This window comes from Symphalangus syndactylus, chromosome 6 (assembly GCF_028878055.3).
Source record: "Symphalangus syndactylus isolate Jambi chromosome 6, NHGRI_mSymSyn1-v2.1_pri, whole genome shotgun sequence".
NCBI lineage: Eukaryota > Metazoa > Chordata > Mammalia > Primates > Hylobatidae > Symphalangus > Symphalangus syndactylus.
This window is the reverse complement of record NC_072428.2, coordinates 47,208,042-47,319,571: the sequence shown is the minus strand read 5'-3', so window position 1 is coordinate 47,319,571 and position 111,530 is coordinate 47,208,042. Positions and strand designations below refer to the sequence as shown.

Below are 111,530 nucleotides of genomic sequence, written 5' to 3'. Positions count from 1 at the left end.
GGTAGAAATAGTATCTCCAGACAGCCAGCCCCCAACAGGATCACAGCATCTCTTAAGGTAGTTGAGGGTATAGAGAGGAAGCTCCTCTCTATACCTCCTGGGCGTCAGTGGCTTGTGTGTGTACCAGCAACACAGCTCTGGTGCATGGGGCTGCCCCGTGGAGGATGCTCCATAGTGACCGGGTTTATGCAGCCTCCTTCCAACCCCCAGAGTATTCCCGTCCCCAGCCTTCTTGTGAAATCAGCAAGACAGGATCACACAGTCATGAGCACAAAGTTGCTAACATGCCTGGACAGAATGGTGCAGCTCAGCTCATCTCACCTTCACATCAGTACGGTCACTAACTCGGGTTATGTGACATTCGAATTTTCATCTTATGGTCAGACTCAGAAATATAGGCCAAGCTCCAGTAAAACAAAGTCCAAGTGCTTGTTTTAATGCTATTTTTTTTTAATGATGATGTTCAAACTTTTGAAGAGAAATCTGAAAATGAATATTTAGGGCCCATCCAAATAAAGAAGTTTGATTAGGACTTTTTAAGAACAATGTTATTAACAGGTTAAAAAAAGCAACACTGAGATGAAAAGCAAGTTTAACCATAATGAAGTTCTCTTTGTTTTCTTCAAAAATGCTTGTTAAACATTTTTTTAGTACTTTGGTATGGAGAATTGGCTGTGCATAGAATTGTTATTGAAATAACAAAACACCATAGTTGTAGGTAGTCCATCCATTAGGGAAATGGTGGCTTGTTTGATTGGATTCCCTTTTATTCACTGTAATGAGATTTTTGCTTGGGGATTTAAATGTTTAAAGATTCAATAACACTGAAAATTCAAGTTCAAGAAATGATCGTGAGGCCCTGCTGGGCTGACCTAAAGTGAGATGACCGTGTGGCATTTAGAGGGTGTTTCTGGCAGTGCTGTTACTGTTAGAGAATGAGACCACCTTCAAGGGGCTGCTCATGTCCACGGAGCAGAGTCCGTCTCTCACATTTGAGAGTGGCGAAGGAAGGCATACATGACAGGCTGGGCCTCACCACACCCACCTGGACCTCAGATCCCTTGTGATGGGAAGTCCACTTGGGGAGTAGAACCCTTGGCAATACTGACTCAGGGTTGGTGAAATCTTCTTTTCATGACAATTGATGATTCTCATCCACTGAGGTAATTACATTTCACCTGAACTCCCCAGTCCCTCAGGCAATGGCCAGCAGAGTGTCGGAGGGCACAGCTGAAGGTGCGAGAGTCAGCACTGTGCATTTGCTGCAGGGTGGAAGCTGGCAACGAGGAAGGCTGGCAATAAATGTACATTTTTATGTCTCCAGAAGTGCTTAGTTTTTATTTATTTCTAATTCTTTCTGCTTTAAGTATTTTTTTCATGAGCACTGCTTAGAACTCAAACTCCTGGGATCAAACTTGTATCACACAGGCTGGAGAAGGCTGTGGAGAAACCGAGTCCTCCCAGGTCTCAAGGTGGATGGAGGGAGCCTGCAGGGGTCTCCTTCCCTCCTCTCTTGCCTGTTCTGCCTGGTCAGAGCCTGCACACGAGTGCAGAGGGCTCCCTTAGAGAGGGCCGGGCTAGAGGAAGCTGAAGTTTCAGAATAAGCAGCCTATTCTGTGGCCTCCTTTCCACTACAGACTCCTTGAGGAGGAGTAAGACCCCAGAAGGACAGGTGAGTCTCACCTAGGCTGACCAAAGTCCAGCTCAGCCAGCCCTTGATGTATCCAAGACATCCGCCCACAGCAGTGAGAAGCTGATGCCACTCAAAGCCATTCTCAGTCTACATCCACGATGCTGGGAAAGAAAAACCAAGTTCAATTTACCAAAATATCTGGATTATCTATAAAAATTGAACTCTAATGAGTCACTGATACTGGAGGCAGCAATATCCGACTGTGCTGACATGCAGAAGGAAGGCAGCTCTGTCCCACCAACCCTATAGCAGAACATTTGTAGAGTGGCACGTGGGCTGAGTCATTTGTAAGGCCTCAAAAACCTGGACACTTTGGAACGTAGCAATCGGATGAAAGATCTTGGAAACATCTCTCGGGACTCCTGGGCTGTGTACTTGAAATAGTTCTGGGGATGGGCCAGGACATCAAACAGAGCCTTGATAAGTTTCTTATCCTAAAAAGAACAGAATTTTTGTTACTGGGCCAAAATATTGAAATATGCTGACATTTTGCCCATGGAACTATGATGACCCAGTATTAGGCCGTAGCTTGCTTAGCAGAAAAACACTTGCAAAAATTGTTTCCTCTGATTTTTATCTTCTTTCCAGTTTTTATTTTTCCTAATTAGTTATAAGAAGTATGAATTACTTTTATAAATAAAACTTTAATATGTAAAAAACCTGTTTTCTTTTTCCCAACCAGATGAATGCAACACTGGGATTTGGGAGTATTTGTAGGATTAGTGATACCACAAGTGTTTATTGCTAATTATTTATAAGTATTTAAACTTTGGTGAATTTTAGGCTTGAAGTATACATAAAGAGCCAAGGATCCTCAACTATTTGGAATTAATAGAAAAACATTATTTGCTGCTGGTTTGGATTTATAAGCAAATTTCTCCCTGCCCCTCCACAAGTTTCCAAATTAAAAAATACAACTCCACTTGACAACACTAAAGACAGCAACCTGATTTTTTTAAAAATTAAGTCTGGTGAAGGTATAAAACTGACCTTGGCCCAGGACAGGCACCATGTCTGAAAGGTGGCAACAAGGAGCAGGAGGAGAAGCCTTCTCCAACAGTACTTGGGAAGCTCTGTGGATAACTGCCATGTCCACCTGAGCCATGCACTCACCTTAAGTATTTCCTGATGGTTCTCAGATGCATAGAGCCTGCCATCTCGAACTATGTCTTCAATTAGTTCCTGGTAGTCCTCTGTTGGAATAAAGAACATGTTTTGCATTCTGTGATTTAGTTGCTTCCAAACTCGCTCTTTCACTTTTTGATAAGGTTCTGAGAAATGCCCCTTCTGTGGCTGCTATCACTTACCATTCTGCTACTGAGAAGACAGTCAGAAGAAAACTTCCACAGACTCCCACCACCATCTCTCTTCACCTACCAGCATCTGCACCCATCTTCCCCGTCCCCTCTTCCCTCAGATGAGCCTCTGTGCATCCAGTCCAGGCTCATCCCTCCACTTAGCATGCCAGGTCCATCTTCTCTCCCCAAATCAACAGCATTGTTCTAGTAATTCTGCTCTTTCTTTCCTACGTGATACATTTTTCTCTCTATTGGTCTCTCCCACCAGCATGCAAAAATGCTGTATGTCTCTGAGTTTAAAAATCCCTCCCTTGACCTCATTTCTCCCTCCAGCTTCCATCTCACTTATCTGCTCCCTTTTGCAGCAAAAATCCTTAAAAATATTGTCAGCACCCACTGTCTCTGATTCTTTTCCTTTCTTTCTCTCTTAAACCCAATCCAATCAGCTTTGGCCCCCATCACTCCTCCGAAACTGCTTGATGAGACCAGCAATGACCTTCATGTTGCTAAATCCCAACAGCCAGCTCTTGGTCTTCATCCTCCTTGATGCATCAGTAGCTTTTGACCTGGCTGGTCACTCCCCCTCCTTGATCCAGTTCTTCACTGAGCTTCCAGGACACCATGCTCTTTGGTTTTCCTCCTACCTTACCGGTTACTTCTCTGAGGCTTCTTTGCTTTTCTTCTTCTCTCTGACCTATTACTGAAGGAAGGTCCCAGGGCTTAGTCCTTGGTATTCTCTTCTCTGTCTATACTCACTTCCTGTTGAGCTCATCAGGCTCTCCTTTCCCTCTCCACCTCCCTGCCTCCCACTTTTTTCTCTATCCTTGTATTATGTAAGACAATCAAGCTTCTTATCCACCAAGAAAGAGTCTTCTCTCCTTTATTTGAATGGGGCTGGAGGGTGGAGAATTTGGCTGGTCGGGGAGGAAAAAAACTATGTGTGCTCTCTCACTAATATTTTTTGTCCTGATGTACACATTAAATGCAGTGCACGCTGTACTTCTCCAAATGCCAATCTTCCCCCTTTGAAGTCTAGCTTATTTCCTATAGTCATCATTCAAATCAAGCATATGCAAAGCACAATCTTTTCCAAATTCCAGACACAGAAAAAATGCCTCTTTGTATGCATATCGTGTGCGACAAAGCCAAACACATTATAAGAACATCATTGAAATTGTGTGAGAGGAACTCTTGAAAAGTTTATCTCAGTTAAGGGATGGTAAATGGAAAGTAATGGTATAATAGTCACAATTACTAATTTGATATGTTTACAGTAGCATTGGTACTCCATTAGTGTGGTGTCTTTCTTTTAGTGAATATAAAATATGAGAATACATTTTCTTTTCATTTTGAATTCCTCTGCGGTAGTGTCTCTCCTCTTTTTGATGATGGGACTTACCATTAAGAATGTCGGTTGCTGTGCTGCGTTCTGGTGTAATAGAAAACTAGACAGCTGTTTGCCACTCCACCAAATGCTTCCCAACTGCTATTGTTTAAAAAAAATATTTCGTCTGCTTTTAAGAACTACTGTGTTTCCTTACTTGCTCCAACTCATTAGAAATGCAGCAAAGTTACAGGTAAGAATCCAGGCTCTGGAGTCCCAAAGTCCTGGTTCAAACCCTGCTTTGCAACCTTGCCATGCTGGGACCTTAGGTCAGTTCCTTAAATCTCTAAGCCTGAGTGGCCTCATCTATAAAATCAGGAAATAATCATGTCTACTTTATGGAGTGATTGTGAGGAAAGCACATCGTAAAAGGCACTTCAGCAGGTACCTGGCAGTCAGCAATGCTCAATGCGTGTTAGCCCCAGCTACAGTTCTCAGCATTCTCCTGCGCTCAGAGGGCCCGTCTGTAGCAGCCTCATGTGCACCTTCTAAATGTGATTTCTATTCTTCTGGGCTTGAAAAGAAGATATCAAACTTTTTGGAAATATATGTTCGAAAAAAACACTGTGAGTGAAGGCCTCGGGAGCTTCTCTGTGGGAAAAATAGCAGTTTCCAACTATTCTCTACTGTGACACATGCAAGACACTCTCGTGGGCATACACTGCATTATGCATAATTTTCCCCAGTTGGAGCTACAACTCTTTTTCAATTTAAAAAAAAAACAAGACATTTTCATGTGTCACAAAGGCAGAGTTGAGAACAGCCATATTTATTTTGAAGTCTCAGTGTCTTTTTGCTTTCTTCCTGATTCCAGATAGGAGAGGTTGCCAGTTGGTTGCTTTTGGGTAGATGAGGCTCTCTGTCTCTCTCAGCAGAGCCATGTGGGAGGCATTTGTGTCCACCCCAAGAGATACTAAAACTCCTTGTCTTGGGTGTTTGACATTATTTCTGGCAACTGTAGGACAAAGATGATGATCCGTGCTTTTGTTACTTTTTAGGAAAGCCATAGAATATTGTCTTCCCAAACAATTTTGGCACTTGTCATCTTAAAATCCTTCAGTGGCTTCCTCTAAGATTAAGTCTATCCTCCAGAGCTTGGCCCTGAAGGCTCTTCCCAGCTGAACCCCATTCCCTTCTAGTCTCCTCTCTCACTGCCAAGCCCCACACACCCAACCCACTGACCAAATAAGACCATTCATCGATCCACACATACATCGGGGTACTTCATCCTTTGACTTATGTCCTTCCCTCTTTCTGAATGTTCTTCTCCCCCATTTATGCTCAAAATGTATATGTTCTTTCAAGACCCATATCTCTCAAGACTTTGCTCTATTCCTTCTAAAACCTCATGTAAAATTAACTGCTGCTGCTTCTTCCATGCTCACATAGGGCTTTGGGCTGTTACAGCATCTATAACAATATATATATTTAGTGTTTCTGTCACTAACCATGTCGTTTCCAGCACTTAGCCCAATGCCTGACATAGTAGATGCTCATTAAATATTTGTTGGCTAGGTGAACAAATAAGCTCATGAAGAAACAGATGACTCCTCTCCTATAGGACTGTGTAGTCCTCCAGGACAAAGGTCCAGTTCATTTTATGCTCCTAGTCAATGTTTTCCAATCAAGTCTCAGAGCTAGGTAGAGCCCCAGAGCTCAGATGGGCCACCTCTTCACCTAACATGAAGAAAATTAAACCAGAAGTCATCTGACTTGCCTAAGATCCCACAGCAAGTCAGTGAAAAAGCCAGGACCAGAACTCAGGTCTTCCCTGCCTCAGGATTCTACTAATAAAAGCCACAATCATCAGAAGTTAATATTTACTGAACAATTGCTATGTGCCAGGCACTGCCTCAAGTCCTTTAGGAACTCTCACTGAACTCTCAGATAAGTCTAATGATTATCCTCATTCACACATTAAGAACATGAGGTTTAGAGATGGTGACATACACAGTCACAGAAGAGATCATAGCCAGGCTAATCAGTCTGACTCGTGCCCATGTTCTTACTCACCAAGCTATGCTCACTTTTCATATATTTTCTAAAACATCTTTTCCTCCTATTGTCAGTGTCCCCAAATGCCTGTTAAAATTTGGCACTTGTGAGTCAGCAATGTCTTTTCCCTTCATCCTGCCTGCCTTTCTGAGCATGTGTGCTTGTCAGCAGTTTGCCAGCTGGCTCTGAAGTTGGCTCTGTTCAAAGCAGAGAGGCTCTTTCCATGTGCTGCAGTCTGTGCTTACCATCATATGTCACGTATGGGACGTGGAACCCTCTAGCGCTGTTCCCTTCATTGGACTTAAACTGAATCCACAGCTTCTTTGACCTGGAGGTGAAGGCGATGGGGCGTTCGTAGGTCTGGCAGGTTTCATACGTTGTCACAGAATTGGATGAAGCTGCCAAAGGAAGTTGGAGAGGGGTGGGGTTCAAGACTCATCACTGATCAGGCATACAGTAGATGCTCATCTTTCTTTTTTTTTTTTTTGAGATGGAGTCTCGCTGTGTCGCCCAGGCTGGAGTGCAGTGGCACAATCTCGGCTCACTGCAAGCTCCGCCTCCCGGGTTCACGCCATTCTCCTGCCTCAGCCTCCCGAGTAGCTGGGACTACAGGCGCCCGCCACCACGCCCGGCTAATTTTTTGTATTTTTAGTAGAGACGGGGTTTCACCGTGTTAACCAGGATGGTCTCGATCTCCTGACCTTGTGATCCGCCCACCTCAGCCTCCCAAAGTGCTGGGATTACAGGCTTGAGCCACTATGCCCGGCCCTAAACACTCAAACCATACAATAAATTATGCTCAAGAGCTCTTCAGGCCCAGCTGAGCCATCATAAGTCAAAGGTCCTGGAAACAGTAGATTCAGCTGGTAATTGTGGACCCCCAGGGGAGGCTACGCCTGAAAGACCTGGGGCTTGGCAAGCAGCAGCAGCCCAGGCGGTACCGTTCACTGTAGGAGCTGGGTGAGGGCCTCCCATTCCAGAACTGACTTGCTGTCATCTAATCGTCATCACCACCATTTGCTGCCTAAGACCAGGCAGCGTGCTAGGCAATTTATGGACTTTGTCTCATTTAATCTTCTGAAAATCACAGAAAGTTGGTGCAACTGTTACCTTTTTAATAGATTAAATACTTGCCCAGGGTCATATAGCCAGTATGTGGTAAAACAAGGATTTAAACCTATACTTGACTTCAGACATTTTAACCACTAATAAGAAGAGCAAACATTTATATAGTGGCTCCATGTGTCATCATCATTCTTTTTTTGTTTGTTTGTTTTTTGAGACAAGGTCTGGCTCTGTCAACCAGGCTGGAGTGCAGTGGCATGATCACAGCTCACTGCATCCTCCACCTCCCAGGCTTAAGCGATTCACCCACCTCAGCCTCCCGAGTAGCCGGAACCACAGGCATGCGCCATCATGCCCAGCTAATTAAAAAAAAACAAACTCTAGAGACAGGGTCTCACCCAGCTTGGTCACAAAATCCTGGGCTCAAGCAATTCTCCTGCTTCAGCCTCCTCCCTCAGCCTGGGATTACAGGTGTGAGCCACTGTGCCTGGCCTATTATTCTGAGTGTTTCACAACTATGAACTCCTTTAGTCCTTATAACCTTATAAGGTAGCAACTGTTGTTAGCCCCATTTTAACAGATGAGAAGACTGAAGTGCAGAAAGATTCAGAATGTGTGCCCGAGATCATAGAACTAGTAAGAGGTGGAACTGGGACAGAGATCCAGGCAGTCTGGCTGCAGAGCCCCTCATTACACTGCCCATGAGCTGCGTTAACAGCAGTCTTCCTTTATGGACACTGGACCATGAATCAGGATAGGAGGACAGGTCCCCACCTGGCCAGGCCCGGTCAGTCTCCAAGCCATCAATTGCAACTCAGTATGAGGCCTTGTCTGGGGCCAACACTGCATGATCCTCACTGGCTCTCTGGGTCCTTGTGGAAGAGGGTCCAAAACACCCCAGTGAGCACAGAGGGGAAGACTGACCTGCAGGGTTACTATCTCTGGGGCCCAGCAAGACGCTTCAGTGTGTGGCTTTCATTTAAATTTTGTTTCTCACCAACTCTATAAACTCATGTTCACTTCTGATCTAATATGGAGGTGACGTTCTAGGCCTGCTCCTCATATTGAAAGCCTGAGGAGCAGGTCATCAGGCTTCCCAGCTGGCCTGAAAAAGGGAGGGAGGGAGTGAGACGCACAGGTTTTCCGCATCACCAGATAGTCTCCACAGTCGTCCTCTATGGGCAGGAAGATCTCAGGGACCACGATCAGGATGCGGCGCTTGGGGGGTGGGTTGATGGTCCACGTACACTCAGTGTTGGCTGGGTAATTGCCTGGGTAGTTTGGGGATTCAATGTATCCAGTGAAATCTCCCAGCTCCCCTCCACATCTTCTGTCTGAAAAAGGAGATGCCCTGAGTTATGGCACGACACTGTCGTCTCTGTCCTGACCACCGCTAGCTTGCTGAGCCCCGCAGCATCCCTGTTGCCACCCAGGAATGGGGCATGAAAATGACACCATCTGGGAATGAGTCTGTCATTCCCAGAGGGCCCCCTGTGGGAGCCAAACCATTAACTCCCCACAAGGAGTCTACCTGTCTGAGTTCCTGAGGCACCGTTTTCTCATTAGCCTGAAAGTGTTCATGGTCAGGGCAGGTATTTGTGAACAAAAGGATAAATTTAGCTTTCAGTGTTTTGTTTACCAAGTCCAAGTGCCAGAGGAACCCATGAGACAGAACTTCTAGTTCTCTCAAAATAGGGGGAACAGAGCTCATTGCTCTGCAGAGACTATCTGACCCTTTTTCAGAGAACTTTGATGAAGACAGACATATTTTTCACTTTTCTCTCTGGTTAAGACCATATTTTATTTGTTATTCATCTTTAAAAAAAATTATTTTTTTTTTTTGAGATGAGGTCTCTCTCTCGGTTGCCCAGGCTGGAGTGCAGTGGTGCGATCATGGCTCACTGCGCCCTTGACCTCCTGGGCTCAAGCCTCCCAAGAAGCTGGGACCATATGCAAGTGCCATCAGGCCCGGCTAATTTTTTTCTTCATTTTTTTGTAGAGACAAGGTCTATGTTGCCCAGGCTGGTCTGGAACTCATAGGCTCAAGCTATCCCGGCCTTGTCCTCCCAAAGTGCTAGGACTACAGGCATGAGCCACTGCACCCAACCCACATTTTATTTTTAAGGAAAGAAGAAAATTCTAATTAGCTATCAGTAGGTACGGGGCATGCTGGATACCTACGTCTGGCACCAAAGGCAGAGGCTTCACACACGTGCACATGCTTGCACAGACCCCTCCCTCACCCACAGCACCCAGCTGCATCTTCATTCATCTAATCTCACTCATCCCAGAAATGTCACCCAAAGCTCTGAGAGCTCAGAAATGAGAGAGACACAGTCTTTGCTCTCAAGGAGCTCATTATTTAATACTGTCAGGTAAATCTGTGCAAGAGAAGATGTTGAAGGGATTACTTTTTCCCTCTCTAGTTACAACTGGGATTTATTATTACTAGAAAAAAATAAATAGGCTTTTCTTCTTGGAAGAAAAGAGGAGGAAGGGGGAGCCATGGGGCGGAGAATTGCCTTCAGTCCTGAAGGGCTGCCCTAGGAACTGTGCCATAAGGCTCCCATGGGGCCAACAAAGGGCCAGGTGGTGGAAGACAAGGGAACATTCATCTTGTTCTAACACTGTGAGCTTTCTAAAGTCCAATCCACCAACAAGCTAGGATATCATGAGGTAGCCAGCTTCCTGTCATAGCAGGTATTCAAGAAGAGACTATATGGAAGGCTACTTATAAAGATGTTGTTAAAAGGACTTCCTTGCAATAGAGAGAAAACCAGATGACCTCTCAATCATAATGTTCTAATGATGTACTCCCCCGCTCAGTCCCAAGCTCCTCCAGTTTAGGGGGGCCTCTTTGCTCCTCTGATCGCTGTCTTAAGGATTAGCTGGGCTTTACTTTTGGCCTTTACTACAGAGCTTTTGTTGTAATTTTGGTTATAAATAATGGCTTTAAAAAAAAAGCCTAGACAGCAAGTCCTTAAATGATTTGCTTCCCCCTCCTAAAAACACAAACCGGCCTCCTCAGCATCCATCTGAGGCTTTGCCTCCTGGTCTGCCTGAGACTCCCTTTGGCACATTCTAGCCTGAGGTCCAGGGGTCTCCTCCCAAAAGGCCTTTGCTTTCCTCGATCTGTGCTTCCCCCAGCTGCTCTCTCAAACATAAGGCTCTTTCTCCTACTCTTTCCCCATCCTCTCCATCAAAACCTTCTCACACCCTCCACAAGCCTTTCCTCATCTCTTGAGACGGAATTAATCGCTTCTTCCTCTGCAGCCTCACTGCCTGAGCTCCTTGCAGGGTCAGCGATGCTGACTTATTCTGCCTAATATCAACCAAGTCCCGGCAGAATGCTGGGCATGTAACAGGTCCTCAAGCAATGCATGCTGATCAAGTCTGGACTGAAATTATGCCCCAGGGAGGAAATTAAGGCAAGTACAGGTTGTAAGTGTGCCTGAGGAAGTAGCCAAGATCAATAAAGATGAGTCGCTCTGCACTGTCAGGCCCTGCTCTCTCTCCACGCTGGTCTGCATGGCTGTGAGCTGGGCTCATAACATCTACGTGGTTCTGAGTGAACCTGGGACCTCTGCCCCGTGCCCCCTGCTCTGAGTTGGACCCAGACACATATCTTCCTAGCCAGAACTGTGAAAAGCCTTAGAGAGAGACCTACTTTTACACTGGGTTATGTTTGTAGAGCCATCAAAGTCAGTCGTAGTATTTCCTGGGCAAGAAACACAATTATTTTTTCCAAATTCAGGCTGGTATGTTCCCACTGGGCAACGAATACATCGGTGAGTGGTGGTGTTGTAGAAATGTCCAGGTGAACATTGAACTGTGGGGCAAGGGAGGGTGAGAAGAATGAAAAAAAGAAAGACTATTTTTAATCAAATGCAGCACAAAGATTTTAAAGTTTGTGAAAGAAATGTTTATGTGCAAATGAATAGGGCTTTCCTACCAATCTGGGGCTAATCAACACTTAATTCCCTAAATAGGCAGTGTGGATGGGGCTCATGAAACAGAGAAATATAGAGGAACAAGATATGTGTGTATCTCTGAAGAGTTTATGGTTCATGCAGAGTCAGGCATCAATGATCACAACTCCGGTCTTCATGCAGAGCACGTCTGTGAGTATAGGGGGCAGGCAGTTGCAGAACTGAGGTTGGGTTTAGAGTTGGGCTCCCTGGGAAGACAGGTGGAGTGGGGTTCTGGAGAAGGGGTATTGGGGGAAGCTCTAGGTCAGGGCACTGAGATGGAGGAGGGCTAGAGGAAGGAACCAGGGGAACCTGTGTACCAACTGGCTCATCAGTGCCTGATCATCCCTTGTCAGCCTGTCCAAAGGGGCTAAGGTGGCTGGAGGACAGCTTGTTCAGTGAGTTCCAGTGCCCCCTGCACATCCTGCTGGGGCGAGTGGAGCTGGGACCTGAACACCCAGCCACTGGGGCACCGCATCAGGCTGGGCTTGATTGGAGCCTCACCAGACTCCCATGATACTTAGAAGGGAAATCCAGTCCTAGAAAAAGGCAAGCTGCCAAGCACTCACCTCTGGTTTCACAGTCCTGAAAGGAAGTAGCTCCCTGATGTTTGGTGGGAAGGCCTCCTCCACAGGGGAAGCAGGAAGTTCGACCAGCTTCAGGCTGGAACGTGCCCAGGGCACAGAGCTGGCAAGGTGCGAAGCCATCTGCAGAATATTCACCAGGTTGACACAGACCTGGAAGGACCAATAGCCTTACGTGAGCAAGGCCCCCAGGCAGACGATTGCTCCCGACTCTCCAGATGAGATCAACTTCAGTCCAACCTGTTACCCCGTGCTGACTGCAGTTTCCACCTCAGTCAGAGAGCACGCAGTCAGCGCTGCGGGGCTTCTGACCCTGAGTCAATGGCACATGAGTGCCTGCTGTTTACACACAGGGCTACACAGCACAGTGCAAAGATGGAAACCAAGAAGTCAAGTGTCAACTGCTTCCAAATATGGGAAGGCCTGGGTAGTTCTCAGGCTTAGGCCTACACACTGCCTAGGCATCCCCTGCAATGCAGGAGAGAGAGTTCTCTGCCCTGGAACCAATTTGGTAATTAGACTCAGAAGTACTCCTTTACCCAGCTGATTATAGCCTATTGATACAAAGAGTGATCCGGGCTGGGCTTGATGGCTCACGCCTGTAATCTCAACAGTTTGGGAGGCTGATGCAGGAGAATCACTTGAGCCTAGGAGCTCAAGACCAGCCTAGGCAACATGGCAAAATCTCTACAGAAAATTTAAAAATTAGCCAGACATAGTGGCACATGTCTGTAGTCCCAGCTACTCTGGGACTGAGGCAGGAGGATCACTTGAACCCAGGAATTCCAGGCTGCAGTGAGCCATATTTGCACCACGGCACTCCAGCCTGGGTGATCCAGCAAGACCTTGTCTCTAAAAAAAAAAAAAAAAAAAAAAAGAGTGACCCAAAGAGTCTCCTCTGTTTTAACAATAATATTTACTAAGTTAGATCTTACACATGTTACACCTGGGACAAGAAACACAAGTCGGGGGGGTGGCCCCAGATGGCCGAATAGGAACAGCTCCAGTCTCCAGCTCCCAGCCCGAGTGACACAGAAGACTGGTGATTTCTGCATTTCTGCTTGAGGTACCGGTTTCATCTCACTAGGGAGTGCCAAACAGTGGGTGCAGGACAGTCGGTGAAGCGCACTGTGCGCGAGCCGAAGCACAGGGAGGCATTGCCTCACTCGGGAAGCGCAAGGGGTCAGGGAGTTCCCTTTCCTAGTCAAAGAAAGGGGTAACAGACGGCACCTGGAATATCGGGTCAGTCCCATCCTAATACTGCGCTTTTCCAACGGGCCTGGAAAATGGCACACTAGGAGATTGTGTCCCGCACCTGGCTTGGAGGGTCCTATGCCCACGGAGTCTCGCTGATTGCTAGCACAGCAGTCTGAGATCAAGCTGCAAGGAGGCAGCGACGCCGGGGGAGGGGCGCGTGCCATTGCCCAGGCTTGCTTAGGTAAACAAAGCAGCCAGGAAGCTTGAGCTGGGTGGAGCCCACCACAGCTCAAGGAGGCCTGCCTGCCTCTGTAGGCTCCACCTCTGGGGGCAGGGCACAGACAAACAAAAAGTCAGCAGGAACCTCCACAGACTTAAATGTCCCTGTCTGACTGACAGCTTTGAAGAGAGTAGTGGTTCTCCCAGCACACAGCTGGAGATCTGAGAACGGACAGACTGCCTCCTAAAGTGGGTCCCTCACCCCTGAGCAGCCTAACTGGGAGGCACCCCCCCAGTAGGGACATACTGACACCTCATTCGGCCAGGTACTCCTCTGAGACAAAACTTCCAGAGGAACTACCAGACAGCTGAATTTGTGGTCTCACTAAAATCCGCTGTTCTGCAGCCACCACTGCTGACACCCAGCCAAACAGGGTCTGGAGTGGACCTCTAGTAAACTCCAACAGACCTGCAGCTGAGGGTCCTGTCTGGTAGAAGGTAAACTAAGAAACAGAAAGGACATCCACACCAAAAACCCATCTGTACATCACCATCATCAAAGACAAAAAGTAGATAAAACCACAAAGATGGGGAAAAAACAGAGCAGAAAAACTGGAAACTCTAAAAAGCAGAGCACCTCTCCTCCTCCAAAGGAATGCAGTTCCTCACCAGCAACGGAACAAAGCTGGATGGAGGATGACTTTGACGAGTTAAGAAGGCTTCAGACGATCAAACTACTCTGAGCTATGAGAGGAAATTCAAAACAATAGCAAAGAAGTTAAAAACTTTGAAAAAAAATTAGAAGACTGGATCACTAGACTAACCAATGGAGAGAAGGGCTTAAAGGAGCTGATGGAGCTGAAAGCCAAGTTTCGAGAACTACGCGAAGATTGCAGAAGCCTCAGTAGCAGATGTGATCAACTGGAAGAAAGGGTATCGCTGATGGAAGATGAAATGAATGAAATGAAGAGAGAAGGGAAGTTTAGAGAAAAAAGAATAAAAAGAAATGAACAAAGCCTCCAAGAAATTTGGGACTATGTGAAAAGACCAAACCTACGTCTGATTGGTGTACCTGAAAATGACGGGGAGAATGGAACCAAGTTGGAAAACACTCTGCAAGATATTATCCAGGAGAACTTCCCCAATCTAGCAAGGCAGGCCAACATTCAGATTCAGGAAATACAGAGAACGCCACAAAGATACTCCTCAAGAAGAGCAACTCCAAGACACATAATTGTCAGATTCAACAAAGTTGAAATGAAGGAAAAAATGTTAAGGGCAGCCAGAGAGAAAGGTCGGGTTACCCACAAAGGGAAGCCCATCAGACTAACAGCTGATCTCTCAGCAGAAACTCTACAAGCCAGAAGAGAGTGGGGGCCGATATTCAACATTCTTAAAGAAAAGAATTTTCAGCCCAGAATTTCATATCCAGCCAAACTAAGCTTCATAAGTGAAGGAGAAATAAAATACTTTACAGACAAGCAAACGCTGAGTGATTTTGTCACCACCAGGCCTGTCCTAAAAGAGCTCCTAAAGGAAGTACTAAACATGGAAAGGAACAACCGGTACCAGCCACTGCAAAAACATGCCAAATTGTAAAGACCATCAAGGCTAGGAAGAAACTGCATCAACTAACGAGCAAAATAACCAACTAACATCATAATGACAGGATCAGATTCACACATAACAATATTAACGTTAAATGTAAATGGGCTAAATGCTCCAATTAAAAGACACAGACTGGCAAACTGGATAAGGAGTCAGGACCCATCAGTGTGCTGTATTCAGGAAACCCATCTCACGTGCAGAGACACACATAGACTCAAAATAAAGGGATGGAGGAAGATCTATCAAGCAACTGGAAAACAAAAAAAGCAGGGGTTGCAATCCTAGTCTCTGATAAAATAGACTTTAAACCAACAAAGATCAAAAGAGACAAAGAAGGCCATTACATAATGGTAAAGGGATCAATTCAACAAGAAGAGCTAACTATGCTAAATATATATGCACCCAACACAGGAGCACCCAGATTCATAAAGCAAGTCCTGAGTGACCTACAAAGGGACTTAAACTCCCACACAATAATAATGGGAGATTTTAACACCCCACTGTCAACATTAGACAGATCAATGAGACAGAACGTTAACAAGGATATCCAGGAATTGAACTCAGCTCTACATAAAGTGGACCTAATAGACATCTACAGAACTCTCCACCCCAAATCAACAGAATATACATTTTTTTCAGCACCACACCACACCTATTCCAAAATTGACCACATAGTTGGAAGTAAAGCTCTCCTCAGCAAATGTAAAAGAACAGAAATTATAACAAACTGTCTCTCAGACCACAGTGCAATCAAACTAGAACTCAGGATTAAGAAACTCACTCAAAACCACTCAACTACATGGAAACTGAACAACCTGCTCCTGAATGACTATTGGGTACATAATGAAATGAAGGCAGAAATAAAGATGTTCTTTGAAACCAACGAGAACAAAGACACAACATACCAGAATCTCTGGGACACGTTCAAAGCAGTGTGTAGAGGGAAATTTATAGCACTAAATGCCCACAAGAGAAAGCAGGAAAGATCCAAAATTGACACCCTAACATCACAATTAAAAGAACTAGAAAAGCAAGAGCAAACACATTCAAAAGCTAGCAGAAGGCTAGAAATAACTAAAATCAGAGCAGAACTGAAGGAAATAGAGACACAAAAAACCCTTCAAAAAATTAATGAATCCAGGAGCTGGTTTTTTGAAAAGATCAACAAAATTGATGGACCGCTAGCAAGACTAATAAAGAAGAAAAGAGAGAAGAATCAAATAGATGCAATAAAAAACGAAAAAGGGGATATCACCACTGATCCCACAGAAATACAATCTACCATCAGAGAATACTACAAACACCTCTATGCAAATAAACTAGAAAATCTAGAAGAAATGGATAAATTCCTCAACAAATACACCCTCCCAAGACTAAATCAGGAAGAAGTTGTTGAGTCTCTGAATAGACCAATAACAGGTTCTGAAATTGTGGCAATAATCAATAGCTTACCAACCAAAAAGAGTCCAGGACCTGATCGATTCACAGCTGAATTCTACCAGAAGTACAAGGAGGAACTGGTACCATTCCTTCTGAAACTATTCCAATCTATAGAAAAAGAGGGAATCCTCCCTAACACATTTTATGAAGTGAGCATCATCCTGACGCCAAAGCCTGGCAGAGACATAACCAAAAAAGAGAATTTCAGACCAATATCCTTGATGAACATTGATGCAAAAATCCTCAATAAAATACTGGCAAACCGAATCCAGCAGCACATCAAAAAGCTTATCCATCATAATCAAGTGGGCTTCATCCCTGGGATGCAAGGCTGGTTCAACATACGCAAATCAATAAATGTAATCCAGCATATAAACAGAACCAAAGACAAAAACCACATGATTATCTCAATAGATGCAGAAAAGGCCTTTGACAAAATTCAACAACGCTTCATGCTAAAAATTCTCAATAAATTAGGCATTGATGGGACGTATCTCAAAATAATAAGAGCTATCTACGACAAACCCACAGCCAATATCATACTGAATGGGCAAAAACTGGAAGCATTCCCTCTGAAAACTGGCACAAGACAGGGATGCCCTCTCTCACCACTCCTATTCAACATAGTGTTGGAAGTTCTGGCCAGAGCAATCAGGCAGGAGAAGGAAATAAATAAAGGGTATTCAGTTAGGAAAAGAGGAAGTCAAATTGTCCCTGTTTGCAGATGACATGATTGTATATCTAGAAAACCCCATTGTCTCAGCCCAAAATCTCCTTAAGCTGATTAGCAACTTCAGCAAAGTCTCAGGATACAAAATCAATGTACAAAAATCACAAGCATTCTTATACACCAATAACAGACAAACAGAGAGCCAAATCATGAGTGAACTCCCATTCACAATTGCTTCAAAGAGAATAAAATACCTAGGAATCCAACTTACAAGGGATGTGAAGGACCTCTTCAAGGAGAACTACAAACCACTGCTCAATGAAATAAAAGAGGATACAAACAAATGGAAGAACATTCCATGCTCATGGGTTGGAAGAATCAATATCGTGAAAATGGCCATACTGCCCAAGGTAATTTATAGATTCAATGCCATCCCCATCAAGCTACCAATGACTTTCTTCACACAATTGGAAAAAACTACTTTCAAGTTCATATGGAACCAAAAAAGAGCCCGCATCGCCAAGTCAATCCTAAGCCAAAAGAACAAAGCTGGAGGCATCACGCTACCTGACTTCAAACTATACTACAAGGCTACAGTAACCAAAACAGCATGGTACTGGTACCACAACAGAGACATAGATCAATGGAACAGAACAGAGCCCTCAGAAATGATGCCGCCTATCTACAACTATCTGATCTTTGACAAACCTGACAAAAACAAGAAATGGGGAAAGGATTCCCTATTTAATAAATGGTGCTGGGAAAACTGGCTAGCCATATGTAGAAAGCTGAAACTGGATCCCTTCCTTACACCTTATACAAAAATTAATTCAAGATGGATTAAAGACTTAAATGTTAGACCTAAAACCATTAAAATCCTACAAGAAAACCTAGGCAATACCATTCAGGACATAGGCGTGGGCAAGGACTTCATGTCTAAAACACCAAAAGCAATGGCAACAAAAGCCAATATTGACAAATGGGATCTAATTAAACTAAAGAGCTTCTGCACAGCAAAAGAAACTACCATCAGAGTGAACAGGCGACCTACAGAATGGGAGAAAATTTTTGCAACCTACTCATCTGACAAAGGGCTAATATCCAGAATCTACAATGAACTCAAACAAATTTACAAGAAAAAAAAAACAACCCCATCAAAAAGTGGGCAAAGGACATGAACAGACACTTCTCAAAAGAAGACATTTATGCAGCCAAAAAACACATGAAGAAATGCTCATCATCACTGGCCATCAGAGAAATGCAAATCAAAACCACAGTGAGATACCATCTCACACCAGTTAGAATGGCCATCATTAAAAAATCAGGAAACAACAGGTGCTGGAGAGGATGTGGAGAAATAGGAACACTTTTACACTGTTGGTGGGACTGTAAACTAGTTCAACCATTGTGGAAGTCAGTGTGGCGATTCCTCAGGGATCTAGAACTAGAAATACCATTTGACCCAGCCATCCCATTACTGGGTATATACCCATATATAAATCATGCTGCTATAAAGACACATGCACACGTATGTTTATTGCGGCACTATTCACAATAGCAAAGACTTGGAACCAACCCAAATGTCCAACAACGATAGACTGGATTAAGAAAATGTGGCACATATACACCATGGAATACTATGCAGCCATAAAAAATGATGAGTTCGTGTCCTTTGTAGGGACATGGATGAAATTGGAAAACATCATTCTCAGTAAACTATCGCAAGGACAAAAAACCAAACACCGCATGTTCTCACTCATAGGTGGGAATTGAACAATGAGAACTCATGGACACAGGAAGGGGAACATCACACTCCGGGGACTGTTGTGGGGTGGGGGGAGGGGAGAGGGACAGCATTGGGAGATATACCTAATGCTAAATGACGAGTTAATGGGTGCAGGAAATCAACATGGCACATGGATACATATGTAACAAACCTGCACATTGTGCACATGTACCCTAAAACCTAAAGTATAATAAAAAAAAAAAAAAAAAGAAATGACATGGAGGCTGGGGAGAAGTGACTGGTAGTTTGAATAAATGACTCTTGCTACTTTGCGAAAAAAAAAAAAAAAAAGAAACACAAGTCATAAAAGGATTTCTAAAAGCACATATTCCTCAGGAATTAGTCATTGGCAAGATGCTATCAAAATCTGCTATCTCTTATATTCTTAATCATCTCTCCTCTGTTAATCATAGTGGCCTCATTTTCCCCCATAAATTATAGATATGATGGCGTTTCAAGAACACACGCCCTTGGGAGGAGCCTGGAGCCTGTCAGACCTGGGTTCTGATTCCACATCCTCCACTTGGCTGTGTGACCTTAAAAGAGTCACTTTAGCCTCGTGGAGTTGTAATGATTATATGAATTGTGAATAATTCATATAATATATTTAGCATAATGCCTGGCACAGGTAAATATTCAATACATGGTAGCTATAATAACCATTATACTAATATTCTTATTGCTGTCATTTTTTTTTTTTTTGAGACAGGGTCTCTGTTGCCTAGGCTGGTGTGTAGTGGCACAATCACAGCTTACTATAGCTTGACCTCCTGGGCTTAAGCTATCCCTGCACCTCAGCCACCTAAGTAGCTGGGATTACCATGTGCCACCATGCTCAGCTAATTTTTTTTTTTTTAATTTTTTCTACAAACGAGGTCTCACTATGTTGCCCAGGCTGGTCTTAGGGTTAGGGTTAGCCACCTGAGCTCAAGTGATCCTGAACCCAAAGTGCTAGGGTTACAGGTATGAGCCACCATGCCTGGCCTAAATTTTTCCTTATAAGGTCACATAGGCCGGGGGCAGTGGCTCACGCCTGTAATACCAACACTTTAGGAGGCCGAGGCAGGCGGATCACCTGAGGTCAAGAGTTTGAGACCAGCCTGGCCAACATGGCGAAACCCTGTCTCTGCTAAAATACAAAATTTAGCAGGGCATGGTGGCATGCACTTGTAATCCCAGCTTCTCTGGAGGCTGAGGCACGAGAATCACTTGAACCCAGGAGGTGGAGGTTGCAGCGAGCCGAGATTGTGCCACAGCACTCCAGCCTTGGTGACAGAGTGAGACTCTGTCTCAAGAAAATATAATAATAATAATGTCACATACAAGAGTAAATTCATGCCAAAACGTCACCCCTTATCAACCTTGCAGTTAGTTTTGCAGTTGTATAACAGACCAAAGATATGATAGGAGTCACACAGTCAATATGAGGATTTGATTTTTAAGCCAGAAACAGCCTTGCAGTTCAGTTTGGAGTTATTTAGGTGGGAAATAAAGCTGAGGCTGGGAGTCACTCCAAGGACAGCCGTGGGAGCAGCACAAGGGGTCTTCACTCTGCTGTGGCCATCAGATATAAATCACCACTCAGGTCACACCTGCCATTGGAGCCCACAGAGTGTCAATACAGCCAGCCCTTCTCCCATTTAATAAAAGAAAGACATTTAATAATAAAATAAATAGGAAAGCCCACAGACCTTGAAATTGACTTCAAAGTTAACATTTTGTAAGAGATCATTAAAAGCTCTTCACAGAGAGGTCCCAGTTTTAACAAAATAAATGGATATATTTGTTTTAAATAAAAAAGCTATGAATTTGAGACCAAAGCTGGAGAAAAACCCAGACCTCCTCTCTTCATTTTAACACTTTCAAAACAGTACCTATAGATAGGGAAATCACTCAGGTTTCAGGTGTATATATTTCCAGTGAAGAAAGCACGCAGTTGCAACACCTACGCTCTTCTGCTAGTGTATTCTACCCCATCTTCATTTATTTGCTCAAATGAGTATCTATCTATCTGCCCAGCATGTGTCAGGCACTGACCTAGGCACTGGTGAGCCAAAGATGAATCGAGCCAACATGGTCCCTGCTTGTAGGAAGCCCCAGGTGAGTGTGCGTTGTCTGGAGTCCTTGAGATGCCTTCTGTCTAAACAATGACATCAGAGATGGGAGGAGTAGGAAGGAACGGACAGCATCCTTACCTCCACATTCAGACACATTCCAAGCTTCTGGGGTCTTCAGGGCCCCAGAATTTCCTGGTCTTGAGCATGGTTCACAAGTAATTTGTCCTTCCTCATTTTGGAAGATTCCATTTGGACATAAAATGCAGCGTTCTTGTGCTCCATCATAATAGGTCCCAGCCCTGCAACTGACTAGCCAAAGGGAAACAATCTGGTCAGTGTGGACACAAAGGCCAAGGAAGGAGGATGTGAGTTTTAGAGATGAAGGCGAATAGATGGCACTGACCACACCACCCCCCCATGCAAACTCCCTGAATACGCAGTGTGCCCTGCCTTGGTTCTCTCTGCACACCTCTGCACAGCATGATCCTTATTGCCCCGTTAGAGGTGTTTACAGCTCTTTCTCTCCCTAGACCGTGAGCTCCTTGAGAACAGGGATCACAGGGGTTCTAATTATTTTTGTAGCACAAGCACTTGATGGTTGAAGAGAGATTTAAAAAAAAATCCTGGATCTCCCTACTTCGCAGGGCTGTTGGAACAATTATAGAGGTGAAAATCATTCATTGAACATAGGTCTAGTGCTGGAAGAACAGACTGTTATTAATTCTGTCTGGTGGCATCTTGAAAGGTGTCCTAGAGGAGGTCACATTTGTGTCAGGCCTTGAAGGATGAATAGGATCTTCGCAGTTGGGAAAGGGTGCAGGTTCTAAAAGTTCATGCATTAAATCGGGAGGAGAGGAAAGAAAAGGTTGGGAATAGACTGCAAAAGTTCTTGAGTGCCAGGCATTTGGATTTTATTGTCACAGGTAAAGGAATCATTGAAAGGACAGGAGCCAGGCATGGTGGTGTGCGTCTGTAGTCCTAGCTACTGGGGAGGCTAAGATGGAATCACCTGAGCCTAGGAATTGGAGTCTAGCCTTGGCAACATAGTGAAAATGAGACCCCTTCTCTAAAAAAGAAAAAAGAAAAGAAGGAAGAGGAAGATGTCCAGAAGCTGTGTTTTGAAAAGCTCATTCTCTGGTGGCCGGCTGGGATGGGCGGTGATCTCAAGACTCTTACAAAACAGCACACTTCAGATTAATAATAAATAATACAACAGGCTTTGCACAGTGGCTCACACCTATGATCCCAGCACTTTAGAAGGCCAAGGTGGGTGGATCACCTGAGGTCAGGAGTTCCAGACCAGCCTGGCCAACATGGAGAAACCCCGTCTCTACTAAACAAATAAACAAACAAACAAAACAGAAAAATTAGCTGGGTGTGGTGGTGCACACCTGTAATCCCAGCTACTTGGGAGGCAAGGCAAGAGAACTGCTTGAGCTCTGCAATCGCAGAGGTTGCAATGGGCCAAGATGGTGCCACTGCACTCCAGCCTGGGCGACAGAGTAAGGCTCTGTCTCAAAGAAAAAAAAAATCAATACAACAAAGTGTAAATGCTGGTAAATAAGGAAATTCATAAATGTTGCTTCTGATTCTATTTCTAGTACTGTTAAATGTAGATTTGTACCTTATTTTAGGCTATGAATATGAAGCAAACGTACCAAATTTGGCTCCCTACTATTCAAACATCATCATCAGAGTCATTGCATTTCTAATGACTAACATTTGTTGAGTACTTATACTAGACACCATGCCAAAAGCTCTACGTATAGTATCTCATTTATTCCTCAACACAGCCCTAAGGATCTAGGTGCTATTATTAGCACCATTTTACAGAAACAGAGACTTAGAGAGGTTAATAATTTGGCCACAGTCCCACAGCTAATTTGTGAAATACTCCTATGGTACTGTGAGATCAAGAGCTTTGAGTTTAAAAGGGAAAAAAGTTATTTAACAAATGGGCAGATTTAAATGCAATTGAAGACTTTATCAAGGATTCTCTATGGGGCTAGGAGAGTTTGACTGGAACAAACATTCTCTATATGTAAGCTGCCAAGAAATAAAAAAGAATTACATGATAAAGTTAACTATTATAGCTCTCCAGTGTCTGTAACAAGGGAGATCGATTTTCATCCTATTCTACAAATGCAATTTGCATATATACTCTTAGGGTTAAATGTGGGAAAGTTCCCTGTTATAAGAAATAAAAATGTCTTTTCATTATTCATTCCATAATCTTAAAAAAAAATCAGGCTTTTGGATCATGGTAAGCGAAAATATGCCACATTTTAAATATTATTTCTACAATTCAATGTAACCAATTAATAAAGTCTATCCAAGTATCTAAATCTTAATACTCATATTTCTTGGATTTTCTTTTACAACATTCATGTATCATTTAAATACAATTTTATATATATAGATTTTCTGAGATGGAGTTTTGCTCTTGTTGCCCAAGCTGGAGTGCAATGGCACGATCTCGGCTCATTGCAACCTCCGCCTCCCGGGTTCAGGTGATTCTCCTACCCCAGCTTCCCGAGTAGCTGGGATTACAGGCATGCACCACCATGCCGGGCTAAATTTTTGTATTTTTAATAGAAACAGGGTTTCACCATGCCAGCCTGGCTGGTCTCGAACTCCTGACTTCAGGTGATCCACCTGCCTCAGCCTCTCAAAGTGCTGAGATTACAGGCATGAGCCACCACGGCTGACCACAATTTTATATTTTTAAAAAATTAAAAGCGAACCAAACTCTTGTTTTATTGGCAAACAATATTATAATGAGATTGATGGCAAATAGAGTATAATTCCAGACTTACTCTCTAAATGCAGCCCTACTGGATAATGGTTTCCATATCACTCTGGTTCCAGCCCATCTCTCATGTAAAGCTGGGTTGAATTCTGTATTACGAATTCACGTTTTACCCTGTGTCCCACTTGACTCTTTCAGTGTCTGTAGCAGGCCAGTAAATCAGAGAATAACTCCTTCATGGCTCTAAGGAGCCCACCTGTCATGAAGCAGGTAAAACCAAGGCTGTCCAGAGCCCCTCTGCTCAGCCATTTCTATTTGAAGAAGAGCTGTTTTTACAATACTCATCCATGGAAGAGAAAGTGCCGATATGGTGACAATGATTCCAACAGCCCCATTAATCATAACTTAGAGTCACATCACCGTGGTCTGTTCCATCATGGTTCCTCTGGCAGAAAACAGATGTCCTCAGCAGGTGGACAACACCAGGCCTGGTTCTCACTGAGCCAGGGACCAGGACAGGCTCCTGCTGCTCTGCTGTCCCCTGCTCCTGAGAACTCTTTCAACCTCCACAGCCTTTGCAAGGTGACCTTTAGAGAGACCTCACAATATCCCACCTCTGTGCCATTTCTTAACTGCTCGAAGGGCTGAGAAACCCTTCAGGCTGCCCTGTGGAAAAGACGGCACCAGTTCTTTTTCCTCACAATGAAAGGCCTGCTTCACATAAACAAACTCATTTTGTCAGTCACAATTTCCATTTTCCTTCCAGAGAGAAAGACCTGCAGAAATAATTCATGTCAAGCACCTCCCAAATATATGTGATTCTTTCACAAGGTAAAAATGAGCTAAACACTAAAAGGCAACTCTGAAATATCATGAAGGGATGCCTGAAAACCGCTCTTTGCAAATGTGCTGAGAATCTGGCCTGCAGAGACCTCAATCACACGTTCCAGTGGCTTCTCTCTTCTCCTTCAGCAGCCAGCTTGTTTTGCTGCCCAGGACAAAGGAGTCAATTGCCCCCAGAACACTTCACTATCACAGCAAAGCTTTTGTGTGCCTTCAGTGACCATTAAAATCTCATTCTCAAATCCCACACAGCTGTTTTTTCTCCTTCTTTAAAAAAGATATGAGAAAGCTTTTCTGATGCAAAAGGGACAGACCAGCAGGATGAGGATTAATGGTGACAAAGAGGCCTCAAGCCTCGGCCTCTTCTCAGCACTGTGGCCTTTGAGTATTTCAGGCTATGGACAAACACTATGGTCTCTCTGTGGCTAAGATGATGAACCTAATAAAAGGGGTCACCCTCTAGCATTTGACTGCTTTCTTAAGAAGAATCACGCCTTGACTTCTGAAGAAGAGCCACAACCAGCCCACTCGGATTCCCAGGGTGCCCCGGGACTGCTGCTGCTTTGTCCCAGTTCAGAGGCACTGGTGTCCCAGGCAGAGCTGGCCTTAGGATCCTGGTTTGAGCTCTCTTTAAATGACTGCCCCCAGGATAATAGGGGACAGTGCCATCTTGGGCTGAGAGATTGATTTTTCATTGTCCAGGTTTTTGATCTGTGCTCAGGTTTGCTCTTTAAAAACATTCCTATAGTTGAGGCAGAGAAATGAGCCCAGCTTGACGCCTTCTTCCTTATTGGGTTCCCAAATGCACACTATGTTCTTTTCATGCCTAATTAACTGGAGCTGAAATTTCACTTCCTTTAGAGTGCCTCTTTTGCCCTCAATTTAAATATTTCTCCAAAGATTTGCCCTTTGCCCTCTTTTCTCTTAATGTTATCTACTATCCTTGGGATTTCATCTGTTGTCCCTGTGAAGATTCATTTACTCATTCATTCAATAAGTACTTATTGAGCACTCATTATGTGCTGAGTACCATTCTAGGAGCTGGAGACACAGCAGAGAAGACAGACATGACCCTGTTCTAATGGGGTTCTCAGGGCAGTAAATAAATGAACAATAAGTCTCAATGAGCAAGCAAATAAATATGTAATAGAATGCAAGTAGTGGTCTGATGAAGAAAAGGAAAACAGGGTAAGAGGACAAAGAGGGGGTAGGGATGGAGTTTGTATGTATGCTATTTTAGAAGTGTGGCTAAGAAAGGCCTTTCTGAACAGAGACCAGAATAAAATGTGGGAAATAGGCTGGGTGCTGTGGCTCACGCCTGTAATCCCAGCACACTGGGAGGCTGAGGCAGGAGGACTACTTGAGCCCAGAGTTCAAGACCAGCTTGGGAAATATAGTGAGACCTCATCTTTCCAAAATCACCTTAAAAAGTTAGCTGAGCGTGGTAGTGCATGCCAGTGGGAGGATAGCTTGAGCCCAGGAGGCGGAGGTTGCAGTGAGCCAAAATCACACCACTGCACTCCAGCAGTGTGTTTTTAGACCTTGTCTAAAAAACAAACAAACAAAAAACAAAAAAACACACAACAACAACAACAAAAACAGGAAATAGCCTTGCAATGAGACTGCCTAACAGCAAGAAGTGCAGTGTAGTAGGAACACAGCATAAGGGGGTAGGGCAATAAGAGATGAACTTTAAAAAGCAAGCAAGGGCCAGATCGTGTGAGTGCTTGAAGGCTGTGGTAAGGAAATTAGACCTTACTCAAAGTATGTTGGAGGTTTGAAATGGGGGAGTGACACAATCTGATTTATGTTTTTCTTTTCATTTCTTTTTTGTTTAAGAGACAGGGTTGCGCTCTGTCACCCAGGCTGGAGTGATCATGGCTCACTGCAGCCTCGACCTCCTGGGCTCAAGTGATCCTCCCACCTCAGCCTCCTAAGTAGCTGGAATTACAGGCTTGCACTACCATGCCCAGCTAATTTTCTAACTTTTTGTAGAGATAGGGTCTCCTGGGCTCAAGCGGTCCTCTGTCTCGGCATCCCAAAGTGAGCCACTGTACCCAACCTGATCTGTGTTTTTAAGAGATGTCCTGGCTGCTGTGTGGAGAACAGACGGAGGCCAGGCAAGGCTGAGGAGAACAATTCAGAGCCTTATACAACAGACTGAGCTAGAGATGATGGTGGCTTGAAACAGAGCAGTAATAATAACGGAGGAGGAGAAAACTGGTCAGATAAAGGAAATTACCTGAAGGCAGAGCTGACAGGATTTGCACACGGACTGGATGAGGAACACCACAGAAAGGGGGAGGTCAAGATGACTCAGGCTTTCGACTTGAGCAACTGGGTGAGGCGAGGTGCCCCTTACAGAGATGCTGGTTTGATTTGGGAGGGAGGATGCTGGTTTGATTTGGGAGGGAGGATGCTGGTTTGATTTGATTTGATGCTTGGGAGGATAAGAAGCTTTGTTTGGAAACACTGAGTTTGAGATGCCAGTTGGCCATCCAAGTGCGGATACTAAGAAGGCACGGGTTCTACTGGTGGTCTCTGAGGCGGAATACTACACCTCGGGTTGACAAGATGATCCACCGGGTGGGAGCACATTTCTACACCCATGCCTACGAATTTTCACCTAAAATAAGAAACAAACGAAGCTCCTCTGGTTTAGAATATGGTGTAAGAGCAGCCTCCCAGCCAGTCTCCACCTCTGTGAGGCACAAGACACATGTGAGGAGCCAGGGTCACCAAGAAAAGGGAAGCACTGGCACCCACAACTCGGGCGCAAGGCACTGACTGACTCTCGCCTCTCAATACATAGAGAACAGTTACAGCTTAGCTATGCCTGGGTAATGAGATGTCCTGACCTATATTATCATGCTTTTAACTAAACTAACCATCACAAAATAGAAAGCAGCTTTGATGGATTCCTGGAAAGAACACCCGACCGAAGGGCGTAAACGTGACGCGAGCCCATGCGCACCACAGGAGTGTCCGTGGGCGCATTTTCTGCTCCTAGCACAGCAGCCACCCGCGTCCGCACCACAGGAGAAGGCCTGCGTCATCTTCTCCTAGCACAGCAGCCACCCGCGTCCGCACCACAGGAGAGGGCCCGTGGGGCGTCTTCTGCTCCTAGCACAGCAGCCACCCGTGTCCACAGTGGAGCGGAGGTTTCCCATCCAAGACCTCCAGTGGGTGCCTGGATCCTTGGAGAGTACCACACCCTATATACACTAGGGGTTTTCCTATGCGTGCTTATTCATGATAAAGTTTCATTTATAAATTAGGCACAGCAAGAGATTAACAATAATAAAATAAAACAATTATCACAACATACTATAATAAAAAGTTATGTGAATGTGGTCTCTCTCTCTCAAAGTATCGTATAGTACCATACTCACCCTTCTTGTGATCTGTCAATCTGATAACTGAGATGACTACTATGTGACTAACACAGGGGAGGGTACACAGCATGGGTACATGGGATAAAGGGAGGATTCATATCCCAGGCAGGATGGGGAGGGTATACACCATGGGTACACAGGATAAAGGGAAGATTCATATCCCAGGCAGGATGGGGAGGGTATACACCATGGGTACACAGGATAAAGGGAGGATTCATATCCCAGGCAGGATGGGGAGGGTATACACCATGGGTACACGGGATAAAGGGAGGATTCATATCCCAGGCAGGATGGGGAGGGTATACACCATGGGTACACGGGATAAAGGGAGGATTCATATCCCAGGCAGGATGGGGAGGGTATACACCATGGGTACGCGGGATAAAGGGAGGATTCATATCCCAGGCAGGATGGGGAGGGTATACACCATGGGTACGCGGGATAAAGGGAGGATTCATATCCCAGGCAGGATGGAGCAGGACAACACGAGATTTCATCACGCCACTCTGAAGAGTGGGCAATTTAAAACTTACAAATTGTTTATTTCCGGAATTTTCCATTTGATATTCTTGGCCCATGGTTGACCCAGGTAACTGACACCACAGAAAGCAAAACTGCCTATAAGGGGGCACTAGTGTATTAGCTCTTTGTCAAACTATATCATGAGACAGAAACAGTTACGATTTAATCCGGTCTGTCAAGAGTTCACCTAAAGCACTAGCAATAATCAAAAAGACTATATGACAAATGGATTTGCGACCACCACTATCAATAATGAACCTCGCCCAATTGTAAAGATTCTACCTTAAGATGCTAGCCAGTTATTTTTAAATTTGTTTATTTAATCTTTATCTTGTTCTGTCTTTTGTGATGAACATAGTGTACTAGCCAATACTGTAAGTATATAGTTTATAAATAAGTAAACATTCATATATATTTTACTTAGAGGGAGAGAGAATGTGTGTGTGTGCATTCTTAAATGTTCAACTTCTCTGGGACAAAGGAGCTGGAGAGGGCAGTTTCAGAATAGCCAGCATGTGGTGGTATTTAAAGCTATGGCACTGGGTAAGGTCACCGAGGAGAGTGTGAAGACAGAGGAGGGGACGAAGGATTCAGCCCTAGGATAATCAGAAAGTAGGGGAGGGACTGGAACCAGCATTGAAAATGAAAAGGGAGCAGCCAGTGAGGTATGGAGAAGCAGAAGTGTATTGTGTCTGAAACCCATAGGAAGAAAGTGTTTCCAGGAGAGGGAGTGATCAGCAGAGAGGATGCCTCATGAGGAGTGAGGAAAGGTAACTGGATTCGGCATCACAGAGGTGGTTAGGAATCTTGGAAAACGTTTCTGTGGAGAGGTTAGGCATGAAAATCAAACTGAAGAGAAATGGGAGGTAAGGAGGCAAAGACAGTATGACTACGGCTCCTTCAAAGAGTTCCGTTCTACACAGAACGGGGGACACAGAAATGAGGCAGTAGCTATAGAGATGTGTGAAGTCAATGGAGGGTTTGTTTGGTTTTTAAGACAGGGGATGGGTTTGTGTGATGTTGGAAATGATCTAGCAGAGGAGAAGAATTCTGAGATGGGAGGGGTCGATGGGGACAACAGCAGGGGCAACATTCTTAAGAAGCTGAGAGAGGACAGGCTCCAGCTTGAGTGGAAGATAGAGGGGCGGCCTTAGAGGCATGGGCTGTCCATCCATTTTAACAGGAGGCAGGTCTGAGCCTGTGTGGACAGACTTGGGATTAGGCAAGTTAGGCTGGACATGAAGAGAAGAAGTTGTTTTGCTAGACTCCCAGACACCCATGGACACCTCTGCCTAGAAATCTTGTTGCCCAAGGAGCACTTCTCTCCCTGGCCTCTGGCTTTACTCCTCTTACAGAAGCATCTCTATTTTCCCAGTCACCAAGGCTCCAAATCACAGCTCTCCCTGGCTTCTCTCCTCACTGCCCTGTCACTCAGCAGCAGCATCCTACAGCTGTGTCCCTTCTCTCTATCCCCTATTCTTCGTCCCCATGGCACGAATGTCCCTTAGATCCTCACCGTCTCTTATTTGGATTGCTGCAGTAACCTTCCAAGAGTCCCCTGGCTTTCTGTCCCTCCCTGCCTCCACTCTTTCCATTCTACCATCAGATGCACCTTTCTAAACTTTTTTTCTGATTGCTTCACTCCCTGGCTCAAAAACCTCCTTGCCTTGCCTTCCTGCACTCCTCTCCATTTCTCTGACTCAATATTCAGGCTTTAGCCTCCTTTTATGTATCTTTTTCATCCTTTCTCATGCTCTTTCAAGAGCCTATTTTTTTCCTGCTTCTCCTATAAATCTCTTCTGATTATTTCTTCCCCAGTGATCACATTCATTTCATCATTCAACCAACCCCCTGGCTTTTTCTCAGTGCCTCCCGCATATAAAACAGGGCATGGTGAGATTAGGGATGTATGGGAGGCAAGTGCCAGGATCACAGGCCACATCAGAATCCTCTGAGCTCAGCCCACCTCTTTCCTCTTCTCAGTCCCCAATCCATGTCATCCCCAAATGCTGCTCATTTTTCCTCTTAAATATTTCTCTAACCCATTGCTGTTTCTCTATCTAGGACTTGCATATTCTCAGTATCTCATAAGCAACACATTCAAAAGCCCCCAGATTGGTCTTTCTGCCTCTAATTCTGCTCCCTCCAGTACAGTCAGAGAGATCTTTCTAGAATACACATATGACCTGAACACTTCCTGAGTAAATCCTCCAATGGCAGCATGTCACCTTGAGATAAAGTTGAGGCTCCTTAGCAACATATCCAAGGTCTCCATGAGTTGGCCGTGCCCTCCCATTAGCCCAGTTGTCCACCATATCCTACCTGGCACTCCAGGTTTAGTGACACTGACATGTCAATAATCGCCTGTGCACACCTTGCTCTTCCTCATTTCCCAAGGCTGTTCCTTGGGCTGAATACTCCTCCCCACTTAGCCATTATCTGTGCATCCTTCAAAACTCAGCATGGGCTTTCTCTCTTTGGGGAAGGCATCTCTGCCCCTTCCCTGGAGGGTTAAGTGTGACCCAGTGGATGATGTCTTATTTACCTAGGCCTCCTCAGTACTCCCCACAGAGTTGGTACATGGAGGGCTATGCATATGAGTACAGCATAAGTAAGATGGTCCCAGGGCACAGGCTGTACCCAGGAGAGGTGAGGGCATCCAAATTGAGAAGAATATAGACTCATGGCTGGGTACAGTAGCTCACAACTGTAATCCCAGTACTTTTGTAGGCTGAGGCAGGTGGATCACTTGAGGTCAGGCGTTTGAGACCAGCCTGGCCAACATGGTGAAATCCGTTTCTACTAAAAATACAAAAATTAGCCAGGCGTGGTGCCAGGCACCTGTAATCCCAGCTACTCAGGAGGCTGAGGCAGGAGAATCGCTTGAACCTGGGAGGCAGAGGTTGCAGTGAGCTGAGATCACGCCACCAAACTCCAGCCTAGGAGACAAGAGCAAGACTGTCTTCAGAAAAAAAAAAAAGAATAGACTCAAGTCAGATCTGGATTTCAATCCTGCCTCTGCAACACTTACTTGCTGGGTGACATTGTGGAAAATGCTTGTCATCCTGTGTCTCAGTTTCTTTATGTGTAAAAAGGGATGAGTTAAAATACACTTGGGATGAGGATTAAATGAGATGATATAGGTAAAGTACTTAGCACAGGGCTGAACACAGTGGTAAGTGTTCAATACATGTCAACACTTTACTAAATTATGTCTTTAAAACTTTTTTAATTAAAAGAATTTCCTATTCAGTCTGTGTGTTACATATTGGTCTAATACTGGTCTATAGTGCTAATACAGATTTTATATTTTCCTCAGTTTAAACAAGAAAGGAAATCTCTGCCTGATCATTTCCAAATCATTTCTCAATTTTGAAAGAATTCAGAATAGAATATGTGAGCCAGACACAGAGGCTCACGCCTGTAATCCCAGCTACTCGAAGGCTGAGGTGGGAGGATCATTTGAACCCAGGAGTTCAAGACCAGTCCGAGCAACATAGCAAGACCCCGTCTCTAAAAAATGGAATAATAATCATTTTAAAGAAGAAGAAAATGCCCAGCTCCTTCCTGCCTTAGGCCCTTTGGATTTGCTGATCCTCCCCCGTTAGGGGGCTCCCCCGCACCCCACCAGGCCCCACCATGAGTGCATTGCACGCCAGCTGCTTCCCCTCACTCAGGCCTTAGTGCTTGACCATTTGCTCCTAGTCACTTACTCCGAGAGTCTTCCCTGGCCACCCTATGGAGAGTAACCCTCCCTCCAATCCTCTCTGTTTTATTCTCTTCATAGCACTTAAGCTTTTGAAATTATCACTTAGCACAGGGCTGAACACAGTGGTAAGTGTTCAATACATGTCAACACTTTACTAAATTATGTCTTTAAAACTTTTTTAATTAAAAGAATTTCCTATTCAGTCTGTGTGTTACATATTGGTCTAATACTGGTCTATAGTGCTAATACAGATTTTATATTTTCCTCAGTTTAAACAAGAAAGGAATATCTCAGCAAGTTTTAAAAACAACCAAATACAGTATATATAATACATACATACATACATATATACACACACATGCATACACACACATATATATTATCTAGTGTATTTCTTAATTTATCTTTTAGCTGGTATTATGAAAGAACTTTTTAATTTCTGTTTTCCTCTGTTACAATGTGAACTTCATGAGAATAGGCCCTTTGATTATTATGTTCTTATTGCTTCATCCCAAGCACACAGAGTGGGCAGAATGGTACTCAATTAATACTAGTTGAATTAATTTTTCTCAGTTGCTGCAGAGGAACAGCAGTAAGCTGTTACAAAAGGAATTAAATGTTCCTTGTCTCTCGAGAACCCAGGCACTAAAATACTTCCCAGTTTGCCAGCTGTCTGGATTGTTTCTTCTAAAAATCTCAGCAAGTTTTAAAAACAACCAAATACAGTATATATAATACATACATACATATATACACACACATGCATACACACACGTATATATTATCCAGTGTATTTCTTAATTTATCTTTTAGCTGGCATTATGAAAGTACAATAGCTAGACATCCATGTCATATAGTTAATTTTCTCTAGACATGAAGAACTCTATGAAGTACTATAGAGCTTAAGAAATTTGTTCCTTGGAGACTATAATCATTTTTTTTTTGCCATCTTGCTAAAATTGATCACAGATGGTACAAAGGTCACTTGGAGAGCAGGCTGTCCCCAAAGTCCCCAAATGCCAAATTAATGAAACTTTACCATATAAAATAACAATAAGAAAGAAAATATACAATTGGTCAGAAGTGATTATTTTCTCTGGTATAAATTGGGACTTTAAAATTTATTTTTTAATGCTATACAAAGGACAAACAGTTCAATGCAAAAATAGGCAAAGAATATAGATGTTCTCAGAAGAAGGAATCCAAATGACCACAGGCATAAGACAGCATGCTTAGTCTTACTAATAAAGAAAACCAAGTTAAAATGACTATTTTTTTTTTTGCTTACCGGATTTGCAAAAATGAAAAGGATCAATGATAAATAATCCATGTTAGCAAAGATGTAGGATGCTTCCAATGTTGGAAGCGACATGCATAGGTATGATCTTTTGGGAAAGTAATCTGGCAGTATCTATTAAAGTTTTAAATATGCAAGTTCTTTGAGTCGGCCATTGTACTTTTACAAGTCTATCCTTCAGAAATATCGGCCATGTGTACAAAGAATGATATTCACTGAGCACTATTTGCAATAGAAAAATTAGCAATAACTTCTATGTTCACCAATAGGGGTAGGGCTAATCAATACTGGTGTCTTCAAACAAATACAGCCTGGGAAGCTGTAAAAGAAATAAGGTCGCTCCACTATCATGTTAAAGAGATGTTCTTGATCTAACTACAGATAAAAACAACGCATAGAACTATTCAAATTGTATTGATATTTGTTTTTCATTTTGTTAAGATAGGCTCTTGGTCTGCCACCCAGGCTGCAGTGCAGTGACACAATCATAGCCCACTGCAGCCTCGAACTCCTGGACTCAGATGATCCTCCCGCCTTAGACTTCCGAGTAGCTGGGACTACAGGTGCTACCAACCAACACAGTGAAACAGCGTCTCACTATGTTGCCCAAACTAGTATTGAACTCCTGGCCTGAAGTGATCCTCCCACCTCAGCCTCCCAAAGTGCTGGGATTACAGATGTGAGCTACTGCACCCAGCCTATTTTTAAAAATATATATATTTATTCATACGTAAACCTACAGTCTATTTTCAACACAGTAGCCAAAGTTATCTTTTGAAAACATGTCAGTTATTCCTCTGCTCAAAGCCCTCCACTGGCTTCCTTTCTCATCAGATTGGGGATCAGGGTCCTCCCTGGTTTCGAGTTCCCTCTGCTACTGCTCTGCCCTTACTCTCCCTCTCTGCCTCTCTCAGCTCTCATCCTTCTGGCCTTCCTTCCAGTACCTTGGGGTTTTTCTGTTTGTTGTTCTCTTTGCCTGAAACTCTCTTCCCCCAGATACCTCCATGTCTTGCTTCTTGCTGTCCTTTGCGTCTCTGCCCAAATGACACTTTGCAGTGAGGCCTTCCCTGACCACAGTCTACACTTTGGGGGAGTATGCTCCTCAGCCCTCACCTTGGCCTGGTACTTTCCACTCCACTTTCCTGCAGCCCTGCTCTCCATATCCCTGTTGCCCTCTGCTACATGATAGCAGTATCTTTCCTCATTTATTGGTTGGTTGTCTACCTTCTTCCTCTAAAATTGTAAACTCTGTGAGGGCTGAGATGTTTGCTTGTTTCTTTATTGCTGGATTCCTGATATCTAGAATGGTACCTGGCACACAGTTGGTGCTCAATAAATATTTATTGAATGAATATATAAAATTTCCTTTTTATATGTGCATAAAAACAGTTGTGGAAAAATAACACAGTAAACTATAACAGTGATTACTGCTGGGGAGTTGGATTAGGGAGCTGTGGAGAGAACTTTCATCTCTACTGTATACATTTCTGTGCCATTTGAAACAGGCACTACTTTCATAATTGAAAACTAAATTTAAAATATTTAAAAAGATAAACATAATGGTTCCATCTCTTCCCCCCAGGAGAGATGGAAGTGACTCCATTTTTTTTTTTTTTTTGGAGCTTTTTTCTGCAGATACTGAAAATCATTTCTAAAAGGAACTATCCTAAGCTTGTCTCCACTGTCTGTACCATCCAGAGCTCAGAAAACATCAGCAAGCCTGGTCTTTATGAAGTCCTAACACCACCAAATAGACCAGGACTAGAAGACAGACACACATACGCGCACACACACACACACACACACACACACACACAGCCTTGCCTATGCCACATACTGCCTGCTGGATAAAAAGCCTTTCTAATGAACACACCTGACACTTCTTTATACCCACTTCCTCCCTCAGCAGCAAGAAGGAATGTCACTGGTAACTCCTTGAGCCATTTTCTCTGCATAGTAAAATCTTCAACTTTGCTGTCAGACCTGGACCTGATTTGATGCCGTGAGGGCTACAAAATTCATCCAGTGTTTGAGGGAGCTCCTGAGACAAGACACACTGGCTCCCCTAGAAACAAATCAAACCTAATTTAGCATGACAAGCATCTCAGGGACACATTCACCCACCACCACAGCTACACAAACCCTCTACCGAGTGTCTTTCTTTCTTTTTTTTTTTTTTTTTTGAGACGGAGTCTCGCTCTGTCGCCCAGGCTGGAGTGCAGTGGCACGATCTCGGCTCACTGCAGCCTCCAACTCCCTGGTTCAAGGGATTCTCCTGCCTCAGCCTCCCGAGTAGCTGGGAGTATAGGCACACGCCACCACGGCCAGCTAATTTTTTGTGTTTTTTAGTAGAGGCAGGGTTTCACCATGTTGGCCAGGATGGTCTCGATCTCCTGACCTCGTGATCTGCCCACCTTGGCCTCCCAAAGTGCTGGGATTACAGGTGTTAGCCATCGTGCCTGGCCCCGAGCGTCTTTCGTAGGCTGTTGTGGTCATGAAGCCCCTGTTAAGTAACTCCTGCTCCTTATCCTTGGGCCTTTACTCCCCAGGAACATACACCTGTGGTAGTATTAGTGATACCCTCACTGGGAGCCAGTCCACGGGGCCCTTGACACTAGGTTTTCTTGACTTTTTAATTGGCCACAAAGACTCCCTGGCCAGTCCGTGAGGCCTCACCCCAACAGGATAGCAGACGGGGCAGGGGTGCAGTGTAACCCTGAGAGGCCAGGAGGGCCCTGACAGTTTCTGCAACTCATCCTGGAAAGTAGGGCAGCCACAGCCAACTCTCACCACTATTTTAGTACGGAAACTGGAACTCTTAGAATTTTAAATGAGAACAGATCAACCAGCTGGGCTGTTTTTACTTTTTTCCCCTTTGTTTCTTTTTAAGAGAATCAGCTGGAATGAAAGTCAAGACTATTTGGAAACCAGCCTCTTGTAGACAGTTATACTTGATTTTCACTAAGTTTTGGCAAAGCAACAAATTTGAGCTGTGGGCCTAAGGCTGACAATTCTCTGGAACAAGTGCCCCTGGATTCAGCTTTGCTTATTTAGAAATACAAATTCTTACTCCTTAGCTAAGCTTTATTGCTTGGGCCTCATGATTCTACTGATACTTAAGAAAAGGACATCAGTTTATCCTGGAGAAATCTAATTACTGAAATTCACCCTGCTTGGGACCAGAGAACAGGCTTTGGAATCAGAACATCAGTGTGATCTTCAGCAAGAGAACTTAACACTCTAAGCTTCAGCTGTTAAATATAGGTAATAAAACCTACCTGGGAAGGTTACTGTTAGGATTAATTGAGATAATGCAGACATGAGACTTACTGTCATGCTTGTGACAGATAAGAACTCAATAAATCATTATCATTATTACTATAAAGTGAGACCCCAATTTTTCCCATCTAAGACTTTTCAGATAAAATCTCCTATAATTGCCCAGAAGAGTCCCTTGTGACAAATCTCTAAACTGACCATCCTAGAACCTCGTGTCCTGGACGCTCTTGCTAGCTTTACCAGAGAGACAGAACTGATATTGCTCAAGTGCCAGGTCCCAAATTTAATTCTGAAACACCACCACCAACACAACCCATACAATGGAACTGACACTATTAGGAGCCCTGGGCTGAAGCTCTGGATCTCATAAGGCAGCCAAGCAGCCCCCTAGCTTTGCATCTGCACAGAACTATGGACAGGAGCGTATTCATTGCCATAGTTGGTCAAGCCAGAGGGAGATCATAAGAGTAGCTTTGATGACAGAGTGTGGAGAAGGCTCGAGGGTGCCTTACCCCTGCAGTCCTGCCCCAGCCAGGGGAGACCGCCGTCCCTCAGACCTGTAAAGGGCAACATCCCCTCTTCTCATCAACCTTGCCACTTCTTTCCTGTTCCTCAAGTCAACCAACATTTTAGTGCCCACCACAAGCCAGATACTATGCTAGGTGCTGAGGACAGGGAGGTGAATGAGATCAGTCTCACTCCAGGGAGCTCTGGGCATAGCAGGGATGACAGACACAAACGCAACAGTTACTGAAACAGAAGCGCTGCCCGGAGTGTTCTCTAAAGTGAGCCCTGAGAAGGGAGGATGGGCCAGACTTGCTTTTGGTTACCCTGAGTGTTTATGGAGCCCAAGGCTGTTCTGTTAGCAAGAATGTCCCAGGCCACTCACCACACTGGTTTTCTACATGGCCCTGGCCCACTCCACAGGACTCTGCCTGGCGTTCAGATGTTCTGGGAGGCTTTTTAGCCACGTCGAGGTTCGTGCCTGAGAGCTGGAGGTGAAACTGCTCCCTGTGGACGGCCTTTCTGAGCGTGCGGATGGCTTTACGCAGCCGCTTCTCGGTTCGCTTTACGATGCAGCTCAGGTCACAAGAAGCTACAGAAACAAGAGGGACAGCAGTGCGGGAGGAGATCAGGCTGCAGCGTGTGACAATGGCCAGATCAACTGCAGGCCCTACCAACACCCCAAGCTCCCTGTGGACCGAATGGGGAGAAACCTGGAGGGGGCACCTAGCAGGCTGGGCAGCAGTTGATTCAAACAGAAATTTGTGGATCAAAATGGTAGCTTTGGGTTTTTATGAAGCAAAAAAAATCATCAGGTTCCAAACCAATTCAGTTTAGTTTCGGGGTGAAAAAAACAGGAGATACTTCAGCGTTTGCATTATTTTTCCCCCAAGAATGATAAAAAGTGAAAGGCAAAGAAATAAGGAGCAAGCTGTGAGAAGCCTGGCAATGCAGACTGTTTTCAAACCAACCTGTCACCTCCTTTTGGTTAGTCTCAAGCTCAAACTCAACAGTGATAAACATTTCCTTAGGGGCGCTTGGTCGGCCAGGGGCTCCTGGGACTTGCTTGCCAGAGCTGCATGTAAGGTTTACGTAGCGGAAGCTCTCTTTTACTGAGCTGTGTTTCTCTGTATGAAGAAACAAAATTATCGGAAGCCAAATCCTGGCAAAGCACTCAGCTGAACATTTGCTAGAGCTCAGTAAACATTTCATTAAAACAACTCTCAAGGGACTAAGTGATTATCTCCAGATGCCAAGACACTGCAAGCCCTTAACTGGGAGCACAACGATATTTTAATTTTGAAGAGCTAGCATTGCCTCCTATATAACTTTACAATTTAGCTCTTGAAAATTCTTTTCACGAATAAATGGTAGACGTTTCCGACTGACTAGCCATATATGTGGAAGACAAGAACCAGGGGTTGTCTTGCATTCCTTACTGGCGGTTTGCTAATGTGTGCTTACATTCTCACAGTTGGTTTGTGTAAAGCTGGATGTGCCGAGCAGGGGCTGAGGCTTCAAATAAGGAATGAGCACAAGAGTGGAAAGGAAACCAACTACTGCTTTCAGGCAAACTGACCTTGGAGTCATTCTAACCTGAAGGGAAAGCTGGAACACCCGTCAGCAGTGATGTCTCATTTTTAAATAACCAGGAGCAATAAATGGCACAAAGCATCAACAGAACCAAACAATATCATGAAGGCATCTAGGTTGAGAGTGGAAGTGTTGCATGACAGGGCTTTGCACATCCTTCTTCCTGACTTGGCTGTCTCGCCTCTCACCATGGTTTCCAGTGAATCTGTTAACCCTCACCAAGGAGCAGGTCCACATATCATCCACTCCGTGAATTTGTCTCTATTTCAAAATCTTTATTGAAATGAATTATTACCTGTATCAGATTCTTCTTTAACATTATAAGGACATTCAAGCCATAGGTCAACAGGGGCCACAGGAAGGAGGCAAATTTATTTCTTCTCTACATTTTTCCCCTGAAGATTTATCTTACTTTTTCAAAAGGGTAACTTCAAATCTTAAACTGAACAGATTCTCATTTTAAATCTTTTTCCCTTTCGATGTTTCCATATGTATTTTTTTAACTTTTCATTTTGAAATAAGTAGATTTATAGAAAAGTTGCTAAGATAGTATAGAGTTCCTACATAACCTTCACTCAGTCTCCCCTAACGTTAATCAAAACTAAGACATTAACACTAGTACAATCCCATTAAGTAAACTATAGGCCAAGTCTATTTTTATCATTGTATTTATTTTATTTCATTTTATTGAGATAGGGTCTCACTCTGTCGCCCAGGCGGGAGTGCCGTGGTGTCAACACAGCTCACTGCAGTCTCAACCTCCTGGGCTCAAGTGATCCACCTGCCTTGGCCTCCTGAGTAGCTGGGACTACAGGCATGAATCACTAGGCCCCGCTAATTTTGTTATAGTTTTTGTAGAGATGGGGTTTTGTCATGTTGCCCAGGCTGCTCCCGAACTCCTGAACTCAAGCGATCTGCCTGCCTTGGCCTCCCAAAGTGCTGAGATTACAGGTATGAGGCACCACAACTGGTTCAGATCTATTTTTAAGCAATGGCCCCTCCCTTCAGCCCTGAGATTTAAAAGTATAAATGCTCACTATGGTTAATTTGGAAAATGCAGAAAAAATATTAAAATTACCCATCATCCTCCCACCCAGATGTAACCACTACTAATGATATGGTGAGTTTTCTTTTTGTTTCTTCTACCACAGTTTTTCTTACACAATTTGGATTGTATTAGATATACAAAATGTTTCTCTCCTGCTTTACATCTCAGCATTATAACAAGACCATTTTCCTGTATCATTAAACATTCTTTGAAAACATAGAATTAATAGCTGCATAATATTCCATCAAATGGAGGTACCAAGTTACTTAAAATTACTTACTTAAAATAGGCAGTCGAAAGTGACTAGAGTGAGCTTTAGGTTTATTTGTCTGTGTGATTTGAGGGTAGATTGGGAAAAGAAGCCTCCCTAATACATGAATCCTGATGCTTTTTATTTTTAATTTCCAAAAGAATTCTATAAAATAATACTGGAAATGTGTGCTGGGAAAGAAAAAGGAATGTTAGATTCTGCTCTTCTCAATAAGGCCAGTTCTACTTGGATGGTATTTGCTTTGCTGAAGCCAATGGGGTCACCGCTTCCAAAAACTAGACCCAGCAGGAAAGCTGGATATTAGATCTTTGTTCATCAAAGTTATCTTTTCTGAGCCAAACCTTTTTTTCATTTCTTTGGCTTGTATTTCAAGCAAAATCTGAGATCTAGAAAATTTAACCCAATATGATCACAAATTGCTAATTCATCTGAAGCCCTTATTGACTTCTATGAACTCGTCGTGGGTTTCCCCAGAGCCTCACCAACTATACCATGCAAAGGAAGCCCCGAAGTGTGACCCCAGAACTACACAAGCGTGCTAGGTTATGCTCTTCTTCCTCTTGGGATGAGTCCCTGGAGGTTCTGGATGGTTCAATCCCATCTGCAGTGTGCTTGGATTGGCTGGACAGCCCCTGGCCCCCACGGACCTCCAGCTTGGCTGGCTGCAGGCCCCTTCCCACATGCAGGCAAGCTCCCTACACCAACCATCTGATTCCATACCTGGTAGTGCTGGTCGCAGACCCTCGGGAAACAGCTCAGCCTTTTTCAAACTACACTTGCCTTCATTTAGCTTAAAGGTTACACTTGTCCTGATGCTGGCGACATCTTCAGAAAGAAACAAGTGAGAGATGTTACCTTTAGAGGCAAAGGAATGGAGACACCAGATGGGAAGCAGCAAGCTGTCCATTGGCGGCTCCCACCACACACAGCACACCCTGAGCCCCTCTCCTACCCTGAGGCCAAGAGTGGCTTGGATCATGGAGTGCCCATTGCCCTGGACTGGGGCCACCAGGAGCCTCCTGAAATTGCAGTTACCCCCTCATGTGAGAGGCAAATCCAGTGTTCAAATATAACAGAGGCCAGCCTGGCCAACATGATGAAATCCCATCTCTACTAAAAATACAAAAATTAGCCGAGCATGGTGGCACAAGCCTGTAATCCCAGCTACTCAAGAGACTGAGGCAGGAGAATTGCTTGAACCCGGGAGGCGGAGGTTGCAGTGAGCTGAGATTGCACTACTGCACTCTAGCCTAGGCAACAGAGTGAATGAGACTCCATTTCAAAAAAAAAAATTTATATCTATCTATCTATCTATCTATCTATCTATCTATCTATCTATCTAACTAAAACTGAGGGTCAAAAATAGCCTCCACGGTGAAATAAAACATGAAGTCATTTTTGTGCCTTCCTGAGAAAGAAGGCCAGAATCCCCCAGTTTAAATCTGGATAAGCCCGTTTGGCGAAATGGTGAAGGGCAGATTTTCCTAAACAAGCCTGTCGTGGGAGGACAGGGCTGAGGGAACTGTCGTTCCAGACACAGATGGCACTCACTAAACATGGCTAGGCTCTGAGGTCTGAGAGGGAGTGAGGGTCCCACTTTGAGGGCCTGATGTGCAAAATTCTGTTCTCCTCCCAGGGTCAGTCAGTCTTAACCATACGGTAGGTTCTAGAGTCAATGCCCTATAGCTCTTTTAAGCTGTGGTGAGAACTTCAGCAAGTTACTTAATCTCCCTAAGCTTCAGTGTCCTCATCTGTAAACTAGGCATAATTATAGTACCTATATTACCAGGCTATTGTAAGGATAAAATGAGATAATGCATTTAAAAAAAGGAAAATGTTTAGCTCCTTGCCTGGTACATAGTAATAACTGAATAGCTATTAGCTATTTGCTTGCCCACCCTTGGGGTGGCCGAAATCACCAAGGAACTGTCACTGAGGGATTTGGTGAAACAGACCATGATGTATGCCCTGGCTGAGTCCAAACGTGTATTGAAAGGGGCAGTGAAGGATAGTGCTTGAGACTCTGGACCCAGACTGCCTGGGTTCAAATCCCAGCTCCCCTATTTCTTATCTAAACCACTTTGAGAAAGTTATTTCACCTCTCTGAGCCTCAGTTTCTTCATCTGGTTAATGAGAATAATAGTAACATTTCCCCAGAAGGTTGTAGTATGGCTTAAGTCAGTTAATACGTGTACTATGGTAGTTGGCATATTTGAATTGCTCAGTCAACACATGCAAGCTGTACTGTCTTGCTGTGAGTCTCTAGCTTTGCTCATATGTGTAATATGAACATCAGGATGTAGTATGAACCTCATTCAGGTGTTCTGATGACATAATGACAAAGGCGTCTATATCTGGGAGGACACAGCCTCCTAAAAACCTTGGATTTCATTCTTCATCTTTTGACAAACAGGAAAGGGTTTGGGCCCCTTTCTCGGCACAGAATCCCTGCTGCCCCTGCTTTGCCTATTTCTATCCACACCGTGTGCCCCAGGCACATTCCCTGGGCCTTTGAGGTGCTCTGGAGTACAGCCCACTGGTCCTGGAGTTCTGTGGGCCTCTGCCCAGGATCATGACCCACCAGGGCTGACCACAGCCTCCTAACACACAGTGGCCATGCAGTAAGCATCTGTTACACGCGAGACTCACATTCTGGGCACCAGGACTGCAGGCAACAACACCCTGGAACATGCTCACAGCATCAAGGAAATTAAGAAAAAAAAAACAAAGCCAACGTCCAAGAACAGCACCCCATGAATGAAGCCCCTTGAATACAGTGGTCCCCCAGAGAGAACACGCAGATTTGGTAATTACCCCCAAAAGCAGAGTCATTTGATTTTTGTTGTTTGCTCCTGAGAGGAGAGGAAGAGCCGCAGGTGACAGAGTAGGCCCCTTGCAGTCCTGATAGACAGAATGTGAATTGTCAAATGCATAAACAAGGTCACAGGCTATCCTGATAGCAGCTAAACTCTCCCCCCACCCCACTCCACATGGGCCACTAGAAAAATGCCCAGCATAGGGGGTCTCAAAGCATGGACCTCTCAAAGCATGGTGGTCGGGGCATCTGGTGGAGGACCTGGAAGCCCTTTGAGGGAACCTAACACCTGGAGGCCAGAGAGGCCTGGCCCCAGCGTGAGGACCTGCCCCGGGAACTGGGCCCCACTCACCTGAAGAGAGGTGAATGCCAGAGTGACATCTGAGGAAGCACCCGTCTCCTCCACCACTCTTACCGCAGTGCAGGGACACACGGGGTGACACACTTGTTGGCAGGAGCCCCTTCACTTCTACACAGGACAAAACAGACACTTATAGAAAGAGAAGGACATTTCCAAGTGTGACAAGGATGGTTGAGTCCCATGCACCAAAGGCCCCAAGAAAAGAAGGTAGAGCTGATACCCAGCACAGAGCATAGATGCTAGGCCTTATTCCCACCAAGGGAAAGGAGCCCCTGATATGCCATTTTTTCACGCAGAAAAGCAACCAGGAAAACAGAAGTGAGTTCCAACCTACACAGAAGCACAGAAGGAAACACCAAAGATCCTGCAAAGTATCTCCTGTTTTTTAACTATTTAAAGAATGGTTGCTGCAGCTGGTGGGGAAGTCAGTGGAGGGACGGTCAGGTGGGACGTGGGAGCGCGCAGAACTGCACTGCCTCTGGGCCAGTGGTCAGCACTGTCTGAGTCTGTGCCTCGGTTCCCCTTACCCACACAGTCTTTTTTATTCCAGTGGAGCTTGTACCCAGGGTGGCACTGGCATTCGTAGCTGCCCACTGTGTTCACACAGACCTGCTGACAGCCTCCGTTGTTGACACTGCACTCATTGGTGTCTGTGGAACAAAACACTCTCCTGTCATAGCAGCCTGTCACTGAATGGGCTGACATGGTCCCTCCCTTGAGGAAGGAGCAGCAGGGGAGTCACAAGGTTGAAACCCACTAACCAAAGGAAGATGCTGAATGCCTTTAGCATGAGTGCTTGGCACCGGCTGACTGCACACCCCACTCCCCACCCAGCAAATTTCCTGGCAGGAGGCTCAATAGGGCCTTCTCAAACTCCATTCTTTTTTTTTTTTTTTTTTTGAGACGAAGTTTTGCTCTTGTCACTCAGACTGGAGTGCAGTGGCACGATCTCAGCTCACTGCAACCTCCACCTCCCAGGTTCAAGCAATTATCCTGCCTCAGCCTCCCAAGTAGCTGGGATTACGGGCATGTGCCAACACGCCTGGCTAATTTTTGCATTTTTAGTAGAGATGGGGTTTCACCATCTTGGCCAGGCTGGTCTTGAACTCCTGGCCTCAGGTGATCCACCTGCCTTGGCCTCCCAAAGTGTTGGGATTACAGGTGTGAGCCACCACACCCGGCCTCAAGCTCCATTCTTGACCAATCCATTCCTCCATTAGCAACACTGAGAAGGATCCGCACTCTACTTTCAGATGTCCAAACTCAGACACTGCCCAGACTTCTACTTTAAAACTCTACCATCCTCCTGAGCTGCCTAGCAAGGGAGGCAGACAGAACTGGGACTCCCTGTTTAACCATTTACACAGTTGAGGCACAGAGAAAGGGAAGTGACTGCACTAATTCCCGTCAACCTGAGACTGAGTCCAGGTCAAAAGGTGGCTCCACCTAAACCCAGACATACATCCATATTCAGGGTACATTTTGTCGAGGTTTCCTGATGGACTGGGAAGAGTATGTCTTTGGCCATGCCAAGGATGTGTTGAAAGGGAGAAGGGAGATAACCGTCAGTAGCAAATCACTAGTATATATATACGTATATATATATACACACACACACACATACACGTATATATATACGTATATACATATATACACACGTATATATAATACATATATATACGCACGTATATATAATACATATATATACGCACGTATATATATAACACTTATTATATATATTATATAATACGTATTTTTTATATATATATATATATATATATATATATATATATATATATATTTTTTTTTTTTTCCAGATGGAGTTTCGCGCTTATTGCCCAGGCTGGAGTGCAATGGCACAATCTCGGCTCACTGCAACCTCCACCTCCCGGGTTCAAGTGATTTTCCTGCCTCAGCTCCAAAGTAGCTGGGACTACAGGCACGCGCCACCACGCCTGGCTAATTTTGTATTTTTAGTAGAGACCGGGTTTCTCCATGTTGGTTAGGCTGGTCTTGAACTCCCGACCTCAGATGATCCGCCCGCCTTGGCCTCCCAAAGTGATGGGATTATAGCCGTGAGCCACCACGCCCAGCGTATCCATTCTTCTAAAGCACAAGAGGCAAGGACTGGGCAGGAAGTATTTAAGCCAGTGGTTCCCAAATCCTGTACTTCCTCAGGAAGATGACCTTGGAAGCCCTAGACATTCTGAATTGGAATCTGAACCTGTATTCTCAAAGATTGCTGGGTGAATCTGATGGCTGGGGGAGTGGAGTGGGAGTCAGTTGGTAACAAATCCAGTTTATGGCATAGCCTGCTTGACCATGAGGTTATGAGACATGAGAACATGTTGCAAAATGGGCACAGAGTGGAGAGAGAAACTTCATAGTTCTGCTTCCAGCTCAAAGACCTAGTTGTGGGACTCAAACCAAGGCTTTGCAGCCAGTTCCTATGCACAGCAGGGCAGTGGAATTGGTGGGTGCCCCCCAAGCCTCTCTGAGGACTGTGACTTTACTATCTGCTGGGATGTTCCAACAGGTAGGGTATCAGCTCCTGAGATAGCCTTCCACTCTCTGAATACAACCGCAAGTCAATCAAGCCGATAGAGAATTCACAGCTGGAAGAGCTCAGTTCTTCTCTCTGCACCATTTCACACTCGGCGTGTTAAAGGGATACATGTGGGGAGATTTCCTTTAGCAGATCCTTCTCTCAAGTTGATGGACTCACCGCTATTGCTCGGGGACTGCAATGTACCTTTCATCCCCCGACGTAGGAAAGCAAACCTCAGGGGTAGGCCCTGCTCCCGTCCAGGCCCAGCCTCATTCCTCTCCCAACTTGACAGGGGCAGTCTGCTCACCTCCACAGTGGGTGAAGCCATACAGGGTGTACCCTCGGTTGCAAACACAAGCAAATGTGCCAGGGTGGTTGATGCAGCTGTGGTCACAGGTCCTATCCAAAGAGCACTCATCCACATCTGTAATGGTCAAAGGGAGAGGGGAGCTGAAACTCACTCTGAGGGATGAGTGAAGAATAGGTTTATGATAAATACCAGTTGCTGACCAACACCAAAAACAATACACACAGGGTAAAAAACATTATCCATTCTCCTCACTCGCTTGTGTTAAAGAAAGTGTGGAGCAGCCCACAAGAAGTATACTGACGGCCGCGGCCCTCATTTCCACATTCTGTTGCAAACTGCACTTACCTCAAAGCTCAGTTGGTCACTTTCACCCATGCATACTTGCAGAGCTAATTTAAAATGTTTAAATGAAGCCAAATGAGATAACATACCTTAAAAGGGTTTTGTAAGCTACAGGTGCTAGCTATGCATTTTTATTGTCATATAACTATTAGTAAAACAGCAATAGTAATTTATTAACTACGGCAAATTGAAAGGAGAAAACACTTGGTTTGGAGGTAAATCTAGTTCCCATCCCTTTCTTATCTTCTCAGAGTTAGTCTTCTGGCCCCAAGAGGCCAGTTAATCCTGGGTTTTAATGCCCTCTGCACTGAAAGAATGCATTAATACTAATATACTCAGTAATTTTCTCTTTGCAGACCCTGAAATGTGGTAGTTCAGCTCTACATTGGATACTCTTGGCCGATGCCTTGGTTTTGCTCCTCTCCTATGTGCCAGTCCCATGCATCTGCTAGCCTCCTGGTTCAGTGTGGAAGCCACCCTGGCTGCAGCGGGGGTCATGCACAGCAGCCTCAGGAGGCTGCATTTGTCCATCTCATCATCTCTTTTCCCTGGGTCTGGCCCTCAGCCTCTTTCTTGTAGGCTGGAATTTGAGTGCTTCACTCCCTGAACTCTTTGGAGGATTTTAACAGAGTTACGACTTGTGTCTCCAAATGGATAAACCAGGACCAGTGCCGCACTCAGTTGAAGCCAACTAGACCACTGCTAGACCACTTTTTTCAACACTGAGTGTGCCATGAGAAACTATGTCAATAAAAAGCAAAAATGTGGAAGGAACAGGAAGAATGAAAAAGCAAAATAAAAAACGGCAAATTCTTGCAAAACCTCTTCATCCCTAGCTTTTCCCAGAAATCCTGGCATTTCTTCAGTAAATTTGTTCTGTTCAAATATTTGTTCTACCAAGACTGATCAGTGAAAAATGAGAAAAACCTAATTTTTTCCCTAGGAATTGATGCCATTTTATGAAATCTGTTATTAATATCAGCCAGTTGTCGAGAAAGTGGACTCGTTCAGTAGCTGACTTTGGCTGCTCAGTATGGGCTTTTACTTTGCCAAAAATAATGAGATCACTTTTCTAATTCCTTTTTAATGTGTTTACACAGCTTCAACAGTATTGCCTGCTCTATACACTAGGAAACATTATGTGGAACAGCAAATTTGCTTTCCAACACAAACTGAAGAAAACCACACAATAATTATCTAGAATTAACTTACTGAATTTAAAGGGGAATATACTTGAACTGCCTGACAAATTATGTATTAAGAACAACCAAGAGAAAAACAAAACAAACATCACACCATAATATTTTTTTAAAAAGGGAATGCCACATCTTTGTTATCTAAGATGAAATCTGATATTCTGATTATTATTTAATTCTGAGATTTTTTTTTTTTTTTTTTTTTTTTGAGGTGGAGTCTTGCTCTGTCCCCCAGGCTGGAGTGCATGGGCGTGATCTCAACTCACCGCAACCTCTGCTTCCTGGGTTCAAGCGATTCTTGTGTCTCAGCCACCTGAGTAGCTGGGATTACAGGTGCCCGCCACCGCACCCTCCACCATGCCCCCACCTAATTTTTGTATTTTTAGTAGAGACGGGGTTTGCTGTGTTGGCCAGACTGGTCTCAAACTCCTGGCCACAAGCGATCGACCTGCCTCAGCCTCCCGAAGTGCTGAGATTACAGTGTGGGCCACCACACCCAGCCTAATTCTGAGATTTCTAACAAAATAAATTAGTCCTTATTCCCAAAAATGGAGCAAGAATACATTACAGCACATCTTTCCTGAGAACTTCTTCTGCATATCAAAGGGAAGGTGCTCATCTAAAAATAGAAAACAGCTTTCCCCCACCCAAAACAGCTACTAATACTAACAACAACTGCTACCTAGATAAGTCTCCTTGCTGCAGCCCTTATATGGGAAGGATGTGTTTGAGAAGGGGTCTGAAATCCTAAGGATCAACAAGCATCTCCTCCCCACAAGCCCTCCCCCTCCCTCTCTGCCTTCCCTCTCTTCAAAGATCAAAGGCTGATCATTTAAAACAAGTGCTGGGCCAGGTGCGGTGGCCCACGCCTGTAATCCCAGCACTTTTGGAGGCCTAGGAGGGCGGATCACCTGAGGTTAGGAATTTGAGACCAGCCTGGCCAACACAGTGAAACCCTGACTCTACTAAAAATTCAGAAATTGGCCAGGCGCCGTGGCTCACACCTGTAATCCCAGCATTTTGGGAAGCCGAGGCAGGCAGATCACGAGGTCAGGAGTTCAAGATAAGCCTGACCAACACAGGGAAACCCCGTTTCTACTAAAAATGCAAAAATTACCCAGGTGTGATGGTGCACACCTGTAGTCCCAGATACTCAGGAGGTTGAGGCAGGAGAATCGCTTGAACCTGGGAGGCAGAGGTTGCAGTGAGCCAAGATAGTTCCACTGCACTCCAGCGTGGGTGACAGAGCAAGACTCTGTCTCAAAAAAAAAAAAAAAAATTCAGAAATTAGCTGGGCGTGGTGGCAGATGCCTGTAATCCCAGCTACTAGGGAGGCTGAGGCAGGAGAATTGCTTGAACCTAGGAAGGGAGGTGGAGGTTGCAGTGAACCAAGATGGTGCCACTGCACTCCAGCCTGGGCAACAGAGTAAGACTCTGTCTCAAAATAAATAAATAATTTTTAAAAAAAATGCTGTAAGAAAGAGACCAATTGGTACATAATCTTGATCGTGGGTTAACTCCAAGTTTTTGCTAGGGAGGTATGTTAACTAAATCTACAGACTTTTGCCACCAACTTTTGTGATAAATTCAGTAACATTAAAGGAAATTTTAGAAAAGGAAAATTATTCATAATCTCAACACCCCACTGGAACCCTGTTTGCATTCTGTTTTCCATTCCATTTCTAGCAGTGAGCTCTGCTGTCATCACATCAATGGGTTCTTTAAGGTGTTCTCTAACCATTAACAGCTTAATTTCCAAATACACCTGTGAGCTACATCAGTGTTTTTATTCTACCTAATAGATGAAATGAGTGAAGCCTAAGATGGAGATTGGATTAGTGGCCCTGTCAAGAAGCCTGATAAGCCACTCTCTGCCAGGAGGGCGCTACGTTCTCTCTGCTCCAACCTGTGGACCATTGCGCAGCACAGCTATGTTTTCAGCACATACCTTGGCAAGACTTCTCATCTGTTAATAATTTAAATCCTTTCTTGCAGCTGCAGTCAAAACTGCCCACAGTGTTTTTGCAGAAATGATCACAACCTCCATTGCGGGTCTGGCACTCATCAATATCTGCAACAGGAAAGCATTGGGCATATCAGAGAGCAATACTTGCCTCATTTCCCACAACTCCCTGAAGGGCCATTGTGTGTGTTGATTAGTCTCTGAAATTAAGAAAAGGACTCATAAAGCATTTAAGGATCTTTGCTGATGTTTTTAACCTTATACATGTTTTCTTATCTGGCTTAACCAGTTTTGAAAGACAAGCGTTTCATCGTCTTGAGAACGCTGACTTATGATGCCCTTAATTGGCATTAAGGAAACAAACTCTGGGAAAGAATGATGATGTCCTGTTACATTCTCATCTTTGTATTGCTCTCTCAAGGTAAGATGGCTCCCTTTAGTACACTATGTATTCAAGTTTAATGATTAAAGCTATAAAGGACTAGAGCATTTGTTTTGGCAAATTACACAATGATCAAATAGCCTCAGTGTTTTTAAATGATTCCTGTTACTCAATCTTATCTTTTCCCAGTTTCGCCTGGCAATTGGTTATCTACTTTTTATCATGCTAAAGGGCTAATCCTTTGTACTCTTGCCCATGAAATACGGGCAAGTCATTGGGGTCGCTCTTCATCAGTAAAAGTTAATGGTACAGTTATTCATTAAGTCCTCTGGATAATCATCTTGACTGTTATTTACATAATAATCTCTAGGCTATTATGTATGATATGTTGATATTATCTCCTGCAAATGAATGCTTCCTTTAACTGCCTTTTTCTAATAAGGCCACTGTCTGAAATGAATTATTTGATGCTTGTAGAGGCTGACCTCCTCAACAATTAGTGTAATTAAGTGTTGGTTCTAATTAAGCTTACTCAATTATAACCTTCCATTAGCCCAGGGGGAAAAAGCTCCCATTGATATGAATCATAAGCAAATCTGGAGTCACGTGGGCTATAGAGGGTATTGTTGCCTTTATCCCCATATGTTAGCAGCATGGGTCTTCCCTCCATAACAGGGCACCCAGCCTCCCTGGGGAGGTGAAGGCTACCTTTACACGTCTTCCCATCCAACTGGAGAGTGAATCCAACAGGACAACTGCAGTGGACACCTGTCGAAGTATCCTTACAGGTGCGGTCACAGCCTCCATTGTTGACAGCACACGTTTCTGGCAAGGAGGTAAGAAAAGACAATTAGCTTCCCAAAGAAGTGCTGATACAGCTGACGAAGGTCACAGAAGCCAAGAAGCATGGTGGGGTACTCATGGTTATACCCCAAGTCTCTGCTACCTGCAGATGGGCTAGAGGGAGAGCAGGTGCAGCTCCTCCCACCCACCTAAATGAGTTCTAGTTCCTAAGGAAGATTGTCAGGGTGACCAGAGGGATAAAGATGTCTCCCAATCTGCAGAGCCACTCCCCCTACTGGCAGATTTAAAGCCACTCAAAGTTCCTGCTGATCTGCAGCCAGCAACCTAAGTAGGACCACATCTGGCAGGCTAGAGGTGAGTGCAGAACAGGGCAAAGGGGATGGTCCTTTCTTCATCTTGAGCCTTCTCCCTTCAATATGAGTAATGGGCAAAGCAAGAGTGGGTAAGCATCGCCGCCCCAACCACTGCCTTGTTGTAGACTACTGGCTTCATCCTTGCAACCACCAATTTACTCAAATTTGAAGTTTCACTTTCCCTGAAAGGAGAAAGCCCTGTCATAACCACATGAAAAATAAGCCACAATTGTTAAATTGCAACTATGGAGATAAGGAACAATAAGCAAACAGCCTTCTAGTTCTGTATCTCATACAGTTAGTCCAAGTAATAGACAAGTGCTGTTCAACATTCATTGAATTGTTAGCATCTAGGCATCCAGAAACATGATTTTTCTACCATAGCTGCCTCACTTTAAAGGTTGGGGGTGGGGGGTGGTGGCGAGGGTGGTGGCTTACCCCTGTAATCCCAACACTTTGGGAGGCTGAGGCAGGAGGGATCGCCTGAGCCCAGGGGTTCAAGACCAGCCTGGGCCATACGGTGAGACTCCCATCTCTACACAAATTTTAAAAAATTAGTGAGGCCTGGTGACGCACACCTGTGGTCCCAGCTACTCAGGAGGCTGAAGCAGTAAGATCACTTGAGCCCAGGAGGTCAAGGTTGCAGTGAGCCATGTTTGTGCCACTGCACTCCAGCCTGAGAAACACAGCGACACCCTGTCTCAAGAAAAGAAAAGAAAAAAAAAAGGAACCCTGAAGGGGACAAGCTTAATCCTAAATAAATATGCAGACAGTACACGTATGTTTATCTCTGTTCCTTTCAAAACCTCACGAATATGAGAATAAATTGATTTTTTTAAAGTATAAATCCTTAAGGACAAAGAAAATAGAAGAAAAGACAATAGATGAAAGATGTCAAACATTCTGGAAGTGACATGTTAGCAGGAGAGCAGTATCTGGCGTAGAAGAAAGCTAGATCCTAGCGGTCTGCAGAGGAGGTGCCAACAGCTGGTAAACTCATGTGAGCCCCAGAATCCCAGAAAGACTCAGGAATTGGAGGTATCAAGTTATTCTACAGGCAGAAATGAGGACAGAGTTAAAAACAGGAAGATTATGGAAAGTCTACATATGAAAGAGATAAACCTCAGAGCTCCTCCTTAATTCCACATAGTCATGTGACTACCCTTCTCCTATTCTGGCTATAGCAGAGAAGTCTGGACCAGAGAGGTACCAGGCTCAAGGGCACCAGGAATAGCAGAGGAGGAGAGGGTGGCACCGTCAGGTGAAAGTCTATACCCTGAAAAAGAGATCCCTAACCCTCATCCCTCTTCCCCCAACTCCTTCAGCTCCCTACTGGCAGATTTAAAGCCAATGAAAATTCCAAAAGCTATGTTAAAATAACAGCCATTGAAAGTTCCAAAAAGCTATGTTGAAACAACACTGCAACCCAGGATGCTAGCAGCCAAGCCTACAGGCAGGTGGTTGAAGGACTCCTCTCCAGCTAAATTGACCTGCGCAAGCAAAAAGACCTAACGATATTAGCATTCGAGGATTTCCAGATGAAATGCCTAAGTCACTGCCTCGTCACCCAAACATGAAGCCCACAAATCAATAGAATATACAATTGGCTTTTTAGTATTTTACTATTAAATATGAAAAATTGGTCAAGAATCACTAGACATTTCTGGAAAGCCTCTAATACGGAATAAATACATCAGATGAAACCAACAGGGAAAAAGAAACCTGGAGGAAACAAAGATAATTTAGAGAACAAAAGAGCAGTTAAAATCTCATAATAAATTTCCTCAGGGAGACAAGAAAAGCATCCATGAAATAAGAACAGGTTCCTAAAGCAAAAGGCCAAAGTAAAATTCTTGAAAAATTAAAATATGAAAATGAAAACTTTATCCTGTGGAAAGATTAGAAGAAAAAAATGAAAACTCTCCTAGAAAGTAGAACAAAAATACAAAGGAGAGAAAAGAAAAAGAATAAAAATACAAGGGAGAGAAAAAAAAAAAAAATTAGAGGGTCAATCCAGGAGTTACAACAGCCAGCTAACAGGAGTTCTGGAGGGAAAGAACAGAGAAAATGGAGTGAAGAAATTTATCAAAGAAGACAGGTGCAGTGGATCACGCCTGTAATCCCAGCACTTTGGGAGGACGAGACAGGTGGATCACCTGAGGCCAGGAGTTCGAGACTAGACTGGCCAACATGACAAAATCCCTTTTCTACTAAAAATACAAAAAAAAATTAGCCAGGCATGGTGGCATGTGCCTGTAGTCTCAGCTACTGGGGAGGCTGAGGCAGGAAAGTCACTTGAACCTGGGAGGTGGAGGTTGCAGTGAGCCAAGATTGCACCACTGGACTCCAGCCTGGGCGACAGAACAAGACTCTGTCTCAAAAAAAGAAAGAAAAAGCAATTTATCAAAGAAAAAAATGTAAGAAAATTTCTCAGAACCAAGGGACTTGAATGTTCATATTGAAAAGTACTAAAAATAGGTGGGCAAAATCCCACAATAAAGAACATTATTATAAAACTTCAGATCACTGGGGAGGAGGAGAAGATCCTGGAAGCTTTCAGAGAGAAGCTTTCACAGGTCTCACACAAAGGATCAAGAGTAAAAATGATTTTAGACTTCTCAAAACAACTCTGCGTTCTTGAAAACAATGGAGCACTAACTTCAAAACAGTGATGGAAAATTCTTTCCAACTCTGAATTCTACACTGAGCCAAATTCTCAATAAAGGGTGCAGGTAGAATATAAAGGCATTTTCAGGCATGCAAATTTTTAAATACCTCTATCTCATTCACCGGATAAACTAATGAGAGACAAGACATAGGATCCACCGAACAGGAGAGCGGCAAAGGGAATTGTAGGCTGATGGTGAATGCCCAGATGAGAGACATGCACTCAGCCAAGACAGCCAGGCCCTGCTAGGGCAGGCTGGAAGCCTCCGAGGAAACTTTTTCACCAAGAAAATTGATTTGATTAGTTACCTACACTGTATTTGAACACATTGAAAAGTGTTTTACAGCTTTGTCAGAAATTTGCAGAAGAATTGGTAAGAGGTACTTAGAAAACTAAGCAAACAAAGAAAATATAATCATAGCACATTACGTGACTCAGGTGAATCGTATTTAGATATTCAAAGTCAGAATAATGTAAGCACATAATATTGATTTAAATTGCGAGAAAACTATATTAAGGGTATAGGGAGAGGTCAGATGTGTGTGTGTGTATTGGCGGGGGGAAGCAGTGAGAGCTAAATCCTAGTCTTTTATAACAGGAAGTTAAAAGCTACCATCTAAAACAGACACATCAAGAAATAACTGTAGGGCCAGGCATGAAGGCTCACACCTGTAATACAAACACTTTGGGAGGCCAAGGTAGGCAGATGGCTAGAGCCCAGGAGTTCGAGACCAGCCTGGGCAACAGGGCAAAACCCTGTCTCTACAAAAAATACAAATATTAGCCAGGCGCAGTGGCACATGCCTATAGTCCAGCTACTCAGGAAGCTGAGGTGAGAGAATCGCTTGAGCCTGGGAGGCGGAGGTTGCAGTGAGATGTGATCACACCACAGCACCCCAGCCTGGGGGCAACAGAGTGAGACTCTGTCTAAAAAAAAAAAAAAAAAAAAAAAAAAAAGAAAAGAAAGAAGAAGAAAAATAACTGCATACCCTTCATTTTTTCAGAAATATGGGGGAGGAGGAGCCAGAAGAAGAAACAGCTCGAAGAATTGACTATTGTTGCCTCTGGCAAAAGGGATGAGGAAATGGGAAGTTATGAGACAAGGAAATGATGAGTTTCATTACAAGCCTAGAAGTAATTAAGTTTCTGTGTTATTCATTTGTACTATTTTCACTTAAGACAATGAAAAATTATAATTTCTAAAGAGCTCAGAAAGGTTACCTGCTTGGTAACCAATGGCTGTATGATATGTTGCCTGACTGTTAAATCCAGAAACTGTCAAAAGATGGGTTTTGTTTAGGCTGAGCCAGACTTTCTCCAGAAGGAGTAACGCGCCAAAGGATCTGTCTGACTCCCACCCCCACGGCCACCACTTCTATTTCTGCTCATCTCCAGCTTGACTGCTGGACCTTCAGGCAGGCCTTCCCTTGTCCCACAGCCAAGTGCTGCCCCTCTCCATTCATCTCTTCTACCATTATCATCAGCTGAGTCAGAAATAGAAGACTCAGTGGACACAAAAAAAGACTAGCCACCATTCTGAGCTAGAGGCTGCTTCAGAGGAAGAGAGCTGACCTCAATGACCACCCACTCAGTCCCAGGCACTAGACTCTGGGCACCTTTCCATATTATTATTTTAATTGAGCATCCCAACTGATATGGTCAGGCTTTATGTCCCCACTCAAATCTCATCCTGAATTATAATCCCCGTAATCCCCTCGTGTCAAGGGAGAGACCAGGTGGAGGTGACTGGATTTTGGGGGCGGTTCCCATGCTGTTCTCATGATAGAGTGAGATCATGAGATCTTGTGGTTTTACAAGTGTTTGGTAGTTCCTCCTGCATTTATCCTACCACCTTGTGAAGAAGGTACCTTGCTTTCCCTTTGCCATCCACCATGATTATAAGTTTCCTGAGGCCTCCCCAGCCATGTGGAACTGTGAGTCAATTAAGCCTCTTTTCTTTATCAATTACCCAGTCTCAGGTAGTTCTTTATAGCAGTATGAAAATGGGCGAAAACCCTGGCCCTAAGAGGTAGCCTTTACTACATCCATTTCAAAGAAAGACCAAGAGACAGAGCCTCAGGGCAGTTTGCCAAGTCTTACAGCTAGGTGGGGGCTGCATTGGGATGTTAACCTGATTATTCTGATGGCCACGAGACCAGGGGTCTTGCTTGGTTGGTGATTAAGCAACAGCACTGGTGAAGAACAGACACACACCCTGGTTCACAGGAGCTGCTCACCCCGGTCCAGCTGGTCTGAGGGCATGTGGCTCCCAAGTTCAGGTCTGATGCAATAAGTTGGGGAGGGAAAAGGACAATTGCAGTGGCCAAGGAAAGGGAGTGAAGGTGCCTACCCATGAGCAGCCGCCGTTTCACCCGTTTATCCCCATCCACCACTGATGTGGCGTTGCTCTCTGTCACCTCCAGGGCAGTGTCCTCTCGCTCTACAAGAGAAGCAAAAGAGCACAGTTCTCAGACTGAATGAGTTAGATTGCTCATCCGCTATACAACTGTGTTTGCTGAAATCCCAGACATAAGAGCAATGAAAGATATGTGACTCTGTTCACGCAATAAAAATGTGTTGTAATGAGGCCCTGTGGGAGACATAGCACGTTAAATGGCCACAGATCCTTAGCAAACATTAAACATGGAAAAGATTTTGGAGGTATATTGCACTGACCAAAGAGACACTAGGGAATGCAAGCTTCAGTCCCCTGAGTCAAGGACAAAAAGAGTCTTGGGCCTGGAAACCTCTAAAATGGAGCTAGTGAAGGACACACCGTGAAGGGCAAGGCAGGCATCCCGCCAGAAATATACGGCCCTGGCTCCTGCTGGTCAGAAGTGCCGCATCATTACAAACAGCTCTAACTTCGTGCTGCCCTGGCCTCCTGGGAGGTGTTGTGCCAGTCTCTGAAATACCAGCATTAGGAGCAGCCTAGTCCAGGAGAGGAGGAAGGGCTTCCCAAGGTCACACAGGGAGAGAAGGGCCTTCCCCACAGGCCTAGACCACTCCCACTGCAGCATGCAAAGTAGCACAGGGCCTGTAGGGGAGCAAATGCACGGGAAACAGCCTGCATCTGTGCTAAACACCATTAAGGGGTAGGGGTAGGGACAGGCAGGCTGGGGCAGACCCTCACTCAGTGTTGGGGTTACCACTCACCAAGGCAGCTCCTCCCATCTGTGTGCATCTTGTACTGTGGATGGCAGCTGCACTCTGGGCCGTTAGCTGTATCTTCACAAGAGTGCTGGCACCCACCGTTCCCATGGTTACAGGTCACTGACAGCAAAATGAATCAATACATAAAGCACTGATATTTCCACAAACACAGGGCTGTGTTTGCTCCAGAGAAACTCTGATTTTCATTCTGCAAGTATTTGAGCACCTACTGCATGCCAGGCATGGTGCACGAAAGACATAACTCCAAGTCAGACCCTGTGGTGTCTGTGTAGGCAGATAGTTACCATACAGATTGTAGAAATGCTGAAACATGGGTTTAAACAAAGTCATACAGGAAGAGGGAGATGGAAGAGTTGGGGGAGAGATTTTTATTATGTAAGCGAAATTATACCAAGAGATTCTAGACTACTGCTTTGTTCTATCTAGAGAAGTTTACCTATTAATACAGCTGTACTGGGGCTTTGGGAAATGCTATAGCACTTTATGCTGGAATAAAACAGACAATATTTAATTTGTACATATATGTCAGAATTTCTCTCATCAGATTCAATCTAGATTAGTTAGAAGGAAGGATAATCACAGGATGATTCTGCACACAATTAATGTGACATTAACTGGTAATTATCAAGACTATATATGAATGTATTGATGATAGGCCAAAAAAAAAAAAGCCAACTACAAAACTATCTATTCATCAAACTGTTAACTGTGGTTACCTCTGGTAAGGGAAACAGGAGGGGGGAAACTGCATATTTTCTTTATATGCTTTGGAGTGTTTGCATTTTACATAGGCCCTTTGTAATTTTTCTAATTCAAAAGAACTAATTACATACTTGTGGTGTCCTGTGATTATAGCTATGTAAAAATTGTGTATGCATATGAACAACAACTAAATAGGAATATGAAAAAATTGAAACAGCTGGTTAGGTGGTGAGATTCTAGATCGTAGTTTTTCTTTGTTAATTCCTCAAATAATATATGTTAATGTTAAAAATGTTATAATGTTAAAAATGTTAATAATGTTAATGTTAAAATATGTTAATGTTAAAATTAAAAAATGTTAATATATAACAATATTATTTGAGCAGTGATATCTTAAAGACATTTAAAATCTTTAAAAACAAGTTTACAGGTGCCTCCCCCGCCCCCTTCAGCAACTGTCCCCTGAAAGACTTTGAATGTTGAGGGTCTCGCCCCACAGGTGAGTCTTGGAGGGCCTGGGTCTTCCTTTCGAAGATCTGGAGGTGGGAAAATGGCCTCCACTCTGCTAGCTCACTGGAAGCCCTCAGGGACAGCCTGACTTTGAGGGGCCCTAAGAGCATGTCAGAACCTGTTGCTTGAGTGTGATAGTGGCACAGCCTTGGCTTGGACAGCTTTGGGGTGGCAGTCTGCTTTGTGAGGGGAGACAATGGAGAGAAGTCCCTCACCAGCGAAACTGTCCCCTCATCTCCTACTCACCATAAACCACCATCCCCACCAAATGGCAGGGGTCTTCTGTCCATGGCTTTGGGCAGGTTCCTAAAGGGAACCCCTCAGTGCTTCCCCTGGCATAAATCGTGGTTTAGGAACACCATGAATTGCCAGTGGTTTCCTGTTCCCAGGTGGAGTTTTGTTACTACAGTCGTGGTGCGGGAGCTGCGGCCCGATGGTGTAGACCACTCATTTACCCACTCATTAAACACAAGTGTACTGAGAACATCCCATAGCAGGCACCAGGGGAGGACTGAGAGGAAAAATGAGACAAGGTCCCTGACTTGGAGAGGCTCATAGCCGGGGAGACAGACACAGCAACACGCAAGTCAACCCAGAGCTATACAGCTGAGGAGAGTGCTGTGGGAGCCAAACTACAAAATGGCTGCCCTGTCTGAAGCACCCAGGAGGCTTCTGATAGCAGAGGATGGTAGCATGGGATTAAGAGCACAGCTTTAGAGCTAAACAGACTAGGGTTTGAACACTCATTTGCCACTCACTCCCTGTGTGACCTTGTTGCTTCACCTTCTGCACAACTTTGACAACTGAAAATGAGTGTAACAATACTGAGCTCACAGGGCGGTGCTTGTAAGAATTAAATGGGATATGGCACATCTTGAGACAAGCCTTTGCACAAAATAAATTCCCCACCAAAAGGTAGCTATTATACTTATCCTTATTAGAAGTTAAACAGAATATTGAAGGTTGAGTGAGAGTCCACCACACCCGGAAGGAAGGAGGGCTTGGGAAAGGCCTGGAGGCATCAAAGAATTTGGGCTGTTCTCCAAAGGCAAGGGGAGTAGTGTCTGTGGAAAGGAGGCAGATGAGGTTTATAAGGGAAGCAGGGCTTGGTGGCAAAAAGCTGTGATTGCCAGATGAGGAAATTTGGTTTTATTCTGTGCGAACAGGGAGAACTGCCCCCCAACATTCATACTCCTTACTCCTGAATTTCATTTTCTCCTGATGAGTTCCTTTTTAAAATATCATTTCCCTTCCCTAAGGGAGACCGCCCTTCTGCAGTGAACAAGTACTTGGTAGAGGTCGGTATCCCATGCTAACTGCCTTCCCTGCTGCTGCAGCCGTGCCATGAGGTGGTGCTTCTGAGCTGGGCCACAGAAGGCAGCCTCTGGAATACGACGGTTCCCATGGCAGGTGTGCACTGGCCCATACTTACAGATGCAGTCTCTCTGGTTCTTGGCCAGCTCAAAACCAGGCCTGCACTCACAGGCGACGCTGCCCCTTGGGGCCTCCTTGCAGATGTGACTACAGCCGTGATCCTTATTCATGCAGCTCAGGCCCTCTGAAAAACAGCAGTGTGCAACAGGTGACTAGGCTATGGTCAGAATCCTGAGCCTGGGAGAGCGGCAAAGGGCTAAGGGGTGGCCCACAGATCTGTCTGCCTAGGTCACCATCAGCCCCACATTTGAAAAGTGTATGTCATTAAAGTCAACCTAGGCCAATTAATACACATGAAAAATTTCTTCTGTCACCCAAGAGATATGATGTCTCAACTCTCCTAACGAGTTGGGAGCCTTCCCAATACACTGGAGCTCTCTACTGCATGCAGGATCAGAGCCTGCTGACTGCAGGAACTGGTACTCATGCTCTTATCTCTGCCATATCTTTACCCAAGAGCTGATCAAGAATGTAAAGAGAAAAGGAGAATCCTCCTAAGAAAATGTGCAGATAGAATGATCAAGATTCTCAATTTTTTCACATGCTCTTGAAGATAATTTTCAAAACATTTCAACACCCCTCTCTACCCCCACCAATCCCACCCTTCTGAGGTAAGTGTGACTGTGGCATTTTGGCATCCTCATATGGGCCACATGCCCAGGGATCTGTCTTCTGTGACCACCTTCAGCCACTCCCTTGATACCTCCCTCAGGGCATAAGCCTCTGACAGACAGCATCACACAGCAACAGCAACAAGAACAGAGCGAGGGAGAGAGGAGACAGACAGAGAGAGAAGGAGGGAGTGTGCTCATGTGTGGTAGCTGCTGTACAATTCTTTTGAGGTACACAGTAAATTCTGATTAGGCTCAACCTTGTGGTACGATGGTGGGAAGGGGAACAGCTGCTTCTGCTCCTGCAGGGCTCGGCACGCATCTAAATGAGGGGGCGCTAGCAAGGTAACTGCCCGTGTGGTTTACCAGCATTCTGCCTCATCTCAAAACTAATTCTTTGAGATCCTGCTGCCTGCCAGCATCCTGAAGGAATTCTTTTCATACCCTAGAATATTTTCAAGACATCTGCTCAGTTTATACTTTATGATTAATTACCTGTTCCTATGTTGCTTCTTTGCATTCGTGCAATGTCACTCTAAAACATCTCTGAGAGTAGGGACTTGGTTGTCATTGGCTCTCTACCAACGAGACACTCTAATACTAGCAGGGCACTGTTTTCAACACGCGTACAAAAAGGTTGCTTTCACTTCTCTAGAATCCAACACCCTTCTATATTGTGCCCCTAAAACCTTAACCAATAGGTTCTAGTGAAGTCAAAGTTCTCTCTCCAGCTCCCACTCCAGAGCTGTCAAACTGTGCTTAACTGGAACAATTGTTTTAACACAAACAGATGTCATTCCTTCCAAAAGACAGTGCAAGGGTTAATATATCCCATACTTTCCGGAGTCTCTCTTAAAACCCTCTTGCTCTTTTGCCTGACAGTTATGAGCTGTCTGCACTCCAGCACTCAGTCTGCTGGTTGCTGGGATTCATTCATCCATGCCAAGGGTGGCTGTCAATTAACACAGAAAGAGACTTGCACTGGATTGGTGGAAAGCTTTCTCTTGCTCTGGCTGGTAATTCCAAAGATGTGATTTGCACCCCAGTACTGAGATGGCACGGGAGGTGACAGCTGCCTCTAGAAGCAGTGTCCTGTCTTTCTGAGAAGGCCCAGAAAGGGTTGTGTTTGTCCTTGGGTCAGCAGAGCATGGGAAGTAAGTAGTTCTCGGGGGTAAATATAATATAATAGTGCCCAAGAAATGGGGGCAGGAACACCTGGAAAGTACACTCCCAAACAGGCCAGCTACTGCTACTTTTTCACTCTGTTTACAAGACTGTTAAGACATTTGCAAAGTGACCTTTACTGCCTCAGAGTAATTCACCTACACAAGAAATATTTCGTAAGAATGCCTGTATGCCAGATGCCATTGTGATACATAGAGAACCTACCACCTAATGTCCTACCACATCAAGCTACACCTGAAGTTACCAAGACATAATAGAGACTTAAATGGCTCTGGAAATGCTGACAGCTTTTCAAGAAGTGACCTCAAAGCCTTTCATAGCACCCTGACTTAATGCAAGACCACTGCTGGGGTGAGCAGATTAATCTGTTCCAAACTAGGCAGCCCAGCAAATGGCCCTAGCTCTTTCCAAAATTGGTCTGGTTGTCACGTCCGGGATGGTTTGTCCACCAGAAGGGAAACAGCTCAGAAACACTGTAAATCCCCCACTCTGGTGCACCCCAAGATCAGGGCTCCACTGAAGATTATTTCTGGAAACCAAATAAAAATATGCCTTGTGAATTGGGAGGAAAACATGACATAAAATGGGTAACAGGTCGTGCTGAAAGCACAGCCTCCACTTTGCCACCCTGACACCTTCCCCGTTGCCCTGAAAAGGCCTCAGTACACCATCTAAATATTCTCAGAACACACAAAAGAGGAGTGCTCATTCTGAGAGCCTGAGCACCCATGAATAGGAACAAAGGCGGGCCGGGGGTGATGTGTTTCTCTCCAGCCTACCCTCATTATATGGGTGAAAACACACAGTCTCTTTATCACAGCTTTGGAGTCTATAAGGATAAAAAAAATAAAAATAAAAAATCAGTATCTTGAGCTTTCCCTCAGAGTCAATGATTATGATGCCCTATATTAAAGAACGTTTTGTAAATAATTATTAAAAACAACAGCAATAGAAAATACTAGCTTCCTGTGTTACCTTCTTTTAATCACTTTTAAGGTATCCGCTGTGGGTTTCGTTTTGTTTTGGTTTGTTTTGTTTGTTTTGTTTTTTTTGAGGTGGAGTCTCGCTCTGTCGCCCAGGCTGGAGTGCAGTGGAGCAATCTCGGCTCACTGCAAGCTCCACCTCCTGGGTTCATGCCATTCTCCTGCCTCAGCCTCCCGAGTATCTGGGACTACAGGCGCCCGCCACCACGCCTGGCTAATTTTTTGTATTTTTAGTAGAGACGGGGTTTCACCGTGTTAGCCAGGATGGTCTCGATCTCCTGACCTTGTGATCCGCCTGCCTCGGCCTCCCAAAGTGCTGGGATTACAGGCGTGAGCCACCACGCCTGGCACCACTGTGACTTTTTAAGCCTACAGTTTCATAGAGTTTAATGTGCACATCAGAGAGGAAATCCTAGAAGAAAACTTTTTACAGACTGTTCTAATCAAAACCCTAGGATGCAAAGGTTCTCCGTTACCAATTCCTATAATCTGTTGGCTGACACTCCCATGAATTTGCCAAGCAATCAGGTTGAAACACAACAGAAAATCACAGAGAGCACTTCCAGACCACAACTCAAATTCTTGGATTTTGGTTTTAGTTCCAGACAAAAATGTTCACTTTAAATACTCTTTAGGGGATCCAAGAATGTCTGAATTGTAGAAAATTTAGAAAACACAGTTTGCAGAAAGGAACTGCATTTGTATTTGCTTCTGTTATGAGGAGCCTGTGTCTCTCATCAGTCCGGGGGCTTGCAGGAGGGGAGAGCGGGGCTGAGTCAGGGCTCTGGAAGTGCAAGGAGAAGAGGTGATCTTAATCACTACCAGCTGCTTTGTGACTGGGTGGGACCCAGACTGGGAGGGCTCAAGCGATGGCTTTAACCTGCAGGTCCCACATCCCTCCCCAGCCACCTGCAGAGGAAGCCAAAGTGACTTCCCAGGAAGCAGCTTTGAGCAATCAAAAGGAGAGATGTCCTGAGATTCAGATCACGCTGTGCCACTGGCCTCCTAATTCATTCCCACCTCGAATTTGGCCTGCATCGGACAAGAGTGCAGGGCACACCAATGACCCCAGAGAACCTGGCAGGAAAATGAAACCCAACTGCTACTTTATCAAGGGCCACACCTGGCACAAGATAGGAAATCTGCCTGATCAAAGCCAGTGCGTGTGACTTCCCCGCCCCCAACGCTGAGAATGAGCAGGCTCTGGGTGATGATAACCATCAAACCCATTGGCCCCTGGGGGTTCCTCTGACAATTTTTCTTAGTACCCAAACAGGTATTCTAGTTAGGTATAAGGTGTGAGCCGCCATCCTTGGAAAATGAGACAAAAATCATCTTCCATGAAGAAACCCTTGAAAAGTTACCAAGACCAGGATTAAAACAATCTATAAATTTGTGATTAAGTAGTAGAAGAACTTAAAATTACCTCGTTCTTAAGTAATGGGAAAGAATAAGCAGCACATGGCCAAAGGGGTTAATAGGCTAGTATTTAGGGCACTTCCCCTAAAAATAGGCAGATGCAACTCCAAGAGAAACACAGCCACCAAAATGTGACTCTTTAGCTTAAGAAAGAGCAGGGAAGAGTTAAAAGTATGACATTCAGTTAAAAATAACTGATTGGCCACATGTACTTAATGCCTCTTCCTCTCGAGAATCTACTAAGTAACAGAGGAATGAAAAAAGGTATAAACTCAAAGCAAAGAGAATGAAAAGAAGGACATCAGAAGAGAAGAGTTTCTGGCAAATTTACAGAGGAATGATAAATGGTGACATAGGTGAAGTAAACCACAGCAAGGAGAGTCCAGGGAGGGAGCCCTTCTGCCCCTCGGAACTCAAAAATGCAAAATATGGAAGGGCCAGATCTAGCTTGGGGCTGAAAACAGGGCACTTCATTGAAAGTCTGCATGGGAAGGATCCAGCCTCCTCCCTACCCACCCAGAGCAGGGAGCAGGCTCATACTGGTGCTGTGGTTTTCAGCACCTTTTTGAAAAACTTGGCAGATCATCCACTATATTGCTCCTGAGACATCTAGTCATGTTTGAAATGTATTCTATGTAAAGATTAGAATCAGAGAATGTGAGAGTTTGAAAGGACCTCAGAGCTCACCCAGTCCAGTGCACCTATTTTGCCAGGTGAGGAAGTTGAAGTTCAAATAACTTGCCCACGGTTACCCAGCAGTGGAGTCTGGACTCGTCCTCAGGCCTCCAGACTTTCTGTGCCCTGTGCTTCCCCTCTAGAGTCAGTGTGTGTGTGCGTGCACAAGGGAGGGGGTCTCAGATGTGACTCTGCCCTCATCCACAGCTGGGCAGAGGTACCTTCCGAGCGGTGAATGCAGGTGTGCTGATTGTCACTCAGGAAAAACCCCTCCTTGCAGCAGCACTCATAGCTCCCCATGATGTTGACACAGGTGTGCTGGCAGCCGCCATTGTTCTCCAGGCACTCGTCCACATCTGGAAGGAGAGAGGGATTAGCCTTTGCTTTGGTGACTGTTTCAATGCCCCACCTCACCCAGCAGCTCAGGGACCCTGCTAAGCAAAGATGAGGTTCCTCTTCATGTCCCTGCACCACAGAAGCTTTCAGAATCAAAGTCAGTGAGGTCCACAGACAATTACCCAGTCCTTATGGGTCTGGGGCTCACTTGGCCAGGATCACCACATGGACACAAGATCATCAGCTCAGTAAATATTTGTTGAACACCTTCTCTTTCCAAAGCATGGTGCTAGAGGAGACAGCAAAATATAGATAAGGAAGATAAAATTCCTTCCCTTGGCCAGGTGTGGTGGCTCACGCCTGTAATCCCAGCACTTTGGGAGGCTGAGGCAGGCGGATCACCTGAGGTCAGGAATTCAAGACCAGCCTGGCCGACATGGTGAAACCCCGTCTCTATTAAAAACACAAAAATTAGATAGGCATGGTGGCACATGCCTGTAATCCCAGCTACCGAGGCAGGAAAATCACTTGAACTCGGGAGGTGGAGGTTGCAGTGAGCCGAGATCATGCCACTGCACTCCAGCCTGGGCCTCAGAGCGAGACTCTATCTAAAAAAAAAAAAAAAATCCTTCTCTCTAGGAGCATACCCTTCAGCAAGAGACAAATACACAAATGATTCTGATATAAGGTATAAAAGGTGGTACAAAGGAAAGAAATCACATCTGGTCATAGGGTATCAGGATGAATTAAGGACAAGCTAATAAAAGATGGGCCCTTAGGATTGTCCAATTGTAAATCAGGAAAGAAGGGATTATAGGTGGAAGAGAGGGTAAGCAGTAGCACAAAGGCTGGGAGGCATGGAGAACATTCAGATACCAGTGGGCCAGCCCATTTGGTTGGAGCATAGGGCACATGAGGGAGGTTACAGGAGATACAGCTGGGAGGACAGACTGGGGTCACACTGCGGGATCCTGAATACCAGGCAATGAAGTGCCTCCTTAATTTGGGAAGCAGCTGGGAGCCACTAGAGTAGGGGACAGAGTCTGGCCCTTCACTCTGAGAAATACAAGGCAGCAGCTGAGGGCAGGACAGAGGGAGGGGAAGAATGGGCAGTCTGGGAGTCCAGCTTCACACATGCATCTGCAACAGCCACAGCTAGCACTAGTGGGGAGAGCACTGCGGCTGCCGGGGATGCTGGGAACCAAGCCAGAGAAGAAGACTGGGTGGACAAGGTGCCTGCAGGGCTGGGAGCCTTGTGGGCTATGAGGTGGGCATCATTAGAGGATGGAAAGTTGACACCAAGGCCTTCCGGAAGGGAAACATGGAAGGCCAGTGCTGGGTACAGAAATGGGAATGGAGATATGGTTGCCCCTGACCCCCAAGGCAGGGAGGTGATCTGCCTGAAATGCTGAAATGTAGGGCTAGGTCCAGTAGGAAGTGGCAAACCTTAGTGGGGAGCTTGGAAGAGAATCTGCTGGTGTAAGCACAGCTTTGGAAATCATTTATTTGTAGTTGCCTGATAAAGTGGTGGAGGCTAATGAGAGAGCCAAAGGCAGGAGTGTGGGAAGGGAGCAGAAAGGAGACAGTCAGAGGTAGAATCCTAGACCCTGCCAGGGGCAAGGAGGAGGCAGAGGAGATGGCAGGAGTCCCAAGAGCCTCCAGGGAAGGAGCCAGCAGAGAGATAGGGAGGGAGGAAGCCTTCTGCCACACACTGTCAGGGCGGCCTTAGGGGACCTTCCTCCCACTCTGCCTATGATACTTTGTGCACAGCTGTATTGCTACACTTACTGACTTGCATCCTCAAAATCCTTTACTCATCTACCTCTACTAGATTGCAAACTCCTTGAGGACAGAGATTTTTGTTTTAATTAGCACAGCCCTGGAATACAGCAGGTGCTGATTAACTATTCAATGCATGAACAAACAAGCAGGAGAGGATGGCATCACCCGAGCCAAAGAAGAAAAACTTCCAGAAAAGTTTCAGACAACAAAGGCTCAAAGAGAAGGCTGATATAAAATCAATTTATTTTCTCCAGTCTAATTTCTCATGTGCCAATCACTAGCTCCTGGGCGTATCCATAATAATCATAATAAATAAAACCTCACATTTAAATATCTGTTATCTGGTTTCAAGCTTCAGATCTTATAGTCCTCTATCCTCCCATACTACTGAGCAGATGCCTGACTAAACTGATGGGACTCAAGCCATCCCCCGAAGCCTAACAAACTTGCCCTTGTCTATGCCAAAGGGTGAAAGAAGCACATTCCAGAGGATGAGCCGTGCTGAAACACACCTGGCCTAGGTGTTCCACAGCAAGACTCAAGGTGAGCAGGAGAGGTCTGTCTCCCTGAACACCAACTCCTGGATTGGCTGCGAGTAAAGGTGTGCTCCCCTCTGAGCTGCCACACCCCCACCCCACCTTTAACCCCCAATTTCTTTTCTCCAAGGCAATCAGAAATGTGTCATTTAGCTAGCTGATGCTGTCTGGTTGGATAAATACAAAAGTGTGTATCCACGTACGCAAATATCTATCACTAAGCTGGTGAGCTTCTCCAGACCATAAAACAGTGTTTCTCAACCCTGGCTACGTGTCAGAACCCTGATGCCTGGATGCCACCTCCAGAGATACTGACAGAGCCAGTTTTGGATGAAGTCTAGGTGATGGTGTTTTTTAAGCTTCTCAGGTGATTCCAGTGTGCGGCCAGGGTTGTGAACAACTGCTACAAAGCCAAACAGCTATGACGAGCTCCCAGACACTCCAAAAATAGAAACCGAAGGCAGATGGGGTGAGCTGTATAGAAGAGCTGCCTTTAGTTTTTCAGACTTGCAGGCATTCAGGATCTTGAAGTGCTCTGTGTTTAGTGCCAAAGCTAAGTGGTGTTTGTACCTTGTGTCTTCTAGCTAATATATTTGTGGCTAATGTGTGGTTAGGAGGCTGAGGAGATTGAAGGGGTCATCCCAGAGAACTCAGGAGAAGTCAGGGCTCTGAGCTTCTTTCTTGCCACAAACTGGGTCAGCCCTTTCAAATCTGAATGTTGGGGAAGTGTCTATGTGTGCCGGTCCTACTCTTCTAAATGTACTTCATTTTCTTGTGCCTTCCTTTTAAAGAGTCCTTACCCCATTCAGAAATACTCCGTAGATGCTCAAGGTGTCTCTGCAAGGCAGATCCTTGCTACTGAGTCCACAAAGAGATCCCACAGAGGGGAAATGGAGATACTCTGTGTTGATAATATCTGCGTTATTGACAAAGGCAAGAAAAGACTCTGCCTTCAGGGTTTCCAAGCACGCCGATACTCACAGCCGCCCACCAGCCCTGGCCCAGGTTCCTAGCCCCTGGATGGTTCTTGCTCTTAGTAACCTTATACTACCCCCCGCCACCCCAGGCTGTGGATTACAGCACAACAGTAACGATGAAGTCTGCCATCAGATACGCAACCTCCAAATGCCCTCATTGGCAAGTCAAAGGGAAATTTCCCCCTGAAAATGGAAAAAAAAAAAAGAGCAACCCATGTGGTATGCCTCCCAACAAATCACACACTGAAAATGATTTCATTTGTCTGAGTTTTTAATTAATATTGATTCCTGCTCTCAGGATTGTCTCTCAAATATGCCTTTTTGTGGTACTGACTGCCTAGAAGATTACTGGTTCCCTCACCTGCAATCAAGTCTTACTGACAGTTGCAGGCTTGGAAAGCCATGTGATGTGTCACCCAAAGCCTGATCTCTCACACAGGGCACCAACAGGAAATAACAGAGTCCATCAGGATGGAGCTCCAGGAGACACTGAAGTGAGATATAGGTCATATGAGGGTTAAGTCCCAAATGGAAATAACCTCTCCTCCACTCCAGAGCCCCAACACACAGCACACAAGTTCTGTCTGGACTTTTTCTAGTTCCTTTTATGCAGATCTCAAAGCATTTAATCAAAGGGCCATTCCTACCCCACCATAAGGGGGTGTCTGAATGGCTGTCCCCACAGAGCCAGGGCCTGGCTCTGCTGCTCCTTAGTTGGCCAAGTAGACCTCGGGAAGTTATCCATATGAAGGGTCATGAGTGTCAAAGGACACTGATGCCATATTTTCCCATGATGTTCTCCTGTACAACTAATACCAGCCTTAAAAAGCAAACCACAAATACCTATCTGCCAGGAGTGCTGCATCCTCTAAGACTATCCAACGCTCAACCCCATGCAGTTGCTAGCTGCTTCTAAGTTCCGTTTTATTCCTGGCATAAGGAATGAATGTAAACAACACTCTTTGTAGTCTCTAACTCAGGGACTAAAACTCCAACAGATGTTTCTGTTTTGTGGAATACTAGGAAGATGTTCATGGAAGATTTCTATTTTAGTTTCTCTCCTTTTCAAGGAAAAAAGGGGGGTCTAGCTGGCTGTAACCCCAGCACACATTTGGAGTCTTCAGGACAAGGAGTTTTTCCAAATTCTAAAACAGAAACACTTGCAGCATTGAAAAAAAATGGTTATAAGTCAGGACTCTCAACACAAGACCAAAGATCTTAAAAGGTGACAAGTCAATGCTAGAAAGTCAATAAATAGTAATGACGATGTCACCCATCTCCTTGGACTAACAGAAGATTTATGTTATGAATGATCACATAAAACTAAAACATTTTACCTCATTTTCTATCACGGAGTCTGACTTCCAAGGGAGCAGAAAACACAAGGCTCTGAGCCCGTTTTTGTCTTCATGAGGAGGTCTCCACCAAGGGAAAGAAAGGGGTGGGAGAGTGAAGGAGAACTGCCATTTCCAAATGCCTTCCTTACCAAGACAATTATGACCGTCATGAGCCAACATGAAGCCATCAAAACAAGTGCAACGATAATTGCCTGGAATATTCAAACAGTCATGGACACAGCCTCCATTGAGCTCATTTCCACATTCATCGATGTCTGAGGAATAAAACAGAAGTAAACCAGACAGGTACTATTTCTTTAATGTGAAAACATATGCACTTACCTTTTAACCAGCCATTCCACTTCTAGGAATCTACCTGAAAATACATCTCTAACAATAGGAAAACAAATATGCACAAGGTTACTCACTGCAGTGTTGTTTCTAATGACAAAATACTGTAAACAACCTAAGTTTCCATACATAGAAAAATAGTTTAATAAATTATGGTACCTCTACTCCATGGACTACTACGCAGCTATTAAAAAAAGAGAGAGAATGAGGAAGATCTCTATGAACTGATTTGGAGTAATTTCTAGTATATACTATTAAATGAAAAAATCAAAATTAAAAGAGTATCTGTAATATGTTATCTTCATGTAAGAAATAAGAAGATATAAAAACACACACAAAATTTCAGGATACGTTTTTGCAGAACTGACAAGCTTATCGTAAAATTTACATGGAAATGCAAAAAACTCAGAAGAGCAAAAACAATTTTGAAAAAGGAGAGCAAATTTTGGGGACTTTAACTTATTATAAACCTACAGTTATCAAGACAGCATGGTACAGGTATAAAGACAGATGTATAGATCAATGGAACAGAATTGAGAGTCCAGCAATAAATCCTTCTACTTATGGCCACTTGATTTTAAACAAAAGTGCTAAGGTAATCTATTGGGAGAAATGCTTGTCTTTTCAACAAATGGCACTGGTTTAATTGGATATCCATATTCAAAAAGATGACTTTAGACCCTTATCCCATAACAAAAATCAACTCAAAATGGATCAGGGATCCAAATGTAAGCATTAACAATATAAAGCTTTTCAGAAAAAATATGTGATAAAAATCTTTAAGATATTGGGATGGCTAGGCATGATCTTTGGGTGCACTTTGGGAGCCTAAGCCAGGAGGATCAATTGAGCCCAGGAGTCGCTGGCCTGGGCAACATAGTGAGACCCCCATCTCTACAAAAAATAAACAAAATTAGCCAGGTGTGGTGGTGCACGCCTGTAGTCCCTGCTGCTTGGGAGGCTGAGGCAGGAGGATTGCCTGAGCCCGACACTGAGACCGCAGTGAGCCAAGACTGCACCACTGCATTCCAGCCTGGGTGACAGAGCAAGACCCTATCTCAAAAAAAAAAAAAGGAGAAAAAGAGAAAAATCTTTAAGACATTGGATGAGGTTAAAATTTCTTTGATATAATACCAAATACACAATCACAATTTTTAAAATTAATAAACTGGAGTTTATCAAAATTAAAAACTTTTGCTCTTCAAACAGTATCAAGAAAATGAAGACAAGCCACAGATTGGTAGAAAATATTTGCAAATCACACACCTTATAAAGAACTGAAAAAGAACTCTTACAACTCAGTAAGAAGACAAACAGCCTAATTTTAAAATGGGCAAAATATTCGAATAGACATTTCAACTACAATGATATGCAAATGACCAATAAGCACATGAAAAAATGCTCAATGCCATTAGTTATTAGGGATATGCAAATTAAAACCACAATGAGCTACCATTTCACATTCACTAGAATGGTAATAATTAAAAAGACAGACAATAACAAATGTTGACAAGGATGTGGAGAAATGGGAACACACACATTGTTGACAGGATGTTGATGGGTATGTAAAATGGCATAGCCACTTTGGATAAGAGTTTGGCAGTGTCTTTTCTTTTCTTTCTGTAAATGTACAGTTGGATATAATTAAAACAATCATAATGTTGTGAAACCATCACCACTATTCATCTCCCTAACTCTTTTTATCTTGTAAAACTGAAACTCTATGCCCATTTAACAGTAACTCCTCATTTCCTCTTCCCTCTCTTCCCTCAAGCCCTGGTAACCACAATTCTACTTTCTGACTATGATTTTGACTACTCTAAGTATCTCATATATTTAGAATCAAACAGTATTTGTCTTTTTGTGACTGGCTTGTTTCACTTAGCATAATGTTCTCAAGATTCCACCATGTTGTATAGCATGTGACAGGATTTCCTTTTTTAAGGCTAATATGCCATTATATCATGCCTGTAATCCCAGCCACTTGGGAGGCCGAGGTGAGAGGCTCGCTTGAGCCCAGGAGTTTGAGACAAGCCTGAGCAACATAGCAAGATCCCATCTCAAAAAAAATAAATAAATAAAATATTATTTTGTACATAACACATGTTGCTTATCCACTCATCTGTCAATGGACACTTGGGTTGCTTCCACCTTTTGGCTACTGTGAATAATACTATGAGCATGGGCATACAAATATCTCCTCCAGACCCTGCTTTCCACTCTTCTGGGTATATACCCAGAAGTGGAATTGCTGGGTCCTATGGTAATTATTTTTTTTTAATTTTTGAGGAACTTCCACACTGTTTTCCATAGTGGCTATACCATTTTAAATTCCCACCAACAGTGCACAAAGCTTCCAATTTTTCCACATCCTCACAAACATTTATTATTTTCTATTTTTTTGATAGTAGCCATCCTAATGGATATGAATAGTATCTCGCATTTGTAGTTTTGATTTGCATTTCCCTAATCATTAGAGATGTCGAACATCTTTTCATGGGCTTATTGTCCATTTGCATATCATCTTAGCTGAAATGTCTATTCAAATATTTTGCCCACTTTTTAATTGGGTTATTTGATTTTTAGTGTTGAATATTAACAGTTCTCTACATATTCTTGATATTAATCCCTTATAAGATATACGATTTGCAAATATTTTCATCTATTCTGTGAGTTGCCTTTATATTCTGTTGATATTATCTTTTGATGTACAAAATTTTAAAATTTTCATTAAGTCCAATTTGTCTATTTTTTCTTTTGTTGTATGTGGCTTTGGTGTGATATCCAAGAAATTATCTCCTTGGCAGTTTCTTAAAAAGTTAAACACAAATACACCATATGACCCAGCAATCCCACTCCTAGGTATATACGCAGAAGAAATGAAAATTTATGTCTATACAAAGACTTTCGGCCGGGCACGGTGTCTCACGCTTGTAATCCCAGCACTTTGGGAGGCTGAGGCGGGCGGATCACGAGGTCAGGAGATTGAGACCACAGTGAAACCCCGTCTCTACTAAAAATACAAAAAATTAGCCGGGCATGATGGCTGGCGCCTGTAGTCCCAGCTACTAGGAGAGGCTGAGGCAGGAGAATGGCGTGAACCCAGGAGGCGGAGCTTGCAGTGAGCCAAGATCGCGCCACTGCACTCCAGCCTGGGCGACAGAGCAACACTCCGTCTCAAAAAAAAAAAAAAAAAAAAAAAGACTTTCATGCAAGTGTTCACAGCAATATTATTTATAATAGCCCCAAAGTAGAAACAATCAAAATGCCTATTAACTGATAAATGGGCAAAAAAAACATGGTATATTCATACAATGGAATACTATTAAGTGATACAAATGAATGAAATGCTGATATAAGCTACCACATGGACAAACCTCAAAAGCGTTTTGCTAAGTGAAAGAATTTAACACAAAAGACCGCATATTCCACTTACGTGAAATGTCCAGAAAAGGCAAATATACAGATACAGAAAGTAGATTACTGGTTGCTTGAGGCTGGGACTGGGAATGAGGATTAGCTGTACAAGAACATGAGGAATCTTACTGAGATGAGGAAAATGTTTGTATTATGGTGATGGTTGCACAATTCAGCTGATTTACTAAAAATCACTGACTTGCAAAATTAAAATTGGTGAATATTATAGTATGTTAATTACACCTCAGTAAAGTTGTTAAAAAGAAAGCATACATTTATCTGCTTATTAGTGCAAAATAAATATAGAAAGGTAAAACCAGAAACTACAGAGATCGGTGACCCACAGGGCACAGGGAAAGGGTGGAAAGAATGAATACAATTAATTGTATACATACAATTAATACATGTTTAAGGAATAAGGGAAATGCATAGAAGGAGGGGACGGAAGTGAATAAAAGTGGAATACAAAAAGAAACAAATGAACCTAATGTATTATAAACTAATAGTATAACCATACTGAAGAGGATGGGGAAGAAAAATATTGACCTAAATAACACTGTGAAAAACAACACCTTGCTTGGATGCTTTAAGGCTAAAAACAAAACAGCTGTATGCTATACTCTAGTAAATATTGTACTGTAGTTAGTAAATCTGCTTTACTCACAGGGTTATGGACTCGTAATTCTGTAAATATCTCTCCTGTGTATTAGGACTGAACAAAGAGGTAAACACATTACAGATAATGAGCGCCAGATTTCTCACTGTTGGAGAAAGTTAGAATAAGCAAAGAGAGAATAGAATGAATCTTTTTTTTTTTTTTTTTTTTTGAGATGGAGTCTCACTCTGTCACCCAGGCTGGAGTGAAGTGGCGAGATCTCGGCTCACTGCAACCTCTGCCCCCCAGGTTCAAGCGATTCTCCTGCCTCAGCCTCCCGAGTAGCTGGGATTACAGGCGCGCTGTAATTTTTGTACTTTTAGTAGAGATGGGGTTTCACTATCTTGGCCAGACTGGTCTTGAACTCCTGACCTTGTGACCCACCCGCCTCAGCCTCCCAAAGTGCTGGGATTACAGGCGTGAGCCACTGCATCCGGCCTAGAATGAATCTTGTGGTATTGGTTTGGAATCCAAAGTATCAGTGTAACTAATTGTTTTTAATATATATACAGATGAATAAATAAAAGGAATAAATATAGATACGTGTGTATGTGTGGGTGAGTATGCATATATGTATTTCCCAGGTAGGAATGATGACACCCTAGTAGCAACGACAACACCAAGCATCCAGATCTTGGTTTCTATAGACCACTTCCCAATAAAAGGAATCAGAACTCCTTGGAGAAGTAGTTCATTCCAGGCCTAGGGAGGAGAAGCTATAAGATGATTCTAGAGCATATTGTGGTACCAGAAAGTTAGGAAGTCCTCAAAAAAGTGACATCAAAATGACACAGTAGACAATGTGTGGGGAGCTTCCAATGGCTAAAGCAAACAATTTGAGCCAAAAATAAATATAGATGTAATAAAGTAAATATGCATCAGTACATAGTGGTATAAATTAATAAATAAGCGGGGAAGAGGGAGAGACCTTCCTTACAGAAGAACTTCAATTAATAGATGTTTAAGGAATTAGAGAAATGCAAAATTACCAGGAGACACACATCACAGTAATAATTATTGCAGGCAAGATCCACAATTGGATGCTAACATCGGTGGATGAAGATTTGAGGAGAAACAGGATATTGGCCTCAAAGTATCTCCCCTAAGAAATGTATCTATTGCAAAGGGCAAAAAAAAAAAAAAAAAAAAATAGTAATTTTGTAGCAGAGAAACCCAGTAAATTCCATCTTGCTCAGGCAATCAAGGTTAACATCATCAAGAATGGGACATGTTGACATCATGTGCCCATGATGTGCTACACTGAAAAGGATACAACAGCACCTCTGTAGCAGCCTGGCCAAAAACTCAAACCTCAATTTTATCATGAAAAAAACACAAGACATTCTCTTATATCAATTATTGTTTTTTGAGACAGTGTCTAATTTTGTCACCCAGGCTGGAGTGCAGTGGTGCCATCATAGCTCACTGAAAACTCCTGGGCTCAAGTGATCCTCCTGCCTCAGCCTCCTGAGTAGCAGGGACTACAGGCACACACCACCACACCAGCAATTTTTTGTTTGTTTGTTTTGTTTTGTTTTGTTTTAGAGACAGGCAACTCACTATGTTGCCCAGGCTTGTCTCACACTCCTGGCCTCATGTAAGCCTCCCTCCTTGGCATCTCAAAGTATTAAGATTACAAGCATGAGCCACTGCACCTGGCCTCATATCAATTCTTATAATGACATTAAGACAAATGAAGTGAGCAGTACTCATCAAAAGTTTCAATGTCAGGAAAGACTGAGGAACTGTCACAGACTGGAGGAGACAAGAGACACAACTGCTAAATCTAATGCGGGACTTTACTTGGATTCTGGAACAAAAAAAGAATGGTAGGGAAAAATGGTGAAATTTGAATAAAGTTTGTAGTTTACTTAATAGCATTGTGCCAGTGTTGATTTCCTGGTTTTGATAATTGTACTATAGTTATGTAAGTTGCTAAGATTAGGGTAAAATGAATGAAGGGCATATATATACACAGATGAACTCTGCACTATTTCTGCAACTTTTCTGAAATCTAAAATTATGTCCAAATAAAAAGTTTTTTAAAAAGAAAAATATAGGCTGGGCGCAGTGGCTCATGTCTGTAATCCCAGCACTTTGGGAGGCCAAGGCAGGCGGATCACGAGGTCAGGAGATAGAGACCATACTAGCTAACATGGTGAAACCTCGTCTTTACTAAAAATACAAAAAATTAGCCCGGCGTGGTGGCACACACCTGTAGTCCCAGCTACTTGGGAGGCTGAGGCAGGAGAACAACTTGAACCTGGGAGGCGGAGGTTGCAGTGAGCCAAGATCACGCCACTGCACTCCAGCCTGGGTGACAAAGCGAGACTCTGTCTCAAAAATAAAAAAATTAAAAAAGAAAAGAAAAGAAAAATATAGCATCTTGTACAAAGGCCAACTTTAGATTCATCCCTGTTAAACTTGATTCAATCTCTTTAGTTTTTTTTTTTAAGACAGAGTGTCTTGCTCTGTTGGCCAGGCTGGAGTGCAGTGGCGCAATCACAGCTCACTGCAACCTCCACCTCCTGGGCTCAAGTGGTCCTCCCACCTCAGCCTCTGGAGTATCTGGTACTACAGGCACGCACCACTACATCCAGCTAATTATTTTGACCTTTAGTAGAGAGAAGGTTTCACTATGTTGCCCAGGCTGGTCTCAAACTCTTGAGCTCAAGGTATCCTCCTGCCTCAGCTGCCCAAAGTGCTAGGATTACAGGCGTGAGCCAATTCAATTCCTCAAACTGAGAAGTAAGAACCATACAATAAGTAAGCAAATAAGCAAAGATCATTTAGAATAAAAGATTATCTAAAGCAACGTCTGAATCACATTATTTTTAAACCCACTTATTCAGGGCTCACCCATTTCTCCAACATTTTGGCAGAAGAAAACTTTATGGAGGATAAAATTCTAGTTACTCTGAGTAAACCTGGTCCTCATCCCTGAACTTAAATATAAGTAGTGAAGCTGGCAATAATCACAACCCAAATGATACCATAGGTTGGTCCCAAGAGGCTTAAAAATTAATAGGCCAAGAAATGGATAAAGGAGTTATATCTTTGTATATCTACATCTTTGAATCCTTACAATCCTCATTTCCTCTTCTTTTCCTTTTTGGGAGAAAATTCCCATTTCTGTACTCCTATACCAAGAAATCCAAACTAAGAGGGACATCCTGGCCAGGCACGGTGGCTCACGCCTGTAATCCCAGCACTTTGGGAGGCCAAGGTGGGTGGATCATCTGAGGTCAGGAGTTCGAGACCAGCCTGGCCAACATGGTGAAACCCCATCTCTACTAAAAATACAAAAATTAACCGGGCGTGGTGGTGCACGCCTATAATTCCAGCTACTAGGGAGGTTGAAGCAGGAGAATTGCTTGAACCCGGGAGGTGGACATTGCAGTGAGCCAAGATTGCACCACTGCACTCCAGCCTGGGTGACAGAGCAAGACTCCATCTCAAAAAAAAAAAAAAAAGAGGGACATCCTTACTTACTAGTATTGTAAATACTACAAATATTCAAAAGATCAAATTCTTCTAGGGTTTGAGTTCAAAATGACAGTACAAAGGATGTATGCTCACTGTTAACAATGACTATCTGTGGATAAATGGATGGGAGGGTCTTTAATTTTTGATTTTACACATTTCATATTATTTGACTTTTTATAACAATCACATATCATTTTAAAATAAACTTATATATATATATATGGCACAATGCCAATCATTAGTTATTTTAAACTAAATAATAGACTTTTAACAATCAACTATAAACTGTTAGCAATTCAATTTCATTTGAAATATACCAAACGCAAAAGCCAAGAATAAGGAAACTCTTGCCAATTGTCATTTAACATCATTTACTAAAAGTGTACTTTATCTAAATAAAGTCAGTGGAATGGTTTTGTGCCACCAGAGAGCACACAGCAACTGGAGGACGTGAGTTATCCACATAGTAAAGAAGTGAACATTTTTTTCCAAAGCAGGGTACCAACATGTGTGAATTCCAGTACAGCAAATAGAATATTTAATACCAAAAGTGTGTGGTATGGAGGAATCAGCAGATAAATGTTTTGGGGAGAGATAGCCTTTTGGCCTTCCATGACATGGTGGGGGGAGGGGGGAAGAGAGAGAGAAAGAAAGAGAGAAAGAGAGAGAGCGAGCTACGTCATGGATGGATCACCAACCCCACTTGCTATGCACCTGACCAGGAGCACACCTTCTCCAATGGGAGCAGTGGGAGCCTCACTCCACGTGCACAAAGGGGAGCTCCCTGAATGATTTCCCAAGGGGTGTCACCAGATCCAAACTTGCCCGTCATAATCCCGTCTGTTATTCATATTTGCTATCTATATTTTCTTTTGATCTTCCCTTCCATTGCAACAAAGTTCATTTTAAAGATCCCATTTCTTGTCTCAGCTATGCTAAGACAAGGAGATGGGTGGATAGGGAGGATCAGGTCATTGCTACAACACTGCAAAAGCATCTGACAATCACTTACCTACTTGGTCATCTGTATATTCTGTATCTAGATATTTCATTTGCGGATTTGTCTATTTGTTGGAAAAGATTTTGTGTCAAGGTGCTAGTAGACTGAGCCCATCTTACACAATCACTTATTCAAAAATAAGGATGTCTATTGAGTGTCTACCACGTACCAGGCACTGCTGAGCATTATATACTGTTCCAATATTTAGAATCTTTATTACTCAGAGGCCACAGTATGAAACAGATTGGTTTGAAACATCAGGGTCTGAACACTAGGCCATTAAATGGCACCAGAATAGACACTCATTAAAAGTTTTCCTCCTCTGGGTGGGCATAGTGGCTCATGCCTGTAATCCCAGCACTTTGGGAGGCCGAGGCCAGTGGATCACCTGAGGTCAGGAGTTTGAGACCAGCCTGGCCAACATGGTGAAATCCCATCTGTCCTAAAAATACAAAAATTAGCTGGACGTGGTGGCAGGCGCCTGTAATCCCAGCTACTTGGGAGGCTGAGGCAGGAGAATCGCTTGGTCTCACACTCCTGGCCGGGGATGAGGAGGCTTCAGTGAGCCGAGATTGCACCATTGCACTCCAGCCTGGGCGACAAGAGCAAAGCTCTGTCTCAAAAAAGTTTTCCTCCTCATCTAAAGAAGTTAATATGTTTTTCAAAATGGAAAGAGACTTGGAAGGGACTTTCTTACTCACTGTGTAGCTTTAGATCCTGCAAGTATTCAGACGATCAATTCCCATGGGAGTTAAGCCCACGTTCTAAAGGGTTTAAAACCTCTCAAAGAGGAAGGGGCCACCAACATACTTGTCAAGGTTGGGTCCAGGAGCAAGGAGGGATACTCAGAGATGAGTTCAGTGCTCCTCATCTAACTTCTTCCTGCACGGGATGACTATAGACAGTGGGATTTCTCACTCATCCAAAGAAGGACAGCAGCAGGCTGAGTAAATATGAGAAACGTGGGGTTGGGGACAGAGCTAGGGGTGGAGACCTGACTTTCTTTCACTTGCAGACGAATTGTGTGATCATGGCCACAAGTCCTCTGGCCCTCAGTGTCCTCATCTGTAAAATGAGTAATAGGATTGGCCCAGAGCTACCTGAATAGCCCAGTCAGCTCCAATGTGTCATGATTTCCATCTCCAGGAACAGCCTTGAGTGTCCAGTCTCTGGCCAGTTCTGAACTTCACAGTTCATTACTCTAGTCCAGATTATAAAATGGCAGAGTCCAAACTACAGGTTCTCAGACCTGCAGCTCTATGGGCCAAAATGCCCCTCTGCACACATCTCTCCAGAGTGAACCTGTAACTCCAAACGAGGAAGGTCCTTGGTGTACTTCTTGGCACGTCACAATGCCAAACATTGTGGCCAAAGCCATAGACAGGATAGAGTCTCCTGAGCTGGTAGGGGAGGGCAGGACTCTAGCACTCAGACTTCAGGGCAAAGGTACAAACAGCCCCAGAGAGGTGCAGGATCAGCCCTGCTCTGGCAGGTATGGCTCTCCTGATCAGCATGCATGTTTACTTTCTGCCCCAAAACTGAGTGGGACCCAAAGATACTAACACATCTCTTTTCTTTTCCAGAAGCTAGACAAAAGGACATTTCAGAGCCAGATAAAACTGCGTGAGCAGCTCTAGGGAAGACCTAATGTTTCCAGTCCAAGATCTGAAATGTATTTCAGAGAGCAGGTGATGTGATTCAGGGGCTGGGGGAAAGGGAGAGGAGGGGCAGCACTTTTACCAACATAAGTGGCCACTGCAAGAGCTAAGGAGGTAGGAGCTTCCCTACAGTCCCCCCACATGGTCCCCAAGGCACTTACCCTCACACTGCCTGCCTTCCCCTTGGTAGCCAGGCTTGCAGGAGCACTTGTAGGAGGTGGGTGTGTTCTGACACAGGGCGTCGGCATGGCAGTCATCTAGCCCTTGGGCACACTCATCCACATCTGCAAAAGAGCACAGCTGACACCTGGTACAGGTTCCCAGGCCATGTGTGATCTGGCCTCGGCCCTGTCTGGCATCATCCCCACCAGCCCACCCCGCTTCTCTCCTCACAAGTTACAGCTGCTTGGGATCCCTGGGATAAACCAAACTGTTTCTGGGCCCCTGTTCCCAGGAACAGCCTGTGCGCTCTACGTGAAATTACCCCCACTATCACCTACTGGCCTTCAGGACTTAGCTCAAATCCACCTCCTCCAGGAAGCCTGCCATGACCCCCAGTGTAGTCACCCTCACCAAGTGTCCGCGTATGTATGGCTTTGCATGGCACACATCAGGCAGGGTTGTTACTGTTTTCCTTCCTCTCTCTCCACTAGACAATGTCTTGACAACAGACTGCGTCTGTGTCCCTCATGCCAAGCCAGCGCAGTACCTGGCATGTGAGTGGGCAATAGTACCTACATGCCCGCTAAAGGAGGAAAGGACCAAACGGACAGAAAAGCCCTGAACACCAAGCAGCTGTCTGTCAGCTTTCTCGGGGCTTAGAGCAAGCTTGTCCAACACAGCCCGTGGGCTACAATGCAGCCCAGGACAGCTTCGAATGCGGCCTAACGCAAATTCATAAACTTGCTTAAAACATTATGAGATTTTTTTTTTTTTTTTTTTTTGCTCATCAGCTATCGTTTGTGTTAGTATATTTTATGTGTGGCCCAATTCTTCTTCTTCCATTGTGGCCCGGGGAAGCCAAAAGATTGCACCCCGCTGGTTTAGAGTATTTATGGGAAGCCTGCCCCGGGATCGGAGCAGATGTCATCCAGGGCTCTCAGATGCTGCGAAGCGGGCATAGTGTCCCCATGGCCGGCCCCCTGCACTCCCACCCCTGCCCATCCTCTCAACCTGGAAACCCGCCTTGGCAGAAGTATTTCCTGGGTTGACACTACTCCAGGATATTAATTAAAAACAAAAGCATTTTGAAAGTATTGCAAGTCCAGTAAGCACAGCACATCCAGAGTCCTCTCTGGAAACCAAAGTTCTCTGCTGAAAACCTAGGCTTGTTGCTGCTTCAGGGTAATTCCCAGATCAGAACAGGCGCTGTTCCGCTGACAGAAAAGTCTCTGGAGCCCACCCCGAAGCCATCAGCAGAACTTGCCGGTCCCCAAAGAAAGAAAGGGCAAAGCTGCCACGGCCTCGCGGATGTGCCCTGCCCGGCCCTCAGTTTCCCCGCCTACACTGAGGCGCGGGACCCCGAGGCCGGGGTCAGCACCCTCCTGCCTGCTCGCCGGCGTCGGTCTGACTAGCAGGCGCTCTGGAGGCATCCGGACCGGGGCGGGAACTGTCAGCAGCTCCGGGTCCGAGGCCGGGCCGCAGGACTCAGGGCCCCAGCGGTCGTGGCGCCTTGGCCCGGCCGGCGGGTGAGGTCCCGGAGGGAGCGGAGGCCCCCGCGGAGCGGCAGCCGCCAGCCCCGAGCCCTGCGCGCCCGGCTCTGGACCCCGCCGGGGACCTAAACACCCTTCTCGGCCCTGCCCACTGTGCCAGGTGCGCCCCCACGGCCGGACACTCACCCTCCGGCGGCCCCGCGGCACGGCCCCGACCCGGCGGGACGGCCCCCGCCAGCAGCAGCGGTGGCAGCAGCAACAGCAGCACCGCCCGGGCCGCCCCGGGACGGTTGCGGCCCGCGACCCCCATGGATGGCTCAGCGGTTGCGGGCAGAGGCGGCGGAATGCGGGCGATGGCGGCGGCGGCGCGGGGAGGTGTGTGCGGACGCCCTGCCCGCTGCCGCCGCCACCCCCGGCCCGGCCCCGCCCGCCCCTCGAGCCCCGGCCTCATTTTCACACGGTCCCTCCCGGGCCGGGGCGGGAGGCGCAGGCGGGGGCAGTGCCGCCCCGCCCGGCCTCCTCCCGTCCCCTCCCTGGCCCCGGGTGGAGGGGGCGCGGCCGCGGTGGCCCAAGCGCGGCTGTCAGCCTGGCGGGGCGGCAGCACTGTGCCTCGCGCCCCGTGCAGCCCAGGCACCCAGCCCGCTGCCCCCCGCAGCCCCGCTCCGCTCCAGCGCTCGGAGCCCTCGGTGCCGCGCCTGTTCCAGTGTCCTACAACTCGACCTGGGCCCTCTTGTGAGGACAAACAGCCCTTCTGGATTGAAATATTCGGGGGCATGGCGCCCAGAAAGTGTTCCCTATAGTCCCCAAACCCCAAAGTTATCTTGGGGCTTTCCACGTGGGAGGTGGGAGGTGGGAGTGGAAGGGAGTGGGGGTGACTTCCAATTCGGGAAAACAGCTGTTTGAATAGAGAAGGTGACCCTGGCTTCTCTGCCCACCCCAGCACACCCTCTGCACCCTTCTCCACACTGCCCACCCCAGGCCCTCTCGGATCCTCCATCCCACAGCCCTGAGGGCACTGGTCCACTTGTCCCACTGTGGGGCACGCTGGGCCTAGAATCTCTGCAAGCTACTTATGTATATCTCAGGGGAGCCTAAGGGGAAGGGGGCTAGAGGTCAAAGGTGAGCCACCAGAGACAACAGACAGCAGCCCCGACTTTGCCCGGAGTACAGGTGGCATTTATGATCACCTGAACTCATAAACATCAGGTCTGGCTAGCTTCAAACACAGGCAGAGCCTAGCACCTGGCCCTCCATGCAAGACAGCCCTTGAAAGGGAACAGGTACACAGGGTCTTTGCATATCACCCTTGACACGGATGGCTGGAGCCCAGTACACCCACCATCACTCCAGGAACAAATATAGTAACAATTTCCAGACGCAACCAAACATCACACTAATGTTCTTCACTGAGCTTCTCCGTTACTGAAGAACAGTGATGTTCTTCACTGAGCTTCTCCGTAGTTATTCAATTTTCTCCTGCGAATATATACATACACATATGCGTATATGCAGGCACACGCACGTGCACACACACACACCATTCCTTTGGAGATCAGAAAAAAATAGATGTCACCAAAAAATCCCCACCTAGCTCATGCACAAAAACACTTATGTCTTCTTGGGGCCTATCCACAGCCCAGAGCTCCCAGCCTCTGCATCCTCAGTACCCATTGTCTGCCACCCCAGCCCCCGAACATGCCCACGGGGGCCTGCCTCTTTGGGCTGTGGCTAGTGCAGCTGCTTGATGGAGCTATCTGAGAAAATAACTTTTCTGTAGTTGTTTTTCTTTTGACCCTTTCAGTGAAGGCAGGCAGGTTGCGTCCCTCTTTCTGTCTGCGCCTCCCTCCCACTCCCTTTTGTTTGGTGCTGAGAGAGACACTCAGCTATTTCTGGTCATAAGGGTGGTTTTTACACATTTGTAAATCTTCAGTTAGTGAAACGTTCTCTCCACCTTTGTCTTTGTGTCCTTAATGGTAGCCATAAATTACTGCCTTCTTTTCTCTCCGCTGCATCAGGCTTCATTGCTTTTGAAATGATCAAAGTTATTTCTTTTAAAATCCAACTAGAAACTGCCCATTGTGTGGCACAGACCTCTTTAGCTCCAGTCAAAGCATATAAATACATAAAGCTGCCCATTAAACTCTAGGGGGAGCCTCCTGCAGCGCCCTTGTGCCTGGCAAAGAAATCACACATGGGCTGTTCTTCCCCTTTACCTTTCCCTAACTTGATCTTTCAGTAAGGACACAAATTAATCATGATAAGAATCAGCGCCTTTTTGCCTAAGACAGTCAGCTTTTGCTATGTTTCCCAGAAAAGTCCACCACTGGCACAGATCTCAAAAAATGTTCTGTATCCTATTTTGTTTGCCCTGACATCCTTACAAACGTGCTTTCAGCTGTTAGCTCCCAGACTCCTGGGCAACCTTTTTGACACTTGAGATTAAAGTCAATATGGCTTACAACCGGGAATTTCCACAGGGGGAAGGCTCCAGGGGAAAACTGTGTCCAAATGTCAATGTTTTTGGTGTCAGGAGGAACTTGGTTGGCTCTACTCTGGCTGCAGGCTGCCCTCTATTGTGCAGCTGAGGTCCCCACAAACTTCTCAGAAAGGCCTCAGACACCATCCCTGGACTGAGGCTAAAGCTCCCTCTTCCTCTCCCTGTCTCCTCTCCACAGGCAGAGAGGCCATGAACCAGGCCTCGGGGTGTGGAGAGGCAGTCCAGCCAGCCCAGTCACACTAGTGTGGGCCTTTTAGGAGGCTGAAGAAAGCCTGGTAGTGGCCGGCCATGCGTGCCCCTGAACTACACATAAGTAGGTGCCACTCTGCACTCACGGGACACCATTCAGTGCCCACCTTTCTTGACCCTCTTCCCCCCCAGCAGCCTCTGACATGTGGACTACTTCTCCCTGGTGGAAACTCTCCCTACCCTTGGTTGTCATCGTGGCAAACTCCTGGTTTTCCTCCTACCTCTCAGGAAATGCCTTCTCCACCATCTTCTAGGAGTCCTTTTTCTACACCCTCTCCCTGGATGGTTCGCTCATTCCCTTGATTCCATAATGTCAATCTCCAGCCTGGATTCATCCCCTTGGTTCAATCCCATGTATCCAGTTGCCTACTAGATACCACCTTGATCTTCCCTAGATCCCACCTTGATCTTCCCTAGATCCCTCTGATTCAACATGCTCAAAACGAAGCTCATGACCTAGAAGAAGCTTCTCTGCTTTCTTGAATCTCTTCCTGGTTCAGCCCACCCACCTCCACTACTGCCTCCACCACGTCCATCAGGGTAACCCAGAAGTCCTATAGGGTGTCCACCTCTGGCCCCTAGGCCTTAAGCAGCCGCTCCTACACCAGCAGGCCTGGTGCCCATATCAGCTCCTGGAGCTTCTCTTGAGTGGGCAGCAGTAGCAGCTTCTGGGGTGGCCTGGTCACCCGCATGGGTCTGGGTGGAGGCTATGGTGGGACCAGTGGTATGGGGGTCATCACAGCCATCATGGTCAGCCAGAACCTGCTGAGCCCCCTTAAGCTGGAGGTGAACCCCAACATCCAGGCTGTGCGCACCCAGGAGAAGGAGCAGATCAAGACCCTCTACAACAAGTTTGCCTCCTTCATCGAGAAGGTACGGTCCCTGCAGCAGCAGAAGACAACTCGGAGAAACATAGACAGCATGTTCGAGAGCCACATCAACAAACTTCGGCGGCAGCTGGGACACTCTGGGCCAGGAGAAGCTGAAGCTTGGCAACATGCAGGGGCTGGTGGAGGACTTCAAGAACAAGTATGAGGATGAGATCAATAAGCGTACAGAGATGGAGAATGAATTTTCCCTCATCAAGAAGGTAACATGTAGCTGAAGCTAACATGAACAAGGTAGAGCTGGAGTCTCTCCTGGAAGGGCTGACTGACGAGATCAACTTCCTCAGGCAGCTGTATGAAGAGGAAATCTGGGAGCTGCAGTCCCAGATCTCGGACACATCTGTGGTGCTGTCCATGGACAACAGCTGCTCCCTGGACATGGACAGCATCATCCCTGAGGTCAAGGCACAGTACAAGGAGATCGCCAACTGCAGCTGGGCTGAGGCTGAGGGCATGCACCAGATCAAGTATGAGGAGCTGCAGACACTGGCTGGGAAGCATGGGAATGACCTGCATTATGCAAAGATAGAGATCTCTGAGATTAATAGGAATATCAGCCGGCTCCAGGCTGAGATTGAGGGCCTCAAAAGCCAGAGGGTTTCCCTGGAGGCTGCCATCGCAGATGCTGAGCAGTGTGGGGAGCTGGCTGTTAAGGATGCCAACACGAAGCTGTCGAGCTGGAGGCCGCCCTGCAGCGGGCCAAGCAGGACACGGTGCAGCAGCTGTGCCATGGAGCACCAGGAGCTGATGAACATCAAGCTGGCCCTGGACATCAAGATTGCCACCTACAGGAAGCTGCTGGAGGGCAAGGAGAGCTAGCTGGGGTCTGGGATACAGAACAAGAGTGTCCATCTGAAGACCACCAGTGGCTACTCAGGTGGGCTGAGCTTGGCCTACGGGCACCTCACAAGCCCTCTACAACAGGCCTCAGCTACAGCCTGGGCTCCAGCTTTGGCTCTGCTGGAGGCTCCAGCTCCTTCAGCCGCGCCAGCTCCTCCAGGGCCACGGTTGTGAAGAAGGTGGAAATGTGAGATGGCAGGCTAGTGTCCAAGTCCTCTGATGTCCTGCCCAAGCGAATGGCCATGGCAGCCCCTAATAGCCTGCCCCTCCTGTGGCTGCCCCAGGGCCTGTGGAGGAAGCTGCTGTGCAGTGGAGCACAGGAACAGGAGACTCACCTGAGGCTCAGCCCTAGCCCTCAGCCCACCTGCTGGGGGAGTTTACTGCCTGGGGCACCCCCATTGGCCCATGCTTCCAGCTACAAAACAATTCAACTTTTGCCTTTTTTTTTTTTTTTTTTTTTTCAAAATAAAATCTCAGCTAGCTCTGCCAACCGTCCAAAACAAACAAAAAAATGGAGCTCATCTTCCTCAAACCTGCTCCTTCTCAAGTGCTCTCTCCTTTAGACAAGGGCACCACCATACTGTTAACACCAAGTCAGAGGTTTGGTGGTCATCTGGGACTCCATTTTCTCCCTCCCCACCACATCAGAACAATCACGAAAATTCTGCCTTCTTATTATCTCTAAAACCATTCTCTTCCTCCATGCCCATTGCCTGGGCTCAGGGGTTCACCATCCCTCATCACCCCTGGGGGCTGCGTATCTATCCCTTTCCTCCTTCCTAACAGATACTCCTCCTGCAGACAGCCTGGGTCCCTAGGAAGGAAGCTGCCCCATCTCTAACTTCAGGCTCTGGAGTTGACTTAAGACAGTTAATATCATTCATTCCATTCCCCCTGCAACAGTCATTGGTTCAGGGATGAGCACATGATGGCTTTCCAATCGGAGCAAATCTCAGGCCCTTTGCTTGAAAGGCTGGAATGGAAAGGCTCTCTTTTCCTCTTTGGGATGTGGCTGTGGTAAATGAGAAACTGTGGCAGCCATCTTAATACCTCCTTCCCTTGCCCAAAAGAGGGTAAGTCCAGAGAAACCCTGAGAAGCCAACCAGGAGACACTCTGGTTACACCCAGTCTGCGATTTCTTACAGGTCTCTCTGTCTAGAATCTCATCCCAATTCAGTACATCCAACACAGTGGCTGCCAGAGTTAAATGTAAGTTTCATCATATCACTCCTAGTCTTCCTCAGGCTAACAACCAAGCTCCCTTGGTACAATCACTCTGGAGAACTGTCGGGCAGTATACACTAATATGGATCATGCATGCCCACTTCTCAGAATATACCCAAGAGAAATGAGTGTACATGTTCACCAAATTCATATACGAGAACATTCATAACGGCTGTATTTACACTAGCCCCAAACTGGAAATCACCCACATGTCCATCAACTAGATATTGTGGGATATTTGTTCAATGGAATACTACACCAAGCAACAAAATGAACAAACTCTGATACAGGCAACCACACAGAGGCATCTTATGAACATTAGGCCTAGTTAAAGAAGCCAGGTTAAAAAGGCTGTAAGTTGTATCATTCTGAGAGACAGGACTAGCTGGATTTCCTAGGCCGACTAAGAATTCCTAAGCCAACTAAGAATTCCTAAGCCTACCTGGGGAAGGTGACCGTACCCACCTTTAAACACAGGGCTGGTAACTCAGCTCACACCAAAACAATCAGGAAGTAAAGAGGGCTCACTAAAATACAAATTAGGCCAAAAGCAGGAGGTAAAGAAATAGTCAAATCATATATCGCTTGAGAGCACAGGGGGAGGGACAATGATTGGGATATAAACCCAGGCATCCCAGCAGGGAGCGGCAACCCCCTTTGGGTCCCTTCCCATTGTACGGGAGCTCTGTTTTCACCCCATTAAATCTTGCAACTGCACACTCTTCTGGTCCGTGTTTGTTATGGCTCAAGCTGAGCTTTCACTCGCAGTCCATCACTGCTGTTTGCCACCGTTGCAGACCCACCGCTGACTTCCAGCCCTCCAGATCCGGCAGGGTGTTCGCTGCACTCCTGATCCAGCGAGGCGCCCACTGCCGATCCCTATCAGGCTAAAGGCACGCCATTGTTCCTGCATGACTAAGGGCTCAGGGTTTGTCCTAATCGAGCTGAACACTAGTTGCTGGGTTCCACGGTTCTCTTCCATGACCCACGGCTTCTAATAGAGCTGTAACACTCACAGCATGGCCCAAGGTTCCATTCCTTGGAATCTGTGAGGCCAAGAACTCCAGGTCAGAGAACAAAAGCCTTGCTACCATCTTGGGGGCAGCCCGCCACATCTTGGGAGCTCTAAGAACAAAGACCCACCCGTAACAATTCTATTCACTTCCATGATGTTCTGCTGGGTGTGGTGGCTCACACCTGTAATCCCAGCACTTTGGGAGGTCAAGGTGGGTGGATCACTTGAGCTCAGGAATTCAAGACAAGCCTGAGCAACACAGGGAGATCTCATCTCTACCAAAAAGTTTTTAAAAATCAGCCAGGGGCCGGGCAGTGTGGCTCAAACCTGTAATCCCAGCACTTTGGGAGACTAAGGCGGGCTGATCACCTGAGGTAAGGAGTTCAAGACCAGTCTGGCCTACATGGTGAAACTCCGTCTCTACTAAAAATACACAAAAAATTAGCCAGGCATGGTGGCATGAGCCTGTAGTCCCAGCTACTTGGAAGGCTGAGGCAGAAGGATAGGTTGAACCCAGGAGGCAGAGGTTGCAGTGGGCTGAGATCACGCCACTACACTCCTGTCATGGCAACAGAGCAAGACCTTGTCTCCAAAAATAAAAAATAAAAAATCAGCCAGGTTTGCTGATGCATGCCTGTAATCTTAGCTACTCCAGAGGCTGAGGTGGGAGGATCACTTGAGCCCAGGAGGCGGAGGTTGCAGTGAGCTGAGATTGCATCACTGCACTCCAGCCTGGGCAACAGAGCAAGACCCTGTCTCAAAGAAAGAGAAAAAAAAGAGAAAAGGCAGAACTAATTAATAGTGACAGAAGCCAGAATTACTACTACTGTTCCCTCCAGGGATGTATACTGACATTTTGTTTATCTGGGAAGGAATGTGAAGGAACATTCTGGAGTGCTGGAAATGTTCTAGATCTTGATCTGCATGGTGATTTTATGGGTTTATACATATATACAAATCTGCTGGAATGTTGGCTTGAGCTTAATGCACTTCATGCTCTTGAGTGTATGTATGTTTTACATCAGTAAGTTGAAGCAAGCACTGCCTAGCTCAAGACTTTTATGATCTGATCCCATTCTATCTTTCCAGCCTTCTCTCCTACCACTCCTTTACCCGCAGACTATGCTCCAGTGACATCAAACTTCACATACTAGTAGTTTGTCATTTTTCTCCTTATGCATATCTTCTTTTGCTGACACTGTTCCCTCTGCCTGAAAGACATGAGGAAGTGGGTCTCAAAAAATATTTGAAAAAATATAATGCAATAACATCTTGATTAATAAATATCACTATACTCCAAGGAAAAATACATTTGCTGAGATGTCCTCCCAAAAAGCAATGAGGCATGCATGAAAAAATTTGAGTTGGCTGGGCACAGTGGCTCACGCCTGTAATGCCAGCATTTTGGGAGGCCGAGGCAGGTGAATCACAAGGCAGGTGAATGGTCCAGGCAGGAGTTCAAGACCAGCCTGGCCAACATGGTGAAACCCTGTCTCTACTAAAAATACAAAAATACAAAAAATTAGCGGGCTTAGTGGCGGGCGCTTGTAGTCCTAGCTACTCAGAAGGCTGAGGCAGGAGAATCGCTTGAACTCGGGAGGCGGAGGTTGCAGTGAGCCAAGATCGCACCACTGCACTCCAGCCCAGGCGACAGAGTGAGACTCCATCTCAAACAAACAAAACAAACAAACAAACAAAAAAATTGAGTCTTCAGATTAGCAGGCACTGAGAACTAATAAATAAAGGAAAACGATCTGCTCTTGCACACACATTAATTTCTCCCCATGAATGGCTTGCATATCTCCTGGAAAAACCTTTTCAATATGTCTGAGCTGGCTATGAGGTAGTGAATCTTTCTGGTGGCTTACCCATCCCCATCTGTTCTTTCCCTCCTTCCTAACAGATACTCACCCCTCTCGCAGGCAGCCTGTGTCCCTAGGAGGGAAGCTGTCCCATCTCTAACTGCAGGCTCTGGAGTTGGCTTAAGACAATAATACCTATTATTCCAACAGTCATTGGTTCAAGGATAAGCACGTGACAGCTTTCCAATCAGAGTGAATCTCAGGCCCTTTGCTTGAAAGGCTGGAATAGAAAGACTTTTCATTTTTGGGATGTGGTTGTGGTGAATGAGAAACTGTGGCAGCCATCTTGATACCTCTTTCCCCTCCCCAAAAGAGGTTAAGTCCAGAGAAACCCTGAGAAGCCAACCAGGAAACATTCCCTACCTCAGGACCTCCAGTTATATGTGCCAATATGCTTCCTTATTGTTTGTATTGGTGGGTTTATTTTGATTTTTAAAATTGTGGTAAAACATACATAACATAAAATTTACTGTTTTAACAATTTTTAAGTGCACAGCTTATTATCATTAAATACATTCACACTGCTTTGTAACCATCACGGCCATCCATCTCCAGAACTTTTTTTTTTTTTTTTGAGACAGAGTCTCGTTCTGTCACCCAGGTTGGAGTGCAGTGGCGAGATCTCGGCTCACTGCAAGCTCTGCCTCCTGGGTTCAAGCCATGTTCCTGCCTCAGCCTCCGAGTAGCTGGGATTATAGGCGCCCGCCACCATGCCCAGCTAATTTTTTTTTCTTTTTTTGGTATTTTCAGTAGAGACGGGGTTTTGCTATTTTGGCCAGGCTAGTTTCGAACTCCTGACCTCAGATGATCCGCTCGCCTTGGCCTACCAAAGTGCTGGGATTACAGGCGTGAGCCACCGCGCCCAGCCATCCCCAGAACTTCCTTCATCCTGCAAAACTGAAACTCTACCTATTAAACAATAACTCCCCATCCCACTCCATCTGACAACCACCATTCTACTTTCTGTTCCTATGAATTTGACTACTTTAAGTATTTCGTATGAGTGGAATAACAAAGTATTCATGATTGGCTTACTTAACTTGGCATAATGGCTTCAAGGTTCTCCTGTGTTGAGCATGTGTCAGAATATCCTTCCTTTCTAAGGCTAAATAAGATTTGATTGCATGTATGTATCACATTTTGTTCATCCATTCATCTGTCCACAGACACTTGGGTTGCTTCTCCCTTTGGGCCATTGTAAATAATGCTGCTATGAATATGGGTGTGCAAATATCTGTCCATGTCCCTGCTTTCAATTTTTTTTTTCAGTATATACCCAGGAATGGAATTGCTGGATCAGATGGTAATTCTTTTTAATTTTGGGGAGAACTACCATAACGTTTACCTTACCAACTACACCATTTCATATTCCCACCAGCAGGGCATAAGGATTCCAATTTCTCCGCATCCTTACCAACACTTGTAATTTCCCAATTTTCCAATAATAGCCATCCTAACAGACATGAAGTGGTATTTCATTGTGAGTTTTTTGAATTGAGTTTCCTATTGTTTTAGCCAAAAAAGTATTCCTATTTAGTTCCATACACGCCTACGTCAGGCAATCCTCTCCATAAGGTGGGAGAAAGGTAATTGTGTAGGGTTGAATCCTCTCAGGGGCTGAAATAATAAATTATTATTTTAGTCACAAAAGTTGATGCAATCTTGGCATACATGCCAGGACCCTCTATTTCTTCAATGCTTCTAAAACTGCACCCACATTCTCTTTTGCTTACAGAAGTTTAAAAATCCTTCCAATAAATATTTACTTAAAATGGTAATAGTTAACATTTGTATGAATACTAAATATCAGATACTATTCTAAATACTTCACATGTATTTATTTAGTCTTCCTAAAAACTCTGCGAAATAGAACCATCACACTCTGTATTTTACGGATATGGACAGTGAAGGGAAGAGAGGTTAGGTAATTCGTTAGTAAGTGGCAGACCAGGACTCAATGCCAAGAAGCGTGGCTTCCGATCCCCCTGCCTAACCAATGCGCTCTATAGCCCATCGTGTTCCAGGCATTGTGCTAGGCCCTATGGGAGACACAAAGATTAGAGGCAAACTCTGCTCTCTCAGAGCTTACAGTCCAGCAAAAAAGGTGAGACATAATGGGTGTTCATCTTCCACACCTCTTCCAAAATATGAATATGACAGTGTCGGTTTAAAACTCCTTAAAGCCCCTTCACCTACATTACCTGTATCGTAGACCAACCTAAGGGGCAGGAGCAGCTGCATAATTTGCAGGGCCCCGTGCAAAATTAAAATGCAAGGTGCCTTAACCAAAATGCAGGGGGAAGATGCTATTAACAGCACTAAAAATAGTTTTTTCCTTTAAAAACATTACTTGTAAAACATAACAGGGGTACCATGAGTAAAAACATAAATTTACAAACTGCAAAAAGGTAGTATTTTGGTGCCATAATGTTATGCAATACAACAAATAAGAATGCTCCATTAGGCCAAGAGGGGTGGCTCACACCTGTAATCCCAGCACTTTGGGAGGCCAAGGCAGGAGGATAGTTGAGCCCTGGAGTCTGAGACCAGCCTGGGCAATACAGTGAGACCTTGTCTCTCCAAAAGATAAAAAAATTAACTGGGTGTGGTGGTACCCACCTGTAGTCCTAGCTACTTGGAAGGCTGAGGCAGGAGGATCGCTTGAGCCAGGGAAATCGAGGTAACAGTGAGCTATGATTGCACCACTGCATTCCAGCCTGGGGGACAGAGCAAGAGCTTGTCTCAAAAAAAAAAAAAAAATGCTCCATTCATGTGGTATCTTGATTCATCATAAGATTTTTCTGGCTCATTTTTCCACAAAATCATTTCCACAAATCATTTTCTGCAAAAATCAAAGAGGTCGTCAAAATGTATACTTTTAGGATCTTCACTTTTAGTCAGTATAATTGAAGGGATATCAATTGTTCTTGGCAAATTAAAGGTGGCAATTTTTTATAATTTTTAATTTTCAGAGGGATCTTTCTAGGGATGTAATTTCTAGTGGATCTCTTATTGGATCTACCTGTTACTGGATCTGTTTTAGTACATCTAGAACTGATAATTCTTGTGGAATTATTTTTCTAAAAAGATTTAACTCTTCATACAAGTCATTTTTGTGTAAATCTGAATTTAATTTTAATGTACACTTATACAATGTCATTTTAATGTTTTCTTTGACATTTCTTGTAACGTGGCGGTTAAATAAGAAGCTGAAAGTGGCTTCATGATTTGTATGTAATTCAGAAGTCCTGTTTATGTATATATTTCTGTATCTTCAATTACAAGGAAAAATTTATTTTAAAATTGTCTTCCTTGTTACTATTGCTTAATCTGAAACTTCCTATGAAAATAGGGCTCTTTTCAATCTAATGCAATGATTTTTATATTCGGTTTCTGTCTCTAAGCCTTCAGATATTTGCTTTGTTATGTTTCAGCAGTTTTAAAAATCAGAGGCTGGGCATGGTAGCTCATGCCTGTAATCCCAACACTTTGGGAAGCCAAGGCAAGAGAATCACTTGAACCCAAGAGTTTGAGACTAACTCGGGTAACATAGCAAGACCTCTGTCTCTACAGAATAAAAACATTAGCTGGGTACGGTAGTGCATGCCTGTAGTCTCAGCTACTTGGGAGACCAAGGCGGGAGGACAGCTCAAGCCACTGCACTCCAGCCTTGGTGACAGAGGGAGACCTTGTCTCTAAAAAAAATAAAATAAATAAAAACCAGAGATTCTAAACTCTTCAAAAAATTCTGATACATGCTGCTATGCTTTATTGCAATATCCTTGTGTTTGCTTTTATTTTGTAATAATTTACTGACTAAGTTTACTGCGTGAGTACTAGCAATTCCTATTCCAGTGCTCAGGCCAGAGAGTTAATATTTGTGTAGCTATCAAAGGAACACAGTCTGGGAGTGAACAGGCAAGCAGCTTCCCATGCACTGTCCCTATGCAGAGACCCGCTTTCTTCTGTGGCCACTGTGGCTGCTGCCACGGTCTTAGCTGATGTGATGGGCCCGGGGCCCACCTCAGCTGGCTTGGAGCCCTACAGTGCCGTGGACTTCTTCTGAAACATACACACGTGCAGCCAGCAGCCAGGCCTGTCCCTATGTGTGCTAGTGCTGTCACCTGGTGTGTCTCCACTACTCATGTGCATGTACCATTGTCCCACCAGACTTTAGTTACAAAACACAAGTTGAAAGATTAAATTTAGAAATTTCAAGATGGTAACAGCAAGCCATAACACCAAACATGGGGCCCTTCTGAGAACAGGGCCTATCTGTCTGGCTGTACAGGTTGCACACTCTTAAAGCCAGCCACACTCATGGATATGGCATTCCAGAACCCTCCCCCCTCCTTTTTTTTTTTTTGAGATGGAGTTTCCCTTTTGTTGCCCAGACTGGAGTGCAATGGCGCTATCTTGGCTCACTGCAACCTCTGCCTCCCAGGTTCAAGCAATTCTCCTGCCTCAGCCTTCCGAGTAACCGGGACTACACCACGCCTGGCTAATTTTTCTATTTTTAGTAGAGACAGGGTTTCACCATGTTGGCCAGGCTGGTCTCGAACTCCCGACCTCAAGTGATCTGCCCGCCTAGGCCTCCCAAAGTGCCAGGATTACAGGCGTGAGCCACTGCGCCTGGCCATCAAGAGCCCTTATAATCTGCCTTTTGTCTTTCATCCAAGCCTTGTGAGGCCCCATCTCTCACACAAGTGCACCCCATTTCCAGCCCTCCCAAACTGCTCCACAACTCCAAGCCTTTGTCCAGCCCCTCTACCTCGAACATTCTTCCTGGCCATAGCTCATCCTTTGAGACTTGCTGTAGTATCACCTTCCCAGAGTCTTTCCTAACAAACCCCCTCCTGGCCTCGGGCGGGCACTTCTCTTCTGTGTCCCCACAGTCTGCTGCACAAATCCTAATCATAGCATCCAACATACAGTCATAGCCGTCAAAGTCCATGGCTGCCTTCCCAGGTTATGGACTTCGAGCCCCATAAGGGCATGTGCTGTCTATGATTCACCTCTGCATTTTCCAGTCTCAGCTAGGTCTGGAACACAGCAGACACTCAGAAAAGGTTTGTTGAAAGAGTAGATACAGGTTCTCAAGAATAAAGTATTAGGATTTGAACTTGTTTTATTATTCTCGTAACCGGGAAGTCATAGACACTACCTAAAGAAACGGACAGTAGGCTGGGCACGGTGGCTCACGCTTATAATCCCAGCACTTTGGGAGGCAGAGGCAGGCAGATCATGAGGTCAGAAGATCAAGACCATCCTGGCTAACACGGTGAAACCCCGTCTCTACTAAAAATACAAAAAAAAATTAGCCGGACGTGGTGGCACACACCTGTAGTCCCAGCTCCTCAGGAGGCTGAGGCAGGAGAATCACTTGAACCCAGGAGGCAGAGGTTGCAGTGAGCCAAGATTGTGCCACTGCACTCCAGCCTGGGTGAAAGAGCAAGACTCCATCTCAAACAAACAAACAAAAAGAAATGGAGAGTAAAGGACATCATAGAAGGTTATAATTATAAAGGCAACTACAAGAAGAAAAATCCAGATTCCTAAATAGCAGAAGAGCCATGTACACAAAACTGACCTCAAGACAAAGAAATGATGGAGGCCAATTTATATGGAAGAGATAGAGAAGACTGTCAAAAGAGTTACCCTACCCCTGAAAAAAGCAGCAGGCCCAGGCAATTTCACAAGGGAGATTTGAACAAACTTTTAAAATGTAAATATTCCAATGTTTTTTAATTGTTCCAAAGCATTGACAAAAAATTTTCAAATTCTTTATATGAAGCAAGTATACCATTGATACCAAAACTTAATACTGTACACAAAAAAGCAAGCTATAGATCAGTATCATTTATGACCATCAGTTAAAAACCCTCCATAAGAATTATCAATCAGATTTCAACATCATAACCAAGTGGGATATATTTCAGGGTGCAAGTATGGTTTAATATTATGAAATCTACTTACATAATTAATCACAATAAATTTGAATATTATAGATTTGAGAGGGAAATCATATGATCACCTCCATAGACACTAAAGGCATTTGAAACAATATTCTTGATCAAAACATTCAATAAGGTAGAGAAAGATACCTTCTTAACATGAAAAAAAAAATTATCTCGACCCAGTACCAACATCAAACTTAATGGGGAAACACTAGAAGTGTCTCCATTAAATTCTGAAACAACAAAACAAAGATGGTCATGTCAATGCTATTTAATACTTTACTGGGTGTGTTAGGTGAATCAACTAGATTAAAATAAACTAGTGGTATAAAAATTAGGAGAGAGGAATTATTGCAGGAAATTATTGTATATCTTGAAAACCGAAGGAAATATGCTAAAAATCTACTACAACAAAAAGAAAATACAACAAAATTAGTCGGGAACAAAATTAATTTACAAACATCAAGTTTTATCAGTATAAGTAACATGATGCAAGAAAACACCTTATTTCTATTAGAAACAAAAAAAAATTCAATACCTGGCAACAAACTTAGCAAGAAATAGTCAAGGCCCGTGTGAGGAAAATTTATAACATGCTACTAAACATAACCCCCCTCAAAAAATTTAAACAAATGGAAATATAACACGCTCTTGGATAGAAATCCTCAACATCATAAAGCTGTATATTCTCCATCGGTTAATTTAAAAATTTTAATGTAATCCAACAAACATACAAATAGGCTTTTTTGGCTAAAAAATTTGAGTCTAAAAGTTCATATAGAAAAAGAAAGAAGCAAGAGTAGCAATAAAAAATGTAAAGAAGAGTAAGGAGCAAGGGGGAGGTGGGTCAGCACTCCTAGATATAAAAGGATGTTATGAAGCCTCAGTCATCACAACAATGTAGTGCTGGCCTGTAAGTTGGCGACAGATAGAGGCTAATGGAGGAGAACATCACATTCAGAAATAGTCTCAAAATCATATATGGATACAGTATCATAAAGCTGACATCTCAAGTCACTGGAGAAATTACGGACCACTAAATAAGTAGTACTGGGACAAATAAGCAGCCACTTAGACAAAAATAAAGTTGAATCCACTCTTCATGGCTCTCTAGGTTAACTTCAAATGTGTAAAAAAATTTAACTTTTTTAAAAAAAGCTCACAAATGCTAAAAGAAAAATGGAAAAATCCCTTTCATCTCGTAGTAAGGAAAGCCTTCTATCACCCACAATCCAGAAGCCATATAAGATCAAGAAGTTCAACGATATCAAAACGAAAAACTACCTGCATGTTTAAAAAACACTGAAAGTAAAGTTGAAGAATAAATATTAAACAAGGGAAAAGTTTTCATATCGAATCACAAAGAAGTAATCTCCCTAATATATAACAGGAGTCACTAGCAGTCAATAAGACTTCTAAGTAACCCAATAGAAAATGGGCAAAGAACATGGGTAGACAAGAAATACAAATAAATTTTAAACACATGAAAATATTCTTAGCCTCATGCATAATGAATAAAATACAAAATAAAACACTAAGATAGAAATGTTTACTTACTGAGTACATTGACAAAAATCCAAAGTTTGATAACACTCTCACAGAGAGACTGGGAAAACAGGTATTTCAAACACTGGTGGTGAGAGTGTATATTGACATAAGTTCTATAAAGATAAATCTCAAATTATCTATTTAAATTTTAAAAGTATTTATCTTTTCGGCTGGGCACGGTGGCTCACACCTGTAATCCCAGCACTTTGGAAGGCTGAGGCGGGTGGATCACATGAGGTCAGGAGTTTGAGACCAGCCTGACCAATATGGTGAAACCCTGTCTCTACTAAAAATACAAAAATTAGCCAGGTGTGGAGGCGGACACCTGTAGTCCAGCTACTCGGGAGGCTGAGACAGAAGAATTACTTGAACCTAGGAGACGGCTGTTGCAGTGAGCCAAGATTGTGCCACTGCACTCCAGCCTGGGCAACACAGTGAGACTCCGTCTCAAAAAAGAAAAAAAAAGGATTTATCTTTTCACCCAACAATTTTACTTTTGGCAATTTATTCTACTGATAGACTCTTATGTGTAAAATGGCGTATGTACAATGCTATTCACCACAGCATTGTTTGTAGTAGCAAAATATTAGAAAAATTCAAATGGCCATCAAGTTGACTAGGGAACTAGAAATATAAATTACATGACATTCATAAAATAGAACATTAAGTATGTTCTATAAAAATGAATGAAGGTGCTGTATATGTTCTAATATGGAAAGATCTCCAAGATACAGTTTTAAATGGGAAAAAAGTACAGAACAGTGCATATATTTTGCTACTTTTTGTGTAAAGAAGGAAGAAAAACAAGAATATATACTTGTATTTGCTTGTATATACATAAAGAATCTCTAGAAAGATACATAAGAAAAAGAAGATGGTTACCAAAGGCATGGATGGGAATGGATAGATGGGAGTCAAGGATGGGAGGGGGACTTTCTCTTTATACTTTGAGTTGTTGACATTGTGACTATATTATCATCAGAGGAGGAGAAGCAGGAGGAGGAGGAGGAGAACTGGAGTAGAGGTGATTTTTATTGTCATAATTACCAAAGTACTTAAAATTGAATGAAGTCCAGATCACAATCACTTTTGAGAATCTCAATGCACATCACGTGGGATTTTTCAATGTGACATTTGTTCATAGTTCATTTTCAGCCACAGAGTACAGCACTGACTTTCAACTGCTGCCTTAGAATTGTTGACATGATTATGGTGAATTATACTTCTGACCAATTTGGGCTAAATAGGCAACAGATAACATCTTTTAAATTTTTGTGGCAACATTGGTAACTATTGCCTACAGCCTGTGAGAAAAGAATAGGCAATCAAAACACACACACACACACACACACACACACACACACACTTTGGCCAGTGTGATTCTATATGGTGAAAATCATCATATAAGACTGCTGATATTGGCTAGGCATGGTGTCTCAGGCCTGTAATCCCAGCACTTTGCGAGACTGAGGTGGGTGGATCATGAGGTCAGGAGTTCGAGACCAGCCTGACCAACATGGTGAAACCCCGCCTCTACTAAAAATACAAAAATTAGCCAGGCATGGCGGTGGGCACCTGTAGTCCCAGATACTTGTGAGGCTGAGGCAGGAGAATGGCTTGAACCCGGGAGGCGAAGGTTGCAGTGAGCTGAGATTGCATCACTGCACTCCAGCCTAGGCGACAGAGCAAGACTCTGTCTCAAAAAAAAAAAAAAAAGATTACTGATATTAGGAATGCCGTAATCCTTTTAAATTAGCTCACAGAGCCTATTAATGAGATAATGAGTTAAGATGTGACCTGAGTCCTTATAATTATCTACAATTCAGTTATTGCAGGTAATTGTCTACCCTTTCACTTATTAATAGGTCAACACAAAGTCAGCTTGTTAATTAGCTATTTCTGAAATATTGTTCATACCAGTGATCAAGGGAAAAGAAAAGGAAGAGAAAAAGAAAAAGAAAGAAAATAGAGTTTGATATGGTTTGGCTGTGTCCCCCCTCAATCTCATCTTGAATTGTAATCCCCATGATCTCCTCATGGGAGGGACCCAGTGGGAGGTAACTGAATCATGGGGGCAGTTTCCCCCATGTTGTTCTTGTGATAGTGAGTGAGTTCTCACAAAATCTGACAGTTTTATAAGCATCTGGCATTTTCCCTGCTGGTACTCATTCTCTCTCCTGCCGCCCTGTGAAGAGCTACCTTTCACCATGATTGTAAGTTTCCTGAGGTCTCCCTAGCCATGTGGAACTGTGAGTCAATTAAACCTCTTTTCTTTATAAGTTACCCAGTCTCGGGTATTTTTTTCATAGCAGCATGAGAATGGACTAATACAGAGTTCATATATCTTGTATCAAAAACTAGGCATCATATGTGACAAAAGCAGCAAGGACTTTATATAAATATATTTGTAGAAAAAATAGCCCCTGTTTTTATCTTGCTATCATGACTCCAAAGGGGTGAAGCCAAAGTTTCTACAATGAACATGCATTACCTTTATAATTAATAAAAGAGGCCAGGCATGGTGGCTCATGCCTATAATCTCAAAGATTTGGGAAGCCAAGGCAGGAGGATTGCTTTAGCCCAGGAGTTTGAGATTAGCCTGGGCAACATAATGAGATCCTGTCTCAATTAACTAACTAACTAGCTAACTAGCTAACTAACTAACTAACTAACTAAATAAATAAATAAATAAATAAATGAAGCTAGGCACAGTGGTGTGCACTTGTAGTCCTAGCTACTCATGAGGCTGAGGCAGGAGTATTGCTTGAGCCCAGGAGTTCAAGAAACAGTAAGCTATGATCATACCACTGCACTCCAGACTGGGTGACAGAGCAAGACAAGAAAAAAAAGAAAGAAAAGAAAAGAGATTTTAAAATGTAAACAAGTATAGGCTGAGCATGCAGACAGGCCTGATGTTAACTCTGATTCTGTCACTTATTATCTACAGAATCTTGGGCAGGTTGCTTTAACCTCTCTGAGTCTCAGTTTTCCCACATGTAAACTGAGGATAATCATACCTGCTTTCCAAGGCTGTAGTGAGCTGTGGATGGACGATGTTTGTGAAGCACTGAGTGCAGGCTGTGGCACAGAGTAGGCACACAGTAAAAAGGACTCCCACCCCCCACCCACTCAGTGGAGGCAAGACCCATGGAAGTCAAGCCCAACCTGGACCACAGTTCCTGAGTTTCTCCATTCAGGCTATTCTGTGGCCATGTAAAAGAACAGGTACTTGTCCCTGCTTGTTGGAAGAAACCTGGTTATTAATCCGTACCCATCCCATGATTGTAATTAGGACACCTGGAATTTTTGGAAATAAACTAGTTCTGTCCAGATCCCAGAGGGGTGTTTTCCTTATTATGCTAGTGAAAAGGTTTCAGTGCAGGAGATGGAAATGGCTGTAGATATTGTAAGCAGAAAGGTCTACAACAGAGAGAACTAAGAGCTTACAAAATGATTGGAAGAGCTGGAGGGGTGAGCTCTAGACTGACCTTCAGGAAGGATTTTTAGGAGACAACAGAACTGACCCAGCTGGGAAGTCACTACTTCTCAGCAACCACGGGACAAACTTCAAGGACTCACTAAGTAGTTCAGACTCCTGAGCTTGAACTCTGTCACTTGTTATCCATGTAAACTTGAACACATTGTTTGAATTCTCAAGAATCAAGACAAGGAAGTTGGCATCATAGCCACTGCTTTTCTGTACCTATAATCTGGTTAATAGATTCATCACCACAATCTTTTTTAATCAAAAACAAACAAAGCTAAAACCAATTGGGAAACAGCCTCTACCTCATCTAAACTTTTCAAATCTCACATGAGTACATTTCACTAGTAGAAAGTCATGTCCAGAACCCTAGCTGCAAGGGGGCTTAGAAATGCCATTTTTTAGCTTGTCAGGCTCTCAGTGCAGAAAGGCATACGAGAAACAAATTTATCACAGAAAGTCATTCTCTTGGAAATTGGGGCAACCTCAGCCAACACCTATGTGTCTGCATAGGCTCCAAGAGTAGTCATGAGTTTATGCTCATTATGCTCACTGGAAGATGTAGTAGGCATTTGGCTGCCTTGTAAGGATACATCACTCCTTCTCTCTAACAATGCCTAGCTTTTAATTTATTAATTTCATTCGGATATCTACCTCTCCTCTAAGCAACACATGCCTTTGGAAAACTGACCCCAATTCCAGCTCCAGGGGTGGAACCTAATTAAATGAGCACATTCCATCTTTCTGGCCACAGACATTGGTCTAAAGGCAGGCATGTTAACAAAGCCAGAAGAATCATGATGAGAAGCAAGAATTCAAGAATTTTGCTTGAATTGCTGTCACAAATGCACTCTCATGTCTGCTTGACGTAATCAAGTAAACAAGTAGTCCTTGCTTCTGTCTTGCTACCATGGATGAAGCCAACCTGAGAACAAAGCTCATACACAGAAGAGGGAAGAGCCTGGAATCTCAGAGAAATAGAATTGGGCCCTGCTCAAACCTTACCTGAACTCTATATTAGAGTTATATAGAAAGAAATTGATTAATGGGTTTAGCAGCAGCTAAAGTGAATTGGAAAACATATTGGAAGAAAATATCCACAATGAATAACCAGATTCATGGAGAGGCAAATATGTAAAAAAAATTTATTTATATATGTATTATGTAAATAAATATTTATTTACATTTATCTGTAAATAAAGAAAATACAGATATGAACATAAAAGACATACAGAATACAGTGCTAAGGTCTAACATATGTGTAAATAGAATCCTGGAAGGACAGGAGAGAAAATTTGAAAAAGCAGTATCCAAATTGATAGTGGATGAAAAATTTCTAAAACTGACAAAAGACAAAGCCCCAGATTCCGGACACACTGTGAAACCCACGCTGAATAAATACCACATTCAGACAAATCATAGTAAATTATTTTTTAAAAATGACAAAGAAACAATATCAAAAACAGTGACGAATCGAGAGATTACCTTGACTGGAACAACAACAATGAGGCTGCCAGGTAACTTCTCAGTGGAAACTGTAGAAGCCAGAGACAATGGAATATCTTCAAAGTTCTGAAAGAAAATAAGCACTAACCCAGAATTTCATACCCAGCTAACATGTCCTTCTAAAGGATGAGATGATTTAACTCCAGCAAACCCCTGTTAAAAGGAAAATACTAAAGGGTGTTCTTCAAGCAGAAGAACAGAGGCATTCTAGACACAGGCATTAATGAAGAACATCAAAAAAGGGGGAAGGCTAGATAACTATTATATTTTTAAAATAATAACAATAATGTAATAACATCAATGGGTTTAAATATATACATTTAATATTCAATATATTTTTATTACATATATTTATTGTTGTACATAATATATATAAATATATGTGTGTATATATATATATAGAGAGAGAGAGAATTAAAATATATAACAACAGTAACATGTAAGTCCAGACAAGAAATGAAGTTATTCTAAAGGCCCTTACATTGTCTGGAAAGAGAAAGAGTAATAATTTAGATTAGACATTGATAAGCCAGGGCATATTATAATTTCATGGGTCACTACTAAAAGAAGAGTAAAGGAATAGAATTACCAAGCTAACAGAAGGGGAAAATAAAATAATTGAAGAATTCAAAGAATTGAAATTATACAGATTGTATAAGTGTGTCTTGGACACAGCTTAAGCTAAAACTAATAAGAAAAAGAACAGCAAATTAAACCCAAGGAAACAACCCAAGTAATTAATCACACTGGTTTATTAAAAGAGAAAAAAAGTACATAATTATCTCAATAGGGGCACAAAAATCTTCTGATAAAAGTCAACATCCAGCCAGGTGCAGCAGCTCAGGCCTATAATCCCAGCACTTTGGGAGGCCGAGGCGGGCGGATCACGAGGTCAGGAGATCGAGACCAGCCTGACTAACATGGTGAAACCCTGTCTCTACTAAAAATACAAAATTAGCCAAGCGTGGTGGTGGGTGCCTGTAATCCCAGCTACTTGGGAGGCTGAAGCAGGAGAATCACTTGAACCTGGAAGGTAGAGGTTGCAGTGAGCCGAGATTATGCCAGCCTGGGTGACAGAGCGAGACTCCTTCTCAAAAAAAAAAGTCAACGTCCACTTATGATAATAATGCCTAGCAATCTAAGAGTAGAAGGGAATTCTCTTAATCTGATAAAGAATATCTACCCCAAACCTACAGCAAACTCACATTTAATGGTGAAAACTTAAAAGCTACTCTGCAACAGGGAACACAGTAGAATGCCAGCTATCATCACTTCAACATTGTACTAGGAATCCTAGGTAAGTCATTAAGACAAGAAAAAGAAATTAAGTCTAACGGTTGGAAAGGGATAAAAATGAATTATTCACAAACAATATCAACGTGGATTTAGAAACTTTTTAAAAGTACAGGCATACCTCAGAGATATTATGGGTTCAATTCCAGACCACCACAATAAAGCAAATATTACAATAAAGTGAGTCACACAAATTTTTTTGTTTCCCATTGCAAATAAAAGTTATGATTGGGCAGGAATGGTGGCTCACACCTGTAATCCCAGCACTTTGGGAGGCCAAGGTAGGTGGATTGCTTGAGCTCAGGAGTTCAAGGCTAGCTTGGGCAACATGGCAAAACCGTCTCTACAAAAATTACAAACATTAGCTGGGCATGGTGGCACAAGCCTGTGGTCCCAGCTACTTAGGAGGCTGACAGGTGGAAGGATTACTGGAGCCTAATAAGTCAAGGCTGCAGTGAGCTGAGATCATGCCACTGTACGCCAGCCTGGGTAACAGAATGAGACCCTGTCTCAAAAAAAAAAAAAGGTACGTTTACGCTACACTATAGTCTATTGTACGATAGCATCATGTCTAAAAATGTACATTCTTTAATTTAAAAATACTTTATTGCTGAAAATGCTAACAATCATCTGAGTCTTCAGCGAGTTGTAATCCTTTTGCTGGTGGAGGGGCTTGCCTCAATATTGATGGCTGCTGACTGCTCAGGGTGGTGGTTGGTTGCTGAAGGCTAGAGTAACTGTGACGATTTCTGAAAACAAGACAACAGTGAAGTTTGCCACATAATTGACTCTTTATTTCACAAAAGATTTCTCTATAGCATGCAATGCTGTTTGATGGGATTTTTACCCACAGTAAAACTTCTTTCAAAATTGGAGCCAATCCTCTCAAACCCTGCCACTGCTTAATCAGCTAAGTTTACATAATTTTGTAAATCTTCTGTTGTCATTTCAACAGTGTTCACAGCATCTTCACCAGTAGATTCCATTTCAAGAAACCACTTTCTTGTTTATCCATAAGAAGCAACTTCAAGTTTAATCATAAGATTACAGCAATTCAGTCACATCTTGAGGCTCCACTTTTAATCCTAGTTCTCTTGCTGTTTCTGTCACATCAGTAATTACTCCCTCCACTGAAGTCTTGAACCTGTCAGAGTCATGCATGAGGGCTGGAATCAACCTCTCCCAAACTCCCATTAATGTTGATATTTTGACCTCCTTCCATTAATCATAAATGTTCTTAATAGCATCTAGAACGGTGAATCCTTTACAGAATATTTTCGTTTTGCCCAGATCCATCAGAGGAATCACTATGTGTGGCAGCTATAGCCTTATGAAATGTATTTCTTAAATAAGACATGGAAGTCACACCTACTCCTTGATCCATGGGCTGCAGAATAAATGCTGTGTTAGCAAGCATGAAAACAACATGAATCTCCCAGTACATCTCCATCAGAGAGCTCTTGAGTGACTAGGTGCATTGTCAATCAGCAGTAATATTTTGAAAGGAGTCTTTTTTTTTTTTTTTTTTTTGAGCAGTAGATCTCAACAGTGGGCTTAAGAGATTCAGTAAATCATGCTGTAAACAGATGTGCTGTCATCCCAGATTTGTTGTTCCATTTATAGAGCACAGGCTGAGTAAATGAGCACTGGCTTCAACTTAAAGTCACTAGCTGTATTCGTGCCTAACAAGAGAGTCGGCCTGTCCTTCGAAGCTTCAAAGCCAGGCACTGACTTCCCCTCTCTAGCCATGAAAGTCCTAAATGGCATCTCCTTCCAAGAGAAGGCTGTTTCATCTACATTGAAAGTCTGCTGTTTAGAGTGGCCACCTTCATCAGTGATCTTAGCTAGATCTGGATAACTTGCTGTAGCTTCTCCATCAGCACTTGCTGCTTCACCTTGCCCTTTTACACTATGAAGATGGCTTCTTTCCTTAAACCTCATGAACCAACCTCTCCTAGCTTCTGACATTTCTTCTGCAGCTTCCTCACCTATCTCAGCCTTCGCAGAGCTGAAGAAAGTTAGGGCCTTGCTCTGGATTAGTCTTTGGTTTAAGGGGATGTTGTGGCTGGTTTGATCTTCCATCCAGACCACTAAAACTTTCTCCATATCAGCAATAAGGCTATTTGACTTTCTTATCATTCATATGTTCACTAAAATAGCACTTTTAATTTCCTTCAAGAACTTTTCCTTTGCTTTCCCAACCTGGCTAACTGTTTGGGGCAAGAGGCCTAGTCTTCAGCCTATCTCAGCTTTTGACATGCCTTCCTCACTAAGCTTAATCATTTCTAGCTTTGAATTTAAAGTGAGAGACTTGCAACTTTTCCTTTCACTTGAACACACAGAGGCTACTGTAGGATTATAATTTCAATATTGTTTTGTCTCAGGGAATAGGGAGGCCTGAGGAGAGGGGGAGAGATGGGAGACGGGCCAGTCAGTGGAGTAGTGAGAATATACACAACATTTATTAAATTTGCAAGCTTACATGGGTATGGTTTGTGGTACCCCAAAACAATGACAATAGTAACATCAAAGATAACTGATTACAGATCACCCTAACCGATATAATAATTAAAAGGCGTGAAATACTGCAAGAATTACCAAAATGTGACACACACACATGAAGTGAACACATGCTGTTGGAAAAATGGTACCAACAGACTTGCTCATTGCAAGATTGCCACAAACCTTCAATTTGTAAAAAAAAAAAAAAAAAAAAAAAAAAAAAAAAAAAAAAAAAAAATGCAGTATCTGTGAAGGACAGCAAGGCAAAGTACAGTAAAACAAGCTATGCTTGTCCAGATGAAGTCATTATAATTAATATGGCTAACTGTACTATTGTTCACAAATATTCTACGTGCCTCCCTGCGTTGCTAAACTTAAACATACCTATGTGATTTACTTTGGCTAAGTGGTATGTGTATCTTCTGGGAAGAAGCTTTAGGAGCCAGCTCATGGTTAACCATGTTCTCTGTTTTCTGTACCCATGAGAATCTTGAAGCATATGCTGAGACAGATCCTCTGTCAGTCTGGGTCCATGAGTGACTTCAAAGGGCAGGGCTTTCATGCAGATCTGTAGTGGATTTATAGTGTAAGTGAAAGGCAAATGCTGTTTAAAGAAGTGAAAGTTTTTGTTTTTTACTGTAGCATAACCTAGCTTATCCTGATGGATACACTTGAGGTTTCTGGATGCGAGAAACATCAAATGTATTTCTATAAAGTAACAGCAACAAATAGGAAGTTAAAAAAATTTTTTTTTTGAGGGACAGGATCTTGCTTTTTTACCCAGGCTAGAGTGCAGTGGCATGATCACCACTTACTGCAGTCTCAGACTCCTGGGCTCAAGTGATCCTCCTGCCTCAGCCTCTCGAGCAGCTGGGATTATAGGTGCATGCCACCATACTCAGCTAATCAAAAAAAAAAATTTGTAGCGACAGGTTCTTGCTATGTTGCCTAGGCTGGTCTCGAACTCCTGGGCTCAAGTGATCCTCCCACCTTGGCCTCCAAAGGGCTGTAACTCCAGGCATGTGCCACTGCACCCAGCTGAAAGTAAAAATTTAAAGGTACTGTTTGTAATAGCATAAAAAATAGTGAGTACCTTTGGGACACATATAATAAAAATATGTGAAAGACCTCTACCCAGGAAACAATAAGACATTAGAGAATTAAAGAAGATTAAATTAATGAATATAACATATTCATGGATTCAAAGACTCAATATTATGAAGATGCCAACATTTCTCACATTGATCTACAGATTAAATGCAATCTCAATAAAAAATATTAGCAATGTTGTTCATGGAAATTGACAAGCTGATTCTACAATATATGGAAATGCAAAGAATAAAAAATAGTCAAGACATTCTTAAAAAGAAGAACAAGATGGAAACACTATTAAGTATCAAGACTTATTATAAAGCTACAGCAATTAACTTTGATATTGGCACATAGGTAAACAAATAGACCAATCCCCTTTCTGTGGGTGCAGAAAGGGACCCACATATGTAGAACCTTCTTTTTTTGTTGTTGTTTTTTGTTTTTGAGACAAAGTCTCACTCTGTCGCCTGGGCTGGAGTGCAGTAGCACGATCTCGGCTCACTGCAAACTCCATCTCCCAGGTTCAAGTGATTCTCCTGCCTCAGCCTCCCGAGTAGCTGGGATTACAGGCACGCACCACCACACCCAGCTAGTTTTTGTATTTTTAGTAGAGATGGGGTTTCACCATGTTGGCCAGGCTGTCTTGAACTCCTGACCCCATGTCATCCGCCTGCCTCAGCCTCCCAAAATGCTAGGATTACAGGCATGAGCCACCACATCCAGCCTGGACCCTTCATTTTTGAAAAAGGTAGTGCTTCAGAGTAGTGTAGAAAGGGTAATCCTTTCAATAAACAGTATTGGGTCCTTTTTTCTTTAAGTTTTTCTTCTCTTTACCTACTGTCTATTTCTTCCAATGTTTTAGCCATTGGATATCCATATTTTAAAAAAAAAACTTAAAAATAAAACAACAAAACACCATATACATTTAAAAAAAATCAATCCAGGTGGATCATGGATCAAAATGTGAAGGGTAGAACAACTAATCCTCTAAAGATAATATAGGAAAATATCTTTATGACCTTTTCTACGGTAAGGAAAGATTTCTTAAATAGGATTCAAAAAACACTAAACATAGAAGAAAAGATTGGATTACGTCAAAATTTAAAACTTCTATTTATCAAAATTCACCATTAACAGAGTACAGGCAAACCACAGAGTGAAAGATACCGTGACATGTATTACCAACTAATAGTTATATCCAGAATATATAAAAAACTATTATAAACCAAGAAGAAAAGATCTGAAAAACTAATCGAAAAATGGGCAAGAAACTTGAACGGGGACTTCATCAGAAAGGATATCCAAGTAGCCAATATACATATGAAAAAACATTTGACATCATTAGTCATCATGGAAATGCAAATTAAAACCACAACAAGATACCACTGGATTCCCACCAGAATGGCTAAAAATAAGAAGATTGATGATATCAAGTGTTGTCCAGGATGCAGCACAAGAAGAACACTCATCTCATGCTGGTGGGAGTGAAAATTGATATAACCACTCTGGAAAAGAGTTTGACACATGCTACCTGCCAGCAATTCCTCTCCTATGTATACATGCCCAGCAGAAATGTATGTACACTTGCACAAAAAATTCTCAAAGAATGTTCTTAGCACCATTATTCATAATAACCAAAGACTAGTCATAACCCAAATACCCATCAACAGCAAAAAAATAATAATAATAATAACTTCATATTACATGGTATAGTCATACTATTCAGCAATTAAAATTAATGAACTTCAGCCGGGCATGGTGGCACATGCCTGTAATCCCAGCAATTTGGGAGGCTAAGGCAGGAGGATTGCCTGAGCTCAGGAATTTGAGACTAGCCTGGGCAACATGGTGAAACCCCACCTCTACAAATACAAAAATTAGCCAAGCACAATGGTGCATGCCTGTAGTCCCAGCTACTTGGGAAACTGAGGTGGGAGGGTCACTTGAGAGGCTGCGGTGAGCCAAGATCATGGCACTGCACTCCAGCCTGGGCAACAGAGTGAGACCCTGTCTCAAAAATTTTTAAAAATAAAATTAATGAATGTCAGCTACATTTTAATAAATGGACGAATTTCACGAAGTTAATGTTGAGCAAAAGAATACACACCATATGATTCCATTTGTAATAAGTTCAAGAATAGGCCAATAGCTCTCAAAGTGTTGTCCCGGGCCAGCAGCATCAGCATCACCTGGTAACATGTTAGAAATGAACATTCTCAGGCAGGGTGCAGTGGCTCACGTCTGTAATCTCAGCACTTTGGGAGGCTGAGGCGGGCAGATCATGAGGTCAGGAGTCTGAGACCAGCCTGGCCAACAGTGAAACTCCGTCTCTACTAAAAATACAAAAAATTAGCCAGCCATGGTGGCAGGCGCCTATAATCCTAGCTACTTGGGAGGCTGAGGCAGGAGAATCACTTGAACTTGGGAGGCAGAGGTTGCAGTGAGCCGAGATCACACCACTGCACACCAGCCCAGGCAACAGCATGAGACTCCATCTCAAAAAAAAACAAAAGAAAGGAATGAACATTCTTGGGTTCTACCCCAGACCTACTGAACCAGAAACTTTGAGAGTGTGTCCCAGAAATATGTTTTAACAAATCTTCCAGGTGATTCTGTTATACACTTAAATTTGAAAAATCACTGGAAACAACAAATTAATTTATGGTGTTAGAAGTTGGGATAGTGATGGTCTGGGGTTTAGGAAAATGGGGAAGTGGAACTCGAGGGCACGAGAGGGTTGTAGGGTCCCAGTGCTGTTCTGTTCCTTGGCCTGGTTGGGAAGTATTCCCAGCCTGTGATGATAGTTCACCAACCTACAAGTACACTTGGGATTTGTGCACTTCGTTGTTTATGTCTTATGTTTCATTTATTTATTTATTTATTATTTTTATTTTTTATTTTTATTTTTTTATTTATTTATTTGGAGACGGAGTTTCGCTCTTTCGCCCAGGCCGGAGTGCAGTGGTGCGACCTCGGCTCACTGCAAGCTCCGCCTCCCGGGTTCACGCCATTCTCCTGCCTCAGCCTCCCGAGTAGCTGGGACTACAGGCGCCCACCACTGCGCCTGGATAATTTTTTGTATTTTTAGTAGAGACGGGGTTTCACCGTGTTAACCAGGATAGTCTCAATCTCCTGACCTCGTGATCTGCCATTTTTAAAAACTAAAACGCTTTCACTAGAAAGTGCTAGATAATAAAACTGAGGAAATCTTCCAAAAACAAAGCAAAAACAAAAAACAGAGATGGAAAAAATGAGTGAACAAAGAAATGCAGAACATATAATTTCTCAATAATAGATGTTCCAGAAAGAGAAACAGAGAAAAAGAAGGGAAGGAAAACATCCAAGGGATAACTTAAGAAAAACTCTTAGAACTAAAGCCCATGAATTTCCAAATAAATTGAAAGGGTCTGTTTCTCCATGTTGGTCAGGCTGGTCTCAAACTCCTGACCTCAGGTGATTCACCCGCCTCGGCCTCCCAAAGTGCTTGGATTATATGCGTAAGCCACTGCACCTGGCCCAGGATTGCTATTTTTTGTAGCAAATTTTATAGAACTGACTCTTTATGAGCATTCCAACTTTCATAACAACACAGCTAAAAGCAAAACATGATGCTTTGACTGTGTGATCAGGTGGGTCGATTAAGGTATCTCCACCTCCCCAGAAATGATGCCAAAGATAAGCATTTATTAAAAATGAAGGGATGCTCACAATACCATGTTAAATGGAAAAGGCAGACTACCAAATGATGTGCATATTAATTCTGCTTTAAAAATTAGAT

At 44.0% G+C, this 111,530-nt stretch overlaps 1 protein-coding gene, 1 long non-coding RNA gene and 1 pseudogene across 5 annotated transcripts; 2 read left to right on the top strand and 1 right to left on the bottom strand.

Moving 5' to 3' along the window:
* Window positions 1-405: 405 nt before the first annotated feature.
* On the bottom strand, window positions 406-82,228 carry SCUBE2 (signal peptide, CUB domain and EGF like domain containing 2). Of its 4 annotated transcripts, XM_055282466.2 has the most exons (23): window positions 81,983-82,225; window positions 80,306-80,428; window positions 69,727-69,852; window positions 64,831-64,965; window positions 59,735-59,860; window positions 57,073-57,189; window positions 56,267-56,356; window positions 50,800-50,916; window positions 49,695-49,817; window positions 46,206-46,322; window positions 43,878-44,000; window positions 43,342-43,458; window positions 42,989-43,075; window positions 40,895-40,999; window positions 38,234-38,389; window positions 37,648-37,854; window positions 21,103-21,273; window positions 11,973-12,140; window positions 11,103-11,264; window positions 8,572-8,769; window positions 6,616-6,768; window positions 2,807-2,886; window positions 406-2,127 (listed from the first exon to the last, which is right to left on the bottom strand). In XM_055282466.2, exons 1-23 carry the CDS (start codon window positions 82,104-82,106, stop codon window positions 1,975-1,977), a joined length of 3,078 nt encoding a protein of 1,025 aa, XP_055138441.1. In that variant the 5' UTR covers window positions 82,107-82,225; the 3' UTR covers window positions 406-1,974. The 4 variants fall into 4 exon arrangements, with proteins under 4 accessions (XP_055138441.1, XP_055138443.1, XP_055138442.1 ...); XM_055282468.2 differs by lacking the exon at window positions 21,103-21,273; XM_055282467.2 differs by lacking the exon at window positions 42,989-43,075.
* Window positions 49,843-56,046, top strand: LOC134736887 (uncharacterized). Its single transcript, XR_010121322.1, has 3 exons — window positions 49,843-50,130; window positions 50,767-50,927; window positions 54,921-56,046. It is a non-coding gene; the product is annotated as an uncharacterized lncRNA (long non-coding RNA).
* LOC129485263 (keratin, type II cytoskeletal 8-like) lies at window positions 82,150-94,436 on the top strand (annotated as a pseudogene).
* Window positions 94,437-111,530: the final 17,094 nt, after the last annotated feature.

What these genes read in the sequence shown, in the direction of transcription:
- SCUBE2 (XM_055282466.2), bottom strand. Translation starts at nt 82,106, where the DNA reads ATGGGGGTCGCGGGCCGCAACCGTCCCGGGGCGGCCCGGGCGGTGCTG. An exon ending in AGATGGGAGGAGCTGCCTTG is followed by an intron (nt 56,357 to 57,072) that starts GTGAGTGGTAAC and finishes CTTCTCTTGTAG; the next exon opens with AGCGAGAGGACACTGCCCTG. An exon ending in AGATGAGAAGTCTTGCCAAG is followed by an intron (nt 46,323 to 49,694) that starts GTATGTGCTGAA and finishes TGACCATTACAG; the next exon opens with ATGTGGATGAGTGCTCTTTG.